Source organism: Candoia aspera, chromosome 4 (assembly GCF_035149785.1).
Source record: "Candoia aspera isolate rCanAsp1 chromosome 4, rCanAsp1.hap2, whole genome shotgun sequence".
NCBI classification, from domain to species: domain Eukaryota; kingdom Metazoa; phylum Chordata; class Lepidosauria; order Squamata; family Boidae; genus Candoia; species Candoia aspera.
Genome location: NC_086156.1, coordinates 58,675,768 through 58,819,946, shown reverse-complemented (window position 1 = coordinate 58,819,946; position 144,179 = coordinate 58,675,768). Strand labels below are relative to the sequence as shown.

General features: G+C 38.7%; 1 protein-coding gene across 2 annotated transcripts; it reads right to left on the bottom strand.

Annotated features, from left to right (window-relative positions):
* Positions 1–69,269: 69,269 nt before the first annotated feature.
* Positions 69,270–122,727, bottom strand: RAMP3 (receptor activity modifying protein 3). Of its 2 annotated transcripts, XM_063304213.1 has the most exons (4): positions 122,402–122,727; positions 94,741–94,770; positions 93,004–93,133; positions 69,270–70,248 (listed from the first exon to the last, which is right to left on the bottom strand). In XM_063304213.1, the coding sequence occupies exons 1-4, from the start codon at positions 122,451–122,453 to the stop codon at positions 69,993–69,995; spliced, it is 468 nt and encodes a 155-aa protein (XP_063160283.1). In that variant the 5' UTR covers positions 122,454–122,727; the 3' UTR covers positions 69,270–69,992. The 2 variants fall into 2 exon arrangements, with proteins under 2 accessions (XP_063160283.1, XP_063160284.1); XM_063304214.1 differs by lacking the exon at positions 94,741–94,770.
* Between the last annotated feature and the right edge of the window lie 21,452 nt (positions 122,728–144,179).

Below are 144,179 nucleotides of genomic sequence, written 5' to 3'. Positions count from 1 at the left end.
TCTCTTCTTCTTCTGTTAGGTCCTTGCCGTCTTTGTTTTTGATCATACTCGTTTTTGCCTGGAATTTACCTCCGATGTTTCTAATTTTCTGGAAGAGGTCTCTTGTCCTTCCTATTCTATTGTCTTCTACCACTTCCGCACATTGCTTGTTTAAAAATAATTCCTTATCTCTTCTGGCTAACCTCTGGAATTTTGCGTTTAATTGGGCATATTTCCCCCTATCACTGTTGCCTTTTGCTTTCCTTCTTTCTTGGGCTACTTCTAGTGTCTCAGCAGACAGCCATTTTGTCTTCTTGGTTTTCTCTTTCTTTGGGATGTATTTTGTTGCTGCCTCCTGAACAATGTTGCGAACTTCTGTCCATAGTTCTTCTGGGACCCTATCTACTAAGTCCAGTCTCTTAAATCAATTCTTCACCTCCACTGCATATTCCTTAGGAATATTAGTGAGCTCATATCTAGCTGATCTGTGGGTCTTCCCTAATCTCTTTAGTCTGATCCTAAATTGTGCAAGAAGAAGTGCAATCGGAACTACAGTCAGCTCCAGGTCTTGTTTTTACCGACTGTATAGATGTCCGCCCTTCAGCAAAGGATCGTTACCTTGTCGTGGTGCTGGAGCTTGAGCACCTCAATGATGCCATGAGCTAAACCGTGAAGGGCCACCCAAGACGGGAAGGTCATGACAGAGAGGTCAGACTAAATGCGATCCCTGGGGAAGGTAATGGCAACCCACCCCAGTATTCTTGCCGTGAAAACTAAATGGATCAGTACAACCAGAGATATGTCGGTATACCATCGGAAGGTGAGACCCCCAGGTCGGAAGATGGTCAAAATGCTACTGGGGAGGAACAGAGGATGAGCTCAACTAGCCCCAGACGTGATGACGCAGCTAGCTCAAAGCCGAAAGGACGGCTAGCGGCCGACGGTGCTGGTGGTGAACGGCGAATCCGATGTTCTAAGGATCAACACACCATTGGAACCTGGAATGTAAGATCTATGAGCCAGGGCAAATTGGATGTGGTTATTGGTGAGATGTCAAGATTAAAGATAGACATTCTGGGCGTCAGTGAACTGAAATGGACTGGAATGGGCCACTTCACATCAAATGACCACCAGATCTACTACTGTGGACAAGAGGACCACAGAAGAAATGGAGTAGCCTTCATAATTAATAGTAAAGTGGCTAAAGCAGTGCTTGGATACAACCCAAAAAACGACAGAATGATCTCAATTCGAATTCAGGGCAAGCCATCTAACATCACAGTGATCCAAATATACGCCCCAACCACAAATGCTGAAGAAGCTGAAGTAGAGCAGTTCTATGAGGATCTGCAGCACCTACTGGACAACACGCCTAAAAGAGATGCTATTTTCATCACAGGAGACTGGAATGCTAAGGTGGGCAGTCAAATGACACCTCGAATTACAGGTAAGTATGGCCTGGGAGAACAAAATGAAGCAGGACATAGGCTGATAGAATTTTGCCAAGACAATTCACTCTGCATAACAAACACTCTCTTCCAACAACCTAAGAGACGGCTTTATACATGGACTTCACCAAATGGACAACACCGAAATCAGATTGATTACATCCTTTGCAGCCAAAGGTGGCGGACATCTGTACAGTCGGTAAAAACAAGGCCTGGAGCTGACTGTAGTTCAGATCACGAACTTCTTCTTGCACAATTTAGGATCAGACTAAAGAGATTAGGGAAGACCCACAGATCAGCTAGATATGAGCTCACTAATATTCCTAAGGAATATGCAGTGGAGGTGAAGAATAGATTTAAGGGACTGGACTTAGTAGATAGGGTCCCGGAAGAACTCTGGACAGAAGTTGGCAGCATTGTTCAGGAGGCAGCAACAAAATACATCCCAAAGAAAGAGAAAACCAAGAAGGCAAAATGGCTGTCTGCTGAGACACTAGAAGTAGCCCAAGAAAGAAGGAAAGCAAAAGGCAACAGTGATAGGGGGAGATATGCCCAATTAAATGCAAAATTCCAGAGGTTAGCCAGAAGAGATAAGGAATTATTTTTAAACAAGCAATGCGCGGAAGTGGAAGAAGACAATAGAATAGGAAGGACAAGAGACCTCTTCCAGAAAATTAGAAACATTGGAGGTAAATTCCAGGCAAAAATGGGTATGATCAAAAACAAAGATGGCAAGGACCTAACAGAAGAAGAAGAGATCAAGAAAAGGTGGCAAGAATATACAGAAGACCTGTATAGGAAGGATAACAATATCGGGGATAGCTTTGATGGTGTGGTCAGTGAGCTAGAGCCAGACATCCTGAAGAGTGAGGTTGAATGGGCCTTAAGAAGCATTGCTAATAACAAGGCAACAGGAGACGACGGCATCCCAGCTGAACTGTTCAAAATCTTGCAAGATGATGCTGTCAAGGTAATGCATGCTATATGCCAGCAAATTTGGAAAACACAAGAATGGCCATCAGACTGGAAAAAATCAACTTATATCCCCATACCAAAAAAGGGAAACACTAAAGAATGTTCAAACTATCGAACAGTGGCACTCATTTCACATGCCAGTAAGGTAATGCTCAAGATCCTGCAAGGTAGACTTCAGCAGTTCATGGAGCGAGAATTGCCAGATGTACAAGCTGGGTTTAGAAAAGGCAGAGGAACTAGGGACCAAATTGCCAATATCCGCTGGATAATGGAAAAAGCCAGGGAGTTTCAGAAAAACATCTATTTCTGTTTTATTGACTATTCTAAAGCCTTTGACTGTGTGGACCATAACAAATTGTGGCAAGTTCTTAGTGGTATGGGGATACCAAGTCATCTTGTATGCCTCCTGAAGAATCTGTATAACGACCAAGTAGCAACAGTAAGAACAGACCACGGAACAACAGACTGGTTTAAGATTGGGAAAGGAGTACGGCAGGGCTGTATCCTCTCACCCTACCTATTCAACTTGTACGCAGAACACATCATGCGACAAGCTGGCCTTGAGGAATCCAAGGCTGGAGTTAAAATCTCTGGAAGAAACATTAACAATCTCAGATATGCAGATGATACCACTTTGATGGCTGAAAGCGAAGAGGAACTGAGGAGCCTTATGATGAAGGTGAAAGAAGAAAGTGCAAAAGCTGGCTTGCAGCTAAACCTCAAAAAAACCAAGATTATGGCAACCAGCTTGATTGATAACTGGCAAATAGAGGGAGAAAATGTAGAAGCAGTGAAAGACTTTGTATTCCTAGGTGCAAAGATTACTGCAGATGCTGACTGCAGTCAGGAAATCAGAAGACGCTTAATCCTTGGGAAAAGAGCAATGACAAATCTCGATAAAATAGTTAAGAGCAGAGACATCACACTGACAACAAAGGTCCGCATAGTTAAAGCAATGGTGTTCCCCGTAGTAACATATGGCTGCGAGAGCTGGACCATAAGGAAGGCTGAGCGAAGGAAGATAGATGCTTTTGAACTGTGGTGTTGGAGGAAAATTCTGAGAGTGCCTTGGACTGCAAGAAGATCAAACCAGTCCATCCTCCAGGAAATTAAGCCAGACTGCTCACTTGAGGGAACGATATTAAAGGCCAAACTGAAATACTTTGGCCACATAATGAGAAGACAGGACAGCCTGGAGAAGGTGCTGATGCTAGGGAGAGTGGAAGGCAAAAGGAAGAGGGGCCGACCAAGGGCAAGGTGGATGGATGATATTCTAGAGGTGATGGACTTGTCCCTGGGGGAGCTGGGGGTGTTGACGACCGACAGGAAGCTCTGGCGTGGGCTGGTCCATGAAGTCACGAAGAGTCGGAAGCGACTAAACGAATAAACAACAAACAACATAGATGTCCGCCACCTTTGGCTGCAAAGGATGTAGTCAATCTGATTTCGGTGTTGTCCATCTGGTGAAGTCCATGTATAAAACCGTCTCTTAGGTTGTTGGAAGAGAGTGTTTGTTATGCAGAGTGAGTTGTCTTGGCAAAATTCTATCAGCCTATGTCCTGCTTCGTTTTGTTCTCCCAGGCCATGCTTACCTGTAATTCCAGGTGTCATTTGACTGCCCACCTTAGCATTCCAGTCTCCCATGATGAAAATAACATCTCTTTTAGGCGTGTTGTCCAGCAGGTGCTGCAGATCCTCATAGAACTGCTCTACCTCAGCTTCTTCAGCATCTGTGGTTGTGTCATGAGTGCCGTTGAGCTGAAGACATCAGCGCAATGGCACACATGATAATAACGAGGAAACAGGGGAAGGGGCTCAAGATAAGCAGCCATCAACTCACAAAGACGAAAGAAGAAGATACAATGGCTAAGCGGATCGCGAGGCACACCCAAGCTGTTAGCGCTAGCGCAACGGAGATCGCCCAGCTGACAGCAATCACCGGATGAATAGGGAAACCGATGATGGGCGATCCCGGAGCGCCAGCGGGGCCTCGCAACCCCTCACCTACCGGCAAGACAGCATGTTGGACAAAGGGGAGGTGACGTAACCTCGAGTGAGGGGGCGCTGACCGGCACGGCGTATTTAAACCCCGCACCGGCGCGCTCCTGTCACTTTCAGCTTTTTTCTACAACTGTAACTACGCTATGAATAAACCAGAGCCTGCTTCAACTGAACCAGTGTCTGTGTGTTACTCGGCGGTAGGCAGTGCATGACAGGTTGGGGCATATATTTGGATCACTGTGATGTTAGATGGCTTGCCCTGAATTCGAATTGAGATCATTCTATCGTTTTTTGGATTGTATCCCAGCACTGCTTTAGCCACTTTACTATTAATTATGAAGGCTACTCCATTTCTTCTGTGGTCCTCTTGTCCACAGTAGTAGATCTGGTGGTCATTTGATGTGAAGTGGCCCATTCCAGTCCATTTCAGTTCACTGACGCCCAAAATGTCTATCTTTAATCTTGACATCTCACCAATAACCACATCCAATTTGTCCTGGCTCATAGATCTTACATTCCAGGTTCCAATGGTGTGTTGATCCTTAGAACATCGGATTCGCCGTTCACCACCAGCACCGTCGGCCGCTAGCCGTCCTTTTGGCTTTGAGCTAGCTGCGTCATCATGTCTGGGGCTAGTTGAACTCATCCTCTGTTCCTCCCCAGTAGCATTTTGACCATCTTCCAACCTGGGGGTCTCATCTTCCGATGGTATACCGACATATCTCTGGTTGTACTGATCCATTTAGTTTTCATGGCAAGAATACTGGGGTGGGTTGCCATTACCTCCCCCAGGGATCACATTTAGTCTGACCTCTCTGTCATGACCTTCCTGTCTTGGGTGGCCCTTCACGGTTTAGCTCATGGCATCATTGAGGTGCTCAAGCTCCAGCACCACGACAAGGTAACGATCCTTTGCTGAAGATAGTGCATGGTAAACAGCTTCATTTCATCTACTGTTCATGAGTAGCATCACAGATTGTGCTATCCTGGGATAGATTTTACAGACAGATACATTCATGCGAAAGAGTGTACCATTTGGCAGATTTACTTTTAAGTAACACTGGGAATACTTACCTAAGCATAATACTGGATTATCCTTTAGGCCCACTGCACATTTTTCTTGCCCCGCTTTATTTTCCTCCAAATGAGACTTGCAAAACTATGTTTCTAACTGAAGAAGACAGCATAGAATTCATTTCAAAAGGCTGGAGGAAAATTTAAAAGCAAAGACAAATGGGGTTAATTTTCTTACTGCCTTCTGGGGGTAGCTGTTTCAGAATTTAATTGAGAAATTTCAGAGTGTTCTAAATTGAACAACAGATAATAAAACAGTGCACAAATCCAATATTTATAGCAAATTAGCACAATTAACAATAGACAGGAAAAGGGTTTGCTTGGACTTACCCTTGAGTTGGCTGTGGATGAAAGAAAATGATTTACTGGACCTGCTACCACTGACAATGCAAGGAGGGGAAAAGGTCCTGGAGATCTGAGGTAGAGAAGGGAGGTGTACTGAAATTAAGAAAAAAAAACCCTATTATCTGTTCCATTAAAGTATTTGAGAGAAGAACCTAGCTGTTGCTGTAACTGCAGGAAAGCTTACTTTCTCAGGAGAGATAAGTGTGCAAGTCCCGGACAAAAATTCTTTGTATTTTATTTTTCCATAAAGAAGCTGGAACACAAGAAACAAGAAGGCAATTTAAGGTGTCAGCCTAAAATATCAAAATATTCCCCAAAATATGTCCTAAAGCTATCTATAACAGGCTTTTTTTTTTTTGGCTATACTTCCATGGTGGAAGCTAATTCATGTTTTGTTGATGGGGAACCTTTTTGATGTGGTAGGGACTACTTGATCATTTGCTCCTCTACTGGATGAGGCAACCAGATCTTAGCTGCAAACATTCAGATAACCTCTAGATTGCAACAAAGAAATAACACTACCTTTCTGCTATTATCTAGTGATCATCCAGATTTTATTATCTAGTGATCATCCAGATTTTATGCACCCCATTCTGGTAGTACTAGAATTGGCAGCTCATAATATTCAGAAGGGCATGGAGTAAATCCTGAGACTACTTATGGGAGGGGATAGCAAAGATGAATAATGCATTACAGTAGTGTGATACAAACTCTGCTCCTTTTGTATGAGTCATAACATCACACACAAACACACACATAAGGATTGGACCTTGCATCACGATGCATGTTTTATCATTCTAATGAAATCTCCAGAATCATTCTCCAAGATTCTTCCAAGTAACTTATCTTCATTATCAAATAGATATCCAAAAGTGATGACTAAATTTATGACCTTTACCAAAACCATCCCCAGCTAAACCAAAATAATAGCATTCAACTTTGAGTGCAGAAATCCTCAAGGGTCTCTTTTCACTTGCCAGATCAACAGAGAGCAGGTTTTTCACGATTCCCAAATGTTCCACATCTGACACTGAAAGCATTGGCATCTGGTAGAAGCTACAGTGATGTTGCAAACATCATCATATCATTGTACAAAAGATGTCATGATATGTATCCCTGTTGTTTCTCCTGAAGATGCCTGTAATTGGTGATAGCAATGTAGCGATTCTTCAACACCATCCCTATTATAAAAAAGGTCCTAAGATGATTTCTCATCTGTTCTCATGAGCTGTTTAATATTCTGAGGTGGTGAAGAATATAAAAATATAGTAAGATACTGATATAGGTCTAGAATGGGTTCAGGTGCTTTGGGTTAGTTCAATAGTTTTTTCTTCTTTAACGTTGCTAAAGTGGTAATGGCTTATCAGAGAGTGTGCTACTGGAATCACAGGCACTAAGGAAGCCGCATCAAGGCTATTGCCATTTAGTGCATTATTATCTGCTCTGACACAATTTCTCCAGAGTTTCAGGTAGAAATTTTTCCTAGTACCTCTTAACATTTTTAACTAAAAATGCTTAAAAATGAATTTAGGACCTTCTTGCATGCAGAACTTGTATTTTGCTACTGAGCATGGACTTTCTGGACAGAATATTTATGCAAGTATTAATGAGCAGCACAACTTTATATGAGGAGCTAAGGCTAAGGAAGGACAAATTAGACTAAACAAACATACACTTTATAAGAAACCCTTCAAGTCCTTTCTGAGTACAAAATCTACTGGTAGAATTCTGGGTGATTGCAGTGGTTTTTAATTTCCACATAATTAACAATAGCAATAATTTACAAATATTTATATACTACTGAAATAAGAAAAATAACAGGGGATGAGGAATAGCAGTGGTTATGAAACAGATATACGGTAAGATCTGTTTAGTTCTTGTACTCAAAATAACTTCTCAAGGTCACCAGCTTTTAATTTGGTGCCTTAATTTTTGTCCTGGTCTCAGTTCAAAAACCAAAGTAGATCTCAGAAGTCAGAAGTCTTCCCTTTCCTGGCAACATTCCTTTGTCTTTGTTTAAACATATCTGTGTCTGAATTATTTCTATTAATTTATCTGAGGAACAGCAAAGGGAAAAAAATTACAGCAAGAGATCAAATTTTAAATAGAGTCATTTGTACTGGTCTAAGACCGTAATAAAAATTATGTATGTATGTATGTATGTAAATGGGGTCATCTCTCAAAAGCACAATCCATTGGTGAGACTGTTTGATTGTTGTCTGCTTGCTATTATTTAAGTAATTCCTTGCAGTTCACAATGAAGCAGTCATAAAATATAAAAAACACAATTTAAATCAAAATTAAATTAAAATCAAAAACAAAATGACAACAAAAACATAAAATTAAGAAGGCAACCATCAGAACCAACCCCATCTAACCAAGGCAACATTAATTTCCAAAGGTCCTGCAGAAGTGTTCAGAGCTGACCACCTGAAAGAACAGTGCCAGGGTAGGTGCTGGTCTGATCTCCCAAGAGAGTCTGTTCCATAGGGTGGGATGAAGGTAAGGAATGTAAAGCATCCCCAGCTGAGAGAAGCACATAGGATGGGCAAGTTCTACCTGGAGGAGACAATTCGGAAGGTAAGAGCTAAGCCATGTTTGGCTTTATCTTAAAACCAACACTGGAACTGTATCTGGGAGTCTGTGGCAACCAATGTAATCCCTGCAATATCAGTGTTACATGGCTGAAACAGCTGTCATCTGCAAGTGCATTTGTACCAACTGCAGTACTAACTGCAGCCCAAGTAGTCTTCCAAGGCCACTCCATGTAAAGCTCATTGTAAGAATTTAATCTAGCAGTGATGAGGTCATGACTCATTATTGTCAGGGCTTCCTGATTCAGGCAGGTCTACATCGGTGCACCAGTGAAAGCTGGGCAAGATTCCCCTGGCTACAGCCTTCACCTGAGCATCCAAGCGGTAGCCATGAGTCCAGGAGAACTCCCAAGTCATGGACTTCCCTTAAGGAGGAGTGCTATCCCATTCAGAGTTAGGACTGGAGTAAACTGAGAACCAGAAAGTATCTGAACAAACAACAACGTGTTCTTATTAGAATTCAACTTAAAGCCTATTTCAATTCATCCAGGTCCCACAGGCTCTAGGTGTCAGGTTGAGACTTCCATAGCACCTCCAGCCCAGGGTGGAAATATATGACTGCGCATCACAACCTTACTGATGATGCTTTACCCCAGGTGGAGTGATAACTTCTACCAGTAGTTTTATGTGGATGTTTAATAGTAAGAGTGAGAGAACCGCAGTCTGAAATGGGGATAATGCTAACATAGTGGTATTTCATGGTACTAATTGTATTTAGTGATTTAGCTGTTCATGAAGGTTCCATAGCTTTTGCAGTAAGTTTGAAATTATCTTATATTGGCACAAGAGATAATGAGACTGCATTAATTTGTTCTGGCCTTTACAGACTGCTGTATGAATTACAGCATTAATGAAACTGAACTGCTACTTCAGAATGTTAATCTGTTTTCTGTGAATGAAGTATTCACATGAAGGAGGGTCAAACAATTTTATGCTATTTTTTAATCATCCAATAGCACCACAGGAACTGTTGCTATCTTTTCTTTGTGTTCTATTTGTGTCTAAGATTTCTCCCTGTTGGAGAAAAGAGGCAGTTGAAAACCTCTTATATTCTTTTTGAAGGCTTCATCAAAAGCTAGCCTCCAAAACAAAAAAGGCCTAATATATTACATTTAATTAGTGTGAATTGTGGTTGCATGTGTGCATTTTCTTTGATCCAAGGCTATTCTACATACACTTTAAAATATCAATTTAAAAAGGCACAATCCAGAGAATAGCATAGCTGATGACCTGTATTAAGTAAAGTGAATTTCTCAAACAAATGATTACTAAGTGTGGCAAATAGTTTCTGAAACTCAAGGGCCTGCTGTTTAATTCTGTGCATATATGTTCAACACTAAAGCGTATGGCACAGCTTCAATAAGCAATTCTGCACTGCACCAATCCATGATTTGTCAGGGAATGAATACAAGGCCAGGACACTAAATTCAGCTCCATACCTCACTCCAATTTGCTAAGAGCGACTGTTGGAATATCTTAATTTTGACTAAGGCTGTGTAACTCCAGATATTGATTCAGGTTATAGAATCACAAATATAGTCATTATGCATCCACCAAGGAATAATCATGCAGAAGTAAGCTTTCACATGCTTATGCCCCTCAACTGATTAAACATACAAACTCAAAAACATTTTTTTCAAGAAATATCCAAATTTAAATATAATTGGAAACCTAGTCACAAATATGAAGAATTATAACTGAAACTTGTAAAAGTTAGTAAAAGATGCTTGTATTCTATCCTATATAATCATCAAACCATAAACCATGCGTTCATTTTTTTTTCTGTTCCATGCAAAAAGTCTATAAGGGGTTTCCGGTCAGCAATAAACATAGATATTTTATTTATTTATTTATCGATCAAATTTTGCCACCACCCATCTCCCCCAAAAAGATTGTCTTTTCTCCACCTCCTTCCTAAGGTTACCCAACTGGCTTCATATCTAAGGTGGACTAGAACTCATCGCCTCCTGGGTTCTAGCCTGGTGCCTTAACCACTACACCCAACTAGCTCTTTCCTCTCGTTATTAAATATTAATTGTTCCTTCTTTTTATTAGAAGTGTATGCAATAATGCAACCTTGAATAAATGCTTTTGCTTTGCTATATATTGAAGACAGCGACACAGCCCTGAGTCCCTGTTAATGTATACATATCTATAGAGAGAGAGAGACAGTTGGACAGGCAGGCAGACATTGGGACATGAATTGGGAAATCTGAGATTGGGAAATCCTACCAGTGGCTGGAAAGGGCTAGATTAAAAGACAGCACTGAGGCACTGATCATAGCAGCACAAGAACAGGCACTAGGCACCAGATCCATAGAAGCAGGGGTCTACCACACTAGACAGGCACAAAGTGCAGACTCTGCAGAGAGGCCTCAGAGACAGTCCAACACATAGTGGCAGGGTGTAAGATGCAGGCAGGAACAGCATACACTGAACAGCACAACCAAGTAGCTGGCATTGTGTACAGGGACATCTGAACAGTGTATGGACTAGACCCTCCCAAGTCCAGATGGGAGATTCCACAGAAGATCATGGAGAATAACAGGGGTAAGATCCTGTGGGGCTTCCAAATCCAGACAGACAGACAGGTACTGGCCAATCAACTGGACATAATGGTAGTAATCAAGGACCAGAAGACAGCAGTGGTGATGGATGTAGCAGTGCCAAGTGACAGCAACATCAGAGAAGCTGGAGATGTACCAGGGCCTGAAAGAGGAACTAGAGAAGAAGTGGAAAGTGTAGGCCAAAGTTGTCCCAGTGGTGGTGGGAGCACTCAGGGCTGTGACTCCTCAGCCGGGAGAGTGGCTCCAACAGATCCCAGGAACATCAGAGCTCTCTGTCCAGAAGAGTGCAGTGCTTGGAACAGCTAAGGAACCACTAGGAACCGCTAAGATACTGCACAGAACCCTAGAGGACCCAAGCTTTAGGAAGACACATACCACCCATAGGGGTGAGAAGGGATTAAAAAAAAAAACTATCATTCAACATCTAGGTTACCTGCTTCATTTCTAGATACCAAGGAATGAGATACCAATGGATAATCTAACAAAAAAAATCTGTTTACAGAAGCAAGAAAAATGTATTCACATTTGGAAGAATTAAAGAATGCTAGATATATACCAAATTAAATTCACATGTATAATCTTGCAGAATTGTACAGAACTAGGTATATAATCTGGCTGCTGGAGAAGGTGCTGCATTTTAGAAAGAGAGCCAGATTTTGAGTTAGATTTCTATTATATAATCTACTGACTTGTTATACAAGGTTAGATGTTTATCTTGGAGAGACTTTGGTTTGATTGTATAAATTCCACAGGGTAGACACTGATACCCCAATCTAGCAATAAGTATGAAAAAACATGTGATATTTCTTATTTAACATTCAGTTTCTAAAAATCTGCTGATCAAAATCACAAACCTTCTTGCATATTTAGAATTACATTCTGCATATCCCACCCCGATTTTTCTATAAAAGATAAGTAAGTTATGAATCTCCTCTGAAAAGGTGACTCCAGGTCCCACATTCTTAAATTTAGATAATGCTTATCTATGCTTAAAAGATCAAGCCATTTCAGAGCCATGTTTTTCCTTTCAGGATAATTAATGTTATGCAAGGTGAATAAAAAGAATAAAAAGTAATTAGCAAAAATGAAATGAAATGAAACCAAACCAAACCAAACCAACCAAACGAAATGAATAAAGGCAGGACATAAGAAAAAGAAAATTTAACTAAATCCTCCTCTCTTTACCTTTCTATCCTTGCAAATTATCCTTAATTGCAGTATATCCATATGCCAGTTCATATACTAGGCTTTGGGTTTTTAAAAAAAGAATACTTTTTTCTCTCCTTTAAAGGATATTATCAACTTCATTTACATTTTTTTCAATTTTCCCCTTATTTTCAATGTATTTTAACCTTCAGAAAATTACATATTCATAATACATTTTATCATAGCCTACTCAACTTTGGCTACTGTTTGTAGACATATCTGAAATGGTAGATAGCACTGATTTCTTCCTGAGATCACAAACTGTATACTTGACTTTAAAAAATTGTAAGATGTAAATATTCTGTTAACTGATAATCCACTTTGTATTATTTCACTTTGTTTCTATGGATGAGCATAATCTAATGATCTAGTGAAGATCTTGTGTTGCTAAATACCATGAAATCAGATGAAAATCGAAGATATCTGTTAAGTAGGAAAGCCACAAAGATCTAAATAAACTGAGAACCTTAGAACAACATTATTCCTCGTGTATTTATAGCTTCCTTCAGAAACCTAATAAAGTTGTTCCTAATTTATCTTTGGCTTCATCATAAATGTTAGCATTTCATAGACAAATTTAATTCCCAAGAATTACAGCAAGATCATTTAATCTTCTTGTCCTCTTGGGTTTAGAGTTGAACTTCCTTGAAAGCCTTGTTCATTGCTAATGCAAAAAGGTATGGCACATCTTAAGGGGAATTGGAGAAGACATTAAAGTGGTAAACTTTTCTCTTTTTTTAATAAAGCATTATTAAGGTTTTTTTAACAAATACATAAAAACAATGAGAAATGAAATAAAGTGTACTACAAGAGAAAAAAGGAACTAAAAAGTGTGAAAATACAAAAATGTCAACTACATAGTATGTAATACATACATACTAGCTTCCTTTTTTTATAAGAATTTTATTAAGTTTCAAACAAAGATAAAAGCTACAGAAAAATAAAAAACTACCAAGAAAAAGAAAAAAGAAAAAACTAAAAAAGTGTGGAAACACAACAGAATTCTTTTTTTAATTACAAAAAGAGGTGACTTCCGACTTTTAAGAGCAAGGATATACAACCATTTTCCATAATCAATCCTTTACTGTATATTAAACCAAAATCACATTATTTCTATAAATCATTCCATTGGCACATTATAAAAATCACTAAATACAGTTGTTCCACCCTTATATTAAAAGAAAAAGAAGAATATTTATACACACACACACACACATACACATACACACACACACAGAAACATACCTCTCCAACTTCCCCCTCAAAGATAGCATTATTTAATTATTTCCTTCCTACTACTATTCTATACATTCCTGTCTACTATAATGAAGATCAAACTAAAAAACATATAAATTGTCTACCATTATACTTGATAATACAACAATTTTAATAATCTTAATCATGTTAAACCCAAAACCAAGCAATATTTTTATACCTTAATAATCTTAATCCAAATCATTAAAGATAAATGAAGTCAGCCAAACCTAAAAGCAATCCAGATAAATATTCTTAAACCCTTATCCCACTTCAAAATAAACCAAAACATTTACATATCCCCACAATGCACACAGAGCATTTTTCTTACAGAAATCAAACAGCCCAACTGCCCCCCTCAAAAATCTTCAGAAGAGTTTTCTCTTCAGAAAACCTCCCATACATAATGACCCCTTCTTTTTCATAACATTTCACCAAAAAGTCAATTTTACTTATTGCTTGCAGATCCCTCTCTCCATTAAATTTCTCCAACTCCACTATCCAATCTTCACCCAGCATCTCAACAGAAATCCAAATCTCACTCTTAGAAGAAACATTTCTGTCACTGTTGAATTCCTCAATTTCATCCACTACATCTGTCCTAACAGTCAGGAACCACGCTGAGATGAGGAATAGGTCTCTAGTGTTTTATTACTGCTACATTAGACAGAAAAACCTCCAGATTTACATTCCATTTCAGCTCCCTCCTCTCTAGAGTTCCTTCCTCCTTCCAAAGACTCATGAGAGTCCATCTCCCCCTCCAAGCTCCCATGGGAACTGGGCAATGATGGAAATTCTTCAAAGGAAAACTCCTCCAAGGATGAATCAGTGCTGCTCTCCAGGTCTGATAACGCTTCCTCACTTGCTCAGTCAAGTGAGGAATTTCTGGTAGAGTGCGAGGCTTGGGTTTGTGAGGGAAAAGCTGATGGAATCATTGAACCAGCTCTGGTGCATGCACATCTCTGGCATTCTCCCATGTGCGCTCTTCCTCAGGGTACCCTTTCCAGTGTATTAAATATTGGATGCCCCTTCCCCTCCTCCTAGAGTCCAGAATTTCCTCGATTTCATATTCTTCCTCCCCATCCACAATTACTGGAGGGGGGGCATTTGCAATCGTAAGGCACTTGGGGGAGGGTCTTTGGCTAGCAAGGCTCTGTGAAACACTGGATGGACTTTCATGGATGCTGGTAGCTGTAAATGATAAGCCACTGGATTTATCTGCTGTACCACAGTGAAAGGGCCCACAAACTTGGAGTCCAACTTCTTGGAAGGCCTGGTAGAGAGTCACACTTTGTCTCCTATCGCAATCTCTGGCCCCTCTTGTCTGTGAGCATCTGCAGCTCTCTTGTAAGCACTCTTTGCCCTGTTCAGCTGCCCCTTTAACAACTCCTGTGCGGCTTGTTGCTCTTTAAGAAAATCAGCCATGGCTGGAACAGTTCCCTGCTGGGAGGAGGTGGGCAACACCCGAGGGTTAACCCCGTAGAGTGCTTGGAAAGGAGACATCTTGGTAGAGGATTGCACAGAGTTGTTATAAGTAAATTCTGCCATGGGGAGGGCTGGCCAATTTTCTTGCTGATAAGTGGTATAACACCTGAGATACTGCTGTAACCATTGGTTAATTTTCTCAGCGCCCCCGTTACTAGCCGGATGATGCAATGATTTTAGGTGGATCTGGACCCCTAATGACTGGAAAAGGGCCCTCCAGAACCTGGAAGTGAACTGAGGGCCTCTGTCACTCACCAAGTGATTTATCATGCCTCTATACCTAAAAACATGGTCCATAAACAACTGCACTGTGGCTTGCGCAGATGGGAGGCCCTTGCAAGAAATAAAATGTGCCATTTTAGTGAAAAGGTCCACCACCACTAGTATGGAAGTCAGCCCCTGGACCAGGGGTAAATCAGTGATGAAATCCATGGAAATTGTATCCCAAGGCCTACTGGGGGTGGGTAGGGGTTGCAAGAGTCCTGTGGGCTTCCCTGGGAGAGGCTTGTCTTGTCTACAGGTATGACAAGAAGCAACGTAACCCTTTATGTCTGCAGTAGTCTCTCAGAGCTCTATGGAGAGTTTTGAAAACACCTCCGTGGCCTGCCATTTGATGGTCATGGCAAAGTCTCAGTACTTCTTCCCTCAATGAGGGGGGAATGTACAATCACCCACTATGCCAGAGGATTCCTGCTTCCACATTAAATGGGGAGGCAGTGTCTTGCAGGCCCCTCTGGAGGTCATCCATCCTGGCCCTGGCATACAGGTCCTGTTGTTGCTGAGCTCTGACTCTTGTTAATAGGTCCTCTGCTTGTCTGCCTGCTGCTAAAACCTCTGTCTGGTTCCCCCTCATAGACTGCTGAAAGTTGTGAGGTTGTAATTTAGTAGCCTGGACCTCCTGGTGAGTAGCAGGGGTTGCCTGAATGGATCGAGACAAAGCATCTGCCAAACAGTTCTGCACCCCAGGAATATAAGAAATAACAAAATTGAAACGGGAGAAAAACTGGCTCCATCTGATTTGGTGTGGGGTGAGGGATCTGGTGTTTTGTAGAAGCTGTAAATTCTTGTGATCAGTGCAAACTTTCACAGGAAAGGTTGCACCTTCTAGCCAGTGCCTCCACTCTTGAAATGCTGCTTTAATTGCCAGCAACTCCTTGTTAAAAACATCATAGTTTCTCTCTGCTGGTGACAGCGTGCAAGAGAAAAAGGCACAAGGAAGCAAAGTCTTCCCTGCTTTGTCAGTATATTGCAATAAAACAGCAGCAATAGCAAAATCTGAAGCATCTGAATGCATTATGAATTGCTTCGTGGGATCAGGATGCTTTAAAAGCGGCTGGGATGCAAAGAGTTGCTTAAATTCTTGGAAGGCTGCTTGCTCCCTCTCCCCCCAAAGGAATTTGGATCCTTTCTTCTGAAGCTGTGTGAGGGGCTTGGCCCTGTCACTAAATTTATTTATAAAATTTCTGTAGAAATTGGTGAATCCTAGGAATTTTTGTACATCTTTCACATTGCGGGCGGGTTGCCAAGAAAGAATTGCCTGGACCTTTGAAGGATCCATGGATATGCCTTCTGTTGATATTCTATAGCACAGGAAATGTAATTCAGTTAAATCGAAGGCACACTTCTCTAGCTTGGCAAACAGCTTGTTCTCTCTCAGTCTTTGTAAGACATTACGTACATGGGTTACATGAGTTGTAGCATCCTCAGAGAATATTAATATGTCATCTAGATAAATGACCAGATACTTATCTAGTAAATCAGAGAAAATTTGATTCATAAATCAGGAAAATATGGCTCCTGCATTAGACAAGCCAAAGGGCAAATCAAGGTACTCAAATTTACCAAACCTGATATCGAAGGCAGTCAGATATTCATGCCCCTCTTTCATCCGGATCAGATTGTACGCATTCCTGAGGTCCAACCTAGTAAAAATGTGTGCTTTCTGTAAGCGATCCAGCAGATCAGATATTAAGGGGAGTGGGTAATTTTCTTTGACCATGACCTTATTGAGGAAGCTGAAATCATGAACCACTCTCATGGGTGCCTCCTGAGCCACCGATGCCAACAGGTCAGGCTTCTTTGGTACGAAGAATGAAGGAGCAGAAGCTGGGGAAGTAGATGGTCAGATGAAACTCTTTTGGAGATTAGAATCCAAGTAATCTTTTAAGGTGGCTAGTTCCTTGGGGGACATGGGATATTGTTTCCTTGCTGGAATCTTGGCTCCTGGTATCAACTCAATAGTACAATCACAGTCCCTATGGGGGGGGGTAGTGCTGTGGCCTCTTGTTCACTGAAAACGTCTGCAAAATCTGCATACTTGGCTGGCAACTGGACCCCCCCTGCTTCGGTGACTGTGTTGGTTGCTGGAGAGAGAAGAGCAGCTTGAATCTTGTGGTGCTGACATTCCTTAGCTGGGAAGGAGACTGCTCCCGTAGATCCAATGGGTTGTGGATCTTCAGCCAAGGTGTGCCCAGGACTATAGGCACATTAAGTGATGCAGTAACATAAAGTTGGATCCACTCAGTGTGGTCTCCCGTTGTTAGTTGCAAAGGTTCTGGGAAACATTGAATCGGTTCTGCCTTGAGGGGCTGGCCATCAATGGTCTCAACTTCTATGGGATGTGGCAATTCCATGTTTGGGATATTCAGGTCTTGTACAGTCTGTACATCAATAAAATTGGTGGAAGCTCTGGAATCCATGAGAGCCTCTAGCTTGACCTGGTGCTCTGGGTTTACGTGCATTATGTCTGGTAAGTAGTAAAAGGATTGCCTGGAATCCTCGGAATGAGCCCTTCTTAATTGATTGATGGTCTCCCTGCTGAGCTCTGTGGAGGGAGACTGACAGAGTTTCTCTGGTTGGAAGTAGAGGTGGAGGTGGCTCTTGGTTCTGCTGCTTGCTCTGGGGCTCTTACGGAATTTGCTTGGCTTCTTGCTGGGCAAGCTCTCACCCTATGCCCCGAGACTCTGCAGTAGAAACAGAGGGCTCTCTCTCTCCTTCTCTGTCTCTCAGCCTAGGAAGTAAGCCTCCTGCTCGCCCTGATCTGCATCGGCTCCTCTGGTCCTGAGTAGAGAGATGCTGTAGAGAGAGCTGAAAATCCTGGAAGCACTCTGAAGCCCCTGCCTCTCCCTGGCTGCATCTGTCTGAGCTCTTCTAGCCTGGCATCTATGACCACAGACAGCTGATATAAACCTTCTAAAGTAGCTGGTGTTCCCTGGTGCACTAATTCATTTTTAATTTCCTCATCCAGCCCCTGTTTGAATTGGTCTTTCAAAGCACTCTCATTCCAGTCCAGATCTCCTGCTAACAGCTTGAAATCAACAATGTAAATTTCCACCCTCTTGTTGCCTTGCTTGAGCTTCCGAATTTCCCGGCTGGCAGTGACCTCTCTGATTGGGTCGTCAAAGTGTGCTCAGAACCCTGTCAGAAAATTCTGGTAGTCATTGAGAATTGGGTCATTGTTTTCCACCATGGGAATAGCCCATTTGGCTGCTGGGCCCTTTAGCAGACTTAAAATAAAGGTGACTCTGGTTCGATCTGTTGGGAACTCTGCCAGTCTGCTGTCGAAAAACATTGTGCACTGTGTGAGAAAGGTTCTCAACTGTCTTGCTTCTCCTCCAAATTTCTCTGGTAAACTGCCCTGGGATCTCAAGACTACTGGTGGAGCTGCTGCTGCTGCTGCTGCTGCTGGCACCGGTTGTGGGTTAATCAGAGCTGGTTGTTGTAACTGCTGTAGCATAGCTGCTTGTAATGTGTTGATCTGGAGATCTACTTGTTGCTGGTGTTGTTGCAAGGCTGCTGCCAGTTGTTGGATGGCTTGCCGAATTTCCTGGTTTTCCGAAGACATTTTCCCAAATGTCTTTTTTTTCCCCTCCCTCTTTCAGTGGGAGTAGGAGTTTGTTAGGATTGATGTCCTAACAGTCAGGGACCATGCTGAGATGAGGAATAGGTCTCTAGTGTTTTATTACTGCTACATTAGACAGAAAATCCTAACTGAAGAAGCGTGGGAAAACCCAGACAGATAAACCCCAAAAGTCAAGGCAGGTCTGTTCTGTGTCTCTTTGAATGGCTGCTCAACTCCTCACTACTACACATGTGTTTTCCCCCCTGGATAGGGGCCCCCTCCTGCTCACCATCAGTGCTCATGACAACATCCCCAACCAGATGACACATTTTAAAATTCATATTTTCCACAATGTCCTGAATGTCTTGTATAAAAACTTGATAGGAGTCAGGAAAGATGTGTTTAAAGGCTTGATGGAAGTCAGAAAAAAATCTGTTTAAAATCCTCCATGTCTCACACAGTAGATTATGGTGCCCCCTAGGAGCTTAACCAGCAAGTCAGATATAAAAAATTTCCAAAGTATGTTTACACAAAGAGAAAGTGAGATAAACAGACAGTTCCCAAGGGAAAGTAGAAACAGAAAGCTGAAGCTGAAATCAGCCAATTCAACGTGTAGGAAAATACTAATATCTTCAAATTCAATACCAAAATAATAATAGGAAGAGAATTATTTACTCTCAGTCCTCCTTTATATTTGGAAGTGAAACAAATTCCAAAACTTAAAAAAGATTTTTTTTAAAAGTAATCCCAAAAATTACTATAAGCACCAAGAGAGCCAGCTTCTCCTTGCTGTAGAAAGCCTCTCTTAGGGTACGCATACTTAATATATATATATACAGTAAATTTGGTGATTTAGAAATGGGTGGCCAGTCTTAGTGTCCCTTTAAGGCTACAGTGTAGCTTGGAAAATGGTGATGTCCCAACCTCCCAGCTAGCTCTTACCAGTTGAACGCAAAACGCTGTTTGCGATCTTCTGGCTGCAAGTGGCCATCCAGAGGGCATATAGGATGATTCCAGGTGTTTTCCTTCATCCAGAGAACACTCCTGGGCTTCAGGAAAACCTGCCTGAGCCCGAAAAAAATTGCTGAGTTGTCAGTTCCACCCGCGGGAACAGCTGCTCAGTCTGCCATGACCCCACCAGAAGTCCCATAAAATGCACATCCTTGAACATCAAACTCAAAATACCCAAAATAAACAACAGTGTGGCCATTGTGAATCAGCATTTGGGATTCTCAAAATGGGAAAGCAGCTGGAGAGTCAGTTGGAGTAGAAAGGGGCAGGATGAAGAAATGGTTAAATACCCTTTCAGAATTTTCTCGATTCTGAGTTGCTTGCTCCTGTGTTGCTTTAGAGTAAAGAAGCTGATTGTTGGTTTTGCCTCCCTCCCTCCCTAGATTGAAAAGTCAGAAACTTCTATCTATCAACCTGCACCGGACCAACATGGTAGCTTACAGTCCATAGCCTTCAATTAAGATGGCTTTTCTTCATCATGGACTGATTTGGGCTGATAATCATTCATACATACACCAATGCACACACACACATTGTCCTGAAAGATTAGATAAACCCAGTATATTGGCCCTTTTAATGGTTTGCAAAAGATTTCATTGATGAGCGTTGCACATACAGGCAGTCTGAGCAGGCTACTAAGAGTTATATAAGCCAGGATTCTGGTGAAAACAGTGGGTGTGGTGGACTATGCAAAGTGAATGATGTTGTGAATGTGCATAGTGAGATAAGGAAAAAAATGAAATGAATCTTTCAAGGGGGGGAAGGAAGGAGGGGGAACCGCACACTTTCTAGCTAGAAAGTTATGTGGGCACTCATGATGAATCTGGCAACTGCAGTTTAGTAACCATCTAGCAACCTTCTTTGATCTCAAAAAGGAAGCAGGAAAGATAAGATGATGATGACAGCCTGCAAAAACATGAATTTATTCAGTGCCCAAAGAGAAAGGAGACAGCACTGAACCCTTTAGCAACCAGAAGGAAAGCAAAGAACAGGATTTCATTGACAGCTGCTGATTTAGGCTGCCAGTATTTCAGCTACAACTCTGTAGCTGTCATTTTTAACAGCATCTTGATGTACAGACATTAACAAGCAATTGTATTCTCTCCATGATGTAGAAACAGATCAACCTGTTGTTAGAGGCACAAGAACAAAGAACTTCACTTTTTTTCCTTTCTCTCATTCGCTGGGAGTGTAGTGGATGCAGAAAAACAGGAGGGCTTTTCATAGCTAATTATTTTTATTTATATATTTATTTATTACAACATTGATAAACCACTGACTCCACATGAACTCCCACCAAAGCTACTGCATCCACCTGCATACACCTATCCAGCTGTAGCTGTGAATGTAGGAGGACCCTCATCCATAAAACATTCATTTAAAACCATAAGGCAGACTTTCCCTGGTGAACATTCCCTAGAACCCTTATAGATTAAAAGCTCTCTGAATTTATTCTTCTTCTTTTTTTTAACAGTTTCTGTAAAGGCCATAATAGAGGACACCATTTGGTTCTCCATGGGCAGTTTATTCCAGAAGGATAGAGCAAAGACTGGGCAATATAATCTCTTTCTCTCATGGAGGGGACCTCAACATTCCCATGCAGGACATACGTACTGAAGCAGACCCATATAGAGTACACTGTGGTAGTCCATCCTATAGGCAATAAGGGCATCAGTGACTAGTGTCAGCCCTTTCTGTTCCAGGTAGGGGCACAACTGATGCACCAGCCAAAGCAGGGTAAAAGCCTACCTAGCTACTGCATCCACCTGCCTATCCAGCTGTAGCTGTGAATGTAGGAGGACCCTCAATTCATGGACCTACCCTTCAGGCAGAGTACTAATCTGTCCAGAATTACAGCTGGAGCAGATAAACAGTTAGATGGTTTCTGGACAAAAAGCACCTCCATATTTCAGGAATTAAATTCCAACTTGTTCTTTTCATCTAGTCTCTCACAGCCTCCAGACACCAGGTGAATTCACAACATCTACTGCCCAGCCCAGCCCAGCCCAGCCCAGCCCAGCCCAGCCAGAGAGAGAGAGAGAGAGAGAGATGAATTATATAGGCATATTGATGATAGCTTACCCTAAGCTAGCTGATAACCCATTTTAATATCATGACTCTGGGGCCTAATAACAAGTTTAAAACACAATATCACAAAAATATCACAATGAATACAGATTGGTAACTGTGGTAAACAATCGCCCCAACTATCCCACAGGCTCTGTCATGCATCCCAATCCCCGTGCATGGTGACAGAACCAGGAACCAGGTCTTCAAGTCCTCACAAAAGTCCAATACGGTTGGGGCTAATCTGATCTCTGTTTGGGGATAATGTTCCAAACAGCAGATCCTACCATAGAAAAGGTTCTCCTCTAGGGTGGAACCCATGGCACACCTCTCCTGCTGGATCCGATGGGACAGGTAGACTCAGTCAGGGAGAGGCGGCCCCCAGATAACCTGGCCCCATGCCATGAAGGGTTTTATGGGTAACTACCAGCCCCTTGAAATGAACCCAGAAAGAAACACATTGGCAACTAATGCAGCTTGCAGAGCAGAGATGTATTATGCATTGATTGATGAGTCCATATAGCAACTGGCGCAACTGTATTTTGAACCAGCTGCAGCTTCCAGATGGAAGTATGGAATTTATCTACTTCTGATGTCTCCCACATGAAGTAAATATAATTTTCCTAGTAGCAAAAGAAATATTGCACTTAGAATACTGATGTACATATGGAAAAAAAATTGCCAGAAACAAAGCAAACAAACAAAAATGACTTAATAACATGCCTTTCACTTTAATCAAATTGATTCATGTTCTGGGTGCAACTGTAAAAATAAGTTCTTGTTTTTCCATGGAACTGTTTTTCTATTTTTGCATCTGGTTATTTCTATCCAAATTTATTCATAAAAGGCACTTAGCTATGCATTGATCTGAGGATGCTTATCTGACTCTGACTCTGACTCTGCTTTCTTTTTCAGTTGACATTCCAAAACATTAGGCATTTCATGTTGCAGCTGTTACCCAGTCAGAACTGCATTATACTAATTTCAAGAATTCATAGCATCTCCAAACACTAATTTTGTCCATGAGAGTAATAAAAATCTATTTTGAAAATTTTTGCCAATTTTGATGCAAGCATGGACATGCATAAACAGCACATTCACTACAACTACACCACTCCTTTCATGGCCCTGCCTCTCATAATAATGGGAATAATAAAAGACATTGGCAAATATATAGTTGGGATAATAATCATAGTAGAAAGTAGGATAAAGGGGAGCATTACTTGGTGGAAAGAGTCCACCAAGGCCCAAATTAGTCTTCATTTCATTTATTAAAAGAACAAATGTTAAACTCTGGGAAAGTACACAAAACCTGCTGCCAGCAGCTCTTCAAATAATATACCTCAGGGTTAGGTACAGAATTATAAATATTTAATGTCTATGAAACCCCCCTGTAATCATATAATAGACATTTGAATTACTGTTAGGTATTCAAGATGAATCAGAAATATTTTGGCAAACAATATTTTGTTCCAATAAATCAAGGGGAATTGCCATTCTTGTCAAAGCAACAATTGCCTTTCAACTGATAAAAATGCAAATAAATAAATAAATAAATAAATAAATAAATAAGGAAGTAAATGTTTATTTGTACAAGATTTGTTAAGGGGTATATTATTGTCAGGTTTCTTCTAGACCATTACTCAGACTTGAAGGCCAATAGGCAGAGACTGGAGGAAACTGATCTTTGATAAGCTAGTTTTATTGCAGATACTTGAAAGGGCAGAAAACTAGCAACAGTCAACTATAAGCTTTAAGCCATAGATATTACAATCATGAGCTTCAAATTTTACATCTCTCTTTTCCCACCAGTGAGTTCAGCTAAAAGTTGGTCATTTTTTAGAGGACAGGGTAGTTGACATCTGTGCACTGTTATTGCAATAGACTGGTGGTTCTCAAACTTTTAGGTCTCAAGAACCCTTTACATTCTTAAAAATTACTAAGGACCCAAAAGAGCTTTTATTTCTGTGGGTTATAACTATTGATCTTTACCATATAAGAAATTAAAACTGAGAAAATGTTAACATAGTTACGTATATGAAATCATCTAAAAGTAACAATAGCAAACCCATTATATTAATGAAAAATAACTATATTTTCTAAATAATATAGAAATAAAAAAAGTATTAAGAAGTGGCATCGTTTTTCATTTTTGCATATCTCTTTAATGTCTGGCTTTATAGTAGACAGTTGAATTCTCATATCGGCTTCCGCGTTCAATTTGTTGGTTAAAGTATATGAAGAAAATCCTGTGTCACATAGATATCTAGTCGAAAAAAGGAGGAGTATTTTAACAGCTTTTTCAGATAATTGTAACATCATGCATTGGTCATTTGGAAAATATTGGATCATTTTGAGAAAATGTCTACCAAATACCCAAGTCTAAATAACCATAGTTTGTCTGTCAATCATTCTTTCAAGTAAAAATGGTGTTACATGAAAAAGTGGCTAGTTCAAGCTCTCAACTCAATCGCACAAATGCTTTTACCTGAGACAAACATTGGTATGCAGCAGAAGTGCTATATGCGCACCTCCCATTTCATCACACAGAATATTGAAAAGATGTGTATTCAAAGGTGGAGATTTAATAAAATTAATAATTTGTCCTTCATCAAAGACAAACTTAAGTGAAAGTGGCTTTTTTCTTTTTTACTGCAAGTGCGTGGCATAGAAGAATACAATGACTAATAGTACAGTTTTGTGTCACTGCTTTGATTTGCGCTAAGGGCTCAGCAGTTTTACCCATCATTGCTTTTATACCATCAGTTGTTCCAGGATAAACCATGAGATTCAAAACAGTTATTCAACACTTTGAATATTTCAGCACCACTTGTGTTTGTTGACAAGCATTCACATAAAAGATCTTCGATGATTAGCTGATGCTGATGGCAGACAAATGCAAGCAAAGCAGCAAGTCTTACTGCATCTGTAGATTCGTCCATTTACAAGGCAAAAGTACAATTCTGCAAATGAGATATTAATTCAGTCTTTGTGTTTGCATCTAAATCTTTAATTTGACGAAATACTGTAAAATACTGTAAAATCAGGCACTGCCATGTTTTCTTTTATTGACTTTTCATCCAGCAGTGTCAGCTGTAGAAGGCTTTATTAGTCTCTCAGCTATTGTGTGCACTTCTCCAGACAATATGATAACTTACCCTGTATGATGCTTTAGTTAGTGGCTCTTTCATTTCAAGCTCAAAGAGCTGTAACAAACAATTTTGGGCTTTTAAGGAGCTCATCATGTCTACATCTAAAATATTCCATTTCTTTTTCTTTAAACTCTGAATGATTGGACTCAAAATGACACTGCAACTTAACTGGCCCCATAATACTGTTAAAAAATGTTCTGTTGCATAAGAAATAATAAGGTGAATTATTAATATCTGTAAAGCTGAGGGAAAGATAGCTTTTGGCATCTTTTCTTTTCTTATTTACAGTTTCCCCCAGTTTCTCTGGAGTCAATGCCTTCCTTCCATGAGTCAGAGAACTCTCTGATACATCAGTTTCATCTTTTCCAGTATCTCTATATGTAGATGGCACAACTGTGGATTGAGAAAATGAGTCTTCTAATCTCCTTTTTTTAAGCCAATGATCCATCCTTAAATATGAATAAATAATATTTTTTCTTTTGCTTTAGAATAAATTATTAATTTCTGAAATAATAAGTTTTAGAGAAAAATTAACGATTTAGGAAAAAATAAGATATTATTACAAAATAAAGTAACAAAGTGTACTTCTTGTTTTTCTGCATAGGTGCAAATTTAAATTATTTTTGTGGAATATGCCTCCAGAGAGGAGTTTTATATTTGATTCAGTGAGAAGCTGTGAAGTCGGCAATGAAATTCACATCAAGTAAGAGTATTAGAAGATGAAATTCAAATTATTGTTTGAATGTCATAAAAGAGTAGCAAAAAGATATACAAGTTCTTAGAATGTAAAAGGAAAGAGCAAGAAGTTCTGGAATAAAACAACAATACTTGCACAATTATTATAGCTACCATGAGATTTATGGTAATAATTAAATTTGCTTAGCAAATAAGCTTAGAAAAGCTAAAGAAAAGCAGTAGATAAGGTATATTTAAATCTCCACTAGTAGTATTATAACTAAACTTCATTAAATTGGGTCAGGGTTTCATATGTTTTCTATACTACTACAAAACCCAGAGAGGGAATGATAGTGCATATCTAGACAAGGTATATATACACAAGTTCTCTTTAATCAAGGCATTATATTCAAATTCCTGCCTAAGGGTACATACTGGAGCAAATGGTCCCTTAACAGGGATTATTAATACTCACAAAGGGGTCAGACAAGGATGCATACTGGTCCCTATTTTGTTTAATTTATCTATAAATGACATCCCAAAGTTCTTATATTCAATTGATACACATATGCTTAAAATAAACTTGTAAATATACTGCTCTATGCAGATGATATGGTACTGATGTCACATACCCAAGTAGGGATGAGAAGACTGCTACGCAGGATTAGCATATATTGCACACTTAACTACCTGTCCGTCAACAAATCTAAGACTAAGGTAGTTGTTTTTGGGAAGAGGAGGATCAGGTATAACTGGAGCCTGGACAGGGAACATATAGACCAGGTTAAGTCCTATCTATACCTAGGGCTTGTTTTTACCGAAACAGGATCATGGCTCCCTCATTTCAAGAGGAGTTCCCTAAAGGCTACAGCCTGTGCCAATGCCTTAAGGCAGCTAATCAACCACAGCTACCCAGGATCGTTAACTCCAATTATAAAGGTATATTAACAGTAAAATTGTCCCAATGATCACATACGGTGCAGAATTGTGGGGACATTTAAATGTCCCTTTGCTTGAACAAATACAGTCCTCTTTTCTGAAATGCATCTTGGGGGTGGACAAGTCAATACCAACTCAAGCAGTAAGAGCAGAGTTAGGTATACCCCCCATACAAAGCCACTCAGTAACAAAAGGGTTTGATTATTGGCTGAAGATCCTATCTGTGGACTCAGACAGATTACTCAAGCTTTGTTTTGAAGAGCAGATGCATAATATGCCTTCTCGTGCTCGGGCAGCCCGACTTACCAATACCATCTCGCAATGTCCTGATTACCAGGAAACACACTGAGGCGAGGACTTGGTCTCTAATATTTATTAGTAGTACTTAACAAGAATCCTAACAAACTGAGAAAGCGTGGGAAAACCCAGCCATATAAACCCCAAAGGTTAAGGCGGTCCCGATCTGTGTCTCTTTGAATGGCTGAACAGTTCCTCAGTGCTACGCATGCGCTTGACAGTCTGGGTGAGAGCCCCCTGCTCGCCATCCTTACTCATGACACGCAATATGGATTTTCAATTCATTTTCCAGTCCAGAGTTGAAGGCCAAGAAAAGCTTCAAACAAAGGGTTCTGGATGTGGCTGCCCAGGAGGATGTAGCATCCCTTAAACACGTCACGTCCTTGAAGTGGCTGGCCCAACACAAATCAGTCTTTCAACTAGAAAAGTATTTAACAACTTTTTTGCCCCAATATCTCAGAAGAGCTTTTACTAGAGTTTGTTTTGACCAATTAGACTCTACGGTAAGGTATGGGAGGTTCCAAGGAGTTCCATATGAAGAAAGATTATGTATTTGTGGCGCCACAGCTGTTGAAGATACTGCACGTATCTTATTTGATTGTAAATTATATTCTGTAGAAAGGACTGACCACTTAGATTTATATATAAAAAACAAAAAATACTGGAGCAGCCAGCAGAAACTTCCTTACTTTTTACAGGGTAAGAATCAGCTCATTACTAAGTGCACTAAGACCACACTCTTCATATCAAAGGCAGTCTTAAAGAGGACAGATTACGTAGACCAGATTGGGGTTGACTGTAAGGGTGACAGTTTGATATGAACTTGTATCACAGTTTTACTTGTATCTACTTGTTTTTATGTCTGTTATTTTATTTTCTTTCACACTTGATATGGTCAAAAGACTAAATCAATAAAACATCCATTCACAAGTTCTTTCTGAAGGAAGTGACTTTTTCAGTGCAGCATTTAATGAAACAGAAATAATAAAGGTTTTTTTTTTTTTCAGAATTAAAAAAGAGAGATCCCCAGGCCTTGGTGGCTTCCCAGGAAAATCTTACAAGGCTTTTAAAGATCCTGTCATTCTAGAACTCTTGCTCATGTGTGACCAAGTGAAGGGATTTTCAGTTCCTAAAGTGTGTGTGGAAAACTTCTAAAATTTCTGTGCCTCTTAAATCAGGAAAATAACAATACTGTGTTCTTTTACAGACCATTTTTATTACTAAATACAGTCTTTAGGATTTATACAAAACTAATTGCTACTTGATTAAAATTAGTGTTACATGATACACTTAGATCAAGTTTGATGTACTCCTAAAATAAATATTTCTAATCCAAAATGCAATTTATTAAACCTTATTTATTTTGTAAGATTAAACCATATTTTCTTACATGTGTTCCTTTGCTTCTGTATCTTCACTCTACTCTTATAAACTCCTTAACTTTTTTGAAGGTAAAGGCCATAGAAGCAGAAAGGCCTTAGAGCAATTTTCGTGATGTTTTGTGAAGTACTGTATATCTGTACCCATTGGATAATGTTAAGGAAAATAGCCCCATTAAAATCAGATTAAGCCTTAGCTAAGCACACGAAGCTGTTTACAACTTAGAGTAAATTATCTGGATTCATATGAAATAATCATGACCGTAGAGAGAAAGCAGGGATGCCCACTGTCACCATTATTATTTCTATTAATAATTGAAATGTAGCCAGTTGCTTTATGTACAAACAATTAAATTAAAGGTATTAATATAAATGGAGTAAAATATCTGTCACATTTTTTGGCAGATGATATGATCTTAACCATCGCTAATGCCATATAAGCTGCCCTAATTTTGAACAAAGAACTTTACAATTGTACATTGGTGTCAGGGTTATTCATTAATTATAAGAAATATTATGTTCATACAACCCCACTGAATTATTTATGTAAAGAAATGAATATTTCTTTAGCTCATAAGGCTAAATATCTAGGAGTAAATATATCCACAAGTTTGAATAAAATTTTAAAAGAAATATATACTTCAGTATTGGGGGGTGGGTGAAAATAAGGTTTGTCTTGATGTGAGGAAAGTTCATTTAGTTTACTAAGCTAAATAGTTGACAGTTCTTCCAAAATTATGACTTTTCCAAAATTAACATGTTCATGTCGATATAGTCATCTGAAAATCCCAGGTAATATAAGAAATTCTTGGCAAAACAGAAAAAAAATTAAGACATCAAATATGCTTTTTATTTTCCCCTCAGATCACGATAGTTTGGAAATACCTTATCTAAAAATGTGTTGCCAAGCAACATAAATATATCATAGGGCTTCTTTGATACAGGAGTATCCCATTGAACAGTGAATGCAAGCAGAAAATGTTTTTACTAGAGCAAAAGCCTTTGAGTGTTTTAACCCTTTTCAAGAAATAAATCCCAGATTGGATACAGAAAATGATATTTCAAGAGTTACATTTTCAGTATGAACAAGGACTTCAAAGGGATTACTTTCCTTTGACTCTGTTGCTAGTTCATCTCTCATTTTACAGTAAAGATAAGATTAAATTGCTTCAAAATTTATGAAAGAAAGAAGCAGAAAAGATTTTTATGCAGAATCTATCTCAAAATTGAACTTAGCTAAGATGCAATTTAGATTGGCCTCAGGCACCATGAATAAACTCTTTTCTATACCATCTTGAAGTTAAAAGCCAAGCTCTTTGACTTTTAAGATCTTTTGGAAAATAATAAATTCTTACTCAACAGTTCCCAAAGGGACTACAGAAAAATTATATAGACTGAAGCTAGACTTTAAAGCAGACAATAAACAAGGCTTGAAAGTAGCATGGGAAATGGACTTTTTGAGGAAAATACGTGATTTTCACTCCAAGGAGGAAAGATTCATTCTTGTTATCAGCAAAAATACAAGAAACACATCTTAAAACACTCCATAGTCTCTCTGTCCCATTGGACTTTCTCATATGACACGTTAGAGAAGATGAAAGGATCAAGGAACTTTCAGTTATGGTGGTGTAGTACAGAAAGTTGATGAGAAGTATTTGTAGAGGAAGAACAGATTCCAAAAGAGCCTGATAAGCGAACTCCCACAACTAGGACTTCTAACCATATTTAATGTAGAGAATAAACATTTACAAAGAAAAACTTTCTTTTATTAATAGCCACAAGGCAAGTTATAACCCAAGACTGGAAATATACAAAAGGAGTTTCAGTGCATTTTCCAATGAATACCTTTCAAACATCTTGCTTTACTCTGTTCTTTTATTTTCCTATATCTAGATCTTACTTTAATGAATGGATGGCAGAGAAAAAGTGCTCCCATATACTGTAATCTTCATCCCCACAGGCAATCCTCCCAATCTTTGTCTATCAATTACTGAATGAAGGGTACAGGGTTAAAGCAGCAGCAGGCAACCTTTTGGTGGGCAAGGACTCTAAGTGTGATGATGTCGGAAAGTGGGCAGGCTATATTACATATGAGATATTCAGGGGGGTTCTTTATTTCTTTGAACAATGGTAACTTAGACTACATTAAGGCTTATAGCAAAGAGCTGTACAAAGACATTAGGATCCCTAGCTAGCCCCTAAATGGTGCCCATCACTCTCAAAAATTATAATAACTTAAATATTTTGGAGGGATAGGTCAGCCAGCACTGGTTGCTGACTCCAGCTTACATATTGTTCTTACATTTTCCACCTCAAAATGATCAGAAGGAAGAGCTGCTGAACAGTTCACTGCTGTTCTAAAGAAATATCTCCTTTCATGTGTACCTGCCTTTGTTCCTCAAAAATCTCTTCCCAGAAGCTCCCACTGAACTGAAAGTAGACATTTAGCCATGAGAGAGTGTAAGTGTGCACATGTATGTGTATGAGAGACAGAGCATCTTCTCAATTGCGCTATGTCATGTAGGGAATGCTTTCCTCATGCAGGCTCACCTGGTAGCTACGATATCTTTTTCTCTTCTTCCAAGCATTTTAAGACTGGATCCCTGATTATTTATAGAAAATGCTAAAGTTCTGTGTGGGATAGCTATTTTATACTATGTTGCATATGCTCATTGTTTATAGATTTTATTATGCTTTATTTTGTATATGGAATGTTAATGCCCTGATTGAATAGCTACAGTATTTTTATATATTTTCTGTGTTGACTGTTTTATGTTTCAGTGTGTTTTAGTTTTGATTATATTGTGTTTTTAATCTTCTTATGCAAACCACTGAGATCATATCTGGGATAGAGTTAAATAAAATACAATTTGGCAATTGAGTTTATTATCCTTATTGGCAAAAGGATGTGGAAAACAACCTTTTTTTCACTTTCTCCTGGATTGACATTTCCTTAACTGCAAAATAATCTTCTTTCTTTCATCTGTTGGACTATCCAGTTCAAGGAGTTCCACTTCATACTATTCTTGACTCAGCCCATTACGTTTTATACTGTTCCTTCTAAAACATACATACTCTTCAAGATTACTCATATTAATTAAAAACACCCCAGATAAAACTTGATAGTAATGAAAATGATAGTAAATAAAAAAGTGAATTAGTACTTGCATTTTAAGTAGATATTGATGGCAATGCATTCCAAATTACAGATAAATCCTTAAGCAGAGCTTGGACTTAATGTCTTAAATAAAGATATTTCTTTATTTAACACATTAAATAAAGTCTGATGGGTGCCATCCAAAGCTTTCCATACCTATTGAACTATCCATGTAAATTCACACTTCTACACAAATTAATATCAAAAACTGGAATGTGGACAAGGATCCCTTCAACCCTCTCTCCTTTCAGAAGGAATCTGTTGCTACTAAAAGTCAGTACTGTTTGACTAGAATACATATTTTATTTTTAAAACAGCTTGCTTCCCTTGACATTCCGAATCAACATCACTCAGTTGTGATACATTCCAGGGTGGAAGCATTGTTCTGGAAAAGTTATCAGTCAATGCCACTGAAGAAAAACAGGTACCTGGTTTTATCAGCAATAAACAACTGTCTCTAGGAAGCTAATAAGGTAGAAGTTATGTAGGCAGTTGTCAAAATGAGGGATTTCAGATACAGCTAACAAAAAGATTTGTTGAATAACATATCTGATAAATTACTCTCTAACATAAATGATGTGCTCTGTATTCCATGGGATTTCTAAGCTTTCCCTATCTACTTTCCAAGGCTTTGTGCTTGGATATTGGCAATCTTTGCTTGTATCCTTCAGCAGACTTGTAAAGTGAAGAAGTGCCTTTTATAATTGATTTGATCTCTTGTCATTCTCTATTTCGAGATCAGGTTATTGAAGGGAACATAAAAATGGTCTCTCTAAATATCAAAGAATGCTTGTTACTTTGACACCTGGCATCACAGCAGCAAATCCTTTCACTAAATACAGATGAAAAATGTTCTTCTAAGTCAATGGATAGGATGGATGGCATCTTCAGATTTCAAGATCTCAATGCTGCTAGCCAGGTGCCCAAAATCTCAGCCCCAATAAGCTTTGGAGCCATAGTGACAAGGCAAGAGGCAGTAGTTCATTTTCATGTGTATTGAATATATCACTTGCAAGGGCTTCCTCCTACCCCCAAACATCCACATTTTTGGATTTACAGGACTTTAGTTGGAATAGCTTATATTCATCCTGTTTGTATGAATTAGAGATAGAATCACAGGTTTAGTACTGGGCTAACCATATGATTGGCCCAGAAATGGTATACTCTATAATGGATGTTCAACCATCAGTAATTTGCTTACTATGGAATACGCTTTCTGTTCTAAAGTCCTTAGGTTGTAGTCCTCTGCTTTAATTATGTGGGTCCTTCCTTCCTGGGCAAACAAAAAAATCTTTTTATGTTTTCATTACTCATGCATGCTAATAAATGGACTAGCCCTCAAAGTTCAATCCTTTTCCATAAATCTTTTTATTGCAAAGAATTAAGATGTTCTGCTAAAAGTAACATTTGGGGAAAATACTGTACAAATAATGATGCTCCTACAAAACAAAACACTTAACAAAAGAAAGAAAATAACTGGTATGTTCATACCCTTCACTGAGCCAGAACTGAACCTGCTCCTTCTTCACTTTCTTCTGTCAGTCACTGACTACCCCAATAGTCTTAGTCCACAACTATCTTTCCTTAGATTTAACTATAGGTTTTCCAGTTATTGTGGGTTTCATCATCATCATCATCGTCGTCGTCGTCATCATCATCATCATCCTTTTGTATATGCCTACAAAATTTTGTGAGAATCCATTCCCTTCATATGATTTCTTTATTTAGGTGAAATTAAACTGACATATGCTTATATACACGACCTTCTCAGTTGTGGCCTGTACTTTATGTAACTCTCCCACGAAGCATGGTGGGTTGGCCTTCTCCGTTAAAAAATGTGGAAATGCTGTTTAAGTGATTGAAACTTGTTTTTTGGGTTATAAACCCCATGTTACTGAATTTTACTTTTTTTATTTGACTTTTGCTTACAAGCTTTTATGACCATTGTTTGGAATGGTGGCTTATGGATATTAAAATAAATAAATATTTTACATTCATGCATTCTTTGCTGCATTTATTACTGCCACTTCTTCCATCAGAGAACTCAAAGTTATGTGCATGGGTTTCCAAGTGGCCTCCTTTCCAGATCTCCTTTACTTCAGCACAATGCTACAACATGTATTCCAAGACCATGCCTTGGTTATTGCATATTTCTACCAGAAAACATGGTTGTAAATATGACCTATGATGATAAATGTAAATCAACCAGCAATAACCTTCATTATTCCTCTCAATTCTTAGAGCACCACACTCATTCCTTCTACAGTATTAACAAAAAACTATAAAAATAGTGTTGCATATAATCTGAAGCTTATTCATGCTTCCTGTCTAAAGTAAAACATATTTTCCAGTGCAAATTATATAGCATTTTGCAATGAAGTTGCTGATCAATAGAGTTCATTCTTCTCTGTGCCCACAGAAAATAATGGCTATTTGTCATTTTCAGTTTTTGCCATTTGATCTTTTTCTAACTTTATGTGCTTCAAACCTTGTTAATTAAGGGTTAATAATTAAATATAGGGTTTACTAAAAATCAGGCCCCATAGGTTAATAACAATATGTTTTATTTATTAATTATTTCTTCCCAGAGAAAACGTCGCTGTACTAAGCAATGTTCAGAAGTCATGCTTCAAATGAGTAAGGAAGTGTATAGAAGAAAATGGCAACCAGTTCAAACGTTTAATGTAATTTCTATAATTAATTGGCTGTGGGGCCTGACTTTGTCTATACTGTAGGGCCTGACTTTTGGTACACCCTATATATGCTCATTCACAGCTATAAGATAACTAAACAACTTATTCCAATTCTCAATACTGCAGTGTAGAGTGAAATATGATGTGCAATCATCATTCAAAGAGTAAAACATCAATAAAGGGGCAGCATGGCTAATAGCTAAGTTAAAAGCCATGTTTATATAAACGGCTAAATCAGCAAGGTGTTGAGACTGGATTGGCAAACCAGAGACTGGATTGGCAAACCAAATGATGTGCAGTCTTACAACGTGGAAAATGAAACATGATTTAGAAATTAAATTAAAACCACAGGCAGCTAAAAGAAGATATCTAGAGCATTCACATCTGGAAAGCAAAATGAGTTTCCTGAGTCTAATACAAGATATGTCTGTGAGAGAGAGATTGAGTTATTTCAGCTCCTCAGCTAAAGATGCTGTTGGCAGGCAGGAAGGGAACTGCTTTCAAGTGAAGACTTGCAATATTCTTCCAAGTTAGAGGACATACTTTGCTTTTCTCTAGATCATACATTCTTAATCTAGGATACAGATAGATTTCAGGGGGGTCTGTGAACTTGAATGGAAAAAAAATGCAACTTTATTTTCAGCAACCTTTAACTGAAATTTAGCTTTTTGTTCAACAACAAATATAGGCAACAAAATAATTTATGGCCTCTAGACTCCAAAAATGTTTCTTAACTTGAGTACATCTATCTAAACTTATTTATGAATTAATAAAGAAGTACATATATTACTATATTTGTTATTTTTAAAAAATAAAAAAAAATGATAACTGTATTTGAACATAATTGGTTTCCTATGTACAATGCACTCAAATACATTTTTTTGGAAAAAGGGTCTGTAGGATTCACCCAATTTTCCAAGGGGTCCATGGCACAAAAGGCTAAGAACACCTGCTGTATAATAAACATCCAATTCCTTTCCAGATACAATCTGATTTATTTTGTAATCCAAATTCCTAAGATTCACCCAATAAAGACAGACCCAAATGTACTGTATACAGATGCACACAAAATGTGATTGACTCTTCCCTCATTCAGAAGACAGATAGGACTTAAAAGTATATATTGAGCTCCCTGCTTGCAAAGAGATGAATGGTATTACAAACACAGCATGGTGTTTAAAGAGGACAGGTTGAAATGGGGAGACATTTGCAGAGAAAAAAATGAAAGGCATCAATATAGGAAGGGGAAGCTGGCTTGTGATAGTACATATGAAAAGCATCTGCACATTCTAGTATATCACAAGCTCAACATGAGCCAGCAATGTGGTGCAGCTGCTAAAAAGACAAATGCTATTTGGGATTTGCTACATTAACATGAGCATACAGAGTCCAGATCACAGGAAGTAATTGTACCAATCTATTCTGCCTTGATCAGGCCCCTTCTGGATTATTGTGTCCAGGTCTGGACACTGAAGTCTAAAAAGGACATCAACAAACCAGAGTGAGTTCAGAGGGTGACTACCAAGACAGTGAGAGACCTGGAAACCAAGTCTCTGGAGGAAGTGTTAAGGGGACAATGTATGCAGAAGAAAAGTCTGAGATGAGATATTGGAGCACTTTTCAGATACTTAAAGGGATGTCATATTGAGGAATAGACTGGTTCTCTGTCACATGGAGGGCAGAACCAGAGCCAATGGGTTGAAACTACAAGGAAGTAGATTCAGATTAAATTTTAGGAGAAATGCCCTATGATAATAGCAGGCAGCCATTAGACTAGGTTACCTCATGACATAGTATGTTCTCCTTCACTGGAGGTCTTCAAAGTAGAGGTTGAGTAGCTATCTGTCCAAAACTCTTTAGCAAATCTTACACTGAGCAAGTATGATCTCTGAGGTCATTTCCAGCTCTATCATTCTATGTCCTTAATTCAGTCATTCTCGAACATCTCCAATAGAATGTAGTATGATTAGTACACAGACTACAGGTCCCTATGGACAGGGCAACAAACTGCATCCATAAAACTGTATGTGCTGATTCTACATACTTACGTATTAGACAGTTGTTGGAGCACTGGGAATTCAGCTGAATGGCACATTATTACTGTTAATAAGTTGACAATGTACCATGAATTCAGAAAATTGAACTGTAGCCTCAAAAGCAAACACAACTTGATTCTGTCTAGAATTCTTTTGGATTAAGATTGAATTTGTCATGGAACAGAGTGAAAGGTATAAGATTCTCTACTCTTCAAATATCTGAAAGACTGTCATAGAACAAGGGAAAGACATGGTATCTGCTGCTTCATGAAATGGTATTAGCTCTAATGGGCTTAAGCTGCTACGTTTTTTGGTTGGATGGTCAGATGGTAACAATGGAACTACTGCATGGGGAAAAGACTCTCACTGTAGGCACAAGCTGGAGAGTCTCCAGGTCTGGATTTCCTTCACTGAGCAGGAGGTTGGACTAGAAATATATGACTCAATGAGACCCTGCTTTCCTGTATCATCAGGTCATAGTATGCAGATTGTACAGATCTGCCAAATAGCTACTTGCTTTGATGTTTGTTGGCGAAGTTCCTTTGATGAAAGGCATGAATATTTAATTATTAGGCTAGAGGAAAACCATTGGAACTGAACACTCATAACTGATGTGAAAATCCTCCATTTAATATCTTTGGCAAAATTTACAGCTTCTAAAAAATATTTTTTTAAAAAATGGTCAGAAAGATTGTCAACCAATAATCACACTCTAAATTAAAGTATATCACTAAAAATAATAGATTTCTTCTCATAGAGTCAGCAAACTCCAGACTACAGATAACACTCACTATGCTAAAATTAGCAACAAATCCCTTAGATGTTTCTTGTGTATGTGTATGCTTCATGTAAATGAGGCATCAGGACCTGTACCTCCACCTCTACCTCTATACCTCTACTTCTACCTCTATACCTCTACCTCTACCTCTGTACTCCATACCTCTACCTCTACCTCTATACCTCCACCTCTACCTCTATACCTCTACCTCTACCTCTATACCTCTACCTCTACCTCTGTACTCCATACCTCTACCTCTACCTCTATACCTCCACCTCTACCTCTATACATCTACCTCTACCTCTGTACTCCATACCACTACCTCTATACTCCATACCTCTACCTCTACCTCTATAGTCCATACCTCTACCTCTACCTCTACCTCTGTACTCCATACCTCTACCGCTATACTCCATACCTCTACCTCTACCTCTATACCTCCACCTCTACCTCTGTACTCCATACCACTACCTCTATAGTCCATACCTCTACCTCTACCTCTATACCTCTACCTCTGTACTCCATACCTCTACCTCTGTACTCCATACCTCTACCTCTATACCTCTATACCTCTACCTCTATACCTCTACCTCTACCTCTATACATCTACCTCTACCTCTATACATCTACCTCTACCTCTGTACTCCATACCTCTACCTCTATATTCCATACCTCTACCTCTACCTCTATACATCTACCTCTACCTCTGTACTCCATACCACTACCTCTATACTCCATACCTCTACCTCTACCTCTATACCTCCACCTCTACCTCTATACATCTACCTCTACCTCTGTACTCCATACCACTACCTCTATACTCCATACCTCTACCTCTACCTCTATAGTCCATACCTCTACCTCTACCTCTGTACTCCATACCTCTACCTCTATACTCCATACCTCTACCTCTACCTCTACACCTCTACCTCTACCTCTTCCTCTATACCACTACCTCTATACTCCATACCTCTACCTCTTCCTCTATACCTCTACCTCTATACTCCATACCTCTACCTCTACCTCTATACCTCTACCTCTACCTCTGTACTCCATACCTCTACCTCTGTACTCCATACCTCTACCTCTACAATCCATACCTCTACCTCTACGTCTATACCTCTACCTCTACCTCTGTATTCCATACCTCTACCTCTATACTCCATACCTCTATCTCTACCTCTATACCTCTACCTCTATACATCTACCTCTACCTCTGTACTCCATACCTCTACCTCTATACTCCATACCTCTACCTCTATACCTCTACCTCCACCTCTATACCTCTATACCTCTATACCTCTATCTCTACCTCTATCTCTATACTTCCACTCTACCTCTATACCTCAATACCTCTATACCTCTATACCTCTACCTCTATATTTCTACCTCTACCTCTACCTCTATACCTCCACCTCTACCTCTGTACTCCATACCACTACCTCTATAGTCCATACCTCTACCTCTACCTCTATACCTCTACCTCTGTACTCCATACCTCTACCTCTGTACTCCATACCTCTACCTCTATACCTCTATACCTCTACCTCTATACCTCTACCTCTACCTCTATACCTCTACCTCTACCTCTGTACTCCATACCTCTACCTCTATATTCCATACCTCTACCTCTACCTCTATACATCTACCTCTACCTCTGTACTCCATACCACTACCTCTATACTCCATACCTCTACCTCTACCTCTATACCTCTACCTCTATACATCTACCTCTACCTCTGTACTCCATACCTCTACCTCTATATTCCATACCTCTACCTCTACCTCTATACATCTACCTCTACCTCTGTACTCCATACCACTACCTCTATACTCCATACCTCTACCTCTACCTCTATACCTCCACCTCTACCTCTATACATCTACCTCTACCTCTGTACTCCATACCACTACCTCTATACTCCATACCTCTACCTCTACCTCTATAGTCCATACCTCTACCTCTACCTCTGTACTCCATACCTCTACCTCTATACTCCATACCTCTTCCTCTACCTCTATACCTCTACCTCTATACTCCATACCTCTACCTCTACCTCTATACCTCTACCTCTACCTCTGTACTCCATACCTCTACCTCTGTACTCCATACCTCTACCTCTACAATCCATACCTCTACCTCTATACTCCATACCTCTACCTCTTCCTCTATACCTCTACCTCTATACTCCATACCTCTACCTCTACCTCTACCTCTGTACTCCATACCTCTACCTCTGTACTCCATACCACTACCTCTATAGTCCATACCTCTACCTCTACCTCTATACCTCTACCTCTGTACTCCATACCTCTACCTCTGTACTCCATACCTCTACCTCTATACCTCTATACCTCTACCTCTATACCTCTACCTCTACCTCTATACCTCTACCTCTACCTCTGTACTCCATACCTCTACCTCTATATTCCATACCTCTACCTCTACCTCTATACATCTACCTCTACCTCTGTACTCCATACCACTACCTCTATACTCCATACCTCTACCTCTACCTCTATACCTCCACCTCTACCTCTATACATCTACCTCTACCTCTGTACTCCATACCTCTACCTCTATATTCCATACCTCTACCTCTACCTCTATACATCTACCTCTACCTCTGTACTCCATACCACTACCTCTATACTCCATACCTCTACCTCTACCTCTATACCTCCACCTCTACCTCTATACATCTACCTCTACCTCTGTACTCCATACCACTACCTCTATACTCCATACCTCTACCTCTACCTCTATAGTCCATACCTCTACCTCTACCTCTGTACTCCATACCTCTACCTCTATACTCCATACCTCTACCTCTACCTCTATACCTCTACCTCTATACTCCATACCTCTACCTCTACCTCTATACCTCTACCTCTGTACTCCATACCTCTACCTCTATACTCCATACCTCTACCTCTACCTCTATACCTCTACCTCTATACTCCATACCTCTACCTCTACCTCTATACCTCTACCTCTACCTCTGTACTCCATACCTCTACCTCTGTACTCCATACCTCTACCTCTACAATCCATACCTCTACCTCTATACTCCATACCTCTACCTCTTCCTCTATACCTCTACCTCTATACTCCATACCTCTACCTCTACCTCTATACCTCTACCTCTACCTCTGTACTCCATACCTCTACCTCTGTACTCCATACCTCTACCTCTACAATCCATACCTCTACCTCTACGTCTATACCTCTACCTCTACCTCTGTATTCCATACCTCTACCTCTATACTCCATACCTCTATCTCTACCTCTATACCTCTACCTCTATACATCTACCTCTACCTCTGTACTCCATACCTCTACCTCTATACTCCATACCTCTACCTCTATACCTCTACCTCCACCTCTATACCTCTATACCTCTATACCTCTATACCTCTATCTCTACCTCTATCTCTATACTTCCACCTCTACCTCTATACCTCAATACCTCTATACCTCTATACCTCTACCTCTATATTTCTACCTCTACCTCTACCTCTATACCTCTACCTCTTCCTCTATACCTCTACCTCCACCTTTATACCTCTACCTCTACCCCTACCCCTCTACCTATTTCTTTTACTATTCCCAACTGGGATTAAACCATGCACCGATAATAGAATCTGCAGGGCTTCATGTAGCATAATGTGGATTTGCCCTGTTTCACTGATTCTATTCGGTAGGAATTCAAACTACAATATCTTGCTATTATTTTATGACGCAGGTTGCACTGCTATAATGGAGTACACTCAGGATGGGGCTCTTTTTCCACCTAGGGGCACACATTTTTTAAACAACTATGGCTTTCAAGGGCCTTGTGGGACAGGGCAGGTGATATGTTGACATCTTCGCTGTGGGCAGGGCCAAAAAGTGTTGGCCCTATTGTGAAGGGCTAGGATAAAAGCAGTAATATGTGTAGGAATGTGCATGTGGGCCTCTTCTGTTCGTTACTGTGTAAAGCAGACTGTATCACAGGTCTGGATGCTTGGATGCACATCTTCTCGTGAGAACTAAAGTCTACAAGCCAGTAGGCTGCACTGGCTGGATTCCATGAACACATAGTAAAACTATATTTTTCATAATTATGACTAAATCCCCTTTCACAAACTCGCCTTGGAGCACATGAGCCATTTTCTAAGCACCTAATATTTTCTAATAATTTCTAATAATTCTAAGAGATATTAAAGTATAAACCAAACCTACTTGCAGGCTCAGAATCTAATGAAATACAAAAGATAATAAGGAAAAGAGAATTGTTGGTGAGTTTTATTCTGTATTCCAATAATAATATTACAAGCTCTGCAGCTAAAGTTAATATGGTTTGTTGAGTTTTCATGCTGATTATGTTAATGCTATTAGATTTAATATTAGGCCTCTTTTAGAAGGTCCTCTTAGAGTGCTTAATCAAGAAAGGCATAATAATACTTAATATATGTGAGGTTATTTCAGTGGAAATATAGTTGTCCAAGCATCTAGATAGTGTGGGACTCCTTGCTGTTACAAACCCTGCATGATCTCTGTAACACAGTTCCTCTGATTTACCTCTTCATCAGCTAATTATCCCTTAATTTACTTCTAGACTATTTGAGATTCATATTCCATTGCGTAGTTTTTATAAATATCCCATTTTAATTAACAAATCCCTGGCTATTTTTAAGTGTTCTAATATCATCTTTTCCCATTTGGCTTAAACTATTTATCTTAAGCTGATTTTAATACAGCCATGTCAAATGATAATTTTGTCTACTATTGTTTTTGAAGATGAAGAGCTGTAGACGATACCATAAAGAGCAATACATCTCCAACTGTGTTAAAATACTTTTGAGTCAGGAACAATGTATTCTAAAACTCTGCCTTTTGATGCACATTTCCTGGGATTTCCTCAGTTTGAAGGCCAGCAGTGATGTTAACCCCAGTTTATGCACCACCACATGACACCATCCCAAGCTATGCCTAACCATGATAAGAGATTTCAGTTTGTTCCTTCCTTCCTGGGCAGTTCTTCTGAGGAACAATTCAATTAAGCAATTTTTACAAACACTTTCCCAGCTCCCTAATTTTCACCACAGTTTTCCAAGTCCTTACCTTCATTCTCACCCCCCATGTTGTTAATTCACCAGCAAAATGCTCTTCAGTGCTCAAAAATCTCTCGTACTTCTCTCTCCCTTGCCCTGCTTTTAGAAGATCACTGAGTCAGGTTACTTCTGAGCAAGCAAGAGAGAAAAGCACATCTGAAAGGGCAGCAGGTCTATGGTCTGGAAATACCCCTTGTTGTCAACTGTCACTGTATTTTTAAATGGGGACTTTGCAAGTATATTGAGGCTGTTATCTCTAGCAGTCCTTCTCCTGCATCACTCCCAAGCTATGGAATTAAATTCCTCAGGAACAGCATTTGATCCACCTCCTCTCTCTCCTTTCTAGAAAACCAGTTCAAACAAACATTTTCATCCAGTCCTTTAAATATTACTGATTTGGGCAACTTGCATATTTTAGTTTAGTTTAATTGTCTTGCTTTTATCTTCTGGTTTTGGGGGGGGGGCATTTTTTTCTGTATTTTTAATATGTTCACTGGCTCTGTTCCTGACATCAGTTGTACCACAGAAAACATATATGTGCATAGACTTTGTATCGGATGAACATGTGAGGCTGGGAACAGGATCTCATCTGCCAAGACTAGACAATATTTTAAGCAGCTATTAAGATTGTTTAATATATTTAGCAGCTGGATATTAATTAGAGTTAATGCTGATATGTTGGCTTTACTACATGTTAGTTCACTACTGTTGGAAGGATGTCATTTGATAAGTACAAAAAAAACAACACCATAAATGATTTGATGTTAGTTCATGAGACATGAAAAGGAGCAGTTCTTTTTCCGCAAATAATGTTGAAGTATATCTCACAGTCAGCAGCAGTTTTGTAGCTTGATGGCCAGGATACAGATACTAAATAAACCTTGCAATCTGCCACAGGCATGAGAATATCAACAGAGCACCACAGGAAGCTACAAACAGAGGTTTTTCTCCTGTAGTACAACACTGTGCAATTTAACCACCCCAGGAAGCTTTGGTTATTGTTTTATTTTCTACTGAAACATCATTCATGGGGGGTACCTATTTTAGGGCAGTATCTCTAGGGAATCTTATTATTTTTATCAAATATATTTTTCTGCAGAGTTTGCTACAGTTGAATGCATTAACATTCAGGGCTTCAAAGTTTATAAAATAAACAAGATAACCATATCACCCGCCCACCTCAAAACCCCAGAGGCCAAAGATAATTGGAGCTGAAATATTCTCCTTTTACAAGTAACTGCAAATGACTGGATTGCTGCAAAGTGGCATGAGAAATCCAATCTGCCATCCTAATTCCCCAGGAAAATGATGACCAACTAGTCATGGTAGAGGCTGGCATCACACATTGGTACTGCCTGAGGGCCACAACTATGCAGGAGATTCAGTGTAGATTATTGGATTCTATAGCATCCACTCCTTTTTCCTTCCTGCAGTCACTGTTTGTTCACCTGCCCTCTCCAAATATTTCAACTGTGGCAACAAAAAACAGATGAAACAGCAATTGTTCTTTCGTTGTGTTTTTCCTTTGTACTTTTTTTGTGTTCTGTTTGGGCAGTAACACAGATTGGATGGAGGTGGGGACACAATTGGATGGGCAGTGATGAAAAGGTTGCAGACCCCTCATTGATCTGATCAAAGAAGGGGATTATGTACTAGCTTGAGAGCCACATCAGGTTTTGAATAGCACATTGAGGACTGGACTCCCAAAGTAAATGGCATCATGGTCCATTTTGGCGAGAGCTTTAAGGAGTTTTAAGAAGTAAAATGGATCCCTTAACATCTGCAAGTTTTGAAACATCCATTTGGCCCCTTAAAAAGAAAGGCAGATAAGGACATACTCACTCTGGGGAGGTGCCTGAAACCACAAAATGGATTGGGCTGGGAAGATGCAGCCTCCAGGCCACACTTTTTGCCCCACAGAAGTACGGCTTACCCTCCTTTGGTTCATCAAGTACCTTATTTTAATTTGAATGCCAGTGATAATTGTGTGCAGATAATTTTATCTGGCTCTTCAAAAAATATCTTTTGTGGTGCAATATCAGGTTGGTTTGGTAAATGCCCATTAATCCAATTTGTCCTTACACTCTTCACTTCGGATAGAGAATGCCCACCAATGTCTGCTCTTGTCTTTACCACCTGCATTCTGGGACTCCGTGTTTAGTTACTATAGAATGTGAAAGCAGAATAAAATGTCAACCAAATGACAAGTAGTTGTATCTTTCTTTAACAAATAAAATCTAGACTAGGTTTAGGTGAAGGCTGGAAGTGAAAATTAAGGACAGTAGATCTCATTAAAATGCTTTCTGGCAAACTCAAGGTAGGTGTTGGAGACAAGGGAGGAATTGATCTGAAAAAAAAAATGATTTGACTTTGGACATGCTTATTTCCACCCTCATCCCCTTGCAATTTGGCTATTACTGCCCTAGTCTTCTCAAAAGGCTGAGTGCAGGCATCAGCCCAAAACATAACCTACACGTGCCTTTGGATCAACTATCATAGATAACTGCCATCAGAAGGTCAGCTCTGAGTAATTAAGATTCATTTCCATTTTTAAAAAAATATTCCTTTCTTCCCACTAGTAGAAAACCTCACCTTTGTTTGTCAATAAAATATTTTTAAAAATGAGTAATGGTTCCTTGTTTATGATCCTATGCTAACAATTCTCCTCAAATTCCAGAATTTTTCTTCTCCTGAAAAATAAGCTTCTCTTTTCCCATCTAATTCTAAAGATGCTTTAGAATTTCTTTAGAATGTCTTTTGAAGGAACCTTAAATCTTTCACCACAGTAAAAGGCTCTGAAAATGGATGAAATGATTGATGTATTATGAGATCTGTTCATCCTTAAGTGTACAATGAGCACTTTAACAGCACATGTGATACTGATTCTATCTCCATATCAGAGCATACACAAGCACATATCACCATCTGACGGAAAATTTAGCTGTTCTCATGATCAAGAGAGAACAGCTAAATTCTCTTTTTATCTGACCAATTTCCAGATACCTCCAAGAAGGTTGCAAAATTTCTATCAATAGCTATGGCTTATAAAATTCATTTGGAACCTTCCTTATATTATTAACCATTTTCAGATTTGTCATGTAACTTTTCATTTCTTCTATTTTTATTTGTAATATTTGATGTATTTTTGTGATTTGTCTTGGACCATAAATAAAACTAAATAACTTACCGTAGATCAAAGTATAAGAACGTGTCTGTTATTTTAGGGAAAAAACAAGTTTTTGTAACACTGGCAGCTACAGCATCAGCCCTCATTCTCTAAGGCAATTGATGTAAAAGTTGCTAATGTCCAAATCAATGCTTCTGGGTTTGGGGGAATATATATATTTAGCATCTTGTATGCCACATGTCACCCACCCCCAAACTACAGCCACATTTTCATATGGAACTGCTTTATTTGTAATACTTCCTCCTTCCTTCCTTCTTCCTTATTCCCTGCCCCTCCCCTCCCCTAATTCCCTGCCCCTCCCCTCCCCTCCTCTCTTTTTCGAATCTGGTATTGGCGACGTATAAGTAAAAACCCAGAACTAATCAAAAACATTAGATCTGATTCAGCTACTAATAGCTGAGTCTTCAGTCAATACAGCTAATCTGAGTAAACATTAATAGGATTATGATGTAGGTAAAAAAAGAGAGAGAGAAAGAAAATCAATCAAAGACAGTTCTTAGGAAGGAAGAGATATGGTATGTAACTGAGGGCTACAGAAACCTCTGGAACTGCCTCCTTGTTTCCACAAAATCAGTATTTGTCTGCTTGTTTTCTTTTCTTTCTTTTTCCACTTGTGAGAAGATTTTTCAGTTAATATAATATAGCTTCACTTGTGCATTTCTGTAATCCTCAAATCCAGGACTGAAAGGAAGACAGCTTTTCACTGGCCATTTTGTGCCCACAGCAATTGTTTCTCTTCTATTACCATTCAGTTTATAACATAGTTTTCTTCTGGACCCAGAGAACTGAGACTCATCGCAAGCCTTCATTTAGCCAAAGTCTCATATGTCCAATGTATTATTTGAGCTGTATGAAGTCTGCTATTAGAAAAGCAGTCTCAGAAATGAGACCCAATTGGATTGTTCTTTTCCGACCTGAAATGATGCAACAAAGAACAAAATGAGCTCTACAAAAAAGTGCAGGAAAGCCAAGTGGTTTTATTACCATTATGCTGAATACTTAGAGAACCTGTGAATTTCATCTGTAGTAATTTCAAAGCTAAATAAGAACCGTTATACACCAAAAGTGATACGCAATTTTTATTTTAAAATGAAGCTGCTTTGCTTCTGGCCTAAATTATAGAAATGCTACAGTATTTTGTTTTCTGGCCACCATTTAACCACATTCTCACAAACAGCAACAAGGTAATAAAATTGCACCTGAGAGCTAAACTGGCATTGTATGTGCAGTTTATTGGTTCATTTTTTTTTCTTTAATGGCTAGATCTGGATTGAGACCCTGAATGGAGATTGGTTTAAACTTTGCCCTTCCACTGCATTCCTGACTAAATTGCCTCTTCCTCAAAGTTACTATTTCCCCAGAGTGGGAAGCTCTTTTGGCACTCTAGGAAAAGTACATCAGGAAGAAATTTAGGCTAGAAGGGTTTGCTTTGATATGCTTTTTATATGCGTGGAGTTTTCTTTGTTCTGGAATACAGACACTATTTAAAACCATACATTCTAATTTCTAAATTAGAAATTTCTAAAGCATTCCATCCTACTTGTCTCACTCAGAAGAAAACTCCACTAATTTCAGTAGGAGTTTCCTGCACAACACTGTATTTAGGACTGAAGTTTTTGCTTATAACTTCAAATTCTTTTGTATGCTTTGTAATTGTCATTTACTAGCATTTTGATGTCAGCTTTTACATCCTACAGATCATTTGTTATTACTTGGGTCTAATCTAAAACTTCATTTCTTATGAGATAATTGGATTAAGTATGCAAGGGTTTTGAGGAGAGACTGTCTCAGCTATTTTTTATAACATGATCAATACTAATGCATTCCACATTAGGCAATAATGTGGGTGGGGGGTAGTAATAGGTTCTTATGCATTTGAATGGAGTTTAATATCACGGGTGTACAAAATGCTGAAATGTCACAAAGAAAACATTGAAAAAAGGAGGAAACAGGATGGGAAAAGAACTATTGCCAGGTTGCATCATGTTGTCATGATCTGGTAAAAGGGATCTGAGTGGAATTTCAGGATGTATATCTATCTGGATGCCCATCCCATTAGACTGCTTTGATGTGAATACTGATATAGATGTGCACTCTATTTGTAGCCATCAGTGTTTTTTTCATAACAGAGTATATGCAGTTAAAACTCAAGAGGAACCTGCTCCTTTCAATTCTCCAGTGAAGCAAGGTCTCATCAGCCCATTGTTTCTAAATCTATTTAATCCACATCTTCCATTGCCTAATGTAGCAACTATTATTCAAGATGTTTCATGTAACATGTATGTCTGCATGCTATGTATATAATTTTATGCTTTACATACTGTAGGGAAAAGCATAGAAACAGTCATCTTACCAGTTTCATTTGAGATTTTATAGCATAACTTTCACTCCAAATGACTTTATTACAATACTCTCTAATATTGCCATAATTTAATTAACTGTGTTTTTTTTTTTTCATTATGGATGACAATCCAGCAAATGCCTAACAGAAAGACTAAACAAGATTAAGGTTAGGGCGTGATTTATTATTTCCTAAAATAGGAGAGAAATTGTGTTTGCACTCATTGGGCTTCTCCTGACCTTCATACGACACATAGTTTGAGAGAGTGACTTTCACAAATCTCAGGGAATGTATTGTGATGGAATGATTACAGAGGCAAATTGTAGTGAAAGAGATTTATTTTTTGCAATTACTCAGAATGATTGAAAGAGATGACATCTATCACTTTGATTCACCTTCAAATGCAAATTCAGCACTCGGTCTCTGAACATTATGAAGAAATTGTACAGGGGAGGCAGAAATGTATTCTTAAGAGCTTAAAATCATTTCTAGCCAAATAAAGTGTTATGGCTGTGGGGCGCTTCAGATTCAGTCATGAAAAGGTGCTGTGACCATGTAGAGCAGAAAGATAACCACTCTCTGCCGTACCTTAAAACAGCCACATCTTGTTCTAAACAAGTGCTATGTTCTTTCTCCCATTCACCCTGAAGCACTTTTTGGCAGGCAAATTCAAAGTGGAGGATGAGAACAGGTATGTATGCACGTCTCTCTCTCTCCAGCCAGCCATTCCGGAAGCGCTATGGAGGATTATTGGCAGAGTTCATCCTTTACATAGACCAGGTCTTAGAAATAATCCACATCGTTTAATGTTTTTTAACTGTTTTTTAAAACACATTCTTCCTTTTGTTCTCACAGGTCTCTGATTTCCTTAAATTCAGTGCTACTCTTTAATATATTGCTATTTCTGCATAAAATTTATATAAACCAGTATTTGAATGTAAACTATTAGATTTTATATCAGTCTACATAAAATCTGAAATACATTGGTTCAGAATTTAAAGGAAACTGCATACATTATACATATTCCAAGCAAAAGGTTGGACAAAATATGACTCTATAATCTGCAAGAAAATGGCAAGAGCAGATAATTGCCTAGCATTTCTTTAATTTATTAAAATCAGCATGCGCCAGTTGTCAAAAGGACCACTTGAAGCAAAGCAGTAAATTTCCATTCTGAAGAATATTGGGTTTAATGCAAGTAATCCTTTAGCAGAGTATTACCCATTGCAACGCTGCCCTCCTTTAGGAACTGGAGACCTTGTTTGTAGAGGAACACTGTGTCTGCCTACATAATCTCTGTCCCTATGATTAGAACTTTGATCATACAGAGTTAATGGCTATAGACACAGAGCCAACTCCCCTGTATACTCTAGCTATTCCCTCTAATGCATGATGGCAGAGGGATATTGGAGCAAAGCAACAGCCTATTGTTGCTGCCATTTCCCCAGCCCTCTAATTTTAATCTCATGAGGGGTAATCTTAAATACAACTATTGTATATTTGTTTTCTACAAGTTATTTTCTACATAAGCTCTAAACTATTTTGATTAAGATTTTTTATCTGTCCTGCAAAAAGAATGGTGATAGAATGACAGATGGATGGATGGGTGGGTAGGTACATACAAATAAACTATCTTGGCTGATTCACTCATCCCTACTATATAATATATAATGGACCCCACAGCAAGAATTGCTCAGTGAAGATAGGAATATACCATGGTTAATGTATTTACACATTGCTGGAAGAACAAAAAGTGATCTTAAGAAAGAGGGGGGGGACCTTGGGAAAGATGACAGAATTTGAAACTTATATAGAATCAAGATCATTTATTGGGGCACATTTACAAATTGTTACTGAAAATGACATGGAGATGGAACAAATTAAACATTGCATAAAAAAGTGAATGTAAACTTTCAGAGAAGTGATCACAGTGCAACAGTGGGTAGAACTTTGAGAAAAAACAGTAAGATTCACTTCAAGCTATAATCTATCAGTTACCACCAAAATGGACAAATCATATAATAATTAATGTTGAAAATGCCACAATAAAGAACATTTTGTCACATGTGGTAGTCATGCAAAAAACCTCAAAAGTATAGGAAGGATATATATCACAATATTCAGAAAATTTTAAAAATAAATTTGGAACTGAAGCCAGAGATATTTTTATTGGGAACAATTCCAGAAAGCATAAATGAAAAGTATCACAACTTATTAAGATAATATGCTGACAGTGGTAATAACCTGGAACAATATTGTAAAAGTGAAACTCGGATGAAAATAAAAGGTTGGGAGACCAAAATTGGTGAATATGCAGCAATGGCAAAACTGACCATATATATGCATAATAGATATTTAATTAAATTTAAACAGGAATGGCTCCCCTATATACATTGCATTATACAGCAAGGCAGATTCATACATTTGGAGTACAACTTTGAGGAAAAGAGTTCAGATATTAATTAAAAACAGATATAAGCAAAAATCTCCAATGCTTAATATTCAATATTGGCTGGGGAAAAAGAATGAAAGGAAAGGGGAGAATGTGTCACCTAAATTCCCCTTCATAATATTTTACTTATATTTGATTTTTCATTTTTCATGATTGTTACTCTTTACTTTTTTGTATACTTTAAGCTCATGCCATATGACACGCATATATATGACTGACCCAATCAAAATGCAACTCATCAAAATGGCAGCATAACATACACTTCCTGCTTATGCTGTAATATAAAAATTGTGTATATCAGAGAAGCACTCTATCTGGAAAGCAATAAGCTACAAGAACAGATACATTTGTTCATTATGTGCTCATCTTGATGGATCAAAAGTTATACCATCCTCCTTGCTCTAGGAAGACTCTGTAATCTGAAATTCGCTTTCCTCATCCCTGAAAGCATCTCTAACAGCAATTATTCAGGACTGCATCAGCTGAGGAAAAACCTGTCTTGTTTCTGATCGTCGTTAGTTGGCTACGAATCATCATCTACCCACATCCCTCTTGGAAGATGGTTTATTTTCAGCAATTTACATTCCAGTTCCTGTATACAGATTGAAGAAAACTATTTAAATGGATTGTGTTATCAGCTAAAAGTGACGCTTGAGGGCAGAAATGGAATGACACTTTTAATGAATATTTTCATCCCATGTTGCCAGGGCAACTAGACCTGCATTCATTTTACCATGCTGTAAGGAATGAAGCTGATGAGGTACATAGGAGCTAATAGTTCCTGGGTCAGAGAACACTGTTTTGTCAACACCAAACAGGTGCCTTTCAAAACATTGACAAAAATTGCCAAATATCTGATGATTTGGAATAATGGGAAGGAAAAGTCTAGAATTTAAAGCTTGGAGTATAGATTTCTTGATTCTTGCCTGCACTAAAGACATAGTCTAGCTGAGTTGCGTCTGAGAATCTTCCTTCAAATAAACCAGTTCTGGGCTAAAGGGTTAAGTATCTTGATAGCAGAAATTTATAGCCTGGTGTGAAGCCTGACATATACATTATTTCCTAACTGTGACGATATTTAAGTGGAAATTGAATGCACTTTGCCATGCTTTTTATTTGCAGCTATTCCCATGTTATTGCACCTGCTCATATATTAGCTATTTCTGACTAAAACTGAATTGAGGTGAAATACTTGTCATGCATGCATATCAGGCAATGGAAACACTATCTCTCTGAAGCAGAGACCATAGAGTGGGTTATCTTCTCAACATGGAAACATTCCCATTTTCATCTTACTTATAGCCTTCAGTGAGGGCATCTTGTTAATTTTCAGTGACAGCTTCACATATTTAAATGCTATTGCAATCTTTGTATAATTTCATCACCTTTACGATACACTTCTGTGCTGGCCCATGATCATTTATCAAAGATAAAAAAGCCTTAAAATGTTAGAGAAGCTGATGAAGGACATTGGCATGAAGAAATGCACAAAACCACTAAGGCAAGGGGGGAGCTGAATGCATTTTCTTATCCCTCAAATCTTGATTTTTCAATCTGACAATGTTCAAGTGTGGTATAGTACTAGCTTCTTGGATCAATATGGGGCTTGGATACATAGGCTATATTTATATCTGGTGACAGAGGTGATAACTAAGAATGAACTAGATAGATATTGGTCCTGGTCCAGAAAGACAGAAGACACATATAGTAGAAATAGTAGAGGAGCAAAATGTTGAATTTTGCAAATGTGACTTCTAGATTAGGAATCCCTTTGTTTTTGCAGTTGTTGGCAGATGCTTCACAGTTAAAGGTACTGAACACAGTAAGACAGAAAGGAGAAAACAACTTGAAAGATAGAACCAGGTAACAAGATCATCACATACTCTTTCATAGGACATCTTGAAGGCATCTACTTGAAAAGCTATCAGAGGATATCTGTCTGAAAGCATATTCGATTCAAAAGGCTCTCTCATCAAAGTCCAGCTGAAACAGAAAGGACTACACAAAAGGAGAGCAGAGCTTTGATGGTGCCCTTCAATAGTGAACAAATAGACAGCAGACTGAGTAGGAAAATAAGTATATTAACTGTCTTTCACTATAATGAGACATACTATGATAGGAAGGCAAAAGCATAACATGAGAAGGATTTTAACATTCTGACATTATTTTTCTGAAAATTCTGTTGCTTGTAACATTTATAATGTCCACTGCAACCCGAAAATTTGGTATATGTGAAAGCCGCAGTAACCACATCCAGCAGTCCAGATTAGGTACAGCTCTTACGAGATTTGACAGATAGAACAGATTAGAAATTTCTGTTAAATTGCTGGAAAGCATTTTGTAAACAGGAGGGACATTGATTTTATTTTTAGTATCTGAAACTACTTTTTAAATTCTGGACACAGTAGTTTCACAAAGTCTGAAATTCCATCTTACTGTCTCAAGGACATCTTCCATAGTCCTTTCATATTCCCTAATTATCTCTATAGAATTCCCCTTGCCAGGAACAGAAGAGCATTCATGTTAGCAAGATCCAGTGCTTTACCTTATAGAGGAACGATATAACATCCCTCATAGAGAATGTTTCTGCATGTGTTCTGACTCTGCAATTGACTTGGCCATGTTTTACTTCACTCCTCCCTTTATTTTGCTTGGTGTGCATACTGCAACTCCACATCTTACTTATTGTGTCCATTCTTACTCATTCTGAAACTTCCATGTATATGATATAATCTTTATTTTACATTCTACTTTATTTTTACATAGTGCTGTTAGAATATTATTATGTCTTTCTTTAACTGCTATCTCTTGACACTATTCCCCCACCCTACCCTTTCCTGGCTGTAAATTAGAAAAGTTAATTGATAAGATGGGGTACCATATATGGGCCAGACAAATACAGACAATCATTAGATGACAGCAAAGGGATATAGAAAACTCTTCTTGCTGCAACCACAGAGTTGTCCAAATTTTTCAGTCTGGATACGACAATCCTATGAAAAGGGAAGGAAGGCCAATTTTAATGGACGTGAAGTGTGAGGAAAAACAACAAATCAGAAATCCAAGCTGGGATAATAAGGTGTAAGAAGCTGTGAAATGAGTGGTTACAGTCATTAATATGAATACAACAATCAAAGCTAGGCATGGGAGGATAGATTAACAGAGGTGGAGAAACATGCAGAATAACACAAGGTACTTGAGGCAGAATACTCCTCATCTGTAATTTGAAGAATTCCATCATTTACATGCTTTTGTTGCATATATACTATGGTAGTTAGAACAATCAAGAGTAACATATTGTGAAAATTAGTCCTCACATTCTATATCAGGTTGCTACAAAAACAAGGACAGATAGAAACTCTGTCTCCCACTTCTAGTAGATGGGGAAAATGAAGCCCAAAATTTCAACATTGATTATAGATAGAATTCACATTTGATATGCAGCAGTTTCTGGAATTCTTTCACAATAGCCTCATAAGTTTCTATAATTACTGAATTTACCAAAGTTGTTGGATTCTTGTGTGCGTATCTCATTACTCCCACTACATGAGAGGCAACCTAGCTTCAAGTTTCTTGCCAGGCTATGGGAATCAATCCTCTTGTCATGTTATTGATCACTGAACAGGTTGTCAAAGCCTTGCCCCGGATAATGATCAAGTGACCAGCATCAGGTGGTTGCCCTGATTAACCAAGGCAGTGAGACAAATTATACAGCTGATGATCCAAGTTCAGCAACAGGAGTCAATCCTGACAAAGTAAGTGCAGACTGTGGACATATATAGCTCAGGATGCATGCTAGAATGAAGTGGCTTAATGGTCAATTTCAAGAGCATATCTGGTGAGTTACAGAATGTGCTAATTTGATAGAGCACCTCAAACACCTTGTAATCCATCACCTTATTTCTCATGTCTTTCTGTAACTGCTTGGAAGGCTTAATCCATCACCGTAGACAGAAGATCAGAAGAAATGAGACATATCATGGTGGAAAAGAGATCTCACAAATATCTCTTGCTACCCACTGCTGCTCCCTCTGTCTATAGCAAGTCTTCAGATACTGAGCCATTACATCTAAAAGCCAGCAGAATTTCAGTTTTGGCTGAAGAAAAACAATGCCAACATATCCAAAGTCTTTGATTATATAGTAGAACTTCAGGACATTTTGCATGAGCTTGCTCTGCTAAACTTCACAATGTGGATACCCCATATGTGTGGATTACAAGGGCGTTTTGGAAGCAAATGTCCTGGATGGTCATGTCTAGCTTCCTGGGAAATGACACTGCCACTCACTCCAGGAGCTCAGAGAAGGGGACATCTGACAATTAAGTGGGCTTAAAGATACAGCATTTGATCCTACCTGTTACCCTTTCTACTTACCCTTGCCTTTCACACTTTGACAAATTCTGGAGCCATAACAATTTTATGGACCCTGCCATCACATGCACATATGTCTCACCTACTCAGACAATAAACCTATCAATGACAGTGGAAACTATTAATGGCAGGTAGTCTTTACTATGCCCCCACAGTGTTGGGGATGGACTGGCTGGAGTGCCACAACTCACTTATTAACTGGGACTAAGAAAGCTCAATATTTGACTCATGGAAATGGCAAGCTCACACTTTGCAGGGCCTAAAGCTCTCCCTTCTCACAAGTCAACAGAATACTTTCACTGTTTTAAATTAAATACTCTGATTGTACTAATGTTTTTGGAAAGGGGGAGGCACAAATCTTACCCCACCTTCTGTGATTGTACAAGGTAATCAGGCCCTTTCTAAAGCCCAATATCTTTTTCTCTTTGAAAGAATCAAACTCTCAGATGGTGACTTGCAGGAGGAATTAATTAGATATTCTGCACCTCCAGCCAGTAACCTTTCATTCTGTCAAAAAGGAGATAGTTCCTTGAGAATGGTTCTCTTCTGTTTTATTTCTGAACTTTTGGAATGGCTATAGAAGGCATATTTTTACCAAGCTGAATCTCAGAGAGGCTCACAACCTAATTTGCATGAAGGAAGGACATGATACTTAAATTTTTTGACATGTGTTAATAAAAATTTGAGTATATAGTAATACCCTAATGTTTAGTGAATGTGTCTTCAATGTATGAATGAGATTTTGCATGATCTTTGGATATTTATTTGGTTGTGTATTTAGATAGCATTGATTAATCTACCTGTTTTGGTTTATTTAGGATGCCACATCTCTTATGAAGGCATTCCAGATGGACCCTGCCAAAGTAGACTTTATCCTGTCCTGGTATCCTCTAAGAAATATAAAGGAGATTTAGAGCTTTAAGGATTTTGTAACTTTTAATGGCCCTTCATACCTGATTTTGCACATTAATCCAGTTTACATAGAAGGGTGCCCTTTCAAATGGGATTCCAATGCCTATCAGGCCTTTCTATCATTTAAAGAGACTACAGCCTCCAATCTCCTCCACCACCACCCAGACTCCACTTGTCCCTTTGTTGTTCAGACAAATTCTTCTTATTTTGCTTTCAGGCAATCCTTCTCCAGGCAGCTGAGCATTTTGGACAAAAATATTTGCCTTGCTCCTACCTGCTAAACGGAACTATGATGTTTCTAATGAAGGAATTCTTAATGATTAAAGTTGCTTTTCAATACTGGTGCCACCTCTTGGAAAAAGCCTCATACATACTCCATCAAAATCCAAACTGAACTTAGAACATCTGTAGATTCTGCAGACACTCACAGAGCATCAGATCTGGTTTTGTCCTGCTTTAACATTCTTATCATTAATGGCCTAAGCTCACTGAACAAGCAAGCTGATGTTCTCTCACATAAACTTAAATGTTTTGTCCCCTATCACTCATTTCCAGGACCAATGTCACCTAACACAAGAATATAGAAACAGATTTGGAGAAGGTGAAATAGGTTTTGGGGGCAAATTGCCCTTAAAAGAGGTAATTTTGTATCTCATTCCCCTACCTACATACCTCACATTACAAAAAACATGGTTGCATCAGTTGCCACATTACCCAGTAATAGTGTGTATCTAAAGGCCCTCAAGCAAAAAGAAACCATTTTCCTAAATAGTGAAACTTTCGCATTTTCCCAGTCAGATATGCTTTGGATTTTTACATTTTCTTGTGCTGAGATTATTTCCCAACTTGTACATAAATCATGTAAAGGCAAATATCTTTTTTAATCTAGTCATTTATTTTCCTCTATCTTCCATCTGTTCGGGAGGTTGGACTAAAATTAGAAAATAATATAATTGCCTCAGAGAACACAGATGCATAATATTGCTTTGTTTAAAATACACGAATAAATTATCTTTGGGAGTGTGCATTTCTTCCAATTGAGCAAGGCCTTTCTCAGGTCAAAAACTGCATGCAGAAGCATTGGTTGGGAAAAATGGCATTTAACATGTAAATATTAGGGGGGAAATGTGAAGGAAATATAACAAGATTAGCCTTTGTATTTTACAGTTCTTCTTATGTGTCAGAGGTTTGGCCCCAGAAGTCATAAAACCCCCTTCTGGGCCTTTTCCTCTGTCATGGGTTGTAAAGGAGGGAGGAGGGAGACTTGATTGCTGTGAGTGAGAGCTGGAAACATCACAGAGCCAGCAAGAATTAGAAACTTCACAGACTCAGCAAGTTGACACCGGAATGCTGTGGCCAAAGTGTTACCTGCCAATGGGCAGTGAAGAATGTTGCTGAAGCCCATGTTGTAAAATCGAAGGCAGTTGTAAATATTCAATTTCAAATGAAGGCGGGGACTTGGGTCTGATAAAAGAAGAGGACAAGGGGAAATACAATTACTTGGGTCTTTAGATGCAGAGGGCGATGGTACTGTATCTTTCAATAAATGAAATACTTTACTGAGACCTAACTGGTTCCAGAGAGATTTCTTACTGTTGGGATATCTGAGCCCATGTTCCTCACATTAAGATTCTTGGAAAGGATTATACCATGTCATCTTCACAACAAGCCTATGAAGTACAGTAGATTAGTCTAAGAAAAAGTAACTGGTCTCAGATGCAAGTTCAGGTTACTATATTTCAAGGTTTTATTTTCCAAATATTTATAGTGAATATAGGTTTCATTATTTTTTGTATCTGATACAGTATGTTCCAAGAGGGCCAGGCACATTATTAATCTTTATTAATGCTTCAAATTATAGTTTTATTTTTTCTTTTGTAACAAAGTAAACTTCTACAGTTTGATGGATGCCAAGAGAAAAAATATTAGATCAATACCTTATTGCTATGCTTACTTAACAGCCTATCAATGCTTCCTTCAGAAGATTTTCAAGGATATATAACTTGGCTATAAATATTCATGACTGAGCAGAGTAGGTTTATATACTGTACATGTGTGTTATTCCCTTACTGAAACTTCAGGAGCTGGCACAAAAAATAGATCTACTCTATCTTTTATAACAAAATCTAGCAGTATAGGTTTAGCTGAATCTGAGCTGATTTCTCTTTATACTCGATGCATAGCTCATTCCTCCCTATCTCAAGCTTTTAATATTCTGTCAAACAGTCTAGAGGGAGGAGCTAATTAACAAATGCATGCTCTTGTTTAGTCCTGAATATAAGCAGAAAATGTAGATTGTGGACTTAATAGCGCTGACTTGCCATTTTGTATCATCTTGCAACTAGATCACAGGGAATCCTTGAATAGTTCTTAATATTTATTTATTTAAACTTTTAATATACTGCCATATTCCAATACAACTCTCAGTAGTTTACAGATAGTAATACAACACTTAAACAGCAACTAAGTTAATAAAATAATTAAAATGGCATATGAAATAACACATCTCCCCACTGGAACCCAGTCTCAGAGACAACAATTAGAGCCCAAATTTCTATCAAACAATATTATTTTACAGCCTGTAACTGCAACCAACTTCCCTGAAAAAGCTTAGACAGAGGTAGTAGCCATATCAGTAGGCTTTTCTCTAAAATCTCTTCCCTTCTAATCTATATTTCCATGATAGATACGTTTAAAATATCCCAGACTAATATGTGGCTTTGTTTCTCTGCTGCAACTTTCCTTTCAAACCTGAAACCTTGCTAGGACCTTTATTACCTTAGCATTAAATAAATAAATCTAACCAGACAGAAACTATAAATGGCAGTGACACAGACTGAACAAGCCAGTCTCACTATTAGATCTGAATTTTTAGGAACATTAGTTCTGTGTATGCTTTTGACATTTGTCCTCCTGGCTACAATAACTGTCCCTTATTAAAATTATGTTAATTTCTAGTTAATGTTCCTTCTGACCTTGTCACAATGCAACTGCATTCTATATATCTGCAGTGATTAAAGCGTTCCACAATTCAGAGCCCCTTTTCTTCCTTCTTCTTTTTTTAGATAAGAAAGGAAAAAGAAAGGAAGCAGGAAAAAGATTAAATATGAAAAAGCACAGCATTCCCTTATCTTTAATATTTGTATTAAAAGAGTTTATTTCAGCTTTCTTGCACCTGCAATATGAGAAAGCTGCAGTAGGAGAAGCTGTACCTTATTCAAAGGTGCAAGAAGAAGGAAAATGATTAGCATAAAACTGTAGGTAAATCTGAAAGACATTTATATCATTTCTCTCCTTTGCCCCAACAGCTCTTAGATCCCAAAGACAGCAGTGTCAGCAAAAAAGCTTGTTGAAAACTTAGTGACAAGAAGATAATTCCACCCCTTTTGATTCTTCTTAATTTTTTTGCAGTGCCCTGTAACTCTTAATTCCCAACTCTTCATGGTTTTATCCATGTGTTTTACATAAATAAATATATGCAAGTAAAATCTCATCAGAAAAAAAAAATCTCTTAATAATCATGAAAGGCAAAGAATGGAAGCAGAGTCAGTGATAAATAGCCTATTTAAAAAGTTTCTTTTTAACTGCATCCAAATGACATTGAGATAGCTGAAAATATCACTGAGCATCTGAGTCATTATAAAAAACATCTACAAAACTGCTGAAAATATTTATTTTTTCTTCCTAATGAGCAACTACTGATCCTGGGAATCAAACATAGTGGTTTACTAATTGCATGTGCTGGGATTTTAATGATAAAATACAGTATTATTGACATATGTAATAGTTGCACCAATTAACTTTTGACCTAATTCATAATGCTGATAGTACTTTTGATTCAGACCGTCCTTAGGGTTTAAAATTGCTTGGAAGGCTGTTTCACACATTACATGACAGGCTACATGATTAGGAACAGAGATATACTCAAATATGCTCATTCAATTCATGAGGGGGTTTCTGGCAGCACCCCCACTTCCACTTCCCACAATATGACCACCACGCCTTCAGCAGATAGGTGTAAACAGTACAGGTATAAGGTTCAGCCACACATGTGAAATTACCTTGAACTTCACACATTTTTGGATGCAGATCAACGGAAGAGCAGAGGCACATTTTAATGCTTACTGTGCATTACTGGGAAGTGATAACCTTCCAACCCACAGTTCTTAGGCTGTGTATGAATACCAGGCCCACATATCTCCTAACGGATCCATCACGCCTGATAGGGGTTAAAAGCATGACTGATGAGGCAGAGCATCAGCCTTGGAAAAGAGCTTGAAAACAAATGCAGAAGTATAGATCACACTGACTTAAAATCCTCTTAGATGCCTTCACTGAAAGTATTATTTGTGGAAGACTGCTGGATTAGAAAAGAGCGACTTAATATCAGGCTTTCAAAGTCACATTAATCTCTGAGGTACAGTTTCTATGCTAAATGTTCACCATGAAAAAATGCCATCAGTCATTCCTATGTTGAAATGATTTTAAAATGTCATTGTCTCCAATTCAGGTTCATAACCTCCATTTCCCTTAAGCAATAGTGACTTCCAGGGCAACCGTTCCAGAGCTGTATTTCCTTTTCAGGAGACAGCCTTGGAGATTTACAGTGCTTTTGTAAACTAAAGTTTATTTAGGGATTAGGCAGTCCTTATATTCATACAGGTTTTCTTTAAAATCATATGAATGAGAGACTCAGCAAAACCAAATACATAATTTTATGTATATAAGAGCATGGTTGACTGATGAACCTTCCCCCTCAAAAAGCAGAGAATATCATATTGATCAGGCAGGGTACATAGTGGCCTTACCTCCATCTATATGCAGGTTATTTCTGAAATATATAGAAATCTTCGTATGATGACAGTAGAGAGTGCATATCTCTCTTTCCCAACACAAACTGAAGTGCTAGTTTGATGGATCGAGCTTTTAAGGAGCATTTCTTCAATCCCAGGCAAGAATTCACCCTCTCAATTCCTTATGGCTGCAAAGCGTTTTTTCTTCCTCAGAAGTCAAAGCTACTGTACCTGCATTTGTCAGGAATTACAGAACCATAATCATGACCTCTTCTTTCATACTCAGATTTCAGGAATGAAAAATGGAGGACAACAGAGTATAAACAGGAGTATGGTACCAAAATATTTTTCTTGCTATGGATGTGGCATCCTAATGGGTTCATGCTAGAATTAATACTTCTAGATTAGAACCACAGATGCCCTGTGAACTTTATCTTTAATTTTTTTTTAATTGTTATCTCTGGAGTGCACTCTGACTATGCTGCTGTATTTCAGGCACAGTTGTTAAAAATCTAGGACATAACTTCCTGCCATTTTGAGGCAGGAAACTATCTCAACTGTATGAAAGCTGTAGCGGAAGCCCTCAAATAGAGCACGGTTTGAGAAACAGGGAACTCTTCCCTCCCAAAAAGCAACAATTCAGGGCCTGCTTACATGTATGACATAGAACTTTTTTTCACCACTCTACCCACTGGGACCCTTGCTTCCCAAAGAAAAGTGGTAAAGTGAAGCTTTTCTTGAGCAGCCACCATGCTTCAAGTACAGAATGGGAGGAGGGATCCATACAACACCTCCCACCTAATTTCTAATCCACCTAGATTTTCCCCTCAATTCGTTTCTTCATTCCTTTCATGAGAAATCTTCTGAGAAAGAAAACCTGACTGTGCAATGCCTTTTGATTAGCCTTCCTTTGAAATACTCTCACTGTTTCAGTAATTTACAAAAATAAAATCCCAGAAGAAGGCATGAATCACAAGTGAAATTCCCATATAAGTGCTTTGACCTTATCCGCTTTCACAGCTACAGTCATGGCATCATCCTGGACATTCCCCAAATGACCTGTCCATCCTTCTCCAATCTGTTCCAGTCATTCATTAACAGGAAACATGGAATGCATTGGGAATGGATTGCTTCACAGGAACATCACCCTTATGACTGTGGGTGTATGTGCTTTCTCCAGAATTTAGAAACAGCTTTTCTTCCTTAATAAAATAAATAAAGCAAAAATGTTACTGTACGTCTATGGGAAATCCACCCACCAACATATCTAATGGTTGTCTACCCCAGAAGCTTATTATTTTTCTCCTCTGTCAAGCTATGTACTGCCCTCATTCCACCACTTGTTCTCTAGTGTTGGTCATGCAAGAGGGTAGAAAGAGGTCCTAAGAAATATTAATTTCTTTGATGTAGGTTCCAAAGATTAAAATACATGGCTTTTCTTCCCTCTCTAGGAGTTAATATTTATTTAACTATTTATTTAGTTATTCAATTTGCAAAGCTGTCCAATTCACAATTGCAACTCTGGGAGGTTATCATAGGATGAAAAACAAACAAATTAATTATACAATGGCCATATCTACTTGTAAAATGATATCAAAAACTTGCCAAGCCTAGATGTCCAGTGATACTGGCCAGGTTTCTAAGTTACTCTTCTGTTAGTACAAAGGGGAGGGATTTCTGTTAGTTCTTTCTTCTGTCTGTAACCTCCTGTTGCCAGCCCCACTATTCACAGTGGGCTCCCTGCCTTCCGGAGCAGTATTTCAGGGAGGCTGGAGAAGAACTGAGGAAAGGAATTCCCTCTCTGAAAAAAGAATGGAATCCAAGCCAATCATGACATGAAACAGCTAATGCTGCCTTTCTCTAGTACAGTGTGCCAATGGCCTCTCAAAATTCTTCCCTCTAAAATAGAAGGGGGGAAAATGGAAGAGAGCATGTTGCCAAAGAAGAATTTTACAATAATTTATTGAATGTGGGATTTACCATTGGTGGTGAGAGCACAGTTTCTTTCTCTTTTTCTCTTCTGCTTCTCCTCTTGATCCTGCAAGTGATAGCAATGGCACTTGTGCCAAGAACCACTTTTCTGAAAAAATTTGGCTCATCTCTACTATATAACTCCTCTGATTCATTTGACAAATTATCTACCTCCAGCCTAACAGGAAGATTGTGGGAGAACAGCTTCGCTCTCTCTCTTGGATTATTGATCTTGAGAATATCCAACTTCAGGCTTCTGGGGAAGAAATAGCAAATTGAAGCAGCCCCACTAAAAGTGGAGCCAATGACCATGGCGGAGTGAAGAGCCAGCAAGTGGACCTGCTCTTCATAATTCCTCTCCAGACAGGGAGAGGCCTTGAAATTGCCCACAAGTGCTCCTTACAGTTGCAAGAAGACTACAAGACACGGTCTTCAATGGGTTTAGAGCTGTGGGAGACAAGGGAATCTTGCTCAACCCAAAATCTGTGCCTTCCAAAGGACACAGGGTTCGCATACTTCCTTTTCTAACCACCTTTGGAAATTGCTTGTTAACTGCTTTTCAGCTATTAGGAACTTTGGATCAACACGTTTTTTACAGCACTAGGTGAGTTTCCTTCAATTCTTAAAAAAAGAAGTTTTAAATACAAGTTTAAGGACTCTAAAAAATTATTTTAGAATAAACAACAAAAGGGTGATTAGAACTTTGATTTTGGAAAGTTACAAATGGACTAAGGGTCCAAATGGATTTGAAATAAAATTTTGAATTTAATTATAAGAATCCTTCCCATGGGAAAATGCTTTTGTTTTGAATTCTTTTAAAAAAAACATGGTAGGATGGGACTTTGAAGGTTGGACACTAGAGGGAACTAGAAGGAATGAAAGATTACAATTAAAGGAGAAGAACGCTTAAATTTGACTTACTAATACAGAATGGAGCAAAATATTTTAACACTGGCATATTGAAGTATAGTTTTGAACAATGGACCCAGAAGTTAATTTTAAGAGTGTCTGCCTCTATAGACAGATTGTGTTTAAAAGATGTTACAGAAGAGGAACAAGTTTTACTGGACAAGACTGAGACTGATCTGAAAGTGGATTTAAAAATGACAGGCTACAAGAATGATATGGAAAAAGTTGGACAATGGATATACAAAGAAACCAGCTGATGTCTTAATAATTAAAAGGGATATACAAATAACAAACTTACCTGGATAATTTTCCTCTATTGGATTTACAAAAGAGGCTTGTTAAAGCTTTGAAGAATTTTGTGAGAAGGGACAAAGAAAAAATGAAAAGAAATAAAGTTGTAGGACATTATTTGAAGGGACTAAAGATCAAGATTGTTAAAAGTAAAAGGAAGGAATATAAAGTTGCTTTATTTGGTCAAGATTAAAATAGATAAGTTGTTCTCTCTGATAACCCTTAATGGACTTTGCTGATCAGGAATGTAATGATCAGGCTTTAAGGATTTGTTTCTACATAAGAGATGGGTTATGGGAAGAAGAGATCATTTGTTGTATTTTAAGAGAAGGTGGTAAGTTACTAAAATTGTTTATACTTATTGTGATGAAGGGGGAACTCATTTCTTTATATATTTATTTTCCTTTTATTTACTATATCCTTATTTTTTCTTTTCCATTTTTCTTTTTTCTTTTCTGCACTTTCTATTTTTTTCTTTTTTTCTTTTAGTTGGTATTAGTTTTTATAATTGTAATTGTAATTTTTAATAAAATTACTATAAAAAAGAGAATATCCAGCTTCACAGAATATGCACTGTATCATTAAACACTAGCAAGGCACTGTTAATTTGCCAAGTGGTAGTTTGAAAACAATTAAAATAAAATAAATTGGTTTATACAGATGGAGGAATAAAAGCACTGCATGTTACAATAAACGCTGTAAATGTAATAGATGTTACTTTTCTAAAAAGACTTCTACAAACCTAATAGAGAATATGGTAATACTGATTGCTTAGCCTGCTAGTTCACTGATTAAATAATTTAGCTTTTCATGCTACAGAATGTGAATTGCTGTCCTAGGCATCATTCTAATTCTTATTTAACTTTTAAAGCAGTGCATATTATGATAAATAATAGATAATTGACAAGTATTTATATTTGATAATGATTATTATTGAGCTGCTCAGAAACTACTTGGTTTCACTAGCAGTTTCAAAAGCCAACTCATTTCCTTATTTATCATAAGCATTTTTCATATACCTTCATTATTGTGAAAAGCACTAATGCTGTGGCAAAATTCATTTCTGATTTCTTGCTGAACTTATTTTTAAAAATTATCAGTAAAAGTAATCAAATATTTGACACAACCTACAGTATATGTCCTTTCCTTAAAACTTTATCTGTATATTTATTTATTTATTTTATTTTTATCCCACCTTTATTATTTTTATAAATAACTCAAGGTGGCGAACTTAACTAATTCTCCTTCCTCCTCCTATTTTCCCCACAACAACCACCCTGTGAGGTGAGTTGGGCTGAGAGAGAGTGACTGGCCCAAGGTCACCCAGCCGGCTTTATCTGCAAGAATGTAAGTATTGTTTGCCTTGTAAGATTATCAAATCTGAATTTCCTGCTAAAAACCATATCTATTGGTCTATTATGGTTGTTTAAAATCCTGTGTGGTTGTACAGGTTCCTAGTGTCTGAAGAACATACCCAAAAACAATTATCTTGCTTAAAGGTATTTCCACTTTCTTATGGCCTAAACACAATTTCATCCTGTAGCTGAAACAGGATTTCTCCACTAATGCGGTTTCTGTCATTGACGTCAATAGCTGTACGTAAATCGATGCCTATCCATCACCCTAGTGTCAGAGAACAGCACACTTAGCTTCCACTGTACTGCTTCTACAAAGACTGAGTAAAGTCAGGCCTTTTATGTTGCCACCCAGGAGGCTTTTCAAGAGTCCTGGAACAATAGTTTCTGTCCACAGCTATATCCTGAAAGCGTTTTACCATATTATGAATAGGTGTGTGCACATTTTGGAACTGGTTCTTTTCTCATGCAACCAGTAGAAATGATTCCCTGTGGTGTGAACCAGCAATCTTAATCATTTCACATTTTTTGCACAAGAAACTACTGCCATGGGTATTGAGTGACATGATGATCAGGATGATGATGGTGGTGGTGGTGGTGGTGATTTGATTGTAAGGTAATCTGTGAAAACATTAGAATATTTGAGAAAATGGTCACACAACCCAAGTCATTGGGCACTATTGTGGGACCTACTTTAATATGGATTCTATGCTTCCATGTGAAGAGTTTTCTGGACAATGTATAAAAAAGTATATATAAAGCATTTCTTCCCATAGCAGCAATGCATATATAGTTTATTTATACAAACATTTCCAAAGCAGGGTTTATGTAATCCTTATAGGAGTGACTCCCACACTAGTTAGTACATTTATGTTTTCATGTATGAGGACTCAGTGAGATTGAGCTTACTGTCTCCAGAATGTTTCTCCTTTGGGCACCTCAAAACTCCTTCATTTAAAATACTGTCACTGTGCTCTGTTCCCTAAGATTTCTTTTAGTCTTCCATCAAATAACCCAAACCGCTTTCTTCATGGAAATCAAGATGCAGAAAGCAGGTATCAGCTAGTGGCATTGACAGGATCATTTACAAAATTGACCCACAAAGGAAAAAGAGGCTATCAGAGGGCATATGGGGAAACTCTGAAAAGAGTCCCAGGAGGCTTGAGCATGCCCAGTAGCTACAAATTGCTCCACATTGGTGTGAGAAAATTAGAACTGATCATTCAGTAAGAACATATTGCTGGTTTGAACAAAAAACAAGTATATTCCCCATTGCAACATTTTGCTCCAAGTCCCATTCTTTTGAACCCAATGAAGTCACCACAACTTTAAGGAGAGCACTATCTTTTCAATGTTGAAGCCAAACTAATAGGGTAGAAACAATTTCTTCATCATATATTGTTGCGACACAGTTGACTTCATGAGGACTACATTGGGAGTTGGCATATCTGTAATGCTGCAGGTATAGCTTTATACTTAGTTGCGGCTCTACTTAAGATCTCTAAAGAATTTAATTGTTAAGGTATGCTGTTACAGAATAGCCAGAAAAATGAAAGGCATTGTCCATCACTTGCACTCAGTAATTCTTTCTGAAAGGGATCTATGGTATATTATCATGTATCAATTCACTATAATTTATTTATTTATTTTCTATCCTGTCCTTATTATTTTATAAATAACTGAAGTCGGCGAACATACCAAATGCTCCTTCTTCTTCCTATTTTCCCCACAACAACCACCCTGTGAGGTGAGTTGGGCTGAGAGAGACTGACTGGCCCAAGGTCACACAGCTGGTTTTTCATGCCTAAGGAAGGACTAGAACTCTTAGTCTCCCAGTTTCTAGCCCATTGCCTTAACCACTAGACCAAACTGGTTCTCTTTATGCCTTTTCTTCCCTCACCATATATAAATCAATCATCAGCTGTTCATTCTAGGCCAAAAAATAACACCACCACCTCATGGCCTACTGGCCTTGTGAAGGCACTTTATTTTATTATATACCTAGTATTTCAGAGTCTAGGTTATCCAAAGCCCCAACTGGTTCATTGAGTAAGTCATGTGAACTCAGGGCTCTGCCTTATTTGGAGGAGCAAATCAGAGCCATAGTCTGAAAGTCACACTTGTGGAAGAAGCCAATTATATGTTTGATGCTAAGTCAAAGTATGGTTTAATGTGACAAGAATCCAAAATGACTGTAGTCCTTTAAAGTCACTTAGTCTAATCTCTGTTTATTTTAACTCTTGGGTGATTCAGAAGAGTATTTCTTAAATATCTTGTAAACTGAACAAAAAAACGGTGAAAGGTGAAAGGTCCCCTGTGCAAGCACCGAGTCATGTCTGGCCCTTTGGGGGGATGCCACTTTTGCAACGTTTTCTTGGCAGACTATAGAGTGGGGTGGTTTGCCATTGCCTTCCCCAGCTGTCACCTTCCCCAGCAAGCTGGACGCTCAACAAAAACAACAAAAATCATTTCCACAACTAGGTATTTGTTTATGTTGCCTATGTCATCATTTCCACTGAGAACAGTATGAATCACCATACAAATGAAAGCATTTGTTGGAGAAGCAGATTTTACTATATTGTTGTATTACAGTTTTAATATAGTTTTAATATTCCTGAAGGCTGACTTAGCTTCCCACATATCAACTGGCTCCTCCAACAAATGAGAGAGTATGACTAACATACTATGGACAGCTCCATCCATAGTTTACCATTCAAAGTAACCAGGGAGTCTGATTTGTCCCTTAGACTGAGCCAGAGCAACTAGTTCACAAGCCATACTAAACAAACCAGATGGGATTTGGATAACGTAATGCTTAATGCCAGTTCAACTATTCTTACTTGGCATTTTTCCACATGTTAAAAATTATGTGCCAGAATTTCATATCTCAGTTTTCATTCCCATTTTCCTTCCTTCCTCATGTTCTGTATGGTTTGGACTAAGAAAATAAGACTATATAGTCATTACTTGCCTAGCATTATTATCATTTCATCCCTTAATTCACATTAGATGGATTTGCAACAAGACAAACATATAAAGCTATGAAATTAATCCTAAACTGCTTTGCTACCTGTTTAATTCTGCATGGATTTAGAATGACTTGAAATCTTCAGAACAAAGAGGAAAAAAATGTGAATTAGCAGTGCTCCCTCTCCATGCAACTGATTGGATTTCCCAAATCTGAATGTTCACTTCTCCTTTCAGGAAGCACAAATAAGCATGGGAAGAGGAAGTATAATGCACTTAAGCTTCCTATTTTCCTTCTTAAAATATTATCACTCAACATATACCCCAAGATAGGGAAGCTGTTTGGCTCTAGTTCAATTGTTTGCTAATTTCAGAAGTCACCGAACAAACAGTGCAAAATAATTAAAAGCATGGTGCCATTTTTACATGCATTAAGAACGTAAGAATGCTGCAGAATCAGACCAAAAGCCTAACTGATCTTAGTTCTGTTCTTCATAATAATTGACCAATGTTTGTGGGGAAGATATGGCCTCCTACATTTGTTGATCAGAATCACAATGCCTTATTGCCAGAAATATCATATTTGATGGTCACTGAAAGTTTTATTATCTATTGATCCATCAGATACCCTTTTAAAGACTTTGTAATTGTTGTCTGTTGCTTTCTTTAGTAACAGCTAATTTTTATAATTTAAATAAATGCTTTATGAAGGATTAGTTTTACAAATACATTCACTTGATTTTTGAAATATGTAAAGCTGCATTATAACAATACAATATTTATAGCACAATATAGGTTTGTTCAGGTTTTCAACATTTTAACAAAGTAATTGAGATAATGTGATTTTAGTAATATATACAGTGCATATCACAACTGATAAATGTACATCCTATACATCCTTATTTTTTATGCCACTCATAGAACCATAACATTTGGTTCTACATTAGCATGTATAAGAAATGAATTACAATGTGGTTCTAGTTTTCTTGGATCCTTTAGATAAGATGAAATAGTTTAATTAGGTTCTCTGCCTCAATTTATTTCTCTTTATTCAAGCAGTCCCCTAATGAGATAGGAAAGCATGTTCACATTAATAGCAGAGCAAGATACATATTGATGTCATCTATAGTATCAATCAGATGGTATATCAACAGCACCTGATTGAAATCATTGATCCCAATAAAAGTTTTTTTTGGTTTGTTTGCATGAACAGCAGACAGTTGGTAAGCTGTTCTAGTCCTATTTAATTGTGTGGGGTATGAAAGCAAAATGTTTATGATCGAAGATCTTAGCACTGAGAATGGCATATTTCTGTTACAGAACACCTCCAATTAGCAAATCTGAGGTTTTCTATAGGAACAGAAATTGTTTTGCCTGTGTCGTTAAACTCTAGGTTCAGCTTCTCAAAAAGCATAAGATATTTGCTAAAGGAAGTTGAATTATTCTCCTACATGTGCAAGTCTGTGTGGAATGCTCACTTCAAAACATTTAACATAAAAAACTATCTCTCAGTATGCAAAATTTGAAGTGCATCAGTATTAACAGGGTTGCTATATTTTCTTTCTATGAAATCTGTCCATTTAAAGCACTTCAGAAGCAAAAAAAATGTCTATGGAAGAAAGAAGGAAAATCGTCCAAAAATTAACCAATTTAAAAGCACAGAAAGAAAGTTCCCTTGACACTTTAATAAATTTCTGGTTGACTAATTTCCTTTCATTCTCTTTGCAGCTTTGCAAAAGAAAACCATATCCTTTCAGGAGATCATTCTGTAGATGCTTTCAGCTTCAAGATGTGACCTTTCAAGGACATTTTTCTTGTTTACTTATATGTAGAAAAGCCAACATAATCATTACAATTCTCTCATCAACAGTTACTCACAGTGTTTAATTTTCTTTTGCTGCACATGTGTATGCATGTTATATATCTTTGGCAAGGATGGTCTGCTTAAGTCACAAAGTTCATACTTAAATACCCCTAATTTTCACAGTTAATTCCAAAACAGCCCCTACAGTAAATATGATCAGCATACATGTGTATACATTTCAGATCTGCAGTCCACATATAGTATCATGTTTAAAAAAAAAAAAAGAGTTGAACAGCTGAGATTCATTCTTGAGTTTAAAAGCCCCAAACTTCCATTGTAGATAGCACATTTACATATTGGTTTCAATTCTTGCCATTACAGAACTGTGGTCATCCACCATTATGTCCTTTATCAGAACAATGTTTGTACTGCTGGAGAAGTACAAGTAGGTATATGTGGCTACAGAAAAATGTTGCCCTTTATTGCTTGTCAAAGTTGACTCTATATGTATGGGTATACATATTGATATACATATTTCTGTCAGCCATTCTCAGTAAAAGAAAGAACAGCATGGTGATGAATGCCAAGTTACACCAAAATGTCACTTCTTTTGCTGCACCATACCACTATACCAACCATGGCAATCGTCAGAAGAATTGGTACGAAAATCAGAGGAACCAGAATTTTATCTGGAGGATCTTCCCAATGCACTTTATCTGAAGTACAGTTTGTAAAGAATTGTCTGTGGATTCCAGTGATGAAGCCTTCAGCCAATGGGTTAGGCCAAAAGCACTTTGCTGTTAAAGCCTTGTGTTCGGTACATAGAATAAAGTTGTTGTAATACCTGAAAAGGAAATAATATGAAAATAAGTGGAACAAATACATTCTAAAAACACTGCTAATAATTCTTTTCCTCCTTCATTCTAGTTTAACATACAGCTAGTTCAACAAGAGATAACAACAAAGAGTTTGCTTCTAAAATGTAAGTTGCAGGAGCCTTTTTACACATAGTCCTCGCTTAACAACCCTAATTGGGATTGGCAACTCTATTGCTAAGCAAAGTAGTCACTAAGTGGGAAATCACATGACTGCAACTGTGCTTTCTGGCTTGAAAGAGACAAGACTAGTCAGTTTCCCACCTTCACAGCGTCCCTCAGTCACATGATCTTCATTACAGTCAGTATGCTGTAATGGGACTGGGAACTGAAGGTGTGCTATGCAAACAACTTACAGTATTCTCTTGAAATCTCTTCCTCTCCCACCTCTCTGCTCTGTGAGTGGGGGGAGAAAAAAAGCAAGTGATTTCTGTAAGTAATCTCTCCTTTGCCTGACCCTTTCCCACTCCTGGTGTGATCACATTGCTTTCGATGTGTAGAAGAACAAACAGCTTGCTCTCTTGAAATCCCTCTCTAATCTCTCTACTCATTCCCCTACCTCACAGAGTGGAAATATTGGAGAAGGGATTTCAAGATAGTACTGTAGGCTGCCATGATCACATTGTTTTCAATGTGTAGAAGAGCAAACAGCTTACTCTCTTGCAATCCCTTTCTCTCCAATCTCTCTGCTCTGCAAGGGGGAAAGAAAGAAAAAAACATAGGTCAGGCACAGGACATGTACTGACTGTAATGGTGATCACCTGGCTGAGGGACACTGCAAAGGTGGTAAATGGGCATAAATGGCCCCTTAAGTTATTTTTTCAGCACCATTGTAACTTCAAACAGTTGTTGAATGAGTGGTTGGAATCTAAATTTAATTAGAGTAGAGCCACCAAAATCACTGGGACCTCAATGAGTCTACTTTAAATATGACTAATACAGGCTGGAAATCAGACCAACTAAAAATGAAAATGGAATTCATTTCAATAGAAGTGGTAATGAAAATTCTACATTAGAATTTGCTGTGTTTTGAGACTGGTGAAGCCTGTCAGTTTGATCCTGAATTAGCCATAGTTAGAGCAAGTTCATATATAATGCTAAGCTATAACATGGTTTATTTGATTTTGGCTTAGTGCATTGTATGAACCCAATTATTTTAATCTAGTCCAGAGGGATTATGCAATAAAATACAGTTAAAGGAAGAAGCATGAATTCAGTCTTACCCCTTTCAATGTGAGTAGAGCTTACATCATGTCTAATTAAGATCAAGGGTTTGAGCAAACATAAATTTTCCTTGTGGATCTGAAGCCATCCTTGGGCAATGCCCTAAATCTAGATTTAATATTCTGGCAGCAATTCATTGAGGAGTCAAGATGTTGTAAGACTTCAAAAAACTCTAAATAAATTATCTCAGTTTCTATTAGAAAAACACACATATACAAAACCACACACATATGAATATAACTTGGGTTAAAATTTTCACCAGAACAGAGAAGACACTCCACAAAATCATACCACATTTCTTCAGATCCCTTTCTTTTAGCTTCAAATATATTCTATTTTTTTATGAAATAGATATTTTACCACTTTCATTCCATTCACTACTTTTAATGTGGGTCACCATATATTCCTTTTACATTCAAAGTCACAGTCTTTCATAGACCATGGTTGTAACCAGATGGTCCTCTTCCATCTCTCATGGCTTGGCCTACTGAGATTATACTTGGTAAGATAACACTAAGATAACACTTTTTGGTAAGATAAAAAAAGAGTAGAATAGGTTCCCAACCTTATTCATAACCATGCCACATGTAGCATTCCTTGCCAACAGTGTAATAACTGTCAATTTTGGCACATTTTGGCAGAAACAAAATTTAGTTTTATCTCAGGCACATTTCACACTTTTCCATGCAAGCTTGGATTTCTAATCCAAAAGTACCTCACAACCAACAGCTGTTGCTTGCATTCCACCAGCTAGGAGGTACACTTCATATACTATGGATGTACAGGTAGTCCTCGTTTAGTGATTGCAACTGGGAACAGCAACTTGGTTGTTAAGTGAAGTGGTCACCAAGTGAAAATCACATGACTGCAACTGTGCTTATGATTTTTACTTCAGCTTTCCTTTGCTTTACAGAGTCAGAAGGATATGAACCCAAACAGCCCGGTGAGCCCAAATGAAAGGGAAGGTTTCTAGAACTCAACTCAAGAGGAAGCCGGGTAAAAGGGCAAATCTTATAGCCCGTTTTTTCCACTCCCCCGCCCTTTGGAATGCTCACCCCAGGGCTGGGATAATTAGCAAGAAGAAAACTAATGTTTGTATTTACATTCATTGGAGAGGAAGGGATTACAAGAGAGTAAGCAAGCACACAATGGGGAATACAATTGAAAGGACCCATCTAATATTGGCAGATAATTTTAAATCTTCCTGGGAAATAGCTATCCAAAAGAGACTGAGCCTCTATGGTTTCTCCAGTGATGCCATCTTAGCCTTACAGTCAGAAAGAGCTAGATCAGTACTAAGGCAAAGGATCTTAGACACAGAAGGCCAAATAGAAATTGCTGCTTTTTCTTGTAATATGTTTGTCAATAACCACATCTTACTGTCCAAACCAGCTCCATATTTATATTACATTACAGTCCCCAAATTTAGGAGAGCCCTATCACTAAATCAGGCAATTTAATACCCTCCCCACAGCTGTTTTAGAAGGGAAATATAGGAAAATCTCATATGAAACCTATTTTTGCACCTGTAACATGGGTGCCATAGAAACCATGGCCCATGTATAGGGACCTTCGCCACCAGCTGATTACCCCCCTTTTATTTAAATTCCCGGGCACTCTGTTAAACAACCAAGATAAATGTATTTCTTTGAAAGCAGCAAAATTCTGCTACATTGTATTTAAACTTTGCCTGCAAATGGTTGTTAACAGTTACTGACACTACGGGATAACTTTGCTTGTTTTATAGAATGCATTTTATTGGTCAATGACCAAAATAAAGTTTCTTCTTCTTCTAGACACATTGAAAGGAATGTGCTAGCGCTGGCTGTTTGCTCCCAAAGAAAGAATTAAGCTACTCCTCCTTCGCACCTGTCAAATCCACACCCCCCACCAGGCTGCCTTTTTATTTGAAAAAAAAAACTGGGAAGATTGCTTATATGGCTCCCATGTCAAATCTAGGTTGGCTCAGACTAACCTCAGTCCTGTTGATCTTAATGGGATTTATATTCAAATTTTACCTATTGTGTTTATATACTTGTTGAAGCCAGTGGGACTTATTCGAAAGTATGCCATTACAGGATTGCCCCTTAATCTCAACTATCTTCAACACTATATGTGGTTGTTTAAAAGATTACATTTAATCAAGGAGTGTCTTGATGTTAGAATGTATCAGCATCAGTCATATTCTCAAATATAGATTTTTTTTAAAAAAATCTCTGGTTCATGTGAACTGCAAATATATTTGGTAACTGCAAATGTATTGATAACAAATATATATGGTAACTTCAAATATATATTTGAGAAAAATCCTCCTTAATAAAAAATATAATAGAAAGAACACCAAATAAACAAACAAATGTTGGAGAAATAAAACAGTGATCCAAAATTCTACTTTATCTAACTGATCTCTGGCACCAGATCAAAGATGCATTAACCTCTCCAATTTGTTGGAAGTTTTTCACTTCTTTACTTTTTCTCCCATATTTCTATTGAAAATTCTGAACATCATTCCATAACTGGGAGATGTTGGCATAGGTCAAACTTAATTAGTTCCCAGCAGTATCTCTCCTGAAGAATGGGCTTTGAAAGTACATTTGCAGTTGGTAGTCCAAATGTCAAGATCGGAGAGCTCCATTTTTGTTAATCATTGATTTTCATCTCTTCAATTGTTCCCTCTGTGCCTCTTTGAATGGATGACTCATTTCAGGTATCTTCAGTGTCTTTCTTTTCCAGTGACTCTAGTTTAGTCTGGATTTGGGGCAAGTGCAGTTTGTTTGGTTGCAAACTATCTGGCTATTTGTATAAGAAGGACACTTTATACACTACTGATATGGAAGAATCACAATATTTAGGGGTGGGGATCTAATTTCATTTTGAACTATAGCATTCTACTATCTGTTCTGAAGCTCTACTGAACAGAGCTAGGCTTGAAATTATTTTTATTTTATTTTGTTGTTAATGATATATCACCTGTCACATTAATTTTCTAAGGAACATTAGCATAATCATTGAAGCTGTTATAGTTTTACACTTAATTCCAGATTTTTACAGGTTTTAATGGTGCGGCTGAAAACCCGACAGAAAAACACAGGAGCTGGGTCTGTCTTAGTGACTAGCTTGCTCTGCATTCTCCCCCATATTCTCCCTTTTTATTCCAAGGATTAATTTCCCCATAAGCTCTTGGGGAATACAGCAATGGGTGAAGCCAAAGCCAGAACAGATACAGAATATCTGTTTTCCAGAATATTTAGAGAGAGCCATGTATTTATTTATTTATTTATTTGCAAAAATGACATAGCATGACATCTGGTTTAGGGGGTGATAGACATTTCTTTTGTGAGGTAGACTCTAATTCTGAGAACAGAAGCAGCAATCTAGATTTATCCTTGCCACCATTCCTCTTATACTGCTTGTGGCTTAAATAAATAAACCCTCTGGTGTATTAGAACTGGACACTGTTGTAGTTAAATGCTGATGAATAAAGCCAGTGTGATCTTAATAGCTTTGCAGCATTTTCATAGATATGCCTTGTATCTCCACATTATCCACCAAAGTCTTATACAAAATGTCAAGTGTCAATAGTAAAACTTGACATGAAACCCAACAGAAGATGTACCTAATACATTGTTTTTCTTTTAGACAAAATGTTTACACTCCTTGTATCCTTGCAGGTGTAAGCCAGGAAGGATGTACTGAGACAATAAAAAGTCAACATTGGATTGTTCAAGATTCTTAAGACCTTATTTATTGTAATTCTGTTGACAGAATCACCATCAGCAGACAGTCAAATACTTGTTTCCTTTTGTTACAAAGTTTTATACTATTCACAGCTGTGTTTGTACAGAGTACTGAATAAAGCAGATGTGTTTCTAACAATGAAGACTAATAATAATTAATGTTACAAAAAACTGACTTTCAGTGATACTGCTCTACATGTATTTGAGATGATGTAAGTGCATTTGTATCCGCAGTTCCAATATTAACTCAAGAATGAAAATGAATGGGGGTTTTTCCATCATGCAACAGTTGTTTTCTCCTTATGGGCAAAAACCACAACATGAAAGCTACTTCCTAACCAGTCTCAATTTATACTTAACAGGAAATTGGACATGAGAATAAGCAAGTCATCTCTGCTGAGACTCACATGTAGAAACTGCAATGAAATAGTGGCTACAGCTGCCAAATGGTGGGAGGAGCCAAAGAAAAATTACTTTGCAATCTGTATCTAGCCCATGACTTGCTTCTTTGCATTTTCTATGATATGTTCTTTATCCTTGCTCTACCCATATCAGATTTCAGGTTACTCATGATAATATATTAATACTTTTATTTCCTGCACTGGATATTTTTTAAATGAAATACAGGATATAAAGTTTATATATCAATAATGAATAAATACTCGTAAGAATGAAAAGGCAATTGAGAAAGAGTAGTTAAGAAGACAGCCAGGCTGTTCAGTTATGATCTTCGGTAGACTGCTACCCCTACTAGCATAATATCTGCCCCAAGAAAAAAAATTGAATGAATAATTAATATATTATCCCCTCTAGTTTCTTGGAGATAGGTGAAATATAGATGCACTGAAATAATTTTCAAACTTGAATATGTGTGAGAAATTAGCCCACCACATTATCTGGGATGCAAAAACAATTTCTGTATTTCTTGGCTACCCACTAGTGGTCAACCAGAGTTTGGCAGCTCAGGTATGGTTGGCTATAAGAGACACTCATCTTCCTATTTGATTTTAACATCAAGGCTTAAAAGTGGTTGCAGCTGCTTTAAGTGTTATGTTAACAGGTTGACCCTTTAAAGCAGCTGCCTCTTTTCACAGGCTTGCAAGGAAATCTGAAAAGACAGTCTGCTTTAGGGAAGGGCTGCACTTATGCAAGTTTTTGAAACATTCCTTCCAAATAAATTTCAAAGCATGCACAGCTTTATCACTGCATTTGCCCTGTGAAAGAGCTAGTCAATGGATTTCAAAAAGAAGAGGCAAAGTAAGAGCAAAAAACTGTTGTACAGAAATTAGCATTACATCTCTCTTTTTTTTGTTAGTGTTAGCACTCTTAAGCCACAAAAGGAATGCCTGCCCTCTCTATAACTGGATATCTTGTCCTTCCAGTTCCAGAAACTGGATTATATTGGCTGTTGTAGCAGAATTAGGTTGTTCCATATAAAAGAACAATTTAGAATGTTTCTGGACATGCTTGGAAGCAGAAATTATTTAACTGTACTTAAAAACAACATGTTTTCAGAAGGGTTTTATTTTTCCTCTGGGACTTCCTCTTAAAATCCAGCCTACATTGTTTGTCACTGACATTACTTCTGGCTAAGGAAATAGAAACAGACAAATAGATTTCTCTTATGTGAGTGGTACAGGCAATCTTTGAAACTTAATTGTTTTAGAAAATATGGTGAGCTCTAATGTTAATCTGTATTAATAACTATATGGCAGTTTTTATTCTCCTCCATGCCAGAGTCCTGTTAAGTGCTTTGAAATAAGGAAAAATAAAATAACCAAGTCCTACTTACTAGACAGGACTGTTAACTGCAACTTTTAAAACGTGTTCAGTTAGGACCAGCTGTCCTCTCTCAGACTTTGTAAAGATTAAGTGCTTTAAACTAATAGGCTTTCCTTAGCCCCTTGACACACCATGCAGTATATGGCATACGCACATGGAAGCCAGGTCAATGCTCTTAGCCCTGCCCCCCCAGTTCCAATCACTTCTGAGCTTTCTGTCAGTTTTGTTCCCAAATCATATGCTAGCTACTATAATTTATTTCCAAAAGTTAGTCGTTTAGTAGGGAGACCCAGTTTCAGGATCTCACTTAGCCACAGGTTGTCTTTGGAATGACCATTATCATTCGGTCCAAAACACCTTACAAGCCTGTGTGTGTTGACTCCTGGCAACTGCCTGGACAGGTCCTTGCAGTTTTCTTAACAAAATTTCAGTATGCCATTGCCTGCTTCCCAGGGCTGAGAGAGAGTGACTGGCCCAAGGTCACTCAGTTGGCTTTGTGCCTAAGGCAGGCCTAGAACTCACAGCCTCCTGGTTTCTAACCTGGTGCCTTAGACACTACACCAGACTGGCTCTGCGGAGAATAAAACAGATGGGGAATACTTTGAACATTCCCTGGAGGACTGTGGTCCAGTGATAATTTGTGCTGTAATGGTAGGCAAAGTAGAACAGGCGAATGAAAGAGAAGGACTAGCCATTTCTCTTTTTGCTCTTGTCTTCTTGTCCTGAGAGATACTTCAGTTCATTTCAGCATCACAGCATCTTATTCTGTCCTCTGAGCTGCTCCCATGGAGACCACCATTATGCCTCTCTAATGTTATCACCAGAGCAGTTGTGTTTAAGTTGGAGAGAGCATAGGAGACCAAACAACCATTCTCTATTGAGTGTCTCTACTTATAGATCTTCTTTCCCATGTTAAATTGGCTCTTTAAAAGTCAGTTGCTTCACATTCTCTGTAATGAAGATATGAAGAGAAATACAATAGAGAGGGGAATATTTAATCTTAAAATTAAATTAAAACTATTCTGAAGAATGTATTGTAGTAACTAAGCATCTTGGGAGAATAGAAACCTGGAAACTATTTTCCATATCATTATTTCCAGCTTTGGCTCAGGGTAACAATATGATGAGATTGAAACATAAACCACGAAGATCCCGGGGGGGGCGGGGGGGTCAACAGTCTTTTGTTTGATGTATGAGAAACTTTTCATTTATATATTTTCTTAAGTTAGGCCATCTAAATTTCCTCTTCAGGCAGGAAGGCTAAAAACTTATTTTAAAAAAAGTATGCAGTTTCTAAAAAGCCTATTTAAAGAAATGGTGAGGGTAAGTTTCCCATCTCTTGCTCACAGGCCTATTGCTGCCATTGCCTTTATGAAGGGAAGAAGCAGACTGAGTTAGTAACGATGCCTCTTTACTTCACTGGTGCTTTTTTGACCCTCCTCCTTCTTTTCTCCATTTTTTGTGGGGCATTAGTTTAAATGGAATTATTTGTATGGAAGTGGTGGGCACTTTCTGCAGTGCCAGATGGCTGCCTGGCCCAATGTTTTAATAATCCATGTTGGCAGTCGAAGAAGAAGAAGGTGGTACCTCTACTGCCACCACACCAACTAAAAAAGAAAGTGAGGGGGTGCAATTTAGAAGGAGTTTGCTCAGAGTTCCCTGATATTTTATAATGCCTCTGCTCAGATTTTCATGTAATTTAGACAGAAAAAGAGAAAAAAGTAATGAAAAAGGCAAAGAAGACTGATTTTAGATTATCAAGAGATTCATTCAATAATTGTCATTAAAGGGATGGCAAAATACGGTTAAAGCTCCGTTCTCAGATATTAGAGACCCTACCCAGACTTCCCCAGGTTTTGGCCAACCAACCTGCTACCCATCTCCAATTTTTTTCAACCACAATGAAGAATCAAAACTTGCATTTAAATGATAAATCTGGAATTGTAAGAATTCCAGCTGCACAAAATGTGTATGTCCCAGAAATCTTTGTAATAGCTCTTAAAATCTCAAATGGTTTTTAAGATTTACATTAACTATGCAGAGGTATCATAAGGAGATTTAATGATGGGTTGTGTCAATATGCTAGTGATATATTTATTTCTCTGGTACTACCTCATCAGGAAATAGCATGATGTCTTAAATGTCTACCTATTGCAAGAATAAGCTGAATACAAGCAAAACAACAATATTTCACTGTGAGCTATTCTAATTTTGGGGATGTGACAGTCCCCCACATCTGGATATACTGTAGTCACTTCCACCCAAAGTAAGTTTGAGAGTACTTGTGGATTCACATCTCTTTTGCACTTCAGTTTGAGACAGGAATACTGATTCATATATACCAATTTTGCATCTCTTTCTAGAAGAAAATGGCCTAAATGTGATGGGTTCAGATTATAACAACTTGTAGGCTACATTGCATTACTGCACTGTACCACACATGGGCTACTTTTGTACACAATTCATCAACTTCAGCATATACTGAAAATAGTAGCCAGCTTGCTCTGAGATAATCCAAAATTATCATATCCAAATATCAGAATAATTACAGTTCCATTTATTTATTTCTGAATAAAATATAGAGTGCTGGTTTATTTCCAGTTATCTACAACACTTTTATATTATCCTGACCACATTTTAAGGTCAGCCAAAGACTGTAGTTGTTATGATTTGATAGATAATGAGGCAGGGCCAGACTTTCTTGGTCATTGCCCCAGAGTTCCGGAATGTGCTTCCTTCAGAAATATAGAGATTAACAATTAAAATACAGAGATTAATCCTGGCCTTAAAGAAAGCCTAGAATACATACTTTTAAAAGACTTTTAAACAGAGAATTTTAATAATTTTTAATCTCTTGATTGCATTATTTGTAAGCCTCCTTGAGAATGGTTGATAGTTGGAGGTCAGTAGATGTTTAAATTCTTAATGCCCTGCAGGCCTGCAAATTGCCCATATCTCTCTCTGCTTCCTCCTGTATCTGAATTGCTTTGCTTCCTGGGGCAGAGAGTGGAGAGAAACGTAAACTACCTCATGTAGACCTTATCTGAATTCTTAGCAGATACTGTATGAAAAAAGCAAGAGGGCCAACGTGTCTAATAGCTCTGAACCAAAGAGTAAAGAAGAGATTAAAGAATGGTACAGCCAACCAAAAGAAGAAATTGGAGCTGGTACTTGCCTATTCACCCAAGGACAGTCTATATCTATGGCTATATTTTAATATACTTTCCCATTATTTGGTGGGCGCCTCAGTGGCTTAATGATGTTTTATTTATTCCTTTTTGATGACACATATAGCAAGTCTGTAAAATGCCTTAAAAAGTGACAGATGCATATAATTGTAAGACATGGTAGTATTTTCTTGGTTTGTATTGTTCAAATAAGTATTGTCAAGGAGAATTACTGTCACAGCATTTATGTTTATAATCATTACAAATCTGCAGAATCTTAATTAACTCAAAGAACAACCCATAAAAATACTTTTTAAAAGGTACGTTGTTTTATTATATGCATTTGATGACAATAGATAAGCTTTTTTAAAAAAGAAAAGGAGGAGTGTTATAATACCAGCCAGATTTCCATTTAAATGTTTCCATTTTGGTTCATGTAGAGTCATCCATTTACAGTAGTTTTTTCTCTTAAGTAATGGTATATTTTACAGCACACTTTTATTATTGATAGCACAGTTGAGTTGTAGGTACAAAGAACACTAGGATAATGTTTCAAAACTTGCATGTGCTTTCTCAAGCACAGTATGTGATCCTAACTTGCAATATAAAATCCTTTAACATAATTTGTTGCTCTTCATTTAATAATATAAGGACATTATTAGACTCCAATTGGAAGAACAGAAGCGCAAGTTTTTGTTTCAAACCTTGTGAAACATGTGAGCATTCTTTGCAATTTGCAAGCTTCACAGAAATGTTAACTCTGCGATAAAACATTCTATTCAATCCCCAAACGTAAAAGATAGCTCTCAGATTCACTGTAATCATCTCTATAAGACTTGTTTAAATCCCTATACTTGTTTTAGTTATACTGCATGTATCTCCATATATTTACTTTAATTATATGTGAAGAATTTAAAGCTGCAGTATTATATCATCAAATCAAATCATGATGCATACTGGTCTGTAGTACATAAAAGGGTTAAACCGCTGAGCTGCTGAGCTTGCTGATAGGAAGGTCGGCGGTTCAAATCCGCGTGACGGGGTGAGCTCCCGTTGCTAGTCCCAGCTCCTGCCAACCTAGCAGTTTGAAAACATGCAAATGTGAGTAGATTAATAGGTACCGCTTCGGTGGGCAGGTAACGGCGTCCATTTAGTCATGCCGGCCACATGACCACGGAAGTGTCTACGGACAAACGCCGGCTCTTCGGCTTGGAACGGAGATGAGCACCACCCCCTAGAGTCAGACACGACTGGACTTAATGTCAAGGGAAACCTTTACCTTTACTATATATATAGTATAGTATAGTATAGTATAGTATAGTATAGTATAGTATAGTATAGTATAGTATAGTACAGTACAGTACAGTACAGTACAGTATAGTATACTTTGCTCAGTGGAGAAGTGCCATCAGATTGTATGCTAGAAGATGCCAACAGAGCCCTCACAACAATCCCTACTACCACCATAACTCAAACCAATGAACTACTATACGCTACAGCTGCTGTAATCCTGGAGATGCTTGACTACATGATCAAGAACAGCATTACATACCCCCCTGGCAAATGAGGCTGGAGGCTAAGATCAAGGCAACTTGGAGAGAAGTTAGTCAGCTGGTGGAACTACAGAAGGGTGTGGAGATTAAGGATAAGACTCGGCTACTGAAAAAATACAAGGGCCTGACTCCATCTGAAGCCCTAGAGACTGCTAAACAAAGGCTCACAGCACTGGCTACCAGGCTAAGGAAATACACTAGAGAAGCAGAGGCCAAGAACTTTCTTCTCTTTCCACTGGTAATAGAGTAGATACTATGTCAGGTTCCAGGTTACAAAGTCCAGAAGATTATATGGATTTTCATCCATCCATCCATCTATCTATCTATTGAATTTATCACCACCCATCTCACTGGAAAGGGACACTGGGTGGTTTACAATAAAACATAGATTAAAAACCCCATAAAACTACAGAATAAATATAATACCAAATAAATATAAATATGATAAAAACCCAATAGCTAAAGTTCTCTATGACCCGCAAGCAGAACAGGGCCACTCTAAGGAACTAACCATCCCCGGAGGTGACTATTCTCCCTCCCACCCCAGGCATGATAACAAAACCAGGTCTTTAATTGTTTTCTAAAGTCCAGGAGAGAGGGGGCCAGCCTCACTTCCGGGGGGAAGAATATTCCAAAGGGCGGGAGCTGCTGCAGAGAAGGCCCATCTCCTGGACCCCACCAGATGGAATTCCCTTGCAGACGGGGTCCGTAGCATGCCCCCTCTGCGTGACCAGGTGGGATGGGTTGATGTGATGGGGAGGAGACGGTCCCTTAGGTAACCTGGACCCGTGCCATATAGGGCTTTAAAGGTGATAACCAACACCTTGAACTGGACCTGGAAGCATACTGGCAACCAATGCAGCTTGCGGAGCAAAGGAGTAACATGTGCTGATCTTGAAGCACCTAAGATCACTCGCGTGGCTGCATTTTGCGCCAGCTGCAGCTTCTGGATAATCTTTGAGGGCAGCCCCATGTACAGTGCATTGCAGTTGTCTATATGGGAGATAACCAGGGCATGAGTGACCGTTCGAAGGGCCTCTTGCTCCAGGAAGGGGCGTAACTGGCGCACAACACGAAGTTGCGCAAAGGCCCTCCTGGCCACGACTGCCACCTGCTCTTCAAGCAGGAGTCGTGAGTCCAGGAGGGCCCCCAAGTTACGCACCAGGTCTGTCTGGGGCAGTGCAACCCCATCCAGAACTAAAGATGACAATTTTCCAGAAATCGAGGAGCCATTAATCCACAGCCACTCCATCTTCCCCAGGTTCAGCCGCAACCTGTTGTCCCCCATCCAGGCCCCCACAGCCCCCAGGCACTCAGAAAGGGTGGTCACGGCATCACTTACTTCACCAGGGATGGAGATGTATAATTGAGTATCATCAGCATATTGATGATACCTCACCCCGTAGTGACAGATGATCTCACCCAGTGGTTTCATGTAGATGTTAAAAAGGAGCGGAGAGAGTACCAAGCCCTGCGGCACCCCACAAAGAAGGGGCCTCAGGCCGGATCTCTCACTCCCTATCAACACCGACTGAGACCAACCCTGGAGGAAGGAGGTGAACCAGCACAGAACCATGACTCCCATTCCCAACTCCCTAAGTTGGTCCAGAAGGATACCATGGTCGATGGTATCACAAGCCGCTGAGAGGTCAAGGAGACTGAGGATGGATATACTGCCTCCATCCCACTCCCGCCACAAATCATCCATAAGTCTAACCAATGCCATTTCCATCCCATAACCGGGTCTGAAAGCTGACTGAAAGGAGTCCAGATAATCTGTTTCATCCAGGACCCTCTGGAGCTTCAGTGCCATCACTTTCTCAACCACCTTCCCCAAGAAGGGGAGGTGGGAGACTGGATGAAAATTGTCCAGTACAGTAGGGTCCAGCAATGGTTTCTTGAGGAGGGGGTGCACCAGCGCTTCCTTGAAAACTACTGGGAACACCCCCTCTCTCAAGGATGAATTCATCACCGCTTGGACCCAGTCACATGTAACCTCCCAAGCTGCTTTCACCAGCCAGGAGGGGCATGGGTCTAATTGGTAAGTGGTGGCATTTACAGACCGAAGGATCCTGTCCACTTCCTCGGGTTCAACAGGATCAAACTGTTCCCAGATAACACAGTAAGTATGTTTCCTGGGTATCTCCTCAGACTCTGTCTCACGCTCAGAGTCCAACTTGGAATGGATCCGAGCGATTTTATCCTGCAGGTGCCCAGCAAATTCCTCAGCATGGCCCTAGAGATGGAGTTCTGAATCCCCTCTCCCCAAAAGGGATTGAGTGATCTTAAACAGGGCCACCAGGTGTCATTCCGTGGATGCAATAATAGCGGAGAAATATTGCCATTTCACCACTCTTACTGCCACAAGGTAGGCCTTAATCGCAGCTCTAGCTTGTGTTCAAATTCAGTCTTTGTCTTCCTCCAGCAGCACTCTAGGCATCTCTTAACCCTCTTCAGAACCCTCAGCTCCTCCATAAACCATGGGGAGTGCCAGGTTCGAATGGACAAGAGAGGCCACACAGGCGTGATCCTGTCCAAGGCTCCAGCTGCCTCCCTGTTCCAAGTGACAGCCAGGGCCTCCACTGGACTGTGTAGCAGGTTCTCGGGTATAACCCCCAACTCCCTCTGAAAGCCTACCGGGTCCATCAGTCACCGGGGGTGGACCAATTGAATGGGTCCTGCATTTCTGCAGAGGGGGGCGGCATAAGAGAATCTCAAAGTCACCAGGGCATGATCTGACCATGACAAAGGGAAAAGATGTAGTTGTCCCCTCAGATCACGTTGCCACTGCTCCGACAAGAAAACTAGATCCAGAGTGAGGCCACTGTCTCGAGTCGGGCCCGAAATAATTTGAAACAGGCCCATGGCTGCCACAGTGGCCATGAACTCCCAAGCCGCTTTTGAGGCACGCCCCAGGGAAGGCAGATTGAAGTCCCCCAAGACCATAAGCCTGGGGAACTCTTCTGCCAACCCCGAGACAGCCTCTAGCAGTTCAGGCAGGGAGGTTGCCACGCAGCAGGGAGGCTGGTACAATAGCAACACTCCTAACTGCTCTCGGGAACCTAACTTGAAAAACAGGAACTCACATCCGGCCACTTGTGGAGCTGGGCCCCTGACGGCTTCTAGGGATTCCCAGATGACAACAGCCATCCCTTCTCCCCTGCCCTGAGGTCTCAGCTGATGCCAAACTCGGAACCCAGCTGGGCAGATCTCCAAAAGAGGAACCCCTCCTTCCATGCCCAGCCAGGTTTCGGTAATGCACGCCAGGTCTGCCTCCTCCTCCATGATCAAATGAGGGGGGCCTTGTTGTTAATTGACCTGGTGTTACAAAGCATCAGCCGAAAGTCAGGGCAACCATGAGTCCACTGTCCAGGGCCTGGGTTTGTGCACCGAGGGCCGGAACATGCCACTGGTAATAAACACCGGACGTGTCTTCCTCAAAGGTGACCCGCTCTCCAGCTCCCACCATATTGTCCCCTGCCCATCACCACCTTAATAGCCTGCCCCACCCTACAACACCCCAGAGTCTCTGAATCCATTAGCCTCCACTCCTGGATTCCCGAAAACACTGATTGACAACAGGGTCCCTCCATTCACTCATGCAGCCTCACTCTTGATCAATCAGTCACAAGGTGATGGAGGGCCCACTCAGCATACCAGTTCGCATTCTTGGCACTGCCGGGGACCAACCACTGCCCATACATTCACTCACTGTGCCCCCTCAACCTCTCTTGTTGGTCAGGGGGAGGGCACCATTATTTTCCACAACGTCCTGAATGTCTTATATAAAAACTTATAGGAGTCAGAAAAGATCTGTTTAAAATCTTGATGGAAGTCAGAAAAAGTCTATTTAAAATCCTCCATGTCTCACACAGTAGATTAAGGCACTCCCTAGGAGCTTAACCAGCAAAAGTCAAAGATATGGAAAAGTTCCGAAGTATGTTTACACAAAGTGAAAGTGAGATAAGCGGACAGTTCCCAAGGGGAAGTAGAAACAGAAAGCTGAAGGTTTAAATCAGCTGATTCAATGTGTAGGAAAATGATAATATCTGCAAATTTAATACCAAAATAATAACAGGAAGACAATTGTTTACTCTCACCCTCCTTTATATTTGGAAGGAAAACTAATCCCAAAACTTAAAAAAGATTTTTTTGAAAAATAATCCCAAAAATAACGATAAGCACCAAGAGAGCCAGCTTCTCCTTGCTGTAGAAAGCCACTCTTAGAGTACTCATACTTAAAAATATATATAAATTGGGTGATTTAGAAATGGAGTGCCCGGTCTTAGTGTCCCTTTAAGGCTACAGTGTGGCTTGGAAAATGACGACATCCCAGCCTCCCAGCTAGCAATTACCAGTCAAACGCAAAATGCTGTTTGCGATCTTCTGGCTGCAAGCAGCCATCCGGAGAACAGATGGGGTGATTCCAGGTGTTCTCCTTTGTCCGGAGAACACTCCTGGGCTTCGGGAAAACCTGCCTGAGCCCGAAAAAAATTGCCACATTGTCAGTTCCACCAACTAAGCCCACAGGCACAGCTGTTCAATCCACCATATCCCCACCAGAAGTCCCCGGCAATTTCATTTTCTATATGTATCCTACTTTACCACATCTTTCATAGTATTAGCAACTGTTATTTTGTCAAAATAAATTGAATTTATATTGTTATGTTCAACCAGAGTGCCCAGAATGATCAAGTTAAGTACTCCTTTGGTTGACTGGTGTTTTTCTCAGATTTCCAAGATGTCATTTACAATAACACCCTAGTATGGAACTAGTACAGAATGGAGTACAATTTGCTCTTGAAGTAAAATATATTACTGAATCAAAAGACAAAAAATATTACCAAATTCAGTATCTGATTTTGCTACCTAACGAGGATAAGATTTAGCAAGTAATATGATACTGGGCTGAAATACTTAGAATAATATATTCTGCAACTGTTTTGGTTTCTGCTTCATAATGGAGTTTTTCAGGCAATAAGCAATATGGAAATAACAACCCTGAAATTCTCCAGGGTTTTTCTAGAATTTCTAAGATAGTATTACAAAGTCCTTTGAACCCACTAAACTACATCATTAGAAATGTGTCACTTACCTCTGAAGCTATAGCTTCTCACAAATTGTACCTTCACATGAGCACTGCCCATATGTTAAAACCATAGTTGCCTCAATCAACTCCTAAGAATTTTATACGGGAGCCATCATAAGTGAACTCCCAAAAACGACCTTTCAAAGCCTGAGGGAAGTATGGCTCTAAATCAGAACTTCAGCACTCCAGATGGCTTCTGTAAGTTTCCTTTCACTTTTAAACTATGTCCTTAGCTATTAAATATGCTACAGATGAGAATTGTATTGGTGAGCAATTAGTGCAGGATGCACATATATGAAGCACCTAGTTTAAGTAAAATGAAGGCATGTAAAACGAGACAGAAATATGTTTTTCTCACAAGTCTGGTATCATTGTTTGGCTTAACAAGGAAAGTCTGCTGAATATATTTTAAAATAACCTGAATACACACACATTGAAGGCTAATGTTTCAATGTCCAACACGTGTCCCAATATGTTCAAACCAGCAGCATATGAGAAAAGTTTAAAACCTGTTTGTAGTGTGACATTTCCAAGAGAGATGAACAAGCAAAACACTGTAAAATTCATTCCAAATGTAAAAGTAAATGTAAATGTAAAAGTCATTCCAAAAGCAGGGCAAGCTTGCCAGCCTTATTCAACATCTGTTGCCCAAGATTGTCTCATTACTTACTTCAGTTTATAGGTGAATTGATAAAAACTCCATTACAACTCAAAATCCAAAGGCAATACTATCCAGTATATCAGATTTCAGTTTCTTCCAATTTAGGGCTGTGATTATTCCCTCTGGAATTGGACCCAGACAGCCTGACTATGTTTTTGCCTCTCCCAATCCCTAACCCTGATCTGGAACAGGACAATAAAAGAGAAATGTGCTTTCCTATGTGACATGTTTTCTCAAGAGTGGGCATTTCCTAAAGATAGGCAGAAAAAGTTAACAGGATGTGGCAGCTGGCTGTTAGCCAGAGAATGGAGCAAGCTCTACAATGATAAAGGGCACTAAATTCCCAGGACCAGTAGAAACCACTACCACTGAGGAAATGCACAAGCGCCTGAAAAAAATGGGAATAAATGAACTAGGCTTTCAGTCTCTAGGTCTAGAAGGTATTGAAAAATAGTGTAAATCATACAACAGTTTTTAAAAGCATTTGTCAGGTATTGACAAAGATACTGGACATGCTATGCTGCCATATTCTAGCTATACAAATCAGGGAGCAAGAAGTACAACCAGTTTTAACAAAGAGAACATAAAGAAATCTAAATGCTTAATCAATTAAGGGACAATGGGTGGGGGGAAAACACATTTTTCTTGTGCCTAGAGAAATGCTTGGGCATTCAAAATTACTCTGAAGAAAAGCCAGAAAAGAGCTGCAATAGCAGGCCTAGGAAAAAATAAGATGTTCACTTTTAATCCATCCTAGAATTGTATTCTACAATTCACAATTGTCTAATTAGAATCAAATATCTATTCCAGGTTTGCAGTACTTATTATAATAATAGTCAATCATCATCCTAAGTGCTTTTCCATAGTACTGAAGGATTTTACCAGCTGGGACAAAATAGAATTTAATCTACAATGTTTGGCTGATCCTTTTCTCATGAAATGAGACCATAATATTCTGCAGGTCAACATAATGCAAGTTAACATTTTTACTTTCAGTGTTCTAGAGGTAAGAAGAGTACTACACTTTGAAAATGAATCTCAATCAATTCTTAAGCCATCAAAAAGTTTAAGGCCTGTTATACCATGAAACTAGTTCTTAAGTTTTATATGTTTTCCCAACCACTCTGTCCTTCAGCATTTCAAATTACATCATTTCTTTCCTCCTTTTGTGATATGGATTAAATTAATCTAGCTACTTAGGATTCAGACAAGGAAAAAAAAATACAAGCAACATTCCCTTCTATTAATAATACTGAGAGTCAAATTATTCCTGAAAAGGTAATGCTGATTTCTGTTGTTTCTATGTAATTTGAATACCAGAGATAATGAAAATTCACTAACCATTAGACACATAGAACAGCATTCAATAACATAGCTTTCCATGTGAGTCTCAACTCATGCATACTACAAACCACTTTTAACATTAACTATGCTGCAAGGAAAGAAAACAGTAATATGTAACAATATCAGGGACAGATTACAGTATGCATTTCTTTTGCACAATCTTATAATAAGATATAATAAATTCCAATCTTGCTGTTTTTAAGGCTATCAGCACTGAGGACTCAAGTTTAAGCATCCCAGTAATTAAGTACTGATCTGAAAGTTTCACTTCTTATACAGGGGCTTATCATGGCCGGGAGCAAGCAACTCACTGAAATTCACAATTTATTTGAAAAAATAATATTTGGCAACAGATTCAAACGGATAATTTTATGGACTGGTCATTGACCACAGTAAAGATTCTTCTTCACTCATTTAAACAGGTACTGCTACAAGGTATCCTTTTTGACTTCAAGACAGTTTTTGAAATATTAATCAAAAGAAATAAAACATTCACATTTAAACACATTTACTCAGTAGGAAGTTCCTCTGGACAGAATTTATTCTTAGATCAGTAAAACTTCATTTGTCTACTTTCTAAAAGAGATAACATGGTTAATTTGATTAGTCATCATGTATACTTTCCTTCAATTCAAAGATTCTTAGATAAATTCACAGTAGGAATTAAAAGTAGAAGCAAACACCAGTTAAACATGCCCAAGGAAAGGCTTTCCCTACTGGAGCCCTCCACACTCTGATTTTCCTTTGTCTGGTGCTATACTTCTTTACTTATATACACATTTCTCTAAAATATAACATAACAAAAGTTAATATATCATTTTACCCCCTACAAAAAAGTGTCTGCCAAATATCAAAACCAGCAGCTTATCCCAATTTTGTTAGGAAAATGATTGGCTATTTTTCCCCTTTGGTGCAAAGAGAACTGAACTGAAATGTCCAAAAACAAGATGCCTCAGGGTTCCTGTATAAAACCACTCCGTTTCACCTCAGGAAATTTGTCATTTCCCTGGATTAAATGGCCTTTCAGTACTTCTAAAGATTGAGAGCAGCCACCTGGAAAATACTTATCTTCTCTTTCTTTTCCCAGATAATATCAAGTGATCAGAAAAAAACAGCACAGCCACCCAGCTGCATCATTCTGTGATAGCTAAAAGGCTTCTAACCCTTTTGTACGGGGTTATACTTTTCATCACTGTAAAGTAATGAAAGTGTAAGATATCATAACCAATCCCAAATTTAACCCAGATCATGGAGAGGCAATAATATGAATATGGCAAAAAAAAACACTAAATCTTTCTGTTTTTTACCTAAATGTTTAACCACTGAGGAAGGGAAAAAGCAATAAGAAGAGAGCTTGGCTAATGCATTTTTTAAGCAATCTTGTCTAGCATTAGGGCTCATCTTACATCCCCCAAACTGCAGCACAGACACATTCTGGTAAGACTTTGCTTGTGACATGTTCTTACTCCCAGCCCACATCAACTTGAAGTATGTTTTCTCTCTTCCCCTGATACAATTTTGGCAATAGATACAATCTAGCAGGCTTTATTAGCTACATGGTTGCAAATCCACCCAACAACAGTTAGCCACTTTCGGCCACTGGAAACATGTCCCTTCCCTTCTGGTTGCTGGGAGCTGCCCTCCATGGTTTCTTATAAGCAAAGGTTTAGTGCTCTCGAAAAATCATTAAATTTGTGTTTACAAAGCAGGAGTAGTGCTATCTTGAGAGCAGTCATTCTGGGCCATAAGATGCTTGATTTAAAAGGGAGAAGGGAGCCAGGTACTGCCAGCTGTGCATGGTTGGTTCTGTCACCACTAATTGTATTACAGTTTTTCCACTGCTTCTCCTAACAAGCTTTCAGTGTGGCTGTACTTTTTATTATTTTTATTACTTGGAGGTGGGAGGGATGACTTCATGGACTACTTCTGGGTGTCACTGTCCACTGAGACACAGCTGGACTCACTGGCTGCAGCACAGCTAGAGAATGGAGCTCATTGGCTATCAGTTGTTCTTCACCTTGTGCCCCTTCTCCATGCCTGCATCCTGGTAGTTGGACATCTGGACAGGTGGCTAAGTGCAGTCTTCCAAGCACCCGCCTACCCCCATCCAATCCCATCAGACATGAGCAAAAGTAATTGGTGGTTGTTTTCCCACCAGCAGGCAACACTTTCTTGGAGTGAAACAAAGCTGGAGGAAACCACCAGTCACTTTTCTCAACTTTTCTCACACTAAAACAATGAGGACAAAAGGAAGGCTTTGTTTCTGTGGCAAAACAAGGTTCAGCAGTGGGACAATAGGTGGATATTTAAGCAGTTGCCTGGTTGTGGCCCCTTGGTTGCAAACATAAGTACAATAAAATCAGCTGAAACAAATGATATCTGTGGCTAACTAAATAAAAATGCAGTGCCTTAGCAGATAAAATTACAAGATTTGAGTTGACAGTCTCTCAGTTCAGCATGTCATTCCCAGAGGTAATATTGGGCAAGCAATTTTCTTATAGCACCTAGAAAATCTCTCGTAGTAACCTGTGAACAAGATTTTCCCTGTTCTGAAACCAGTAGATGACCCACCACATTTTTTCAGCTATTACTGCAAGACACCTTTTCCAATCTAATTTTGCAGCAGTTCTGAACAAGTGGAAGTTGTAACATTTTTTTTCTCTTTTGGCAAGAGAAAAAGTTGCTGGCTGATGATACATAGAGCAAAAGCAATGAAGAATCTCATGGCATCCTAAAGATCAATATATTTATTATGGCATTAGCTTCTGTGGACTATTGACCACTGTAACCTATTGATCACAAGACTCAGTGTTAGTCCTATTACAACAGACTAAAACAGCTATCCCTCTGAAAATTATTATAATGAAGAACAGTGTAGCACTGAACTGAAAGAGCTGAAGGAGAAATGGTATCTGGATCAAAAGCTGCTACAGATATCTAGAGGCTTTTAAGCAAACATAACTGGCTTTTTAATAAGGTGCCCGATGAGCCAATATAGAGAATTCATAGGCATCTAGAGCGTTGTGGGAATCATCTGCATATTGTTATAGTGTGTGTCATCATTTCAACAACATCTTTCTTTCTTTCTTAATACAGACACCTATGACAGGATTGCATTATGGATAAAATAGGAATTAATCTTTAATTTAGGAGATAGAAAGCATTTTTTCCTATGTAACAAAATCCTATCAGAGCAAATACCAGGTAATATGAAGAATCTAATATTTAAATCTCATGGAGAAAATCTATCTAAGTGGTCGCTGAGAGTCGACAAGAACTTGATCGCACATAATCAATCAATCAATCAAATATTTAAACCAATTTTTAAGCACCTTATGTAAAACGACTTTCTTGAGCCTAAACATTCACAGATACTAAATCATTTCAAATGCCAGGAAATCCAGGCATGTATAAATGCAACCTAAAACATTTTAAAAATCAGGTTTGACATGACCCTATATACTCTGGAGAAAGAAAGCTCTTTTCGTCCATTTATTAAAATAAAACCACATCATTACATAAATTCTGACAACTTTCTGAAGACCAGTTTGTGGGTAAGTGGGTTTAGTATAGCTTTAATTATAGGTAGGCACTGTAGGAAGGTAGGTAAGTATATATTTAATCTGCCTCTTCTGGCTTTTAAGGAGTGAAAGAGATAAGTAGCTGACAGCTTGCAGGACATAAATGGCACTTCATAGCCTCTTGTATGTGAAGAAGGGGCAGGAGAAAACAGGTGCTACCAAGCTTTTAAAGCTAACAACTGGCACATTTAAACTGTTTCAGCTTGTTTTCTTGTAATCCATTCAGTCTAAAAATACTCTCTGAAACCATCACTCAGACGGGTGAACCTAGCCCTACTAGCAGTTGAATGACATAAGTAATATAGTTCTAGAAAGAAATATAGGATGGATAGACACAATGAAATTTGCATGGTAATTATCGTCAACTATTTCCAGTAAGCCCAATTTATTATGCTTGGGAATAACACCTTTTCATACAGGACTCATGCTTTCTCTTCCTGCAGTCATTCTACTTTAACTCTAGGAACTCCTGCATCCAGAAGTTTCATATATTCTAGTGGCCTGTGCTAATTGTGTAATTCCTGCCACATGATAACAATTTTTAATAGTTAATTCTTCTCCCACCTCCTCAAATTATAAAGCTTACAGTATAAATTCTGTCAGATTGCACCATTTCTTAGAGTCCACTTTGTGCATCATCTCTTCAAAGGATTTTCCACACACTGGCAAGTTCTGTAACATGAGGGATTCATTGCAGATGAACCGCTGTTGTGCACCTAGGAAAAACAGAAGGGTTCTGGTCGAGTCAGCAAAGAAACATGATGTGGTCTGCTTTGGAAAAGCAAGAAGGTTTTTAAAAATATTCATCAAGAGGAAGTGTTCTAATAAAAATGGAGTATTTAATTACTTTATATCTCAGATCTTAGACATGTCATTGGCTAGAGGTCATGCAGCTCTAAAGCTCTTACCTAAAAATGTAGTGCTCCTGGAAATTTTGAATTATTTCATTAATATTCTTTTTTTATATTAATATTTTTTTTTTTTAAATTGCTACCAAAGTCAACTTATTACCTAGGAGCACATATACATTATATATCATTTGGTTTATTCACAAAATCATCAAGTTTTATTATACTAAATTTCAAAGTGTGGTTGATCCAAATAATGGGTATAAAATAGCAACTGAAGCAAAGTTTCTGCCAAGCTGAACCCAATTTTATTTACTACATGGAGAAAACTATATTTTCTTGCAAAATATAGAAGTACTTTACCACTGCTGTCCTCTGGGATTTTTTTTTCAACTTCCCAGTCTAGTCTACAGCTCATAGTCTACAGCCCAAGGAATAGCTGACAGTCTCAATCCAAGTACTAACTAGGTCAGACCCTGCTTAGTTTTTTCTAAATCAAGCTGGCCCAACTAGGTTCTATCAACAGTTATGACAATAAATAAAAAAGCAAATGAAAACTGTAGCAAATTTTAAGTTCATCTGCACGCTGGATGGGTCTGACCTACTAGTGATTAACCAAGAAAGATGGGTTGGATTGTGATGGATAGTATCCAGTACTGCTTTTTTCTTTCCCTTTTTGCTACAGCAGCTTCCTATTTTCTAATAGAAAGGAATGGCAGTGTCCAGGAGCTGAGATGGAATTTGCTATTTGAAGAGATATTGGCTTCAGTGTCTATAACAAAAGCATCTGCTTGGCCAGGTTGAGAGAGATCTTCCAAAGGGCTACTACTGTCACTTCAGACCTTCATTTATTTATTTACACCTCAGTCAATGACATATGAGATCTGCCAGTTTGGTCCAGTGGTTAAGGTGCTGGGCTAGAAACCAGGAGTCTGTGAGTTCTACCCCCGCCTTAGGCATGAAAGCCAGCTGGGTGACCTTGGGCCAGTCCCTCTCTCTCAGCCCAACTCACCTCACAGGGTTGTTGTTGTGGGGAAAAGAGAAGAAGGAAGGAGTATTAGGTATGTTCGCCGCCTTGAGTTATTTATAAAAATAATAAAGGCAGGATAAAAATTAAAGAAAGAAAATGGGATCACTATTCATATGAAATATTGCTGACAAATGCATTTTTCCTTATTGAGATATCCTCAAGCTAAATATTCATAGGAAGATGAAACAGTTACACCAAGTTGTAAAATTGTATTGATTTCTCCCAGAGTCTTTCTTTCTCCAACAGAAAAAGTCACACATGAGGCAGCCCTTATAAATATTTAAATGCCATCTGCAGAAGCATGTTTGCTATTTTTCATTATAATCAGTATGCAAGGATATACACTTTTAATAAAGGTATCAGAAACCAATCTTTTAAAGGCTGCCCTTTTTAAAGAGATACAATGAAAAAGAATACTACAAATAGAAAATATCAAGCTTCTTACCTGCTAATCCAATTGTCATTAGGTTATTAGCTGGGGGGAAAAAAGGAAGTACCTATTAGAGTACTATTATTCCAAAATAATTACTGTAAAAGATATTAAACTAATGATAATCATATGACATAATCTTGAATTTAAACTATACAGGTTCTAAGGGGAGCTAAGTGCAACCAACTGGTTCCAATCCATAAAATATCTACAGTATCAAACAAGTGAAGTGGCTTCCAAAAATATGATACCTCGCCCAGTGCCAAATACCCTAAACTGAAATGGAATTGCTGTCAACCAGAAAATAAGAAAGAGCGCCTCCACAGAGACAAGAACTTTAGCCTATCAGGGTTCCTGTTCCTATGGACCTAATGGGTGTGCATCTAAATATGCAAAGAGAAGATTATTCAGAATGATGCCGATTACACATCAGATGGTGTAACTGTGATTGAGATGCATGCCGGCCTTTAGAGTCAGAGCTGTCAAAAGTCCCTTGACACATTTGGAAACCAGCACAGTTTATCAAATCACCACAAGCTCCCTTCAAACCTGTATCCTATCAGATTGCTGAATTTATTTTTCAGAGGAAAAGACATCACATTTACTAAATACAAAGGGACCATATATCACTGCAGCTTAACAGTGTATTTTATGGCATTAAGCGACTTCCTTCAAAATATAATGGAGGATGACTGAGTAGTTAAGACAACAAAACCACATTTAAATAGGAAATCAACTGAAGTTTATCTGGGTTCATTCGGATTTTGGAACTATAAGATAACAATTATTCCAGCTAAGGATTTAAACCTTAAATTCTAGACAATTTCTGCACAGGAAATGGATATGCTTGAAATGGAAAAAGATAGCAAGTTTGGAGAAAAGACCTTTCAAAAGCCTTTGCCAGTCAAAAGAGCAATATTGGCACAGAAGGGCCAATGGATGAATGCTGCAGGAGGCAACTTCATAGTTTCATAACTAGGCAAATATCTAACAAGTAAGGAAAAGCATGGGAAGAAGAGCAAATTAATATTTATACCAACTTAGCTGGACTGCTATTTAATATCATTTAATTGATATATTAATATTTTTCTAATATGTATTAATTGGTTTATTCAATTTTTCATTAAGTACACTCATTTCCGTTGTAGACTATGTTGGGACTTTATAAAGTATAATACCAATTAAGGTATAAATATTATCAACCCAAGGAGGGCAATTTATTTTCCAAAATTATTACTCTACAGGAAGTTTCCATAATACATTGTAATAGGTCAATGTAATATTAAAGTCAAAGCACTCTTCTTAACAGCTAATGATAGAAACAATCAAAGTAATGTTGAACCTCCCCTCTATTTTTATGGACATGGATTTCTATTTTTCTACTGATGGCACTCTGAACTCTACTTTAAGATTACAGTGCCCCAAAGCCGAGTACTAATTTCTTCTGTCCTCCAACAGATCTGGTACAATGACAATGCCTTTATTCTCTGAAAATTATATCCAGTATTATCCCTGGAGACTTCATTCAGAGCAGACTTTCCCAACCTGGTGCTCTCCTGATGCATTGGCCTGAACTTTCACCACTCCAAGCAAGCATGGCCAACTCATGGTTTCTTCTCATATGTATACATAGAGCAATTGAGAGCATCTGATTTGCATGCAGAAATGCCTCAGTTCCCTCTTTGCTATCTGAAACTCCAGAGAGTCACTGCCTTGCTGGTGCTAAAAAATATAAAACATTATTTTTAAACTAAAATGTATGTATGCAGATTTCCTTTTTCACATTAGAGTTTAATCGCTCCTAGACATGCTTTGCAACTGCCATACATACATAATTTTCTACAGTGTGTTGTTTTTACTTTTTATAATGGGATAAATTTTATAACATTTATTAAGAAAATAGACAGGAATAATCTACTGAACTGATTGTACTGAAATTTCCTTAACTGATGTATATTAATTGCATATTACAGGATTTTTAAAAGAAAATAATTTGTTTCCATTTTTAGTTAGCTTTTCCATAGTACTTGCTTGGATTTTGTGATTACTGAATGTACAAACAAAGCCATTGTTCAAAGGTGGATGAAGCTATCACTTGTAAAAATCAGGCAGATGTTCATTGCAGCCAGCAACATGGTACTGGCCTTCACAAAAAAACTGCAATGGAGGAGGAGAAAAGCCAGCAAGGCAGTGACTCTCTGGAGTTTCAGATAGCGAAGAGGGAACTGAGGCATTTCTGCATGCAAATCAGATGTTCTCAATTATCAAGCTAAAGATAATTTAGCCCTTGAGAAAAGACCATTTCCACGTGCCAAACACATTTTGTGGCAGTTTTGTGATGGAGAACTCTATTGCTGGGATGAATTCAGACCCCTGGGAAAGACTTTCTGTCTACATTGTTGTCATACTGAAAATTTGACTTTTTCTTAATTCTTATTCTAAGTGGTAAAAGTGACTACCTATATCTTTAGATCTATTAAAAATGTTCTGTTAGCACCTCGTGACACTATTATAAATTGAAGTCACACTGAAAAGTTTTTCTTAAACCATAGGTATTGATTTATTAGACAATTCTACTGTATATAGCATCCTAAGATGAAAACCCGAGAATAGAGTGTTTCTATTAAATTCAACTATATTGAGTATAGATAGAAGTTAAAATGCTGGATAGTTCAGTAGATACATACAGTAGTTGCTGACCTATGGTAACAGAAGTAGCTCAAGCTTTATAATTAAATGGCTAGTTAGATTAATGGAACTCTATGTTCAGGTTTACATGAGTTGGTGCACATACACTCACACAAAAATTCCCATAGGTACTTCTAACAATGGATTTAGGTTTTTGTATATTCTCTTTCAAATATTCTAAAAATACTTTCTCTTTACACATCTATTTCCCATTCCAGCTCCATATGCACCTCCAAACACTTCCCCTTCAATTTATGTGTTCTTACATTCTTTTAAACATTCCTTTCTCTTCTTGCTCCTTAAATGAAAATAACTCCATTTAAAGGGAAGCTTGATAGTGTACATTGTACATAATTGCAACTACACAATTTAAATTGTAACGTTTAAAGTTCACAGAGAATGAGAGCGAGAGAGAGAGAGAGGCCATAGAAATGCAACTACTGGCAGATTGGTACTGCAGCTAATAAAACTGCCATTTTGATTGCTCATGAAGCAGAATTGCTTAGTATTGACATGACAGCATTATTCTGATTAAAGTCTGAATTTGTTGCAGCATACAGAAAATTTCTACCTTGTAATTATGAGCAAGGATTTTTAAAATTAGATTTATACCCCATCTTTCTGCTCCAGCAAATAGGTAGGGAGGCTATATTGATCTCCAAGTCCTGATGCACCTACTACTTTATGTCATTCCCGTGGTTTATGCTATCATCCAAAGACCCACACTTATAAGTGCACTTATATGACATATTAAAGAGGCAATGGTTCTGTGTATGTGTGTGATTGATAGGGTTCATCCATCACACTAAATAACAGTTAATTGAATAAGATGTGGTGGTCTGATTCACATAATTCTAAGACATAATGGCTAAGTCCTGCCCTGCCTCAACATGGCTTGGTGGGATGTACGTTTAATAGATCATCTTTTAAGAGTCATAACATTACCAGCTATACTGATCTCCTTTTAACACAGAATAGGATTTGGTTTCAGTTTAAAACAGTAAAACTAAAAGCTGATACAAGGAAATCCAAAGATGGGAAATTCAACCAGTGGGCAGAGTCTAGAAGGGTATCAGGCTTGGGTAGAAAGAGGGGAAGCATGATCAAGCTAGAGACAAAGGATTTCCAGGAGGGCAAGGGTAGGCAAGGACAGGAAGAACCCAGAGACAACATACCATAATACAGTAATGTGCAAATAGCCTCACAGCGGAATCAGAGCAGGAATCAAGCAAAATCTAAACCCAAGAGTCAACCTCTCCTCTCACCAAAATTGCAAAAATTTTAAGAGATGAAAAATCTCATTTGATCTTACACAAGAATGCCAAAATCATGCAAGATTTCACACACCACAACCAAAATCACAGGAGAACTCACCAAAATCTTGCAAACTCTCAAAAGGTCTTATAAGATTTGGTTGAGGAATCCCATTTTGGCTAAATATTAGAAGAAACTTCCAAATAGTATAAACTATTGGAGAGTGAAACAGATTGCCCTGGATAGTGGTAGATTTTCCTCCTGTGATGTTGTTTCGTAGGTTGTATAGCCACTTCTTAGTGATGCTGTACTTGCTTCCAACACAGCACTGGGCGGAGAACTAGATCAAGTGATCCCCTTATTCAACTTCTGTTGTTCTATTTACAGAATGCAACACCATCTCTCCAGATACACATACAGTATAGTATGCATGTGCTGGAGCAGCAATGGGGAATCTCCAGCCATTGAGTCAGATATGACCAGTCACTGTGACTCCCATCAGTTCATAGAATGATTTGAAGAAGAGACTGGAGAGATTGCAATTGGAGTACCTGCCTTCTCTGCACAGCTTTCCCTACACAATCCCCTCCAAGTACTTCTATCATGAATTATGGCTTGCTTTGTTTTGTTTGGAGCCCTTGGCAGATGCCAATAAAGCTTACAATTGGGCCAAATTTGACCAATCCACAGAATTCCTTATCCTCCATCCATGAATCATTTTCCCTGATACCTAAGCACAGTGAGCATGTGTGCTGCGCACTTATTTGCAGATAAATTCCACAGAAAATAAAATAAATTCCACAGAAAATAAAATAAACTCCACAGAAAATAAAAACTAATTGTTTCCTTCCCCATCCTATCCTTCTGTTTGTGTGCTATAAATACTGTGCTGCCCTTTATAATCAAAGCAACCTGGCTGGGTAGAAGGAAGGATGAAAGAGCATAGACTTTGGATCCCAGCTGGTCTTTTATAGCTGATCTTTGAAAAGAGTAAAGGGAGAACTAAGGTTGAAAAAGCAAATTGCTGTCCCATGTGGTGAATTAGCCCTCTCAAAAGTACAAAAGAAGCAGAGGATTAAAGATGTAAACTTTCTAGAAATGTTGGAGCCATGGAGAAAAAAAGAGTTTTTTAAAAGAGGTAGGAGCAGCAGAACATAACTTCTGGAATTCCTTCCAATCCCATTACCAGCTGTGGTCACTGGAATTATGTGTATTTTCTTCTGTATAACAAAATAATTTCCTATATGTGGTTATTTTCTGGTCTCCCCTCATGTTGCATCAATGTGCATTTGACTGTTCGTGTATATGAGACAGCACAGGGAAAGCTGAATGCACATTGTTATGGGCCTTGAAATGAAGCAGGTGGCAATATGCCAAAATGCTGCCCAGTGCCTCTTCCATAGAGATGCAGCAGGGGAGTTCTTTCCAGAGTGTTTTACTCTGCATCCCTAAGCTGCATCCAACCCATTTTCAGATTCAGTTATTCTCCCACACGCACACCAAATTTGAGGCAGTTCTGTTCAGTTTTTGGAAAGTTATCCTGCTAACGACAGACAGATTCCTGAGTCTCTCTGCATAATTTCTTTCCAAGATTGTTAGGTAAAAAGGAAATGTAAAAAATGGAAATCCATGCAATAGTTATTTTTACACTCGTATTTCCTGATCTAAATTCACTTTGCTACTTTAATATTGATTTTTTTATTGATTACATGCCATCAAATCAGTGTTGACTCTTAGCAATCACATAGATAGATTTTCTCTAGGAGAATCTGTCCCCAACCTGGTCCTTTTGGTCTTCCAATGGTCCACCCATTGCCACTGTAATTGAGTCCATCCACCTTGCTGTTGGTTGTCCTCTTCTTCATTTCCTTCCATCTTTCCCAACATTACAGACTTCTCCAGAGAGTTAGGTCTTTTCATAAAGTGTCATTGCATAATGCACCAATCTCAAGAACTCCTCAGTCATGTATGTATATGTTTGAGAATGTTCAGTTTGTTCACACAACACAAAACTAGGTTATTTACAAATGTCGTGGGTACATTTGCACAATGTGCTAATCTTGATTAATTTTAAACTTATCATTTTCTGTTGTGTCATCCCAGGCCATCTTATGTGTTGAATGCTTTTTGCAATTACTGTATTTTGCAAACCTAGAAGAATTGGTTACTTCAGCAATCAAATTAAACATGTTGTTGGAACATAGCCAATATGTGTAAGAGATTATTTTTTTTAAAAAAAATGTATTCATGCAGAGGAGATAAATATGAACAATCAAACAGGTTAGGACAGAGGGAATTAAGTTTGTTTCTCCTGACACAGGATGGCCGCTTTCCAGATCAGAATTTACATGCTTATTTTTTAACAGTTAAAAAAAAATGAAGGTGAAATGTTCAATATGTATTCTATTACATTGTTTGGCATTTTGGTGCTGGATTTGCTCTCACAGTTGTCAGAGGTACATGAAGAAAAGCTGGATTTACCAAATAATTAATTGACCAAATAATTAATTTTTTAGATATAAGGCAGAAGAAAGTGCCAACACTGATTTATGCATCCACACATTTCTGATCTTTGAAAAATTGCCTGGGAAGAAATTCCCTACTGCTTCATATTTCATAAAGTGTGTGTCTTATGTGCTGGAAATGGTTCACTCATGTTCCAGTAATAAAAAGAAAATGGAGAACAACTCCATTAATGTTATAAAAGTATACAAAGATAATTATTATAATATAATAAAAGAAAACAATCAATTCATTTATTTAAATAGACCCAAACAACTGTGTTCTGTTTAGAAGTCCTTATTTTGTTCAGTAACTAATACTCCATTATATTCGACTTTTGAAAGCGAATCAGCCTATTGTGAGAAAAAGTGGGAGAACAATCCTAATGTGGTATGATAATGCAAACGAAACAAAACAAATGGAATTCACTGACTGGAATAATTAACAAGAGACAAAACAAGGATGTGGGGTATAAACAGAAGCCTTCATTAATGTATTGCAATGAACAATGTAATTGGCACAAATATATGAGTAATAGGAAATAAGTCATCCAAGAAACAATGAGAAAAATGAAATGGAACAGTGAAGAAAATAAATCTGATGATATAAACTAATGGATCCATGTACAAAGAGAACTGTATGTACCACAGTTCCGTTAAAGGGTAGAAAAATGAAGTAGCTGGAAAACGCTCACTTCTAGGAATCTTAGCATTTCATTTTTAATCCATGTAGTTGTTAAAAGCAATAAGTATTGCTGGGAGTCTTACACTTACTGTGGTTTCCCCCCCTTTCTCAAAACACTAGGACCAGGGGTCAATAGCCACTAACTTGGATGGCTTTAAAGAGGACTGAATAAGTTAACTGAAGACTCAACTCTGGGTTGGATGTAGCATGTCCCCAAAAACCATTTACAGGAGAACAGGGTAGAAGAAGAGGTTATCTCAATCTACTGTTTGTGAGTAGTACTACAGAAGAATCTAGTGGGTCACTACGAGAAACAAAATGCTGGACTAAGTTGGGTTTGGGTTGATCCAGCTGTGGTGGTCTTATATTATTATGATCTCTTCCTCAAATCCAGGTGTTCTATAACTGTGGAGGGTGAGATTATTAAGTTTGTTGCATTGGTAGCCAATGAACTTCTGAGCCCAATTGAAACTGGTTATTGTTATCTTTAAAGCCCTAAACAACAGCAGAATATATCAGGTGATGCCTTGCCAGAGCCAAATCTGCTTGTTCAGTCAAGTTATCCATAGAGGAGCTGCTACAAGTCCCCTTTCTTTACATGGGACAAAGGTGTGGGTAAGATGGCAGCTCTTCTCCATGGCATCCCCCAGTCTATGGAATATCCCCCTCACCCCTGGTATGTACAATCCCCAAATTACCAATCAAAGTGATTATTTGTAGCTCAGGGTTGCCAGCAATCAACACCCAGATATGCAAAAATCAACACTAGGATCAACACCAGATGAACTATCAAACAGCACAATACACCCTAATCAAGGAACTAGTAACTCAGGCAATCAACCAAGCAGCAAACATCAGCCCAATCAAAGAACTCCCAAGGAGAGAACAACACCCCCGCCAACACAAGCAGGGCAAGCCATGGTATATAAACTGAGAGCAAGCCCACTCCCTCTGTGCACTGAAGATGTTGCCTAGTCTGGCAATGAAATGTCTGCAAGAAAACAACAAGGCTCAGAGAGCACCACAGACTCCACAATCCCCAAATTTGCTGGCATTTCGGAAACAACTCAAAGCAAACTCACTAATATGGCACCCATGCCATCACAGTGTCCCTTGACATTCTCCGAGGCTCTGTCTCTCCCTACAGTTTTCTTTCCTCCACCATTAATGTCTTTGCAAGTAACTACTCAAGGCTATAAAGGAAGTTTTATACCCCCTCCTTTCTTTTTTTAATTAAAGTTTGCTTCCATTTTTCTCTTGTGAGATTGGTCTATCTCCCAGTGCAGCAGGATGGGTAGAAGTGATTAATTTCCCTAGACACACACCTCATGCTACAGAGCCAGGAGATGGCACTATAAGATTGATTTCCCTTTTCTAATTACTTTTCATTTTACTCACCACCCCCAGCTGTGGGAGTCTTGCCTCCCTCACACCTTGGGGTTAGCAGGCAGGACACCAGCTAAAGACATCTTACTGGAAGACTGTTGCTGGCAGCAGTACCTCAATGCAGAACAAGTCTGTGTTGACCCAGAGAACTTCTAGGAGAGGGGGTTTAAGACCCCCAGCCTTTCACCCTACAGTTTCAGTCTTCCTGCTACAGGATGTTTTGTCTTTCCTGTTTGGGGGGCAGACATATTGATATAGTTACTATATATCTGCATGTTTTTTGTCTGTGGCTTTGTCTGTGAGTATTTGAACATTACCACTTTTCTTTCAATGCCTACCTGATTTTACTTTGAGAGGTTAAAATATGTGACTTAGCTAGTATCTTGGGCATATATTTGTTTCTCTTATACTCAATTTATTGGGCATTAGCGGTTAAGACTGGCACCAGAGAGACTCAGGTTCAAATCTACCCTTAGTTATAGAAACTTGGTGGGTGACTTTAGGCCAGTCATTCTTGCCCAGCCCAACCTACTTCAGCCTACTGTGGGGAAAAATGTAAAGCTATACAAAGTAACAGAGCTAGTAAAATCGGAGATGACTTCATACCTGATTGGTGATGAATTCTGTAAACAACAATTACCATTTTTTTAAAAAAATAAAAATCATCACCAGCCAGGAATGGAGTCACCACTGATTTTACAAACTCTGTTCAGTTGTTTCTGGCTGTTCATGACCCAAAGGACATCATTTCACCAGGATTGTCTGTCAGGAAGTGCTTCTTTGACTTCTTGTAAACTCAAGTGTGTCTCACCAATGATAGTATCTAGCCAACTTGTCTCTTTTCAAGGATCTTTTCAATTGCCTTTGATTTAAAATGAGCAATCTGAGGTTCTTGACCCATTTTTTGCAGACCTCAGAAAAATTTCCAGCAACACCACTGAAAATCAGAAGCAAGATTTCTCCCATTTTTGAAGTGGGAAACCCACAAAAACTGCAATATAAGACCTAAAATAAGCTTAATATGGTATTCAAAAGTGAAGAAAATCAGGAGAAATGTAGGATAGGGGGACAGAAAATCCAAACCTTGACATCGTCCTTTGAAACTTTTTGCATGGAATGGCAACTCCCAAGCTTAATACTAAATACTCAAGATGAATGAATAATAAGCTATGCTCACTGATTTTTTAAAAAATCCAACACACTCTGTAAGTCATTTTGCAATCTAGCTAAGTTAGAAGCAATCCATACTTTTTTCCTTGATCCTGGGACCTTAGGAAAAAGGCAGATAGTAAGAGCCAGCCTAGATCTGTGATAAAGGGATCTGTCACTGGATCTTCCACAGGGATTTTTTTTCCTCTTAACAGCCAAGTAGAATTGCAAATCTAATTGAAGAAGCAAAGTAAATTTTCCTCTCATGCCATTTCTCTGAATAAATTATCCCAAAAACTGGCATTAGTTTTGGCTGTGAAAGTTAAAGGAAAAGAGAAAGACAGATGCTTACAAAGTTCTTTGAAGTGAAAACAAAAATAGACAAGAACTTGCATGTTGTTTTGGGGGGGGCTCCACGTTGTGACGTTTCAAAGAATAACATGATTTTTATGTATACAGTATATGTCTATATACATCTAAAAGCAAGGAGAATTTCTGCCACTGTGCTCATCTCATATTTCCATCTCTCTACTTGAAAAAGAGAATTGTTTATCCAATTCTAGGATAGTTCAAGGCATTTGGACTCCATTAAATATATGGTTGTATGCTAGTGGGGAAGAGCTGCCTTCTCAAAGTAGAGCCGAGTTTTGTGACGCAAATCGAGTAAAGCCTCCGGGACCTTCATTTGCTGATGTGGGACAACTCAAAATGAGAAGTAACAGCTACAAACATCCATTAATAATTGGGACATGGAATGTACTAAGTATGAATCAAGGATAACTGGAAGTTGTCAAGAATGAAATGGAATGCCTAAAGATTGACATCTTAGGCATTAGTGAGCTGATGTGGACTGGCATTGGTCACTTCGAATCTGACAATCATATGGTAAACTATGCTGGGAATGAAAAATCGAAGAGGAATGGCGTGGCATTCATCATTAAGAAGAATATTTCAAGATCAATTCTAAAGTACAACGCCGCCAGTGTAGACTAATATCTATACGCCTACAAGGAAGACCAGTTAATACTACTATTATTCAAATTTATGCACCAACCACGAATGCTGAAGATGAAGAAATTGAAAACTTTTATGAAATGCTGCAACCTGAAATTGATCAAACATGCAATCAAGATGCTTTGTTAATTATTGGCAACTGGAACGCAAAAGTTGGAAACAAAGAAGAAGGAGTTGGAAAATGTGGCCTTGGTGACAGAAATGATGCTGGAGATCGCATGATAGAATTCTGTAAGACCAATGATTTATTTATTGCAATACTTTTTTCCAACAACACAGTCAATGACTATATACATGGACCTTGCCAGATGGATTACACAGAAATCAGATTGATTACATTTGGGGAAGGAGAAGATGGAGAAACTCAATACTATCAGTTAAGACAAAGCCAGGAGCTGACTGCGGGACAGATCATCAATTGCTCTTGTGCATGTTCAAGCTGAAGCTGAAGAAAATCAAAGCAAGTCCAAGAGTGCCAAAGTATGATCTAGAAAACATCCCACCTGAATTTAGAGATCACCTCCAAAATAGATTCGATGCACTAAACACAGATGACCGAAGACCCGAAGAGTTGTGGGAAGACCTTAAGAACATAATATGCGAAGAAAGTGAGAGGTCATTAAAAAGGCAGGAAAGAAGGAAAAGATCCAAATGGATGTCAGATGAGACTCTGGAACTTGCTCTTAGATGCCGAGCAGCTAAAGCTAATGGAAGAAAGAATGAAGTAAGAGAGCTAAATAGAAAATTTCAAAGGGCAGCTCAAAAAGATAAGGAAAAATATTATGATGAAATATGCAAAGACCTAGAGCTAGCAAATCAAAGAGGAAGAACACGATCAGCATTTCTCGAGCTGAAAGAGCTGAAGAGAAAATTCAAGCCCCGAGTTGCTATCCTTAAAGATTCTATGGGCAATACACTAAATGACATGGGTAGTATTAAGAGAAGATGGAAGGAATATACAGAATCACTGTATAAAAAAGAGTTAGTGGATGTTCAGCTATTTCAGGAGGTAGAATATGATCAAGAACCATCAGTACTGAAGGAAGAAGTTCAAGCTGCGTTGAAGGCATTGGCGAAAAACAAGGCTCCAGGAATTGATGGATTACCAATTGAGATATTTCAACAATCGGATGCAGTGGTGGAAGCACTTACTCCTCTATGTCAAGACGTTAGGAAGACAACTGACTTGTCCAACTGACTGGAGGAGATCTGTATTCATGCCCATTCCAAAGAAAGGAGATCAAACAGAATGTGGAAATTATCGAACAATTTCATTGATTTCACATGCAAGCAAAATTTTGCTGAAAATAATTCAAGGTTTGCAGCCTTACATTGATAGAGTACTACCAGAAGTCGAGGCTGGATTTAGAAGAGGATGCAGTACGAGAGATATCATTGCTGATGTCAGATGGATCTTGGCTGAATGTAAAGAATATCAGAAAGATGTTTACCTCTGTTTCATTGATTACGCAAAGGCGTTTGACTGTGTGGACCACAACAAGTTATGGCTAATATTAAGAAGAATGGGAATTCCAGAGCACTTAATTGTACTCATGTGGAACCTGTACACAGATCAAGAGGCAGTCGTTAGAACAGAAAATGGTGACACCGAGTGGTTCAAAATTGGAAAAGGTGTGTGGCAAGGTTGTATACTTTCACCCTACTTATTCAATATGTACGCTGAACAAATAATTCGAGAAGCAGGAATGTACAAAGAGGAATGGGGTATCAGAATTGGTGGAAGACACATTAACAACCTGCGATATACAGATGATACAACTTTGCTTGCTGGAATTGAAGAAGACTTGAAGTACTTGCTGATGAAGATCAAAGATTATAGTCAGCAATATGGACTACACCTGAATGTGAAGAAGACAAAGATACTCATAAGTGGACCAATAAAAAATGTCACAATAAATGGAGAAGAAATTGAAGTCGTCAACGATTTCATTCTACTTGGATCAATGATCAATGCCAAGGGAAGTAGTAATCAAGAAATCAAATGATGTATCGTGCTGGGAAAATCTGCCATCAAAGACCTATCTAAAGTTTTCAGGAGTAAAGACATCACTTTAAAAACAAAGGTACATCTGACTCACACCATGGTCTTCTCAATTGCCACATATGCCTGTGAAAGTTGGACATTAAAAAAGGAAGATAGAAGAAGAATTGATGCATTTGAATTGTGGTGTTGCTGAAGATTACTGAAAATACCACGGACTGCTAGAAGAACAGACAAATCAACCAGAATGTTCCCTAGAGGCGAAGATAACTAGGCCTAAACTCCCATACTTTGGGCACATCGCCAGGAAAGACCGATCGCTTGAAAAGGACATCATGTTTGGTAAAGTCGAGGGCCAGCGGAAAAGAGGAAGACCTTCAATGTGATGGATTGATACAGTTACAGCAACAACGGATGCAGACATTGGGACAGTCAGGCATGTGGTGCAAGACCGAATAGCATTTCGTTCTGCTATACATAGGATCACCATGAGTCGTAAACAACTCGACGGCAACTAACAACAACAACAAATATACTATTATTGACATGGGGGATGTACGTTAGCCTATTACAATATCCAAGAGTATCCAAGATTCAATTTATTTGATGTAGTGGTTAAGGCTCCAGGCTAGAAAGTAGGAGACTGTGAATTCTAGTTCTGCCTTAGGCACAAAGCCTTTTCACCTCAAGCATTATAATCCATCATGATTTTCAGAGCTCTAGTTTTCACAATTATTTTTCTGGTACTAAAGAGTCTCTAAAATAAATATAAGTGATAGGTTGGTAAAATCAAATACAATGCATTTAGTATCCTAGTAAAATAGTCATACAAGGAGGCTACACTCCTAAAAGAAGTTAAGGCAGGTTTGTTATGCTCAAGAAAGCAACTGACTTCTTTGTCATTTAATTAGCGTAATTAATAAACATACAGACTGCTCTGTTCTAAGTTTCACAAATATAAAAATAACTAAAAATATGCCACATATGTTATGCTATTATGAAAGCATAATTAACCATTCAACTAAGCTTTGATGGCAGAGCCTGCTGAATCATCAAGCAACCCAAATGGTTATTTTGGCTAGAAACGGGAAGGAGAGCAAATATCACAACTTCTCATAACAATTTTATTTTCCTGGGTTAGCTTGTCTCATTTTATGGTTCTATGGCCTTCTAGCAAGTAGCAGCACTTGGCTGAATCTGGTCTTGGAAGCTAAGGAGGACTGGGCTTTGAATGGGAGATGAGTGAGGAAGAGGGCATGGCAAACTGCATGAATGTGTTCATGATGCCATTAGGAATCAAGTACAACTCAAAGGAGATTAAATCAAAAGGGATCAAGTGTGCCCTTAGTATTGTTCACTTGAACGGGCCAAAAACATACATAACATAAAACTTGTGTTAAAAGTCCAGGAATGAAACTCTATTTCTGTCTCTATAACTATCCCTGGGAGAAGAAGAATACTGTGGCACAGAGGGAAAGGGTTAATTCTTTCAACTTTTTCCCTCTACACTCTTCAGTTGAAGATCCTCAACACCGCCAGTTACTAGACTATTTGAAGTCTCAAAAGGGTGTCTGATTGACATACCCATTTGAGGCTACTCTGCAAAGCACCTGGTACTTCCTGAAGGCTCAACTTCGTTAAATTGTGTTGAAGCAGCCACTTTGGAGGACAGAGAAATTACTTCCACTAGCACTTCTGAAGGGATGATGTCTCGTTGTTTGAATCCTAATTTACTGCATCTGTTCTCAGAAGTTAATATATATATAGGGCACACGCTAATATATATTCTGTTACCAATTACTTCCTAATCATATTATTTAATTTTATTTATTTATTTATTTATTTATTTATCTGAATTTATAAGGTACCCAATTCCAATATAACAATGAGGGCACTATTTACATTATCATAGTATATCAGGAATTTATATTGTATACTCTATGTTTAGTTGTATAATTGGAGAACAATTATCTACAATAACACCACAGATCTTTTTCTTAATGGAAACCTATGAAGGTATGCAGAGCTGAGATGCCATGAGATGAGATGCGGGAATGTCAAAGGGGAGGTTCAGAAAGAAAGCTATTTCATTGGGAGAAAGTGGGTTTTGGAGCAAAGTAGGGTTACAATATCACTAGTCAGTTTGTTGGTATCGCTTGCTGACATTTTCTCACCTCCCACCAACTGCGCATCCTAACAAGCCAAATATCAGCAATCATACATTAAATTTCCCCAAAACTGACTCTGCCTCAGGAGACAATTCCCTTCCTTTCCTTCACTGGAATTTCACTTCCACACCTTCTTCACCAAAACAAAACAAAACAAAACCCTGAAGGTGGGTGGCTAAGCCAGTTCCAGTACATAAAGTCACTGGCATTCCAAGGGTCTTAAAATTATCCTCCCTCCTGTCAAGCTTTCTAGTTTGAACAGCAGAAGTTACCCAGACACTCAGCACAGCAGTTAGATAAGACTGCCATTGCATACCACAAAAAAACCCACTTTTAAGCAGTTGGTTAGCGTTTGTCAGCACAAGAACGCAATTCCATCTAATACCCTCTGCAGTTTATATCTGGCACTTCTCCTCCTGCCCTTTTGCCTGACTTAATGGACACCTTGCTTTCCATTTCTCAGGCTTTTTGCTGAATGCCAGTTGGTTATTGGCGTAACTGGCATTCCTGCTTTGAGGTACTGTAGCTCCCTGACTTCCTGAGGCATTTGGCTGATGAGAAAGATCAGAGGTAAATGAAGCCGGTCCACTCACATCCATAGCTACACAGTGCACCAAACCAGGAAACACAAGACAGAAGCAAAGCCAGCACACTAGAGAGATTTTCTCATAAGAGGTGAAGATGATTTCTTGGAGAACTACTATTTTCAGTGATTAGTTTCGTACAACATTCAGGGCTAAAATGTGGTTGGTTAGTCTGCAGTTCAGTTCCTTTGTGCATTAATTCATTAAACTATGGTCCAGTTAAGTATCAGTTAGTGTGGTCTTGAAATGGTGTCTCCTTGGACAAAGGACATGTACAGCCAGCTGGCTGGGCAGCTATGACTTACAGATGATTAAGACAGAAGATGGGGAAACAAACCCAGCTGTGTTAAAGCCAGGGATTCAAGGGCTTTGGTTAGAAGCAATTTTGAGGAGTCACCCCTTCAAGGTGCCTTCCACAGGGCTGCCAGATCTGGGCTGCAAAAATCCAGGTGACCATTAGATGGAAGCAAAAAAATACTTGTCTGTATCTCTTTGTTACTATCTAGTGGTAATCTGCTGACACGTTGAAAATAGCTAAGGAAAGGTAGAAAGCAAAAGGAGAAAGGGACAGGAAAATTTGCCCTTCTAAATGCTCAGTTCCAGAGAAGAACAAGAACAAACAGTTATATCTAAATGCAAAGAAACTGAGACTAAGAATCAAAAGTACAAGTGATTTATTTAAGAACATTACAGAAATCAAGGGAAACTTCTGTAAAAATTGGCATGATAAAAGACAAAGGAGGCAAAGATCTACTGGAAGAAAAGACATGGTACAAATCTATAGAAGAAGTGTACAAAAAAGATCCTAAAATTGATTATATGCATGAAGGTCTGATCACTGAGCTAAAGCCAGATGTTTGGGGCAATAAAGTTAAATGTGCCCTAGAAAGAACTGCCAACACAAAGGTACAAGAGCTGATGAAACACCAATGAATTATTTTATATCTTATAAGATTATGCGGTTAAAATTCTACATGCAGTTTATAAGGAAGTAAGGGAAACATAACAGCAGCCAAGGGAAAGATCAATTTATATTCTGATACCAAAAAAAGCAGTACTAAAGAATGCTCAGACTACTGAATAAATGCACTTATCTCACATGCAAATAAGATAATACATAAGATTCTCAATAATATATGGAACAAGAACCGCCAGATGTACAAGCTAACTTCAGAAGACGCAGTGGCAGCCAAGATCACTTTTCGTGCCCTTCGGTGGAAAGGGCAAAGGAGTTCCAAAAAGATCTTTAATTTTGCTTTGTGGATTATACAAAGGGTTTTGACTGAGCAAACCATAACAATCTGTGGACAGCCCTCAAAAACATCAGCATACCACATCATCTGCCTATTGAAGAACTTGTATGACGACAAAGGTACAACAGTTAGAACAAAATATGGACAAACTAAATAATTCACAATTGCAAAAAAGAAAGAATAGAAAAAAAATTGGAAAGAAAAAGAAAAATATGGTAAAGAAAAAGAAATATATAAAGAAGTAACTTCCCCTTCATCACAACAAATGTAAACAATTTTAGTAACTTATCACCTTCCCCTAAAATACAACAAATGATCACTTCTTCCCATATATCCTCTCTTATCTATAAACAAAACTTTGAAGTCTCGTCATTCAGTCCTGGTCAACAAAAGTCCATTAAGGGTTACCAGAGATAGCAGCCTATCTATTTTAACCTTGATCAAATAAACCAACTTTATATCCCTTCCCTTTGCTTTTAACGATCTTGGTCTTTAATCCCTTCAAATAATGTCCTAGAACTTGATTTTTTCCCCTTTTTCTTTGCCTCTTCTCACAAAATCCTTCAAAAATTTAACAACTCTCTTTTGTAAATCCAATATAGGAAAGTTATCCAAGTCACTCTTCTGGTTTGTTATTTGTATATCCCTTTTAATTATTAAGACATCAGCCAGTTTCATTTGTATATCTAGTATATCATCTTTTTCCAGATCACAAATTGTTTATCTTTTTGAAGATCAGAACTAGCATTTTGGGCTATATCCAGAAACAAACTCAGAGTCAGTAAAGATCTTTGTGGATAAGAATAATACACTCAACAATCTGGTTGCTCTGTTCTGAACTACAGTAGGTGAAATTTCCAGAGGCTGTTGAAAGAGATGTCTTTACAGGTTATGTTATAACTGTCCAGCCTGCATGTCACTAAAACATACATAACTACAACAAGGTCATTCCTTTCCAAAATGGCCACAGCTTAGATTGGAAGAAGACTTACTCAGCATAAATTTATTCTGAATATCGAGAAGAAGTGCTGAACCCATAACCTTTTCTTCAGATGCAAATCTCTTCTAGTTGTTGGTAGCCAAAAATGAAATTCACTACAACTGTTCCTCATGTTATCTCTCCTGTCTGAGCAGCATCAGTATTTTTTTCAGTTGCTTCACATACATAGTTCCTAATCAGATCCAAACATCTTTTGATCAAATCACCACTTGATTATGATAGAAATGATGGTGCAGTCATTCATTTTGATTGTGCAGTCTGTGTTGCCACAAGCAAGAATATTTTTTAAAACATACAGTGTGAAGGTGTGTAATGGAAGTAATGTTTTCTGTGATGTTTACAACAGATCAGGATGTAACACAAACCACTACATCCACAATGAAAGTAAAAAAAGCCATCTAGGTTATTTTAAAAGTGTGTGTTTTGTCTTTTTCTCAGTTGAAAAGCTTAATTTATTTCTTAACAGACGATGGAGATGCTTTGGATCAGTTTCAATTAAGAATGCCAACACATGTACTTTTACTGTATAAATATTCTTCTGAGACTCACATCAGAGGAATATTCTTCTAAAAGCCTTTTCATTTTTGTTAAAAACATTAATACCTCCTGGAAGATACAGCTTTTGATTGTGACTGTAGTTTGTTTCTTTCTGTGCTGGATCAATCTGCTGAAGTAGGCAACATTGAAAGATATTCATCCTTTTGCCAAGGTGTAAGCATACTGATCATAGATCTCTCCAGTCTGAGCAGCATCAATATTTGTTTTCATTTGCTTCACATAAATAGTTCCTAATCAGATTCAAACATCCTTTGATCAAATCACCACTTGATTATGACAGACATATTTGGGGGACAATGATAATGTGCTAGGTTACAAACACTACACATTCTATTACCATGACATGGCACAACTGATTGAATCTAATTCACTTCTGCCCAGAGCCCCTATTGCGGTAGGGTGAGTATAAGTCGGTCAAGATTCTGCATTTTTTTTTTCCTTATTTATTTAAATAACCATTTGTGAACCTTCTAACCTCAGAGAGCCTGGGCAATTTACAATGCCCAACCAACCAAGAGAATATTTTTTCCTTGACTCATTAACTGATGACCACAGTAATACTGACCACTGCCAACTAGCAGGACATTGCAATGGCCAGCTCTACATAAACTCTTTATTGCTATTACTCTGGGATTAGAGGAGACTGTGTCATGTCTGTCTTTGATGAACCCTTAATGGCGATAATTTGATATCTCTTCAGGATAAGGATTTAGAGGAGACTGGCAACCTAGCCAACAATTGAAGAAGAATGTGTGGTGACCACTACTTTTCCTAAAGATGATGAGGATGATTTGCTGGAATCTGCTCTTCCTCTAGGTCCAAGACAACAGAGGCAACTGAGATTGCTGGATCAGAACTTCACAAGCATGTGAGGAACAGTCATAAAGTTACCTTTTCAGTACTGTCATAACTTTGGTCGCTAAACAGGGCAGTTGTTAAGTGAGGACTACTTGTATATGGCTTTGGGTGAAAGAACATGCATATACTGTATATATGACTCAGCTTTTCCATATACTATTTTATGTATATATGATTCAGATGACTTAGTTTTTCCATATACTATTTTCATCCTTTATCTTAGGAAATTCTGCTGGGAGCTGCTGTTAGAAAACTGTTCTTATGGGAGTTCTACCCAAGGGTTTCTGACTGGGGACCCAACTCTGAGTACTAGAAAAGGCAAATGGACTTCATTATTTATGCCCATAATGTCCAGGAAATTAATCTACTGGAGTTGACTAATGTACCTGCCATATTCAGCCCAAAGAATTTGGGAAATAGCCACATGGCATTAGTTATTACTGGAAACAATGAAAGGGTCAGAACACGTCCTTCCCATTCTTATTATCATTGAATCCCAGAGTAGATCCACAATAAGTAACAGCAGAGAGATGGAATAAGTATACTAAATACTATTAACTCCACTGCTTTCCTACTGTTTCATCTTTGGTGTGGCCAAATATTCTCTGACTATTAACTGACTCAACGACACAGTGAAATAGATGTTGGACAGATAAGACTAAAATTATGGAAGGAAGTGTTAGTCTTTCTATTCTGCATTATCTTTTAACTCCATGCACCAAAAATTCACTTCAGACCCCTGTTACAGGTATTGGAAAAGGAAAATAAAAACAGGATAATTTAGTTAAAGACTCCACAGAAAATCTTTTAATACTCAAGAGCTATTTTGGTAGAGGCACTCTGCCTTTCATCTTTTCATTGTGGCTGTCTCTGCTACAGTCAGTTTTATTTTCACCTCATGTTTTTATCTGGGTTCTTTAATTTTTATTAAGGCAGCAGAAAAGGGTGTAAAAAGAATCTATGAACTACAAGCACTAACGAAAAATAATTGCACTGAGTTCTATTCGCAGGAGGAACTGTAGAAGAGAAAGGCAAACATTAAAGAGCTTGCTAAAATTATAGCAGATGAACGAAGAAGAATATACAGGGCTCCAAACCCCACTGAAATGTTAGGTTGACCTAGGATGTCTCCAGAAGGTAGCTAGTAGTAACGATAACTACTGCAAAGAACTCCAGGGATGTGCCATACAGGGACATTCAATATATAACGGAATATATAAAGATGACCTTTATCAGTGGTCCATCCAGGATTCTTGTCAGTGTTCCCTAGAGACTCTCTAAACTAAGACCAAACAAATCACATTGTAGCTTGATGCAATGTATGAATCTAGCCACTAATTTTTAGATTATGTATTCTACATGGGACTTCTTCTAAAGAGAACTTGGAAATAGCATCTTCCAAGCACCCTGCAAGTTTCATGTTATTAACAACTTCATTGGCTTCCAACCTATTTAGGACACAATTCAAGTTGCTGATTAAGATACTGTATGAGATATAAAACATGAACGACTGGGGACCAACTTACTCAAAAGACTACCTTCTCCCATGTCAACCTGCTCTTTAAGATCTCAAGACAGCCCTGTTTTCTGAAGTACATCTGGCAGGGACTCGAAAGTGACACCTCCAAGATTTTATAACTCTTAGGGAAAGCTGTTTAACTTCTTCTCTAGAAACTTTCTACAAACAAGAAAAGATCTTTTTAATTAGAGAAGGCTTTGGCCTTATTCATCACAGATAAGGTTTTGATCTTATTCGTTAATTGATGTACATTAGCCACTGCTTTACTTGTTTTAATTTACTCTTTGTTTATATTGTATTTATGTACTGTGATTGCTGTGAAGTATTTCTTAGGCATTCTTTGTGTGGAAAAGCAGAATATTCTTAATAGTAGTAGAAATAACAAAAAATATATTTTAAAAATGTAGTCTTAATCAAAGAACTAAATCAAAGAACTCCTGGGATGTGCCAGACCTTTCCTTTCTAAGAAATTGACGTGAGTGCTTTCAAAAAGGAATAATAATTAACATTATTCTTGCCCATTCGTATGGTTGAACACCAGGTGCTATCATTAAAACAATTTCTTAAAGGGGGGCATTAATTTAGTGTTGGGCTTGCAAGTGGTCCCAGAAAAAGGAAACAGCAAGACAGCCAATGAAAATATCGGTCAGTTCTTTACACAGAAGAGCTGAGCCTACCCCAGGGTCCAGAGATTTAGCAGCAGGATTGGAGGAACTATAGCAACAAACGAAATTTTTCACTAATGAACTTAGTATATCAGATACTGTGGATATTTTATATCTTCCTAATCATGTGTGTGTGTGCGTGCGCGCGCTTCAAGTCAGTTTTGACTCTTGGCAACTGCCTGGACAGGTCCCTGCAGTTTTCCTGGCAGGATTTCCGAAGTGGTTTGCCATCGCCTCCTTCCTAGGGCTGAATGAGAGTGACTGGCCTGAGGTCACCCAGCTGGCTTTGTGCCTGAGGCAGGACTAGAATTCACAGTCTCCCAGTTTCTAGCCTGATGCCTTAACGACTACCCCAAACTGGCTCTCTCACAGTAATGATAAATTCCCTTAAAAACAAACAGGGAAATTCAGTAATAAAAAAATCTGTTGTTTAAGGTTCAGAAATAATGTGATCTTATACTGGCTCACAACAGGCGCAAAGAGGTGTTTCTCGCCTGATCCCTTAACCACACTGTCACCACACTGTCTCTTCCTGATCCATTGCTGCCACTAAAAAGTTTGGCAGCCAATAAGGTAAGATGAATCCATTAAAGTTTTGCTATCATTTCTTATTCTTGTTTTATCAATATATTCAATGGGAAGATGGCAATTGGGTAGGAGAAAAGTTTGAAAAATCAAGCAATAATAGCCCGAAAGAAGGGTTTATAGGATTGAAATCATTCAACTGCCAAAATACATCACCCATAGAAAAAACATATACAAGTTACTAGCCAAAGCAGTTCTCCCAGTAGCCTAAGGAAGAAGGGTGTATGTTGAGGGGGATTGTATTAAGATTTCTCTGGGCGTTTTTCCAACAGCTAACAGCCATCAGTTCAAAGACTAGACAACTTTATAATGTGCAGGGAGGCTCAGTTCTTAAACACCTAGATGTTTTTCTTGACAATATCAAAAGCTAGCAAATTAAAAAATAAGAGAGGCTCTGCCCACAGGTTCACAGGCATAATAGATACGGTGCATAAAATGGAAAAGGGGAAAGGGAATACATAGAGCAAAGGAAAAAATGCATTGGAGCAGCGACTCCTCCTTCTCTTGCTCACATTCCTCTTGGGAGGCAGAACATGCAGCCACCCTTGGATTCCTGGTCAGCAGCAGAACCCGGACTGTCTTTTACTTCAGCTCTGTCAGTGCAGAGTAGCTAACATGAAGCTTCTTCATAATGAAGTAACATTCTCTTCTAATCACAGATAAGAGCTTGTGTTCAGGTATTGCGAGAACTGAGCACACAGCCAGAGATGTATGTTTGCATCCTATAGAGTGGCTTCATTTTTCAAGGCACGTTAGAATATTTTTCAGTACTGACAGAGAGAGAGGGATCATAAACAACTCTACCCAACCTGGTGCCAGACCGGGGGGGGGGGGGCGGGAGTGGGGGGCTTATAAAAACTTCAGTCCAACGCATCTGAGAGCCACCAGGTTGGGTGCACCGCAGGAAAGCATGTAACAGAGTGATGAAGCCTTGGGTTTAAACTTTCGTTTTCATTTTAATTTTCCTTTGCGAGGGTATATAAATGCTTTGCTTACTTTCCTTGCTTCTTAGGTTTATCTCTTTCCCTCCTAGTTCTCAGTGTAACAAATGCCCATGATGGATACTCTGTGCAGCACTGAGCTTTATAAGGTTAGAAGCTCTATATTTGCTCCCAACGTGCAGCAAGATTATTTAAAAATGATGTACAGCAATTATTCTGAAAATGCACAGGCCTCTAAAATTAAAGCATTGTTCTGAGAGACTAGTTTATGTTAATCCAGTTTATTGGATTCAGTGGGTGGGTGATAGCTTTAGTTACAAAGAAAAAGGGATAGGGATTTCTCCCCCACCCCAAGACACAGGCACTTTCCACTCCCCTGCTTTTCAAATCAGCTCTTTTTAATTTAAAAGAACATTTTCCCCTTAAAAAAAACAACCCTGCATCCCTATCACCCTAATCAAAATAAGGCCTTCTTACTTATTTGGGGAAATGAATTCTTCCAGTTCATTTTGGGTGTGTGTATTGGCATCATTTTGGGTGTGTGTATTGGCAATGATGGTACTGCTGCTTGCTAGATCCACGTGCACACATTCTTTTTCTCTTTTAAAAAGAGGCTTGCCTTTCAGGCTACTCTCCATCCCCATGCAGTTGAGGCTAGCTACTGTAGGTACAGCCCCTAAACCATATCCCCCCACGTTTGAACAAGTCATGGCTGTGAGACTGAGACCAGCTTGTCAGAGGGAGGACACTGCCAAGGTTTGCTGGTCAAGGGAGGAAGGATGCTGCTTTTAGTGCCATGCCTGCTCCCCCAGACGCAGCAGTGATCCTACCAGCTGGCATTAAGGTGGACAAGGCTAAGGAAGGGTCCAGCGTTTAGGGTGGAAACCTTTCCCCCTGCACAAATGGAGGAGGTGGAGCTGAGGATGCTCTAGGCAAGTTTGCAATTTCTGCCCATTTTAATGTCATTGTACCCTGCATTTTAGGCAATAGTCATTTCATTTTGATCTTTTAGATTATTTTTTCTAAATTCTTCTATGATAATCCCCTGTAGAAACAAACTATCTTTATTTTTAATCTTTATCTGTTTAGATATGCTTATAGACCTCTCCACTCAAGAAGACATAATACTTTATGAAACCTTCTAAAAGAAATTCTTTATAAAAATGTTTTCAAAAATAATCAAAAATGCAAGATTTGGAATCGATTCCCCAAATTTATATACTGACCAAACCCAGTGATATTTATAAGCTTTCTTTGAAAATACTTAAAAAGAATTGTCCCTATTTCTGACCATTTCTGGCAATTTAAGGAATCATCTCATTCTGTTCAGTTACAGACTTTTTCACTATATGGCCACTCTATGTTTATCTAACCCCTCTTCCAGTAAACAAAATAAGTTTTATCATTCATATAACAGAATATATGGTATTTTCTATGATATATTGTATCTTTGCTTGTATGAATTACCAAATCATATAACATACGTACTTTTAATATGAAAGTACAATTACTTTCTATGGAGGGGACAGCTCAAATGTAGATGGAAATAACCGCTGTGATGTGATGGCTCTTCAGTGTAAAGCTTAATAGACATGCATACTATATAACTACTCAAGTGGTGAGGAAAACTGCTCCACAGCTGCTGAAGATACTCTCATCTATTCTTACCCTGAAAACAGTTTTTGGCATGAATCTAGTGAGTCATGACATAGTTAAATCCTGATGTTAAATAAAGAAAACAAACCATGAAAAAATAAATTCTTAAAAAATGCAAGTATGAATATTAAAGAGAAGTGTGAGAATTCATCACAAGCAAGGAAAATCCTTTCCCACAACAGTCTTCTGTTATATGTTCTATAATGTACACTTCCTCTTCTGGGTTCAGGCAATCACCAGTCTTTATTATGAAGCAAGTATTACCCTTGTTTTTTAGTCAAGTCTCACTATTTTCTGCTGATACTTGATCTGTCAGTACTTAAAAATTAAGATTAACAACTGAAAAGCCCAGGGCAAAATGTGCAAATATGCTACTGTTAATTCTAGATCACCATTAGCTTATCAGTACTACATCCTTCTAAAGTCATTTGTTTAATTTATACATTTTCTAGAACGTTTAGGAATCTCTAATCTCCCTGAGAGAAAGTAACATGGCATCACCAGAAAACGTTTTGGGGCTGCAAGAATGTAGTCACAAATCACAAATTTCATAGAGAGGCAAAATGGTGTAGCTAAACCCAAATAATGTAGTGAAGAATCACTAAACCCCTTCTTCAGCTCCAACAAAAATCTAATGGAAGCCAAGCGAAAGGCTGAAAAAAAACAAAAACAAATCTGTCAAAGTCCCTGAATATTTATTCATCTATTGGCTTTGTAAGGCCGCCTAATCCCCAAATGACTCAATATATAGCAAATGTGGGCTCTGAACATTAAAACACAAGCACATTTCTTTGAATCCATAGTTATCTCTTTCACTCCCTTTTCCCCATGCCCCAATTTCAGTCTCGCTCACTCTGTTCATCTGATCTCTCATTTATTTTAGGAGCCAACCTTGAAACTCTCTCTTTTGCACATGCACCTACATCTAGTTCTCCTTCCCTTCCACTGAACCATCTTATCATTCTCCTAAATCCTGCTTCATCTTTCTTTACTCTAGGTTGTCTCCCAGCCTTTCCATCAAAATTCCTGTTTCCTTGCCACCACCTCCAACCCCACATTCTTTGTACTACCTCATGTCATCCACAGTCTTCCCTGCTTGCCTGACTACTATATGCAAACCTCCCTATGTCCCACAGCATTGCAATAGCATCTGATCCCTTCTTTGAGTTTTCTTTTCTGAGTAGCTGAGTGTGCTTCAGAGCAAAGCACTATCTTCCGCCTACTTGCCATTTTTATCTCCTAAGACTTTTTCTACAGAATAAAGATGTCAACTGGCTGAAGGCCAGCTCTTCATTTTGATCTACCTGATCTAAAATGTTCACCAGTGCAATGATGCCTATATGCACCAAGATGCTTATCCCACTCTGCACTCAAGATATTCATTCATTCATTCATTCATTCATTCATTCATTCAAATGGCTCACATTCCAGCCACCAACAATTAGCCAAGCTCTACTGCTTTGTGACATTTTAACAAGTCTTAATTATCATATCATAGGCAGCTTCCTATGGCTTTAGATCTTTTAATTGCCATTTCTACATCATGCATTTTTTAAAGAAAGTTGATAATTATGTTCTTATGCACAGTCTTAAACCTACTACGTATATATCCCAGCATCTGTAAGTTTAAATTCATCTTTCTTTTTTATTAAGTTCCAGGCTTGTCTTGTTAAACATCCGCTATATGGCAGGGGAGCCCATTCCATGATAATTACATCACTGCCAAGTCTTTAGGTGAAAACAAATATCTCCCACTGCAACTAACCAATAATGGGGGGAGGGAGAAGAAGGGGGAGGGGAAAACCCTGGACTGAGTAAAATCTCCTTTTCCAGGAAATTCTTACTGGTTTTGGAACAGATGTTTGCTGTTACAAGGAAAAGGGGGGAGGAGAAAGTTTTAAGAAAATCCCTTCGCTCAAACTCAAAATACTTCTTTTTGAATAAAATATCTGTACTAATTTCCATCAGTTATTACAAAATGAAATGTTATCATCCCCCCTCCCTCCCTCCCTCCCTCCCTCTCTCTCTCTCACACACACACAGTTCTAACATTTATACTACTGGGGTCAGGTAATGGCTGGATTTACAACCCATCTCCCTGAGCCAGTCAACAGGTAACACTTTAGATATGGCTTTACTGTAACATGTATTTATATCAGTTACCTGAAAATAATGTGCTACGTATATCCTTCATGTGACAAAGTGGACTGAAATCTTACCTGCTAACAAAACTGTGGCAAAAGATTAACATACTGTTTCTCCAGAAATGTTTCATACAGGTCCATTTGGTAGGAAGCTATAGTGAGTTCTAGCGCCCGGCTGAGAGCACACAGTGGGGCAAAATAAAGTTTGTCCTTCCTTTCCACAACACCTGAAATGGTCCTGCTGGATACCTTTGGGCAAGCGGGGGAGGCAATCTGTGGTCGTAGAGCTGCATATGGGCCCAAATCTCCCTTCTGCAGCCCTTGGAGCATCCACAACCACAACTGCTAAAAACTGATAGCAGAATTTACTGCCATTTTACGTAAGAAACACATTCAAAAGGCAGTGTAAGCCCTAAAATAATCACATTACATTTAAAAGGAGCCAAGCAAACCAAAATAATCTGAGCATGGACACATGTATAATGAGGCCAAATCTACTGTGCCGCTCTCAGGCTCCCCAAAATTGTAATGCATGGCCGTTGGTTATCAAAGGCGGCTCACCCCTGGTTTGGGAAAACTCATGAGATCTACTGATTGCTCTTCACTGGAGGCCAGGATCAGTTATGAAGGACATCCAGAAAGTAGATGGGTCCTCCTCAGAGTCTTCAAAACCCAGCTGAGCAAAATTGCATTGAGCATATCATCCAGCCTTTTGAGCATGTGGGCTTGTGGCCCTGCATAAGCATTGCCAATAGGGGTTTCAAGCAAGGTGCAAGAAGATTGAGAGAGGTTGTCTGTCCCACAAAATCTGATTATTTTCTGCTCCTAGAATATTATCAAACTTTTAGCTATATTACTGATTTGCTGTTTCAGACAGAGTAAGTCTATAGAGAAGCAGGATGAGTTCTCCGACAAACTCCTCTCTTTTTTTCTTTCTCCTATAGGACTTAATGCAAAGCAAACCATGCCATTCAAGCGTAACGTGAGCGTGGCCAAATGTCCCTTTCAAGCGTTTCCCTGACAATGTGGTAGATACAGCCTGAGAAGCGTAGCCCCGGGTACTTACCCCCTAGCGCAAAGAGGAAAAGTTGGACCAACCGCAAGGCAACACGCTCCATCCCGAGTCTTTCGGCAGGACGAGGGAACGCAGCCGGCCGTCTGAGCCAAAAGCAGCGCGCATGAGGCCCTTCTCAAGCAGCCTCGGTCGGATCTTTTATTCGGCGCCCTCACCAGCGGGGAACCGACCCTTCACTCCCTGTATGAAGTCCTGAGCGGGAACTTGGGCTGCCCTGCGTCTAGCTCGCACAAAATCCAACCCTTCTGCTCCTCCCCTTTCCTCCGCTGACATGCAAGCCGCCGCCACCAACACTCAGCTTGGAGTGCCATTGCTGCTCGCTCCCTCCTCCCCAGCCTGCTTCGGCTCGGGGAGGAGGAGGAGGAGGAGGAGCAGGTAGCCCCGGACGCTGCAGGGGGAAGATAGGGCAGCCAGATGCTACCGGCAAGCGGTGCCAGGACGGGAGCCGGGACTCCTCGCAGCGCGCGGGCCTGGGAAGGGGCCAGCCGGCGGAATGCACGGACGGGTTGCGGCCGCTGCCTTTCGCCGCCCTCTGGCCAGACTCGCCGCTCTTCTGTCCCTTTTTCCCTTCCGTCTGCTTCTTTCGTTCCCCTTTGTTCTTAGAACATCCCATGATCAACGGAACCCTATTTCATTCTATCCACTTTAACCTTATCTCTCTTGAAGGAGCGGTGGTGCATAGCTTTTAGCTAACTGCAGGAGCTCAGAGGTGAGATAAAGTTTTGACAGGGTAGCTTAGCTGAAGCAGGTGGCCAAGAGACTTTTGATAGCATCACAATTTATTATAATGGGTGCCTGTCAGCACATGGGGTAAATGAGCTGGCACAGAGCTCACACAGACAATTTTATAACAGCTGGCTGGGTACAAGTTGACAGCACCAATTAATCATAACAAAATGCTGTAGCATATAAAAGGAAATAGGAGGGGGATTTTATTATTCTTTTTAACTTTTCATCATTTTCCATCATGAATAATCAGGTCTTAAAAACAGAAGACCAGCTATTCTCTGCTCAACCTCTATGTCTCTTCGTGCATGTGTGTGTGTGTGATCAGTCTCGATTTTTCACACGCAAAAGCATGTTCAGTGGTTGGATTTCCAAGCTTTATTTATTTTTCCTAAGAAAAGCCACTGTGGGACACTGTAGGGATAACGTATTGATTTCTTTGAAATAATATGAGGAGAAATTCTCTGCTTCTTAAAGGACCAGAAAGTATAGGTAAAAGATCCAGGCTATGCTTGGAGGGTTAAAACCTTTTCCGTAGCAGCAATAACTCGGAGTGAGCAACAGCAGCCTAGAATACTGCAAAGCCAATTAAAGTCATCAATATTACTTTGTGGTTTCACACCACTATACGTTTAAGAACTGGGCGAGCCTCATCACTACCATGATATACTGCGCTGGTTGCTGGCATTCATCCTTCCTTGTTCTGTGTTGACCCCAAACCAAAGGAAAGGAGAAAATCTGGAACAAGGTGAATCTTAAGAAATTTAATTCTAATAAAACTGAAGGTTTGCTTTTTGTGTTTAATGCACAGAGGAAGGATCGTCTAAAAATAATTCCCTACTTCTGAACTCTCTTTTGAATCCTGGGATGTGGCAAAATTGCTGCATAGCCTGCTTCACTGAAACAGGCCAGTCCTTTTCCATGATCATTCATTGCATGATGGACATAGGCTTTGTTCTGGATGGGTTTGATTTGCGCCTCCTAGGATGTATTCAGTAGAAGAAGTAGGCTATTTGCTGGAAGAGAGAAAGAGTATTCTCTTGGGGGGGGGGTTCAGTCAAAGAAATTATGCTGTTAATGATTATGCCTGAAAAAGGAGGAAAGGGCAAGTCTTACTAGCTTTTTGTCAGGCAACAGGCTACTGAATTGCTCACAATACATTCATGATGTCCACGGATATACAATAAATAAGTATTAGAGTAGAGCAGGCCTAAGTATTAGAGTAGAGCAGGCCTGCACAACTTGTAGAGAGGAAAGGGCCACATTCATAAATTAAAAATAATAGTGGGCCACAAAGAATACCTGGCACGCCAATCAGCTGTTCGGTGGCTAGCAGAGAGGTAGCAGTGCTGGAGCTCGGGGCCATGAGGCCTAGAGATGTTAGAGCTGCTTGGCAGTACGTCTTTTGGGGTGGTGGTGAATTGATTGACTTTTTAAAAAATGCCAGTGGACCACACAAGACTGCTTGGCAAACCACATGTGGGCTACAGGCCATATGTTGTCCAGGCCTGGATTAAAGGCCAGTAAGTTACAGTTGTTCGTTAAATTTATTTCCCTGATTGCCTCAGGAACTAAAGTTGGCTTACATGGGTGTATCTCTTCATTTTGTTCGTTGTTTATTCATTTAGTCGCTTCTGACTCTTCGTGACTTCATGGACCAGCCCACGCCAGAGCTTCCTGTTGGTCGTCAACACCCCCAGCTCCCCCAGGGACGAATCCATCACCTCTAGAATATCATCCATCCACCTTGCCCTTGGTTGGCCCCTCTTCCTTTTGCCCTCCACTCTCCCTAGCATCAGCATCTTCTCCAGGGTGTCCTGTCTTCTCATTATGTGGCCAACGTATTTCAGTTTTGCCTTTAATATCATTCCCTCAAGTGAGCAGTCTGGCTTTATTTCCTGGAGGATGGACTGGTTTGATCTTCTTGCAGTCCACGGCACTCTCAGAATTTTCCTTCAACACCACAGTTCAAAAGCATCAATCTTCCTTCTCTCAGCCTTCCTTATGGTCCAGCTCTCGCAGCCATATGTTACTACAGGGAACACCATTGCTTTAACTATGTGGACCTTTGTTGTCAGTGTGATGTCTCTGCTCTTAACTATTTTATCGAGATTTGTCATTGCTCTTCTCCCAAGGATTAAGTGTCTTCTGATTTCCTGACTGCAGTCAGCATCTGCAGTAATCTTCGCACCTAGAAATACAAAGTCTTTCACTGCTTCTACATTTTCTCCCTCTATTTGCCAGTTATCAATCAAGCTGGTTGCCATAATCTTGGTTTTTTTGAGGTTCAGCTGCAAGCCAGCTTTTGCACTTTCTTCTTTCGCCTTCATCATAAGGCTCCTCAGTTCCTCTTCACTTTCAGCCATCAAAGTGGTATCATCTGCATATCTGAGATTGTTAATGTTTCTTCCAGCGATTTTAACTTCAGCCTTGGATTCCTCAAGCCCAGTATGTCACATGATGTGTTCTGCATACAGGTTGAATAGGTAGGGTGAGAGTATACAGCCCTGCCATACTCCTTTCCCAATCTTAAACCAGTCTGTTGTTCCGTGGTCTGTTCTTACTGTTGCTGCTTGGAATACAGATTCTTCAGGAAGCATACAAGATGACTTGGTATCCCCATACCACTAAGAACTTGCCACAATTTGTTATGGTCCACACAGTCAAAGGCTTTAGAATAGTCAATAAAACAGAAATAGATGTTTTTCTGAAACTCCCTGGCTTTTTCCATTATCCAGCAGATATTGGCAATTTGGTCCCTAGTTCCTCTGCCTTTTCTAAACCCAGTGTGTACATCTGGCAATTCTTGCTCCATGAATTGCTGAAGTCTACCTTGCAGGATCTTGAGCATTACCTTACTGGCATGTGAAATGAGTGCCACTGTTCGATAGTTTGAACATTCTTTAGTGTTTCCTTTTTTTGGTATGAGGATATAAGTTGATTTTTTCCAATCTGATGGCCATTCTTGTGTTTTCCAAATTTGCTGGCATATAGCATGCATTACCTTGACAGCATCATCTTGCAAGATTTTGAACAGTTCAGCTGGGATGCCGTCGTCTCCTGCTGCCTTGTTATTAGCAACGCTTCTTAAGGCCCATTCAACCTCACTCTTCAGGATGTCTGGCTCTAGCTCACTGACCACACTGTCAAAGCTATGCCCGATATTGTTATCCTTCCTATACAGGTCTTCCGTATATTCTTGCCACCTTTTCTTGATCTCTTCTTCTTCTGTTAGGTCCTTGCCATCTTTGTTTTTGATCATACCCATTTTGGCCTGGAATTTACCTCCGACGTTTCTAATTTTCTGGAAGAGGTCTCTTGTCCTTCCTATTCTATTGTCTTCTTCCACTTCTGTGCATTGCTTGTTTAAAAATAATTCCTTATCTCTTCTGGCTAACCTCTGGAATTTTGCATTTAATTGGGCATATCACCCCCTATCACTGTTGCCTTTTGCTTTCCTTCTTTCTTGGGCTACTTCTAGTGTCTCAGCAGACAGCCATTTTGCCTTCTTGGTTTTCTCTTTCTTTGGGATGTATTTTGTTGCCGCCTCCTGAACAATGTTGTGAACTTCTGTCCATAGTTCTTCTGGGACCCTATCTACTAAGTCCAGTCCCTTAAATCTATTCTTCACCTCCACTGCGTATTCCTTAGGAATATTAGTGAGCTCATATCTAGCTGATCTGTGGGTCTTCCCTAATCTCTTTAGTCTGATCCTAAATTGTGCAAGAAGAAGTTCGTGATCTGAACTACAGTCAGCTCCAGGTCTTGTTTTTACCGACTGTATAGATGTCCGCCACCTTTGGCTGCAAAGGATGTAGTCAATCTGATTTCGGTGTTGTCCATGTATAAAACCGTCTCTTAGGCTGTTGGAAGAGAGTGTTTGTTATGCAGAGTGAGTTGTCTTGGCAAAATTCTATCAGCCTATGTCCTGCTTTTTTTGTTCTCCCAGGCCATGCTTACCTGTAATTCCAGGTGTCATTTGACAGCCCGCTTTAGCATTCCAGTCTCCTGTGATGAAAATGACATCTCTTTTAGGCATGTTGTCTAGTAAGTGCTGCAGATCCTCATAGAACTGCTCTACTTCAGCTTCTTCAGCATCTGTGGTTGGGGCATATATTTGGATCACTGTGACATTAGATGGCTTCCCCTGAATTCGAACTGAGATCATTCTATCATTTTTTGGATTGTATCCAAGCACTGCTTTAGCCACTTTACTATTAATTATGAAGGCTACTCCATTTCTTCTGTGGTCCTCTTGTCCACAGTAGTAGATCTGGTGGTCACTTGATGTGGCCCATTCCAGTCCATTTCAGTTCACTGATGCCCAAAATGTCTATCTTTAATCTTGACATCTCACCAATAACCACATCCAATTTGCCCTGGCTCATAGATCTTACATTCCAGGTTCCAATGGTGTGTTGATCCTTAGAACATCGGATTCGCCGTTCACCACCAGCACCGTCGGCCGCTAGCCGTCCTTTCGGCTTTGAGCTAGCTGCGTCATCACGTCTGGGGCTCGTTGAACTCATCCTCTGTTCCTCCCCAGTAGCATTTTGACCATCTTCCGACCTGGGGGTCTCATCTTCCGATGGTATACCGACATATCTCTGGTTGTACTGATCCATTTAGTTTTCACGGCAAGAATACTGGGGTGGGTTGCCATTACCTTCCCCAGGGATCGCATTTAGTCTGACCTCTCTGTCATGACCTTCCCATCTTGAGTGGCCCTTCACGGTTTAGCTCATGGCATCACTGAGGTGCTCAAACTCCAGCACCACAACAAGGTAACGATCCTTTGCTGAAGATCCCTTCATTTTATCCCCCTAATAATAATCATCCATGATCAGAGGTCTAAGAGAAAGTTACTAGCCCAAAGTTACCTAGTGAGTGTCCACAGCTGAGGACAGACTTGAACATGGTTCTCACAACAATATCTTTCAATATATTTAAATACTGTGTTCAATATCGTTACCACTACACCTTGCTTGCTCTTTTATGTAGCCTGGGTTGGCTATCACATGAGCTTATCTGGATTTTGTCGTCGTGACAATTTTATGTTGAAAGTAACTTTTTAGTGTTCTCCAGAGTGTCTGCATTTTCACAAACTATGGGGAACTTCGTTTTGAAGCCAAGTGGGTTTTTTTAAGCATATCTCTACTACTTGGGACTAAATTCTGTTGTAAACAAAGCTCAGAATCATTAAGGAGATGGAAGTAACCTCTAAATAATTCTGGATTAGCTATATAGCTCAGTTACATCAACTTTTCTCACCATTAGATGGAAATGTCTCTGTAAAGAGGCCAGATTTTACTGACCTCAGAATCTCATTAAAAGGTGAAGTATTTTCTCTATGGTCCATCTCCTGGAAATTACTCAAATCAGGAGTTCAGATATTATGTCATATTGTTTTGTGTCTTTTCTAAAAGGAATTCTACAAAATTCAAACAGCCCAAATGTTGCTAGCTGAGGTTTAAATTTCATGCTTGTTTGATTTGGCATCTTCATTTTCCTGCTTCTTCCTATCATCCCCTCCAGCCACTTTCCCAAGAATATTTCCATGGGATTTATAAATTAATACATCCTTTCTGTTGTGCCAAGTCTTAAAATGGGCTTTTTCTATTGAGGAGAGGAGGGGGAGGGGGAGGAAGAGAAAAAGAAGGAATGCAACACTGTACCCCACCTCAAAAAGTACATGTAATTTCATTTCAATTTGTATATGCAAATATGCTGATATAATTTTAGAATTAATCACTATAATTTAAATCAAGATAGAATATATCTCAACAGAGCAGGAATAAGTAATCAAGTACTCTGCCTGCACAATTTACTGTCACTGAGTTTTGATAGTCAACTAAAGGTCCATGCTCTCCTTTTCTTTAATTGTTATTTATTTTTAAATCACACTTGGACTGGAATGCTCTTCAAACAAAGGTCTTGTGCTTTGTAAAATATGACACAGGACTACTCTAGTTATAATTGCATGGGTATTCAGCTATCCCTGAATATTTACGCTATTTCATTATATTTTACTAAATTCTGTATCCTCTGGGATTAGTGAATACAAAGCTCCTTGTTATTTAGCATTTCTACAGCTAGGTTTAAGGGAAAAAAATTTAATAACAGAACTTAAACAATAAATATTTGGATAACAGCCCCCCCCCCCAATCCATCCACTACCATACCACAAATCTGATTACCAAGAATTAACGGTGCATTTTAAGATAGGAAACATGTCTATGCAAACTTCTTAAAAAGAGTGTACTATATGATGTCCTCACATTTTATGGAAGGGTGGAGCTTGAGAGGAATGACTGCACTTAACAACTGATTCCACATAGTCAGGATGGTTTATAATACATCAGAGGGCAGTGGCTTGTTTCCAATTTTAACAATAGTTCTACTGAATTCCCTGTATTGATGGTTGTACAACATAGCTGGAAGATACTGGGATGGAAGCATAATTTTGACACTTAATCACAAATTTACACTCTGGGATAATCCCAGTTTTAAAAGTGCAGATAAATCCTTTTCTTGGAAGCCATGAGTTATCTAGGTACTAATACTTTTGGATCAGCTTATTTCCAGTCATGTTTTTAAACCATCTGAGTTACTATAAGAGGAATTTGGATTATGCCAGTCCTTCTAGGTAGTCCGGACAGGAAACCAAAACCAGGAGTATTAATACTACTTTTATTGTAAGGTTACAGTAACACAATCTTGCAAGTCTGAAAGCGCTTCCCCCCTCCCTTGCCTTTACTTTCTGGAGAACTAGGGAGGTCCTTTCTGAGATACTTTTTCCACCCCCATCTCTCTTTTGGACTCAGATTTCTCTTAGACCTTTGCTAAGGCTGTGGCTCTTGCTCATGTCTTCCAAGGTGATTCTTACAGCCTATTACAGATTACTTATAACAGCAAAATGGTAGTATATTCTATTAAAACATCTTTTGATTTTGCAATTTGGTCCAGATACATCAGCAACATGTAAAGCTTCAGAATTATTGTCTGTATTGGTAGGTGCTTTGGATAGTCATGATTCTAAGTCTACTGTATGCTTTTATGAACAATTAAATATTGTAAAGGTAGATAATAGTTTAGATTTGAATGTTATTTGCATCGATTTGTCAAGTTGTGATAAAATATTTTAGTCTGTTAATGTACTGGATGTGTTTTGTCATGTTATTTTACATTCATGTATCCTAAATGACCCTAAATTTGTATAATCTATGGTTATACTATTTATTTGTTTGTCTGCAAGACCTCTGGGATAGAAAGTTGGAAAAATATTGTTTTTTGCCCTTTTTTAATTTCAGACTTTTGTTGTTCTTTCTCTGTATATTAAAGATAAAAATAAAAGTAATCACACATGACTCCTTACAAAAATACGTGTTGGTCATTGTAAGCATGGATTGTCTCAATTCTTGCTTTTGAAGATTTTCTTTCTCCCTCTTCCCTCTCTCTCTCTGTTATTGTTTTGAGAAGTATCCTCACATTATTCCTCTGTTAACTGCAGTGTGTAAACTTAAGAGCTTCAAGAAAAGAGAGGTTTAGAAAGCCATAGATTGCTGTGAAAAGCACCTAAGTTTAGTGTGAAAAATCACTAGTAGGTATTAGATCGTTATAGTTACAGTTAGGTTATATCACATTTAAAGATTTTGATCATATATACTGTACTTTTTTCTACTGACTTTTAATTTCGTTGGAAGCTGATTTCAAGGTCCCAGAATTATCTTGGTGACATTTATAACATACTTCCTTTATAATTTACTCAAGCTAAAGAAGGTGGATATATCTTATTCATTTAGACCTGGAAAGTGTGAGGGACTCAAACAAAAAGTTGTCAGTAACGTACACTCATACTGAAAATAGTAACACAAAAGGAGTACTACTTATTTAAAATAGTAACACATTTAAGCATACTACTTATTTAAAATAGTAACAGATGAGGAGAGGCAAAGATTTAAAAAAGGCTTAAAGGGCAATGCTTATTCAAATGAAAGACCAGGTATTTAATGGTGTTCAAGTGATTTACAGGACAGGGCTGTATACAAATATGAAGAGGAAGAATTTCTTTATGAAATCCATTTTGAACTAGAGGGGAAAAATCCAATCTGGTATTATACTTTAAGGCTTCAACCAAGCTAATATAAAAGCTTCCTGTGGTGAACTAGCTTTCCTTCTATTTTCTTTGGTATGGAAAGATTTTATTTCCTTTTAAGTACCGTATGAACTTTTTATCTACTGGACCATACAGCCAAGGTGGGCCTGGTCAAAGAGCAGGGAGGAGACTGAAGGCTCTTAAGCATTAAAACCATTGCCTTTTCATGGCAAGCTACAACCAGAATGGAAAACAGTAGTCTACATTTCAGGAAATCTACAGTTTGGGGGGTTTGCAGATCCTATGAGACAAGGCATGAGCAGGTTGGCAGTGTTGAGCCCTCCAAATTCCCCTCTTGTCCATTTTAAAGGAGTCAATGTTCTGCTTTTTTTTTTCTACGAACATCTTACAGCACAGGTCTAGAAAACTACACTAAACTTATTTATGTATGAGTAACCTGGCTATAGACTTGACTATGTTATATGTTACTTCTCTTTTAGCACTGAGACTTACTCCCCTTTCCCAAACTCAGAGCACAATGCAACCTTTAAAAAAGCACTTTCCAGTATTTTTATTTTGTTAAATACAAATTGCTTTTAGTTTAGTTTTGTACAAAGAAAAAGTGTTGGAAGGAAAATGTGCATATATATAAGAGTGTTCTTGAAAGTGGGAATCTGTCCCAAACGAGGATTAGTGAAGCAAGTGATCATTTGAAAGTTCGGAAGCATTTTCATCTTGAAAGGTCAAAGGGAGCATTCAGGTCCTTCAGTTTCTACACAGAGTAAAACTTTCATGTCTCTATTTCTGAAATTTGTCAGTTTGGGTTTTCTAATCTTCAATTACTCAGGAGACTCAACCTTTTTCTCTCCTTTATGGAACCTCTTCACTTCAATCTGGACCTCAGCCCTGGTGGAGGCAAAGTGTTTGCAAATGTGTATGAGCATTCCTGAGAGCAGGAATCTAACCTGAAGAACGAATAGTGAAGCCCAGCTAACTACATCTTGCCAGGTGAAGAGTCAGAGAGAAAAAGGTCTGTGTATGCATGCCAGGGAACAAAGGCAGAAGGAAGTGACCCTGAGATTAGCTATCTCAATAGACAGAAGAACAGACAAGAGCAAAAGACAAATAAGGGACAGGAAATAAATCCTTAATTCTCTACCTACGCTCCCAGCCCCTTGTGGTCAGTATATTGCAAGGTGCTAAAGAGTCAGTGCTTCTGAAGTTGAACTCTGAATCAAGGTGGGGAGGAGGAAATAAATTGTGGGTAGAAAAGGCAATTCAAGTGAGTATCATTCAACTTCACAGGTTGAAAGTCCTCACTCAGTGCATCAATTGTGCTTTTCCTTCTTCACCTCCAATATATTACATTCCAGTCTTGCCCTCTTTAATAGAGTTTTTTGCAGTTGTAAAAATGGTGGGAAAATAATGGGAGTACCAATGGCAGGCAAAATTATCTGAACGCCCCATAAAATTTCATGAATGAGACACTGGCTGTTACACAATCAAAGGCTCACTGGGAAATTCCCTAGGATCAGTTCTAGGGCCTTTGACCCTAAACTATTAAATTAAAGAGCTATCCGTCCATCCTTCAATCAGCAAAAGGACATTGTTGCAGAGTGCTGGAAAGCATTTGGCCCGAGAGATCAGAAAAAAGACACCAAGCATTTCTACAAAAATAATTGTATTTAAACAAAGCATAGAACATAAAACAGTTTTCTTATCCAGATAGGCTGACCATACATCCTGTTTTGAATGGGACAGTCCCATTTTTTTAACATTTCCAGACCATCCATTTTAATATAAATGTCCATTTTGTCCCGTTTTCTTAAAAACCTTACTTAAAAATTTGACCGTTCCCGCAAACTGTCAGAATGCAGTCTGACTTTGAGTGAAAGGAGGGGCAGCTCAGCAGAAACGGCAGGAAAAAAGCTGCAGAGCTCAACCCGGCAGGAAACCTAAAAAGAAAAGAACAGGATCAGCTAATAGGCTGTGATCAAAGGGCAAGCAATTGGCTCCTGCCTTGAAACAGTGGGAAGAAAAGAACGTAAAAGCACAGCCAGAGGAGGAATGGCTTGGTAGGGACAACCATTCACTAGACCTTCCAGCCCAGCCTTGCCTCTTGCAAATGAAGGAATCTGAATATTCCCAGTCCGAGAAAACTGGAGAAGTTCCTGCCTGCCGATCCAGCCTGTCACCCAGCCCTGCCCCGTTTTGCCATCCCAATGTCCCATTTTTGTCTCATGGAAATATGGTCAGCCTAATCCAGAGCCCTGGACAGGTAAAGTCCTTAAATACAAAGAATCATTTTAAAAGCTCATACACGAGCACACACACCCTGAGCAAAATGAGCTGCTGGGGTGAACAGAAACAGAAACCTTCTGGTAGCAAGTCCAGGCAAGTTCCTCCAGGCAAGCAGCAGCTTTTTCTTCTTTGGTCATCCTTTCCACACCCCAACCTGAGGACAATTAAGTCTGACCTTCTCGCCCTGCCAATACTTAATTACCATGGATACTGTTCCTCTGCAGCTAAATTTCCTGGCAGAAAAAAAATATCAACAGACATTTCAACATGAAATTTGCTGCCCCCATTACCAAGCCTTCATTTTGCCTCCCCTGCTTCTGTATTGATTTACTACTGAATGATACTGTCTTGACTTTGCATGTATTGTTGGCTACTGCACCATCTCTTTTCACCTATAAGTGAAATCTATAACCACTAGAGCAATTGGCTTTAGACAGAAGATGGGGAAAAGTCTTCAGAAACCTTGCTTGTGCCATTTTTCACTGGTCTATCGTTAGCTAAATGAGTCTCTGTGTTTAAACCATGAGGGAATTTCCTGTTTCTCTCTCTCCTCCCCCTCTGTCTGTTTTAGACTGTATCACAGTCTTCAAGATGTAGCTTAGACAAGAAGTATCTTCATGTTTCCCTTAATAAATCTTGCTTTCACTTCAAATTCAATGAATGTCTATTAGCATTTGCTGATGCCTGAGCTAAGTCTGTACTCTGCATCCAGACAACTATATTTCTTTTGATTATTAGAGTTTTGTAATAGTATTAGGGACGCGGTGGTGCTGCGGGTTAAACCGCTGAGCTGCTGAGCTTGCTGATTGGAAGGTCGGCGGTTCAAATCCGCGTGACGGGGTGAGCTCTCGTTGCTAGTCCCAGCTCCTGCCAACCTAGCAGTTCAAAAACATGCAAATGTGAGTAGATTAATAGGTACCGCTTCGGCGGGCAGGTAACGGCGTTCCATTCACCACGGAAGTGTCTATGGACAAACGCCGGCTCTTCGGCTTGAAACGGAGATGAGCACCGCCCCCTAGAGTTGGACATGACTGGACTTAATGTCAAGGGAAACCTTTACCTTTACTAATAGTATTACTCAATACTCTTTCATAAGCACTCTGCTTATGTTCAGAAGCATATTTTCTGGCAAGGCCTCCCGCTGAATTCAAATCTCCAACATGTACAGCATGTGATAAGCAAAGAGACTGGTTGATTCCTTCAGCTTTGCTGTCCTCCCTCTTTAGCACATCACCAGCAGGCAGGAAAAACATCTGTCAATCCTGGCACTGCAGCGGGAATTACATAGATGGAACAGACTGTAGGTTCCTTTCTGAGCCTTTCTCTAATACTCCATTCATAACAGAGCTGAATATAGTTTTAAAAAACATGTTTGAATTAGAAAGGGAGCTGAATCACGAGCAGAAATTTCACTCAGGATTTATTCCTTATAAAGGAAACAAATGCCAGTTTCCTTCAGATTTCTGCATGCTCTGTTCATGAGACAAAAGGAAAATGGATATTATGTTATCCAGTCCTATTTCAAGCCATGGCAAGTAGGGTTTTTTTAAATGTTTTAAGTCCTGCTTTATCCCACTCTTTAGAGAGAAAACAACAAATTGTTGTAGATGAAGTTGACCAAGGAGGAAGCTTTCCTGCATCAGCCCTAAATGGCCAATAAGCACCTCTCTAATCCCATCCACTACTGATCACCTAATTTAACATTCAGTGGAATCACTAGCAATTGTGGCAGCCTTGTGATGGTTATTGGATGCTGCCAATTTAAAGAAGAAAATGCTACTTTAACATTAGTACAACTAAAGATGATTCATGGGCTTAGAATACAGCATAAAAAAGATGTTGCTGGGGAATGTTTGTAGCATGGTTAGTTGCGAGTGGGGAAAAGTAATCAGAGATCTTCTCTCATATGACACAGAGGTGTATAGAGATGGCCTTGAAGACAATACATGGCAACCATTAATAAAACATGAACTTAGCCTGGGAAACAGGAAAACATGGGAAAGATTTGCCCTGTCCCATTTTGGTATAAAAGGGGAGGAAGAGGAAATGCTGTTAGACTTTCAAGATTCAGTTATTATAACCTTTATCAATAAAGTAGAGTTCTAGTATTTCTTGTGATGTCTGTTTCCTGACATAGTATATCTCAAAGGGCTGACATGCAGGTGAAACTATTGCCTTTAAGTCAGGGTGACCAATAAACAGTCAGTCTCCAAGCCACAATCTCTTACTACTTATGTGACACTCATAAGCAACTGAAAATTGCTGAATTGCTGAATACCAGATGTGGATGAGAAAGCATTTCTCATGCCAAAGGTAGGAATCACAGAGACCTGACTGAATGATTATCAAAGGATTATCTAGTTATGTCCAGCTTTCTAAACCGGCTGAGGTTGATTCAGAAAATGCTGGAGATTCTCAGGCTGTTGCTTAGGGGAAGTTCAATGTTTGTATTGACACCTTGTCAGGGAAAGCTAAGAAATTCATCAAATGTACATATTGAGATAAATAATTTTGGACCTTTTTTTTTCTGCACATGTGGAGGTAGAGGAACCTCCTAGACTTTCCTCCCTGTTGAAGCTCTGATCAATCTTTGGTACAGGAAAATGTCCCAGGAAATTGACCTCTGCCTAGAACAAAATTAATTTTGTGAAATTCAGGAACTTGACAGCAGGGAAAATAATTCTACCTATTTAGTAGTAAAATACTCAGGTCCGGATCTCATATTACAGCCTGCTCAGGGGGGTTATGGTGCAAAGATATCTTATTTTTCCACAGCAAATGCATCTGCACAAAGCTGACCAATGGAACTATTTCAGTGAAGTTTGCCCTTCCCTTTAACTACTAAATGATATATATAAAGCCATGCATTAGTTCACAAGATGGGGGGGGGGAAGAATATACAGTAGCCCACTCTGACTGATTTTTAGTCATTCTGTGAATTTTTTCTCCAGCTGGAGGACACATTTTAATTATACTGATTTATATAGGTTCCCACGTGTTGCAAGGAGTATGATGGGGATGTGGTAATATTGTTGAAGGAGAGGATTACTCAGCCCCAAAGCTTAGAGGTTTTCTCCGAATATATTCATTTTTATTGTTCATCCAATAATGGAGTTTGTTTTTATGAAAACAGAGGAGAAAACATGTTATGAAATGTGTCATTTTGGCACCACATTTCAGCACTGGAAACTTGGAAGGCTGCAGGAGCTGTAAAAATTAGACTGGGTCCATCTGGAATCCATGGAGCCCACTTTGGACATTTTTCTCAGTTCTTGAAGCATATTTGCACCACTATCTCTCCAGGGTGCCTGTATAGAATCAGAATTTTAATATCAGATTTGGTCCAGAAATTCTAGGTTAGATGAAGAAGCATACACATTTTTCAAATCATACTACAAAGAACTTTTCGCCAGCACTCTGTACTTCATGTTCACAGGATATTGAACAACTGCCTGACCCCATCTCAGTTTAGATGCTTATTAAGATCATTCTCGCCATTCCTCTGCTATGTTCCAACAGTCCCTGAGAAATATCTAATTGGACTAAGGAAAAAGCAGATTTGGTAGTTTTGCATAGATTTTGGAACTCCCTAGAAAAGAAGTGAAGAGGCCTGAATCATTTCTTTATTAATATTTTGTTGGATCTTCTTAAGACATTCCTTTTTAGGAAAGCATTTAATATATACATTTATTGTGCTTTTAAATTTCTCTTTTTAATACGTGACATGTTTTAAGTGCTGATTTATTGTTTGTTGCAGCTCTTTCCTTATTTTAATGTTTTGTATTTCTGTTGTAAATTGAAAGGTTTAAACTCTTCAGAAATAAGACAGGGAATACATATCTAGTGTCCCCCCTGCTCACACCCCCAGTATATATTTATTGGATACAGCAGATCTTTAAGTACTTGGGAGATTGACTGTAAGCATCAGGACAACATATGCACATGTCTTTGGTTAGTTTTTTGCTTTCAGTATATTCTTCAGTTCTGAAAAAATAATGATTTAATGAGCCTTTTTGTATTCGAATAGCAAAACTGTGTTGCTTTGTTTTCATCCTGTTTTTATCTGTTTACTGAGCATGCCAGGTGTGTCACTGGTACTTTTAGCAATCAGCAGTATGTTGCGCATCTGGACTTAAGTTAGCAGACAATAGTAAATGTCTGCATGATCTAGATCTATCATTGAGGATGGATCAGGAAAAGGATCAAGAAAAGTTACAGTTTTCTGCTGCCTCGTGTTTGCAATTATTTTGCAAGAAGTACTCCTTAGTCAAATATTGTTATTGCCACATGCCAAAATGAGGAGGTGGTAAGCAAAATATTCTTCAGCTACAAGTTTCTACTTTACTGATAATTGTTTAGTAGGCACCCCTGTTTGTGGCAGAAATGACAACATGTGGACCTTGGTTTGATTTCAAAAGTTTGTTTTTAGCAATCAATTCAGATCTTTGGCAAGAGCAAATCTACAATATTCCTTTCTCAACAGCCTGCTATAGAAGAGGAAGAAATAAAAAATGATTCAGGAGAAAGTATGCAAATATCAGAGAAAATGTCTAGCTACAATGTCTTTTGAGTTCTGACCCCACCACCTGTAGCAAGCTACAAAGAACCCACAACAGATTACTGCCATGGGAATATGGATTTTAACAGAAAAAAGCCTGATAGCTCTTTTTTCTTTAACAGAAAAAAGCCTGATGGATCAATTACAAATACTGGTCTTTACTGAACAACTGAAGGATATTTGGAGCATTAAGGTAGCTGGAGCTGAGCACCAAGTATTATTGTATGTTAAAGATATTTAATGTCATTCTAATTATCAGTTTTCCTTACCAAAATTTATAAAAATATTACAATAAGTTGGTAAGTTATCTCATTATTAAATTAATTTGAATCAGTTTGATATACTTTCTATAGGATCCAATCAAAATGGGTAAAGAATGGGATTGGTTCTGAACTTCAGTATATCAGAAGTATAATGTTTTGGATGGGCCATAGGACAAACCCACCAAAACTATTTTATTTCAGTGGAAAGAATCTGCTACACCAGATCTAAAGTCCTAGACTGATGATATGTGTTCACTCTCCAACTATGGTCTGGCTTTTTGTTGACATATTGGAAAGATTAACCAATATGGTTAATACTGGTGGCCAAGATTTAATCTGCTGTTCAAAAACTGAGTTATTTTCTTATATAAGTATTTAATTTTGTAAGATGAACTCATACTAGCTTGGTCCAACATGAGATCGTCTTAATTTTTATCTTTAACCAGCAAATGTCTTTCATTATTGAACTCCTGGGGATGGTGGGTGGTGGGGGGGTCTTTTTTTTGTTGTTGTTGCTGTTTTTCAAAAATATTTTTCTGTGTTATGCTTTTTCTTCTTTATTTTTTCCATACGTTAAAGGAATAAAAGTTTTCAAAAAAGAAAATAGGTATTGGACAGCATACAAACTAAGTTAAGTATACCTAGTTCCTGTTGAAATGAGTAGGACAATTTATTTGTCCCACCGATTTTAGTAGGAAGTATGTTCGACCAGCTGTCAGAATCCAGTGAAACCACTATATTTTATTGCATGAATACTTTTCAATTGGAAAAATAATAAATATGCACTGACAAGCTGAGTATTAACAAGAGAAAAAAGAAACAAGACTGCCACCTTGTGTGGACTTCTGTTTAATTCATTTAAGGAGTCAACCGATGCTTAAATACTTAATTCAGTTACTTAAAACTTGCTGATTTAAAGCCAGATCATTGATTCAATTTCCATAACAGGAAACTGGAAGCCAACACTGATGCCCTAAGAGATAAAAGCCATGATCTTAGCAACATTGAGCAATATGACAAAAAAGACTTAGATGCTTTGTAAAGACCTATAGGGCAGGAGAAAGTGGGAGCAGTTCATTGGTCTTAGCCACCCATCTTTCTAATATTACTTTAAGCCAAAAGACCAAGGTAAAATATGGGTGTCTGCAATGTAAGGGACAAACAAATGTTAACATTGAATAGCATTGTGATTGTTTTTAAGGGAATTTATCATTACTGTATGAGAGCCAGTTTGGTATAGTGGTTAAGGCATCAGGATAGAAACTGGGAGACTGTGAGTTCTAGTCCTGCCTCAGGCACAAAGCCAGCTGGGTGACCTTGGGCCAGTCACTCTCTTTCAACCCTGGGAAGGAGACATGGCAAACCACTTCTGGAAAGCTTGCCAAGAAAACTTCAGGGACTTGTCCAGGCAGTCTCTGAGAATCGGACAAGTTATCAACAGATAACTTCAATTACTGTGCAGGATTTGAATCTGTATTCTTATACATCAACCTGTATAATAATTGATATTATCTTGTGTTAACTATAATTTCATTTAAAAGTGCAAACTTCAGATTTTTTTAGATGTATCTCACAAACAAATGCAGGAAGCCATGTTTTCCAATTAAATATTTTCTAATTAAATATTGCTATTTCTAAAACAGTAGCAATATAGAACTTAAGATAGAAATAATTGAAAGTCACAATCCAGAAAGTCAGCTTTTAAAATACTTTGAAGTCTTTTATGTGCTGAAATTTTTAAAAGGGAGAGTCTAGTGCAGATTTTATTGGAACCCATTTCCAGTTGCAGTTTATAACAAAGGAATAGATGGAAGTTACAATTTTATTCTGATTTACTAAGCAGTAGGTCCTTTTAAACAAAATACATTATTCAGTATTACAGAACACTTAGACTCTCTACATTACACATCTAGCCTTGAACATATTATGTAAATTCTTTGTAAATCATATTCTCCTCTAATTAGTTCTGTCTGTTGTCTTTCCAATGGCAGTACAAGGCTAAAATCAGTGTGCTCCATCCATCCTGCAGAGGGAGACATTGTCTTTCTTTTCCATTCCCCCAGCACAGATTACTCCCAGCTCATATAGTAACATCTCATTTGATTAATAATCAAAAAATAAAGACACATCCATACAGTTATCTTGGCAGCAACGCAAAAGTGGCTTGCCATCACCTTATGGGATATTTTTTTAGTCTAGCCTACAACCCTGGGATTTCTTACTGGTTTTCCATCTAAGTACTAATCTTAATTAGTTTTTTTAAATTCTAAAACATGATTTGATTTTTAAAATAATTTCCATTTCATTTTTATTACATGGAGTAGTATGTGGTATTTCAATATCTCAGATTCATTACAAATGAAATTAGCTCTTTACGCATTAAGAAGCTTCTTGGAACTTATTTATTTATTTATTTCCTGCCTTCATTATTGTTATAAATAACTCGAGGCAGTGAACATACCTATTAGTCCTTCCTCCTCCTATTTTCCCCACAACAACAGCCCCGTGAGGTGAGTTGGGCTGAGAGAGAGCAACCGGCCCAAGGTCACCCAGCCAGCTTTCATGCTGAAGGCAGGACTAGAACGCTCAGTCTCCTGGTTTCTAGCCCAGCACCTTAACCACTAGACCAAACTGTTTGATTTAGAAATCAAATGATAAGTTAGGTATAAAGGTATTAGGAACATAAAATGGTATATGCAGATATTTGGGGTCTTATTACTAACCATCAAAGTTCTCTACCTAAATTTGTGGATGTCATAAAAAGTTTGGTAACTGGAATAAACCCAAAATATTTCCAACTAGATCTAATTTATCTGTGGAAATTTGTAAAAAAAAAGAGAGAGAGAGAGAGAGAGAAAGAGAGGTTTGTTTATTGTATGAATTACCTTAAAAACCTTGTAATAGTTATTCCTAGGAAAATACCATTATCATATACAAATTCAACCTATTTACCTGAGATTAGATAATATATGCAATAAATGTTTTTGCTCCCTTGGAAGAGGGGGTTCGTTTTGTAATTTAGTATTTGTACATCAAAATTACATTAATCTTAGTCTTCCTCTTCCCTGTAGTTAAAGAAGCCCTTTAAGCTACTGGGGAATGGGATGGGACTACTTCGCAGCTTAATGTCAGCACCTGATCATTCGAGCATTCACACAATCACAGTCAGGAGGCTGGGATTCCTTTATTGGTTTTAATGAAGCGTAATGAACGGTACAGAAGGCAAGCTGCGGGGGGATCTGACACTATTTTTGCATCCTATAGAAGCACCTAAAAAGGTGCTTTAGGCTTATCACACCACTGCATTGCCAAGAATTCTGAAAATCCCGGCTGTCCCTGTCTTGGTGATATGACCACTTTGCTGACCCACCCACAATGTTCCTCCCTCATTTTTTTAACTGTGGTCGTTAACCAATAAAACTGCCACTGTACTATGTGATCACTATTGAGCTTCTCCTTCGAATGACTTTGAAAGGAAGGTACTGTGGTTACTAAGAGTAGTCATTTAGTTCTACGTATGTTTGGAGTTTGCACAGCCCTGGATTAACCATTAAGCAAAATAAGCATATTCTTAGGGCACCAAGGGAAGGGTGAGTTTTTTCCCCCTAGTTATTGTGCCCTTAACTCTTTCACTGCCACACTCAATTTTGGTTTCAGCAGTTATTGAATCTTAATGTCTTGTCAGTTAAGCAATAACAATTGAGAGTCACAAGTATGAGAACACCAGCTATATAAATTTAAAAAATAAAATAAAATACCCTTAGCTTGTTCAGAAAGATAGACTTTTTAGTTGTAATGATCTTTAACCAATTAGACCCTCCAGGTCCAGTTTGGATAGGCATATTTCATCTTAATAAGCCAGATAGAAAATAGTTAAGAATCAGAGATGGACATTGAAGTAGTGAAGAGAGAATACTAGAGCAGAGTAAGGTGGAGGAGGACCTATGCAAGGTGGTAGAAGAATGGAGGTTTCTTTCTGAATTTGAGATGATGGTGATTGCAGTGGCAGCTTGGGCAATAGATAAGAGGCAATTATGGAAAAGCCACATGGATCATACCCAGATAAATGGTGAGATCAAGAATAACAGAAACTCTTGGAGTAAAGGATGATGGAACAGAAGACTATATGGCAAGAAAAGTCACAGGTGATCCCTTTGCTTAACTCCACAGGCTGGGGCACAAGCACTACATAGTGCTTGACAGCTACAGGATTGTTGATGAACAAACTACTGTAAAGCTGTAGCCAAGATCAAATGGGAAGAAGAGTGAATACAAGGGAAGGAGTAGTTTTAGGATTGATCAGTCTCTATAAGATAAAAACCCATAGTGTTTATGGGATTGGGGGGTCAGCAATCCAGGAGCCCCAGGATATCATACTACCTGAACAGGAATGAAATAGGAAGCCTCATTTCATAGTAACTGGCAGCCCCACAAGGTAGACCAGACCAAGAAACAAACACCACATAGGCCTAAAACAAATTTTATTAGAATGGCTATAGTAACAGAATCTTGCAAGTCTGAATGTGCTTCCCCTCCTCCCTCTTTTATCTTCTTGAGAATTAGGAGGGTTCCTGCCTACAATGTTTTTGTAAACTTCTCTCTTCGTATGGGCTTAAGCCACATTTATCTGTTCGTTACCTTTATAACAGATCCTCCCTCTCTCTGTCAAGGTCATCCTCAATACTCTCTAGAGCAGCAGATTAGTTGTGTCTGAGTTCAAGAGGAAAGATATCCCAGATGCCTTCAACAGCATATCCAAGCAACATGTCAACAACCTCTAGATATAAGAAAATACAGATGAATCCTATAAGCACTGCTGGTAAATGGGTTGGAAAGTTATATGGCCCATACGCAGACTGCCTATACAAAAAAACAGACAGATGCAACATGAGAGAGTAGAAACAGACACTCAATCAACACACAGGTACATACCCTGGAGAGAAAGTACACACTACTCTAATGCATGCAGATACAACATATGGAGTGAATGGACACCCACACCCACACCCACACTACACACAGCAAAATGTTTTCAACCAAACAGAACATTGGAAAGAAATTATATAGAAGGGCTTGGAACTCTGCCCATCTGTCTGTCTATCCATCAACATAACTCTCCTAAAGCTGTACAGACTAGGATGAAGTTTGGGGGCGGGGTGAGGGGGAAGAGAACCTGGCAAATGAAAGTTTGAGTTAGAAAATGGACCAGATCCAGCTGGAGGCTCTGGAGAACAATATTCTAAAGGAACAAAGGGCCCCCAATGCATCCCTGTGGAAGATGCATGTAGGGAACAGCTTGACATGCTGCCAACTGCTCCATCCTAAGCCTGCTCCTTTGTCCCTCCAGGTCACATGACCCAGAACACAGCATCCGCAGTCTGTCCTATGCTTTCCAGTGCATGCATACAAACATACATACATGTGGGGGGTAAAAAAAAGTCAAGATGGCAGCTGCAATTGTGCAGTTGAAACAGCCCATTTTTATTCATGTCATGTGATGCATGAAACACATGAGGGGTGAAACTTCAATCACATAGTTGCAGCTGCCATCTTGATGTTTTTTATTCCCCCACAGACAACCCTGTATGAAGAGATGCAACATGGAGAATAGAAACTTGCAGACAGACACGCAAACCTATTATTTCATTAGACCAGCCTTTCTCAACTTTTTAACCCTGGAGGAACCCTTGAAATATTTTTCAGGCCTCAGGGAACCCCTGCACATTCAGGCTCAAATGTAGGCCAGAAGTTACAAAATTATTATATTTGTTTCATGTGTAGGCCTATATTACAGACTTTAACAGTGTTCTTAAACTAAAAATAAAG

Coding starts and splice junctions, on each gene's coding strand:
- RAMP3 (XM_063304213.1), bottom strand. CDS start 122,453: ATGGAGCGTGTTGCCTTGCGGTTGGTCCAACTTTTCCTCTTTGCGCTA. Junction 94,771..122,401: donor TTTCCTCTTTGCGCTAGGGG/GTAAGTACCCGG, acceptor TTTTCCCCCCAG/CTAATAACCTAATGACAATT. Junction 93,134..94,740: donor AATGACAATTGGATTAGCAG/GTAAGAAGCTTG, acceptor TGTTTTTCCTAG/GTGCACAACAGCGGTTCATC.